Here is a 136,170-nt window from a genome sequence, read left to right on the forward strand (position 1 = left end):
GTTAGAATGATGGAGTCGGAATCAGTGTGGAAAGGTACTAAATTTATAAGAGTCGGAGTCGGAAGTTGGTCATTTTGTCTCTTACTCTGCAGCCCTGGTATTAACATTTGCGCTTTGAATTCAAAGCGCAAATTCATTTCATTTCAGTTCAATCATATTTAGCTCTTGACATGCATCAATGTTAAGTCTACGAAATATAGTGTATTTCGATTTTTTAGCCTACTTTCCCAGTAAAAGTCAGAAAAAGAAGAAAAAAGCATGAAAGAAGGCTTAATGCATCTTAAAAATATCGTGAAAAACAAAAAAAAGTCAAAAATAAATAAAATAATTAAATAAATATTGAAAAATTAAAAATTGGAAAGTAGGGTATTGAGATGGGGAAAAAGGTCTGTCTGTCGGTCTGTCTGTCTGTCTGTCGGTCTGTCTGTCTGTCCCCCCCCCCTAATAACTTTTGAATGAATAGTCCGATTCGAACAAACTTTTTTTTTGTTCGAAAGATCTCGGCGAGGACACTCATTCCCATACTTCACTTTTTGATTTGAACTATTTTTTGTTCAATTTTGAACAGTTCAAAAAAGCTTAACATTAGCGCCGACGGGGAAATTCAAAGCAATTCCGAACTGTGAGGCGAATTTGCTTCAAACAAGCTTTGTAGGAAAAAGTTTTTGAAAAACTTGTATATAAAATATCTTTTTGATTTGAACAATTTTCCGTTTAATTTTGAACAGTTCAAATCCCTTAACAATAGTGCCTACGGGGAAACTGAAAGTCAATGAAGATTCCGTACTTGAAGGCGGATTTACTTCAAAGAAATTTTGTTGGAAATAACTCTTGACGTCAAACTCCAGACTTCGACTCCGAGAATTTAGGGGCACTTGACTCCGACTCCGACTCCTGTGCTCGACAATTAATCGGAATCCGACTCCCCGACTTTGACTCTGACTTCGTAGTTTTGGCAAAAATTTACACACGGTGGACAAATGACTGACTCCGATTCTTAAATATTCGACTCCGACTCCTTTATCTCAAAATGAGATTGACTCCGACTCCGCAGCTATGGTTTTAACTGTGAAACAATTATTGTTGATATGACTTGTTTTTATTTTTACGCTAAAGTTTCAATTTAGGTACTCAGTTTTTGGCGAATAAACTCGAAGTCATTTATGTTTCTACATAAAGATATGCGCAGACGATTTTTTTTTTTTTTTTTTGACAAAGAAAATTATTTCTTTAAGTTGACATTTTATTGTTTTTTTTTTGGTAAGTGCATTAATTCATTTAAAAAAATGTTTTTTGGCAACAGGGGAAAAGAAACGATTTTTTTTTGATATGATGTATTTATTTTAATGAGCTGATTAATTTTAATTATTATTTTCTCGTTTTGAAAGCTGTTGAAGATTTTTTTAATGGAAAAAAGTGTATTAGCTGCTTTGTTTAAAAGTTGCTTTTTTTTTTTTTTTTTTTTACGCATAAAATTTTTTTAAGATAAGTGGGGATTATTTTATTCCTAGAAATCAGCTTAAAGTATTTTTAAAATATGTTTGAAAAAATTTGCGATTTTAGCTATTTTTGAGACTATTGATCAGGTACTAGAAAGTAGTATGGGTATACGGGAAAGTAGGCTCATCTAGTTCTAGACAGAACTTCTTGTTTTATAATTTTTTCTTATTTCTTGAAACCAAAAATTGAAAAGATATTCAGAATCTGCCTTTTTTTTTTTTTTTTCAATCTTTTGGTACCAAAAATAAGATTTAGTGTTTAGGGTTTCTTAGATAAAACTGTAAAAAAATCTCTAGTAGGCGTTAATGTTCAAAATTTTTGAATTGTTCAAAAAGTAGCCTTAAAATAGCTTAATCAAAAAAATCTTCATCAATAGCTTTTTAGCAACAAAGTTTGAAACGAATCTGCTTTTTTCTGGATCTCTACTTGCTTAAAATGTCCCCGTAGACGCTAATGTGAAATTTTTTTTTTAACTGTTCAGAATTTAACTAAAAATTGATCATATTAAAAAGAGAAATGTGGGAATGAGGTGTCTTCGCCGCGATTCTTCGAACAAACAAAGTTTGAAAATCGGACTATTTGCTCAAAAGTTGTTATGGAGGCTAGATAAACAGACAGATGGACACATCTTCCTTTTAATTTTTCGGTATGCATTTGATTATTTTATATTTATGTTTGACTATTTTTGTTTAATACTACAATTGTATAATGAAAATATAAATTCATATTTATTTCCATTTTAATGAGGGCTATCAGCATTAAGAATAGCAATGATGTCATTCTTTTGTCTAAAAAAAAAGGCACTCAAGAAAATCTCAAGGGGGAAAAAAAGTCTAATTCTTTTCCATTGGATAAAACTAGACCAATATCAAAACTATTTGGCCTACTTCTGTTTTTATAGCTCCATAAAGTGCTTAAGCTATAATACATCAATCAAAATGAAACAATAGTTATTTGCTTATAAAAGCTTTTAAATTTTTTTCTGATAACATTATCCATCGAATAGAGTCGAAGCCATAATTTTTAACCCCAGATTCACCGCTATTTTCTTTGCTTTACATTTACGTAGCATGTAACATAACAAGATTACATTATCCATTAGGGTTATATCACTTGAACGCTGAGGAAGTATTTGAGAAACGGATTATTTCAGCAAAGAGATAATCTTTCGCATTAAAATGAACTCTTCCGGCTGCTGGAGTGGAAATTTAGTATTTAAAATATGGCAATGACCCACATTTGCCCTTTGTTTGAATCAAACTACTTAGAGAATTGTTTCATGTTGCTTCATCTCAGATTCTGACCTTAATATAGCGTGTCTTAATTGTAGTGATGTGCGGTTGACAAGTGTATTTTGCAGGAAAATGTTTCACTACTGAGAAAATATCCCACGCTGTCTTTCGTGGAAATACAAAATTTGGAACAACACCCCAACTTGACATTGATGCATTGTTTTAGCGAGAAAATCCTTTATTTTTTACTATTTTTTGTTGACATTTTTTTGACTCATAATGTCATTTAAACTTGAGTATTACCTAATGTTTAGGAAATAATTTTTGCATTGATCCCTTCTAGGAAAATTTTACATCAGACGAAAACCGGTCCCAGAAAATGCATTAGTTTAGTATAATATTTTCTTTTGTGCGTTAGAGAGATAGCACTTTAAGTGTTTTTTCTTATTTCTTAGACTCAATTAAAAACCTTGTTTTTCTTTTTTTCCTTTTTTGAGCAATGATGAATTGCTTAATTACCTCATCTGACCGATTTTGATGTTCCTATGATTTTCCAGATTACAATGACTACGAGAATAAGTCTAGCTCTTTGTTTTTAATATTGATTTAGAGAGACTAATTTTCGTCGCCATGGTTTCAAATCGTCTGCATTCATTGATTTTACATTATTATTATTATTATTATTATTATTAATATTACTGAGCAATTATAATTGCTTATTGTTTTAATTTGACCGTCCTTGATGTCCGGTTCCTTTTTCAGAGTCGACCAGGTGCCTCTGCAGCCTTTTTATGTATAACTGCAAATAGAAGAAAAAATTAGGAACTTTATCTTAAGAACTTAGTTGAACCGGACGGTAATCAGGACGGTGAAGGTGTTCTTGTGTGAGGGTGCATATCAGCATCAGGAGTTGGTAGTTTGAAACTTGTTCATGAAATAATAAATCATGCTCTTCCTTTAAAAATTTCAAAAACCAGTTTTAAACTCTTAACCAAAAATTTGGTTATCGGAAATAACTTTTTTTTTATCGATAACGATAAGAAGCACATGGTTTTCAACGTTTGCATCTGGTGCCTCAAAAATTGTTCTAAAGTTTAGAAAATACCCTTCAATCTCCACATTTGAACTTAATGAAACATATTTAGATATATTTAGAGGCTAGATTACGAAAATACGGCTTTGAACAAAAATAGAGCTAGAAACAGTAAGACTCGAAGTGTGATTGAACTCTTATTCAGAAATTACGCAAAAAAAAGGATAGAAAAAAGAATGAAATCTATTCCCAGACGTTTAAAAGGTGCTGTTGATACTGCATGATATTCTACTAAACAATAACGTAATAAGAAGTTAGATTATGGAATAATATATATACATTTTTTGAAGTGTACGAAGACTTGTGAAATAAAATTTCCGGCACTTTTTGGTTTTGATTTAAAAAAAAAAAAAGTTTTAATATTAAAAAAAAATATATGTAGTTTTGTTGAAAATCGATCATAGATCTTATAATTAAATACCTATTCCGAAACATTAATTCTAACCTATGGATAGGGTCCTATTTCATTGGAAGTCGTAGGTGTACGAACACTTTTGAGAGCCACTGTATATTATGTGAAAAAAAAATTGGGGTGTCAGGACCACTTATCGTGGAATTGCCCAAGAATCGTTTCCGGAAACAATAGCTCCCAATGAGTAGGGTCCTGTCGCAACTCGTGATTGCAAAAAAACATAATTTGAACTCAAAATGTCTGAATTCAAGTTATTCATTTTTATTTATTACTATTATTATTATTATTGTTGTTTGTAAAATTACGTTTTTCAGGAAAAACACCTATTAAAGTAAATTAAATAGCAAAATTTCATCTAAATGCAAAATATTCAGATTGCTAATTACCATCATTTAAATTGATAGGAAATAAAAAAATCACAACGATATACGCTGTAAGTATAATCTCATCAAAAACAGCCCTGTTGTAAAAATTTCCCCGCCAAGAAAACCTTTAACTTTTCCGCACAAAAAAGAAAACCTGCATCCTAAACCCAAAAACCCTCAGCCATAAAAAGTTATGATATCTAGTTTGCCCGCCAAGTATCTGCCAAACTATCATCCTCCCTCTTCTCCTTTTTCATCACAGCTACTTCCGTTAGAAACTCCTCCCACCTTCAACTCCTCAGAAATATGGATAGATCTTTTAAATTGTTTATCTTGTTTGGCGGGAAACTTTTCAAAGTGAAGTGGTTGCTTGGTGAACAAAATGATCACCAAGCATTTGGTGATGCAAATGATTTGAGATGAAAATGTTTTAGTCTCAATTTCAAATCCCATATAATTTATTTATTTCCTTGAGCAATGCTAAAAAAGCAAATCCAATTGCTTTTAATGAAATAAATGAATATGCTTTCATTATTTCCTGTTTTTAAATCAAATATCTGTAAAAAGTACAGCATTTAACAACTACTCCGCTAAATTTTGGATTTTATAACTTACTTAAAATTAACTTTAGGTCAAAACAAAATATTTTATTAGGTCGAAACCTTCCCGACTGTGAGCGGAAAGGCACATGGCAAACTCGTCTTTGTTTTCCCATATTTGTTTTCTGTCTTGCTATTTCCCGCAAAATAATTGAAGTATTTAATGTCAAGTGTCACGCCAAACGCTATCACTGACGTTGGGAATCGTATCCTATGAGTGCGTCTCTATTTTTGCGATACTGCGAATAGGTTCATAATAACAGGACATGTTTTCATGTTTTTATTTATGTTTGAAACAGGTAGCGTGAAGTTTCGAACCATTGAACAGATATCTTGTAGCCTTGAAACGCGATTCACATAACGGTTAGTTACCTTTCACGGAATATTTTTTCTTCTTTTCATTTTTGCGTCTTTCATTGAAGAAACTTATCGTGCTTCGGCCAAATCCTGAGAACTAAAAACTGAGACAAAGTTATGGTAACATAGTCGTGTCACGTGTTCGAAATTCTTGACGCCACTTCAATTTCAGGAGTTCCACTACAATTTACAAATTCCGCCAAATAAATAAATTAAGACATCAACAACTAATAAATAAATAAATAAATAAAATCAATTCCTACTCCGATCAACGAAGAAAATTTTTATTTTAGTTATTTTTTATTAAATAATTGCAATTAATTTAAAAACGTCTACTGATGACACAATCATTATATTAAGTGGCAAAAAATAAATTAAATTTAATTAATGAATTATATTTTAAATAACTGTATTAACATCAGGTGTCACCCACTACAAGTTAAAAAATGTATTTGGACTTGAGTAGATGAATAAAAAGTATTTTATAAACAATTGAAAACTTAACCAAGATATATAAATATATACTAGCAGTACCCGCACGGCGCTACCAGTGCTAAGAATTTGAAGGAAGTCCCTTGAATAAGTACAACCCCAATCCTTTGATGTAAAAAAAAAAAAAAAAAATCATTTTTCTGCGACTAAAATGCGCGCACACCTTAAAAAAAAAAAAAGAAAAAAAAACCTATAAAAGTTTTTTGGCAATTTAAAATAATTCGCCCAAACATAAAATTACATTAACAGTTGCTTTAAAACGTAAAATAAACCACCAACTCTATCGATAGGTTTCGACTATCAAATTTCGTCGATAGATTTGGACAACTTATTGTAAATTCTATCTAATTTTAAATCATAAATTAAAAATTTGTTATCTCCATTTTCTGAATTTAATCTTCTGTTGCCCTTATTTTATTTTTTATATCTGTTCAGTAAAATTTTTGTATTTATTTGTTTAGTTTCCCCGAAGATGACAGAATCAAATCATACAATGGACATCTAAAAATGAACCAAATTCAATGCAATTATTGAAGATTATTTGAGGAGTAATTTATTTCCTTTCCGGTATGTTGGAAATTTTTCACTGTCAATGCCATTGATGCTCTAATTTCAGTAAAATTTGAATAATAATGAGTATGAACGGTGTTTTACAGCTTTCTTTTTTCAAAAGAGAAAGAATAACGTGCTTAATATGGGTCATTCTCCAGAAAACGTAACTTTTGAACGGAAATATTTTTCATTTTCGAAACCTATTGTTTTCTTTTTTTTACGTTCTTAAAGTTTTACCTACTAGAAGTAACCGTAAACAACAGACCAGCTAAGTTCCAATTATTTTACGCATAAATAAAAAAAAATAATAAATGCCTTGTTCATAGAAATTAAAAAAAATAGAAAAAAAATTTCATATTTAAAAATCGAGGCCAATTTAATATCAAAGTAATAATTTGATTAATTGTGCAAATAATCAGTTATTTTAATGATTAATGGGAATATAATATTAAGCTCTCTTAATTAAAGTGCGGCTTAATTAGTAGTTTCAAATGTATGTTAAAAAACAGTATTTAGTAAATTTGAAGATATACTGGCAATTTATAATTTTGGAAGAATGCCTATTATTGATGTATTTCTCCTCCATCATTTGTTTTCACCTCAAAAATAATAACATTGATAAGGTCTGTCACGAAGGTGAGATTCCCTGAGGTGAGGAATTTTCCATTAATATAGGCTTAATAGATACATTTTTCAGGGATTTTTTTTTCTTCGTTGCTACAATCTGCACAGTTTAAGCATATGAAAACATGTTCACTTCTTTTTCTTACATTTATTTACAGCCCTGAAATTAAAGTTCACGGAAGTGAGAAGTCAGAATAACCACTAAGTTTTTGAAGCAAAATCTATCTTTTTGTTTTTCTACAAATATCTCACAACTTCAACTATGGCTGAAAATAAACAAGGAGGCTCCCTTGTATCATGAAAAATAAAATTTGATCTCATTACTGACACATGTTAATGAGGAATGGCATTTTCTGTTTAGGTAACGGAGGTTAGAATTTATTGTGTGACATGACTTCTTGTCCTATTAAAACGAACTAAAACACAATATTAAAAAAATAAATGTACTTAAAAAATTAGTACTTGAGATACTTGTGAAAGGAATAATCAATAAATAAGTATATACTTTTAATTAAACAAGTTATTAAGCAACATAAACGGTCACACAAGGTGTGTGAACTGCCACGGAGGTGAGAATTCATATGTTGTGAACCAAAAATATACTAAAATAAAGATTATTATTAAAAAATTGTTTGCAGGTTTAAATACATATATTTTTGATGAAATTAAAAATCTTTGTTAAATGAATTGTTCCTTAAAATTTTTACTGTGAAAGGCGTGTGACAAAAAGTTACACTTTTTGAAGAATGACCCATATACGAATGTGAAAAACATGAATTACACTATTGTGGATATTAAAATTTCATAGGAACAAAAATTATGAAAAAGAACTAAATTAACTTAACGATGAAAATATCTAGAATTTTTTATTTATATGGCCAAATTTATGACAATATCACCGATCATCATAAAATTTTTTCCGCCAGTTTTTCCTTCTCATTATTCCATAGAAACGATTGGTGCATTTCCTTAAATGGAGTTCTGTTTTATAAGCATTTATTTTTACATGCTGTTTTCTGTTGGAGAAAATTACATTTATTTATTGTTAATCAACTCATTCAGCAGTTTTTGTTCTTGACATATTGAAAGTAATATTTTATTTTAAAAAATTATGTTTTCTACAAATGATTAGAAAAAAAATGTGGGATGATCGGTGAAAACGCCGATTACCTATTGTTTAGTAGTTCAGGGGTGTCCACCTAGGGGCGCAGACAGCGACTGCGCCATTGAAATTTTTAGGGTGATTGTTTACAATGATCGTTTTACTTTTTTTGATGGGGGGGGGGGGGGAGGGCGCCAGTGCTCTTAGGGAGGTGGGCACTCTTGAGTGATTAGTACATCCTTAGTTTACAATAAATGAGCCATCTTATAATGCTTTTCATCCCACAAAAAGACTAGCATTATCATCCAGAAAGCCTTTTTTGGTCAATTTATCACTTAGGAATGTGGTCTGAAATATTTTAGAGCTTTCTACGCATTATTACATTTTCAAAACAAAAACGCTTGATAATAAAAACATTCACACCACATTTACACATAAGCATTTTTTTTCCCCCTTGACCCTTGAACCAGTTTCATTATGCAGCACATGTAATGTCAATCATACAGTGTTGCATGTCCTTTGTAACTGTTAAAATTTCAATAATATTAGTTTCAATTTTTTAAGCATATTCATCCATCTTTGAAGAAGAAATTGCTAGGGCACATGCCCCATCTAAAATTGTTATCCTTCCTTCAAGAGAAAAGTCAATAACAATAAGGTTAATTGTCCTTATATCCTTGTTTTCGTCTCGTCTTTCTTCTGTTACACAGTAGACCCTCATTTCAAGCGGATTTGATTATACGTGATTTAAGATTTGACGTCTTTATTTTGTTTTTCGTGGACGAGTTTTGATTTTACGCGAATGCGGCTTTGCAAACAGATAAACATTTTCCGTTTTCCAAATCCAAGCACTTGAGATTTTGGATGATAACAAGCAATGCACTGCATTTTGGAGTGTTACTAAGCGAGCTTGGGCCAGAAACAAAGTTACAGTCGCACAACTCAGAGTTGCAGCTCGCTGGAAGACGAGGTTTGGAAGTGAAAGAAGAGAACGAAACCAACGAGAATACCGACATCTATAACACACAACCAAAAGTTTTCACATTTGAAATGTTGAGCTACTCCTTGAAAATGGTAAATGGTCCTTCTGATTTAATAGTGAAGGAAGATTCCATCATAGAAGTGACGCAAGTAATCATGGATACATTAACGCATTACAAAAAACTACGGATAAAAATAATTAGTTGTTGCCAAAAGACTATCATGACCAGCTACTTTTATCTTTCATCATTTTAAAAATCTCGTTTGGCCCAGAATAGCCGATTAAGGCTCTTGTGCTATCAAAATAAATATAACTAACCAACCAAGTATAAACGCTAATATTCCACCGTATTAAAGAACTTTTTTTTTTCGTTGTCCCTCTCCTCTCCCAGTCGGACGTCATGGTTTATTTACTTGGCATTGAAACAAACGTTTTCGTTCATGAATTTATGATGGAAATCTTTCACATTTGTAGCGCCATGCATCAGTCTCCATTTCCTTGAACACAGCAGGTTGACGTACGTAATTTGCTGTATGTTTGCTCGACCGTGAAATGATGATCACATTTTAAGTAGACATTCAGCGCTGCGAACTCGGAACAATCGAATACGAATTTCCTACTCAACATATAAAACCAAATCGTGACAGATTCGGCCGCAAAAGAATGGTGGCTTTTTTAAGAACACGTTTATTTTTAGACCAGTGGTATATTTTAATAGTAAGATCCGATTATTTAACATATGAAATAAATTCCATAAACATGGGCGTAGGCAGAGGAAAGCAGGGAGGAGCAACTGTCCGTCCCTAGAAGAGAACATCTCACTTCCACGCTCTTTCCAAATGTCAAAAAAGGTAATTTAAAACTGCAATTTGAGGACTTCAATTTTGAAAAGCTTTCGGGGGAGAGCCACATAACCGCTTTTCAAACCAAACCCTCATCAAACCAAAAATAGCCTAAAATATTTTTTGGGGGGGAGAGGAGGATTATTATTTAAAGAAATTTCTGATGTTCACACTAGGGGTGGGGGCAATTTAAAGGAATTCCTTGTTTTAATTATGCTTGCCCCTCCCTAATGGGAATCCTGGCTGTGCCCATGTTAATAACCCGTTTTTCTTTGTTTTTTTTTTTAAATAAATTGAATTCTTTCCCCTTTTCGAAAAGCATATCATTTGTTCGAATGGAAAATGTTTCTGTTGAAGGAATTTTGATGCAATTTGATGCCTCCCATTTATTGTTTTAATGAACATATTGTTCAAATCAGTCCAATCAATGCAGTGCTTGCACTACTACTCGGCTGGTCAAAATTCTGTGAATTATTTGCTACTTGACTCTTCAACTAGGGATTGCAATATCGGAGCAAAAACTCAATACCGTTATTCGGTATTTTTAAAACGTGACACCGGAATAACGGTATTTGAAATTTCTCAAAAAGTGCTTGAATATTCTTTCGTTGCCACATTTCATAATTTTGTACAAAAATTGTATTATTTATGAAAACGTATTGTGAACAAATCTTTACCAATAATAAAGCTGAAAGTCTGGATCTCTGTCTGTCAGGATCTTAGTGACGCGCATAGCGCTTAGATCGTTCGGCCGATTTTCATGAAATTTGGCACAAAATTAGTTTGTAGCATAGCGATTTTTTGAAAATTCGATTTTGTTCTTTTTCTACTCCAATTTTAAGAACATTTTCCCGACCAAAATTATCACAAGATGGACGAGTAAATTACCAAGTTATCATAACGTGGAACCGTAACATGGGCAAGCCAATTAAAGAGAAATTCACCATACATTATTTGTACAAGCGAACCAAAAGGTGTTTTAATTTTTCTACTACGGGCAAAGCCGTGGGGGTACCACTAGTATAAAATGAAGGAACAAATGTCATAATAAAAATACAATAAGAGTAAAACACACCATGCTTCTTTTGAACTGTCTCTAAGCCTGGAACTCATTTAGTGCTCAACCTTACAACAGTTGAAAATACTCTTTCTGAATTCACGTAGGTCGGTGGTACTGTTAACGACGCGCAATACACCGCGTGTAATTGCCTAGAAGTCTTTCATCTTCAAACAATCCGGTCTCTTGCGTGTTATTTTTGGAAAAATCCCTTTGTGTATGTGTGTTTCTTTTGCATTATTATACATTTTTTAGATTTATAGCTAGTTGTATATTGTTTTTCCAGGAGATGATACTTTTCAAATATTAGCATAATTTTCTCTTGAGCAGGAGAGGTTAGCGTTAGATCTTTAGTATTATATCTTTGGTTTGAAATTCACTATAAACTGAACGAACTGAAATTTTCGAAATTACAGCCTTTGAAATTAAAATCCTTCAATAATTCTAACCTAGGGTTTATTGATTTTTAATTATTATTATTATTATTTTAGTAAAGTATGCGATAGATCAAATTTATCAGTTAATCTATTTAAGCAAGATAGCACAATTGTTCCAGGTACGTCAACACGTTATTCTTACTGAAACATAAGAATCCCTTTTCCCGCATATGTAGTGGTAAATAGTATAATTTGTAACACCAACTTTCGCAACAGTTGAAATATTCATCTTTTAAACAACATTAGAATTCCCTATAAGCTTGCACAATAAATCTAGCATACAATGTATGACAAAAATGCAACAGTGAAAAATGAAAAATTTGCAATTACTGCCTTTACCTCCCCTCAGCAGTATAGTGTATGATAACTCAGGGTCCCTACCCCCCCCCCCCCAAGAATAATGGCTCATCCCCAAATACCACGAAAACTCCCCAAGAACGAGAGCCTACCCTTCAGAAGTGAAAAAAAAAATAATTTGAATTTTGACATCTTGAATTTAAATTATGTTTTTCGCAATCACGAGTGTGTGTATGTAGGCGTGTGTGTTTGTGTGTGGGGGGTATGTGTGTTTGAGTGTAGGGGTATGTGTATGTGTGTGTGTGTAGGCATGTGTGTTTGTGTCTGTTTGCTGGCATGTGTGTGGGTAGTTGTGCGTATGAATGCGTGTGTGGAGGGGTATGTGTATGTGTGTGTATGCATATGTGTTTGTGTCTGTGTGCAGGCATGAATGTGTGGGCAGTTGTGTGTATGTGTGTGTATGTGTTTGTGCGTGTGTGTGCATGTGTGTGTGTGTAGTTGTGTATGTATATGCGTGTGTGTAGTTGTGTATGTATGTGCGTGTGTGTAGTTGTGTATGTATGTGCGTAGGACATGGACGCAACCTGGAGACGGCTTTCTCTATAGGAGCCGGTCGACGGTGATGGTGTAGAGGGTGGCGGTGGGAAAATAAAATGATAGCACGTCAAAAACAGTCAAATGAAAGCAATAAGCAATCGTGATTGCTAAAAAAAAAAAAAAAAAACCGCAAGGAAAATTGCCTTTTATTTGTCTAAAGACTTCAATCCGTGTTGGATATTTATTTACTTTATGTCATCTATATATCTATAAATGAATATTTGTCTGTATGTCATCCATGAACTCAAAAACTACCCGGCAGACCAATTTAAGTCACAATCCATTGGATAAATACGAATGAAATTATCGGCTGCAGAAATTAATTCGCGTGAAAGATCTCATTGATAAGAAGTAGTCCAGGATCTGACAGCACTTCTGTAGGAAAGTTCGAGTAGGGAGAGTTTCTTTTCAAAAATGTTTAGTACGTGTCCTAGAAAGTATTTTGGACTCGGGTGGACATCCGCCACCTGGTCACTTCTCCTGCTATGACGTCATCAAAGATGGCGACCGCTCGCTCTCATAAATGCTTAGTACTTCGATAGGAAGATTGAGTACAGAGAATTTTTCTTCAGAAATGTTTAGTAGGTGTCCTAAAAAGTATTTAGAGCTTATGTGGACATCTGCCCTTTCGTACATTTTTTAGCTATGACGTCATCAAAGATGGCGGGCGCGCGCTTTCATCCCCATATAAGCCCAAATTTATGCTAATACTTAACCAACAAAAATGAAAATTTGGCCAGTAAGTTACAATTAGTGATTTTAAGGCAAATAACAATGTATTTTTACTACTGCTATAGCTTAATAACTATTTTTTTATTTTCTTTGCTGCACGTAATAAAATTATATTTAAAAGGGGTTGTTACAAGTTGGTTGCAAACCCGTACTATTACACTTACAGAAAGAGCAACCGGTTACTTCATTTGCTCTACAAGTACATTAAGACTTGGCACATTTCAAGCAATTAAATGCTCCAATATAATCAGCAGGAAATCTCTGTAATTTCTTTTCAGGCATCAAATCATTATCTACCTCTGCAAAACCAATTTCACAAGGATCTAAGTCAACAGCAACATCATCAATACAAGTAGTCGTTGTAGGTATGTGTAAAAATATGATCTTAATCAGTGACCCTTAGCACTTCTACTAGTCGGCAGCAAGTTATCAGTGTCAATATTTTTCGCATGATGATACAGCAATAACCTAAGTTCATCGAAAGATTTACAGAATTGACCCTTTTCGCATTACTTGCACTAAGTATTCTTCTGCAGATTTAAGGCTTTGCTCTATATAAATCCAGTCAGAAGATACGCCAAAACTCTCCAAATACTCTACAGATGCACAATGAAGAGCAGATTTTTTGGTACCAAATTTACTTGTATAATCTGATCCAGATAGTGCGTGGATCGCAGGAAGCAACGAACATAAGTTTTCACCTATTTTTCGGTGAATATCATTAACAGATAAGAATCGTGTATTATCACCGACTCTAGTACGCACCCCAAAGTTCCTGAACACCAAATCGTTGAAGAGTAAGATAGTGAAACAAAGCTAACACCATTATATCAGTGTCAGCGCTAACAATAATGATTTAAGTGAACCCACACAGGGATGCATGTTTTGAATGAACCAACATTCTGAAGTCAGCTTCCTCTACTGTCAGACAGTAGTGTAGTTGGTATTATGTGGTGCTTGAGTCAAAAAAGGTGGCACTGTATCAGCAATGAACTTTTGCAACATCAGTTTGTGTCTTGAAGATCCCCAAAAGCTGCTGAGTTGGACAGGCAATGGAATATCTTCTGAGATTTTGACCACATCTATAACGATGCTGCTACCTTGCCTTTGCACACTTTCAGACTTTTTAGGAAAAAATTTGCGATATCTGTCAAAAATGTAATCTACTCTTCCACAGTTTTCGTCATGCATGGTGATGCTCCCGATGCATGACGAAAAACCTGAAACAGCTCCACCAAAGGTTTTATTTTCATTTGTCAAACCTTTCGTACAGAGTTCATGGCGTTGACTATAAAACAGGTTTTATCATCAGACTTGAACCAGGTATCATCACTGGTGCTACCATAAAATGTTTCCAGCTCTTTTAACAATGCACTTTTTTGTGGTTTTACCATTAGCCCTTGATCATTGAACAATGAACAGTTTTCAGATAGCTCATAACAAAAGAGCTCTTGCATGCCGTACGAACGAGCCTGAGCTATTTGTATCATTCGGTAAGGTGACATGTTCGATATCTTTTTAGTAACTTTCCTTGTAGCACCTATACTTTGCGCTTTGGTGCAATGAAATGGTGGCAACATGGCTTTATGGATCGTGCTTAATATTCTAACTGTTTTGTCCTCGCATCGTGTTTTCCGCAATGTACATATACATCTCTTCGCCTGTCTTAAATAATTTTAATATTTTTTCTTTTGTATCCTGGGAAACCAGTGCTTTTGTTAGCATCTATGTTCTGAGTTTTCTTCTTCGAAAATTCATGGTGAATGTTCAAACCTTCGACAAAAGCCACAGAGTGTTACCTCTCGAAATAAATTTGATAACATCAAACGTTCATGATGCGTTATTTCCCATTCTTCTACAAAATCTTTCTGTTTAGTTCGCCCTAAGATGCCAGATGAGCTTTTTTTGGGATCTATTAATGACTTTTTCTAATGCCATATCCACAGCAACAACTGCAAATTTATGATCATATCGTTTCACAACATTTTTCCCCTTCATGAACATTTCATGCACCTTTGGAGCTGTCTTGGTTAGTCTCCTCATGTCTTCTAAATACAGAGAAGACCATCGCTGATAATTAACAGAGTCAAATACGGCAAACACTGGTTGAAGTTTCTGCACTGTATCTAAATGGAATTCCCAAATACCTTGTCTATCTGAACGAATCACATTTCTGAGAAGTTGGACGAGTTTCAAAAAATTGTCCCAGGACAAAAATTGCTCTTACATTTTCCTTCCTCGGCTGACAAACCTCTCAAAGTCCGAGAAGAGTTTTTCCACATTGCCATCTACATCTATATGATCCGATTTTTTTCCCATGCCAGAGAAATATTCTGCTGAATGTTTTGTAAGTTTTCAAACTCTGCAGCGTAGGACTCAATGTAAAGTTCTTCTAAAAAAGATTTCACCTGCAATCTGAACATAGTTTCTCCCAACATGAACATTAGTCCTGTATCTGGTAAGAAAGTTTGAGTGGGGAGATTTTTTTTTTTTTTTTCAAAAATGCTTAGCATATGTCCTTGAAAGTATTTTGGACTCGGGTGGACATCCGCCACCTGGTCACTTCTCCTGCTATGATGTCATCAAAGATGGCGGCATCTCGATCACATAAATGCTCATATTTATTTTAATACTTGACTTCATCATCTCAAAAACCACCCTCAGTCGCACTCATAACACATCATATAATTCATTGACTGCAAGCTTACTACTTCGAAGAATAACAACGCGCTCTAATGTTATGTCTGCGCCGCCTATAGTGGCGCACCTAAGTGGAGCGACTAATAAACATTCGGATTGATTAGTCACACCAAATGAAAATGGCAAATAAATATTTTTTTACGTAAATAGTTTTTGAGTATAATTTTATACGGTTATTCAACGATTGACAGTTAGAAAAATAATTTCAAAGATTGAATTTTCAAAAAGGGAAATAATTAAAAAACAATAAAATAAATTGTTTTGAAACTACTTTTTCGGGAAAGTTTTAACACTGTAACTTAAAAGTAAACTAGTTAATATAAATGTAAGCAAGAACTTGGGTTATTGAGAATGGCAACGATGGAGATTGGAATTACGATTTTTGTAAGACGTTGGATGTTTTTCGGAATTATCGAGTTTGAAAAAGAGATTTACGTTTGATGATTAAGTGATGTAACGTTTTTGATGTTTACGTTGTTATTGAATAAAAGCTCTTAAGTTTTACACTGATTGTAAGCAAGAACTTGGGTTATTGAGAATGGCAACGAGAGAGATTGGAATTACGATTTTTGTAAGACGTTGGATGTTTTTCCCTTTCAATTTCTTGTTGGCGCTGTTCATTTTCATGTTGGCGCTTTTCCCGTTCAATTTCTTGTTGGCGCAGTTCATTTTCATGTTGGCGCTTTTCCCTTTCAATTTCATGTTGGCGCTGTTCATTTTCATGTTGGCGCTTTTCACGTTCTTCTTCACTGAGTCGTTCGACATCTAAGCTCGAAATGATGCCCTTAATTATTTCTTCTTCATAATTGTCATTACTTAAGATAACTTTGATCAAACGTATAACTGTTAGGTTTTTAACATCATCTTCTCCTAACTCAGTGGCAATATATTGCAAATCTCTCTTCCTGACTCTTGATAAATAGGACATTGCTTCAAAAAAAAAAAAAATTATTATCCCACTTCTGAAGTGTAAAACTTAAAAGCTTTTATTCAATAACAACGTAAACATCAAAAACGTTACATCACTTAATCATCAAACGTAAATCTCTTTCTCAAACTCGATAATTCCGAAAAACATCCAACGTCTTACAAAAATCGTAATTCCAATCTCTCTCGTTGCCATTCTCAATAACCCAAGTTCTTGCTTACACTTGCTTCTTGGTCTCAGATTCACACTAGTTACGGATTGTTCTGCAGTAGCTTATTTGAACAGTCAAAGAAATATAAAACCACAAATTGCCAGGTGGGCTGAGCAATTGAGCGAATTTGACTACGAAGTAGAAGCAAAGACTATTACCAGCAGCGCAGTGTCAGAATTACCAAAGGTGGATTGGCAAGCTCAGTTAAGAAAATTCGATTCAATTAACGACGACATAGGGTTGTACCTTGTCCATTTCGAAAGAGTGATGACGCGAGTTAAAATGGAATCGACATTGTGGATGGCGTGTCTTACTGGAGTATTGCCAAGTGATATTGTTGAATTAATTCTGAAAGAACTAGAAAAAAATGCCGAAGATTATGCTTACGTGAAAGATTTGCTTTTAAAGCGATATAAATTAAGTCCCGAAAAGTTCAGACAACTATTTTACTCACATAAGATTAAGGATGGAAAGAGCTGGCGTGAATATTATTATGAGTTAGAAACATATTTTACCGGATGGACTACAGGACTGATGAGACTACACAGCATATGAACGACGAAGTATATACATTCCGTAAGCAATGAGCCAAGAAGTTGCCTATTCACTTGCAAGACTATATACTCTAGGTCGTGGACGACTAGATTGTAGGATGGCCGATTGTAAGCAAGAACTTGGGTTATTGAGAATGGCAACGAGAGAGATTGGAATTACGATTTTTGTAAGACGTTGGATGTTTTTCGGAATTATCGAGTTTGAGAAAGAGATTTACGTTTGATGATTAAGTGATGTAACGTTACGCTACCTTGCGGTGATTTACAAAACTGCCAAAAAAACTAAAACATTGTGTTCCACGTCTTCATTTTGGGGAAAACAGTTTGTTATGTGTATTTTTTTTTATTTGCGTAATTCATCATTTGAAACCGTCATTCGCAACAGCGTAACATCAAAAATATTTGATATAAACAGTGAGTACACATTTTATTTATCTTGTTCTGAGTGAATTTGAGTAAATATCAGTTTTTCAATTCGATGAAAAAAAGCGGACTAAACAACATTGACTGGATACTAGGGCCATGCTGAAAAATTAATGCTTTTCCTTAACCTAATTCCACATAAATGATTTAAATAATCTTGTTACTATAGCATCCAACTGAAATGGACAGCATGCAAATAAATTTTCTTGAAAATATTTATCGCTGAACAGATTGAAAAATCAAAAAAGAACGTTAAGAATTTGAACAATAAAAAATAAAAGCTTGGAATTTTTATCGCTAAAATATCGCGCCAACTTTATTTTATTGCTCTGCAAAAGCTGTCATTATCGGTAGAAGAGTTTCGCCAAAAATCTGCTTATAGGATTATGGTTTTAGTATTGTGTGAAAGAATAATGTATCTTGACAAGATTTCGCATATCAGTTAAATCATTTCCATAACGAATGAGTGTATCTTGACGAGATTTCGCATATCAGTTAAATCATTTCCATGACGAATGAATTAAATGCATGATGATTTCTTTTTATATCCAATTATATAATCATAGAAATTCGCAACTCCAACAAACTATAGGGGGCACTGAAGTCACTGTCCCCTAATGGAGGACTTAAAAACCAAAACAAACGCACATGGTAACAAAGAAAATGCTAAAAGTGTTGTGATTTTTGTTCGTACGTATGATTTTTTCGCTTTATTTTTTTTTAAATTAATTTTCAAAGTCTTGTGGACATTCTGGACCACGTAGAAAGAAATGAGAATTCAAGAAGCATTACTAAACGTCAAAGATTAATGCAAACTACGTAGTTCGTAGTTCTAAGCAGCTATTTCCACGATGTTGAATTCGATGTTTATCAATTCTTGATAAAACTAAATAATAATTGTGTCCTGACAAGAATAACAATTAATGCTAGAAAATTCAATATGACATTACAAATTGTTATCGAAAGAAGATGATACTTTTTTGCCTTGCTTGGCTAGCGCTTATTGTTTTCCATTTGTAGCCGAGTTATTTCTCTCGAATTCCCGAATCGGTTGATTTAAAAATTTTCTGTTTCGATTTTTCTAATTTCTGAGTTACGATTTAATTGTGTCATGTTATGCAAATCATCAACAAAATTTTCACGGATATATGGTGGTAGTTTTCTTTTCAGTTGATTGACCATTATTTCTTTTCACTTATCGAATTCTGTAATCTTACTACCATTTTATTCCACTCATGATAAAAATTAAAAATGGTTTAACTAAAAACGCGAAATCTCGCCAAGGCTACTTTGCTCGCACTATATTAAGACTATAACCCTAAACAAATTTGGCGAAACCTTTCAGCTGAGAATAAAAGGAATAAAGTAAATTCTTTCTCGGTTATTCATTTTGTTCTACGATAATATATTCAAGAAAATATTTTGCATACTGTCCATTCCAACTAAATGCTGCTGTAAAATATGGTAAGTTTAATTAATTTAAGATTAAAAAAAACCCCATATTCTTACAAATTCATACAAAACAGTAAAATTTTTTACCTTGTATAACGTTATCCAAGTTTGTTAATCCAGAATTTTCGCTTTCACCAATTATTAAGGAAATAATGAAAACTAACATTATTTTGAGAAGCTCGAGAATACTACTAAGGGACGAATTAATTTCTATAGCTGAAAGCAAACTAAGACACACCGATTGCGTTAATAAATACTCAGAACAAACTGCCTGTGTTTATGTCAACAGACACACTGGAACGCAACGTGGCAATGTTTTAGTTTCATTTGCAGTTTTGTAAATCACCGCAAGGTAGCGTATTCGAGCGCTGGAGTTCCGAATAAATTATCTAGCGTTAAATGTTACTCTTGACAGTCTGTCACGTATGTGCACTATGTGACAAAAATGTCAACAAATGCCGGAAATGTCACAAAAATGTCAACAAATGCCGGAAATGTCACGAAATTGGACATAATATTTACTAATGTATAGAAGAAACAGTACAAAATGAAAATGTTGTTCGAAGCGAATCAAAAATTTATGAATACCGAATTCAACATCGTGAAAATGGCTGCTTCAGAACAACTTACTGTGTGTTCTGCATTAATTTTTTACTTTCGTAATACTTTTTGATTTCTAATCTCTTTCTACATGGGTCAGAATAACCAAAAGACTTTGAAAAATCCTTTCAAATGAATAAAGAACAAAAAATCATACATGCGAACAAAAATTTCTGTCATTTCCTAAGTTTAGAAGCAATTTATACGTTACGGCGTGCGTTTGTTTTAGTTTTTTCATCCGCCATTAGAAAGTGACTGCAGCGTCCCCTTATAGTTTGTTGGAGTTGCGAATAGTCACGGCTTCACTTGATACGTGTTTCTATAAGACGCGATAAGACGCGTATCGAGTGAAGCCTTCGTATAGTAAGCTAATCGGGACTTTTAGACACGAGATTTAGACACGTGTCACACAGGGGCGGCAAATAGGGAGGTCAAGAGGGGGCGGTCGCACCCCCAAATTTTTTGAGCAGAATGATAGAAAATGGGTGAATTCAATTTATGTAAGTCGGAAATCAATGTTCATTGTTCATTAAAGGAAATCTCGCTGGTTCTCAGCAACTATTTGATGAAACTCGACACATTCTCAGACTAGAAAAAGGGGTTTTCGTTATTTGGATGATGACTTAGAAATTCATAAAGTATTTTCGGCTTTTTCAGAACATAGAAAACTGATAGAGAACCAAGGTTAATTTTAACTAGAGTCCCTATATGAAAACGTAGTTTTCAGAGTTGCGACAACGCGGTATCATTTTCCTATTGGTCGAAGACCGCCTGAGGCAGTGTTTCTTCTTCTCCCGTAGGATTAACATGGAGCGTATGACAGTGCTGTGGAAAAACCCAGAATCTGGAAAATTAAAGGTGAGTCCAAGATTTTAATGCTCATATTACTGTTCTATAATGTTCAAATTATACGTATGTAGCTTTACTTGAGTGAGTCCATTCCTATTTCTTTACCTAATGCGTAATTATATCAAGAACATGTGTTCCGGTGTGCTAAAATTCCCTTCTGACACTTTATTTGGGTCTTTTATAATTAGTTTTCCTGTTAAATCGATTATTCCAATCACAACGTTATTGAAAAACAACACTTTAAGACAAGACAAAAGTTTAAATTGTGTAAATTAAATTTTTTTAACGATAGATCTCTGTATTCGGTTTGGCGCGATCAATTTCGTGCTTGGCGACGAGTGGAAGTAAACAAAACACACACTTGTGATGTACGTGAGGATGTCTTAACATGTGATTTGTATTATAAATGCTGTATGTTGCAGAATTTTTTTTATTTTTTTAATAAATGTGACTTGATATTAAAACCCATTTTAACTTATGTTTTAATGTTAGGGCTTTTATTTTTGCCGATCATTTACAAAAATTGATTAATGTATCGTTTTTAATATTCCTTCAAGCTATAAAACTCCAAGTTAAATCTTCTCTTTATGCAACGTAAGTATTTACAGTGTCAAATTTTTGTTTTTTGAAAGGAGATGCAGAGGAAATAAAATGCTTATAAATTATAGAACTTTCAATGCTTGCTGGCAGTATCTTGTAAAAACATTTAGATTTAAGGAAAAACGATTTGTTATCATTTTCTGCCAAATATTTATTAGTTAAAAATTGTTAAAAAAAATGTCAATTCAATTATGAAATTAATGTCACCACATGAATTTGCAAAAGCGTTTGAGGTGGATATGAAGTAGAACACTTGCTTGACACACAGCAGTTTTTATCGATTTTTTAGGTTGAGCGAGCCAATTTAAAATGTACTATTTTATTAAAATTTTAATGAATTGTAGGCAGTTTTGGTTATTTTGGTAATTTACTCTTTTTTATTCAACAAGCATGTCACTCTCTGTGTGTTCCATCATAAACAGAAAACTGAGATGTTCTAAGTTCGTTTCAAGTAGTGTGTTGGTACTTTTTATTATGCTCTAATTAAGGTTACTAATTTTTAGGTTGCCTTGTTATTTCCTTTACATGCTACTCTTTCTTTATCACCTGAAGAATAAAGTGCATGCTATCACCCCGCTTCAGGTTAGTAAAAATTTCTATTTTTATTGAGAAAATGATTTTTAAATAATTATGGCCATGATTGATACATAATTAAGTTTTAACAAGGGTTGAATTACCTTTGAGATCAGAACCGTTATCATGGGCTTTTGAGATTGTAAAAGTCCTCCCAGCCACAGCTCTTGTTTGTCAGAAATTAGGTACATTTAAAGTTTTGCATGTTGAAATACCAATACTTTTATGATAAAATGCTGAATCAAAGATTTTTTAAGTGAAACTTTTTATGCAAGGGCTTTGAAGTTATGATCCAATCTTTTTGTGTGACGAAAAGTGGTGGGGATAAGCAATGTCGGTTAGAAGGAAAGCAGTGGCTTGCTTGCCTTCAGGTATGGGAGAAAAGTGAGACATTACACTCTTCTCGCTTCCTTTCTCATTTTGTATAGTTGCATGTACTGCGTTCAGGCAGCACGGAGATCAATATGTACATTTGTCGTAAACAGATCATTTCTCTTCTTAAGAAAGAAGAAGATGATCATTATCAGTGGACACATGTATATAATTTTATGTAAAAATATGAATAAGAAACACAATCTGTTCAAAAGTGTTTGATGAATAGTTAAAATGTTTCACGTCTATCGTGTGTCATTATGACACTACCTGTTTCTTGGAATCAAACTTTAGAAGAATTCTACTCTTCTAGATCAGCAGAAAAATAAAGTACATGAAGCTCTCACCCCACATCAAGTTCGTAAAAACTTCGATATTTGGTGGGAAAATGATTTTTAAATAATCCTATCTCAATTAATGTGGAGTTAAATTTTAATTAGTGTAAAATTGCATTTTAAAATAAAGACTCATCGTGGAGTTTTGAGATTATCTGTAAAGATCAGGGTTCGAAAATATCCGATATTTTGATATACAGTCGAGTCCCGACTTACGCGAAGGATCTGTTCCAAGACACCTCGCGTAAGTCGAAATTTCGCGTTGTGGAAAAAGGTATGTGTAAAAACTTTTATAAACATAACCAATCATTTTAGACACGTGTAAACACAACCTTAAACAGTTAAAAACCTTTTCTTAACCATACCTTACTGTTTCTTACATAAAGAACTAAATTTTTATTTGTATTTAAAAAAAGCCGTTTTATTCAACATGAAATACTGCTATGATGCACAAAAACAATGATCAATGGGAAATAAAGACATAAAATAAACCAGTACTGTACGTATGGTATGTAGTAAGGGGAACAAATGCCCTATAGTTGTACCGTACAGTTGATTCTGTAATGATATTTGTAACTTAAAAAAAGTGAAAATGATGATTTATGCTGCAATTATTCTAATATATTTTTAAATACAGTTGCTTCCTTGGTTCTTTTATAAAGTTTCCATCTATGGCATTACCCCTCTTCCTGGTTTCTTTAATTTACAATAAAAAACAGCTTCCAGTTTCATAATTTTTGCATTTTGCTTGGATACTATTACTCGGTGAACTTTTATGGATTTCCTTTTCTTGACCTTTAATTGTACGTATGGAAGATTCACTCATACCGTCATACCTAATTGTTGTGCTACCCTTCGAAGCATTTTTTGGTTCAGCTTCAGCTTTTCAAGAAGCTTTACATTTTCTTTAATTGAAAGAAACGTTCTCTTTTCTTTCTATTTTCACCAACTTTAGATAAAGCAGCGCTCCTATGTGTCGTCATATTTCGTTAAAATTCGCACTTAGAATGAAAAAAAAAAAAATGGAAAATGAGAAGTAGTTATTTATAAAAGCGATAAAAGACTAGTACAGTGTGGGTACTTCTGCTCTCAGTGATTCTAAAGGGATGAAGGTCCGTTCACAAAAAGAACTTACTCACCACGGCTCCTTTCCGAAAATTTTCATGTTGCGGGCGAGGAATTCGCGCTAGCTCGAAAATTCTTCACTGTTGAAAAAATCGTGTTATAGCCATTTCGCGTAAGTCAGATCGCTTTGTAGCGGGAGTCGACTGTATATTGGATATTTTGATATTCATCTGATGTTTTCAACCAATGCAAAGTAAAGTGTTTAGTAACTGCTTCCTTAAATCAGAGTTATTTATTTTCTTATATTCTTACTAATATTATATATGCGAAAGTTTGTCTGTATGGATGTATGGATGTATGGATGGATGCATGGATGTTTGTTACTCTTTCACGCAAAAACTACTGAACGGATTTTGATGTAACTTTACAATAATATAGCTTATGCATCAGAATAACACATAGGGTAGTTTTCGTCCCGTTATGGGGGGCAAAACCCCCTTAGGGGGGCAATAAAACACAATTTTTGTATAAATTCTCTAATATTGGTATGAAAAAATACTTGCACATATTTACATTATATGTCCATCGAAAGCTCTGATTTTTCTGCTGAAGATGGCACCTGCTCGAAATTTCTAAGTAGAATAAAAAACGAGTTATGAGCTTTTTAGATCCATGTTCGAAGGCTTTCCTCAACTCAATACAGTATTTAGTGTATCATATTGTTGATTTTCTTTGCTTTTCGTGATTGTTCAAGGCTTTTCTCAAGTCAAATCTTGAAGTAAGATTTTTGCACAAGATTGGCAAATAATACATGATTTGGCTGATGATTTTCCATTTAAACGGAACTTTAATGTAATTAATGGTTTTAATTATTATTTATGCTGATTGAACACTTACTCATTATCCAAACAATCAGCAGATCGCCAAAATTTTTGCAGAAAGATTTCCGTAGCTGATGCATTTGGCAGTTTTTTCAACATTGCTGTTTTTGAAGCCGAAGACTACGTCATAATGTTTCTCAGCTTTCACCATGTAAACAAAATATCGCCAATCAAAGAATTTTCAAAAGACTTTTTACTGTGTTAAATAATCCAGCAACTAAATTAGGCAAATCCATAAACAGCACAAAAACTTCCATTAATTTTCCTTTTTGCACAATTTCAAACAATGACAAAATTTTATTACTTATTTTGGTAACATTTCGGATGAAACTGTTTAGCGCCATTTTATGGTGACCAAAAATATCTCAGCATCTGGCGACGATATCTCTGTAACGAAAATTAATATCATATCGTTTTACAAAGTAAGGAAAGAATGGGGGAGCATCATCGAAGGTACCCCGAAACGACTTTCGCAAATTCGGTAAAATCGCACCAAGAGCCACAATGATTGAAATTTCCCGAAATAACTAAAGCAAGTATAAGGGGATTACGAGCGCAGCTACTTTTTTTTAATCACTTCGTACTTCATTAGCCATACAGAGAAGGTTTTAGACTCCATGTTAAAAAAAAAAGTATCAACAGATTAATCCTTTTAAACATGAGAAGATTAATTTCATGTTTTTTAAATTTGTATATGCTTAAATATAGTGCTTTCGGTTCTAAATCAATACTACTTTGTTTTTTATACTTACTGCTATTTTAGTTTTATGGGTAAGGAAGAAACTCGATTTTTAATCACGTCAAAAAGATGCGTTTTAAATTCTTTCACTTAAAACAGCAAACAAAAGCAAGTAACGATTTTTTCTAATAATTATTACTGACCCAGGCAACGCCGGGTATTTTTGCTAGTATTATTATAATGCATCAACTTTAAAAGTAATTTTTCTTTCATCTTACTAATATTATATATGCGAAAGTTTGTCTGTATGGATGTATGGATGGATGTATGGATGTTTGTTACTCTTTCACGCAAAAACTACTGAACGGATTTTGATGAAACTTTACAATAATATAGCTTATGCATCAGAATAACACATAGGGTAGTTTTCGTCCTGTTATGGGGGGCAAAACCCCCTTAGGGGGGCAATAAAACACAATTTTTGTATAAATTCTCTAATATTGGGATGAAAAAATACTTGCACATATTTACATTATATGTCCATCGAAAGCTCTGATTTTTCTGCTGAAGATGGCACCTGTTCAAAATTTCTAAGTAGAATAAAAAACGAGTTATGAGCTTTTTAGATCCATGTTCGAAGGCTTTCCTCAACTCAATACAGTATTTAGTGTATCATCTCAACTCCCTGTGGATAGCGACAATTGTTGTATTGTTGACTTTCTTTGCTTTTCGTGATTGTTCAAGGCTTTTCTCAAGTCAAATCTTGAAGTAAGATTTTTGCACAAGATTGGCAAATAATACATGATTTGGCTGATGATTTTCCATTTAAACGGAACTTTAATGTAATTAATGGTTTTTATTATTATTTATGCTGACTGAACACTTACTCATTATTCAAACAACCAGCAGATCGCCAAAATTTTTGCAGAAAGATTTCCGTAGCTGATGCATTTGGCAGTTTTTTCAACGTTGCTGCTTTTGAAGCCGAAGACTACGTCATAATGTTTCTCAGCTTTCACCATGTAAACAAAACATCGCCAATGAAAGAATTTTCAAAAGACTTTTTTTACTGTGTTAAATAATCCAGCAACTAAATTAGGCAAATCCATAAACAGCACAAAAACTTCCATTAATTTTCCTTTTTGCACAATTTCAAACAATCACCAAATTTTATTACTTATTTTGGTAACATTTCGGATGAAACTGTTTAGCGCCATTTTATGGTGACCAAAAATATCTCAGCATCTGGCGACGATATCTCTGTAACGAAAATTAATATCATATCGTTTTACAAACTAAGGAAAGAATGGGGGAGCATCATCGAAGGTACCCCGAAACGACTTTCGCAAATTCGGTAAAATCGCACCAAGAGCCACAATGATTGAAATTTCCCGAAATAACTAAAGCAAGTATAAGGGGATTACGAGCGCAGCTACTTTTTTTTAATCACTTTGTACTTCATTAGCCATACAGAGAAGGTTTTAGACTCCATGTTAAAAAAAAAGTATCAACAGATTAATCTTTTTAAACATGAGAAGATTAATTTCATGTTTTTTAAATTTGTATATGCTTAAATATAGTGCTTTCGGTTCTAAATCAATACTACTTTGTTCTTTATACTTATTGCTATTTTAGTTTTATGGGTAAGGAAGAAACTCGATTTTTAATCATGTCAAAAAGATGTGTTTTAAATTCTTTCACTTAAAACAGAAAACAAAAGCAAGTAACGATTTTTTCTAATAATTATTACTGACCCAGGCAACGCCGGGTATTTTTGCTAGTTATTTATATTCATTTATTACCTGTTCATTATTTTGCCTCACCCACTCAAAAAGTAATTCAATTGCATCCGAGTTCATTTCAACCACTCATAAAAATAAATATATAAATAAATAAATATTCAATTTATCAGAGCTTATCTTAATTTGTTGAAGTCTTTAGAAAATCAATACTTTTGTCAGGAAATAGAACATTGAAATAAAGGGGAATTCAAATGCTCTAAAACAGTGAAATGGCTTTTAAAACTGATTCATGTGGCCAGCTGAAATATCAGGTATAGATAAATGAATTTACTAAAAAATGTGGCTTTATTTTAAAGAATTTAAATTCAAGCATCAGTATATTGCATTCTCTATATTTTTACTTCACTTAAATTTATATATTAAAAACAAACAAAAACAGTTTATAATTAATTTCTTTAGTATGCACTCACATTTTTTCAATCACAATCACAAGCAAGCGCTTTGATGAGGTAGTAGCATTCACGTAAAAGTTTAAGACAGGAGTTAAATTTTTTTTCCCCGCAATCTTGACTAAAACCATTAAAAAAATTAATTCATAGTTTTCTGAAAAGTACTCAGGACTGCTAAAATAACACTTTCTGGAATAAAATTTGTTCAATATAACTGTACCATGTGATTTCATTATAGAATTTGTAGGACCATAGGAGCTATTTGTTGATCAAAAAATAAAATAAAAATAATATTATTCAAATTATTGGAACCCGTACAACATGTCCCTTTGTCCAACGTGCCCCACCTCCCTCTACAATTTTGTTGTGAATTCTCCTAAGTGAGGTGCAGAAAAAACAAGCAAGTTTTCTCACGTTTCCTAAAAAATTTAGAATCACGAACGTTCATTACTTATTTTAGTCATCATAAACTGATTTCTCTTCTTAAAGGCAAAGATGATGCACAGTAACAAATATGTACATAATTTTATACACATAATTAAATGAAAAACAATCTATGCTAGTCAAAAGAGACTGATGAATTATGTAAAATATTCCCCTGTAATATGTGTTTTACTTTTTCAAGTGTTTTTAAAACACACCCTGTTATTTGAAATTAAATTTTACAACACACTTAATGCAAAGTAGTTGAAATACAGCTCTATTTCAATTAAAGTGTGTTTATTTATTTTACAGTTATAATTTTATGAACTAGTTTAAAAAAACATTCCTGCCAATTTGTGTTCAGCCGTATTGATGATTTAGCACATTTGAAGAGTTTTACTTCTGCTTTTAAATTTATTTGCCCTTAATGTTTTTTAAGTTTCTTCCAGATATTCTGCAACTTGAAGAAAGCTCAACTACTAGCTGAACTATAACCCTGATGCAGATGTTCTAGAAAACTCATGATAGTATTGTACTGTTCGCTTAAAGAATTGTATAATAGAATGATCTCCAATATGTAGTTTACAAGGATGTCCAGAAATCATTTTCCAAGTTTTCTTAGCATGACAGCTTTATCAAAACTAATGAAGTTGTTTAAAAAAAATAATGAACTTCCATACATAATATGCCATTCATGTTTGTTATGCTTCTTATTATGCTGATGACTACAGGAAATTTGTTGCTAAAATGGTCTTTGGACTTTCAGCAATGACATGCAAACCAACAAAAATTCTGTGTTTAAATGCTGAATATTGTAATTAAATGAAATTTTGATCTTCTTCATACAAACAGTGCTGTATTTCTGATTTGTCACGCTTATTATCATATTTATTATCATTCATTTGTATAATAATATTGAAATGTAAAGAGGTAAAACAAACAATGATTTTGCATCAGAAATTGAGAAATAGCTGGAATTCTGTTTTGAGTCTCTAAATTTAGAGTTTTGAATTTGTTTTGTAAAACAAATGCGTTAAGGTTTATGCTTGTTTGTCATGTAAAAATATTGTTTTCAATTTAGATTTTTAATAAATTTTTCGGTATTCAATGCAAGGCTAAAAAATTCAGGTATACATAAAATTATGAAAGATATATTTAGGTTTATTTATTTCAGCATTAAATGAACAGTTCATTGATGCTTATTCTCTTTGTGTAGTTATCCAGAAATCCCCCCCCCCCTCTCAAGAAGAGATTTTTCTCCCCACTTAAACTACAAGACAGGATTTGAATAACTGCAAATAACTCCAATTTTGGAAAGGATAGGTAGCAACTGTTATCTTAGTCCACTTCCGACTGTCAATGCACCTTCTCTGTTTCTGACTAAATTCTGGAAGCATTTTTCAGCATGTTGGAATATAGGTCATATTCATCCATCCATGATACAGGGTAATGAATGGAATTGCAATCTATATGAAAAAATCTGAACAAAAATTCAATTTATTTCAATCAAGGGTTTTTTTTTTTTTCACAAACATTCACTTCACAAATAGTATAAAAGAAAATAAATTACAAGCATCAGTATATTTTGCCCTGTCTAATCGAAACTCCCTAATTGAGTAGATGGGAGTAAAGCCTATAACAAAAATTTTCTTTATTTTTCTATGCTTATAAACGACTGAAATTTTTGATTAAACTTGTGTTTTGTCCATAGTTATTAGTTTTAGGAAATGATACTTTGGAGTAAAGAATTTTTAAAAATTTGATAATAATAACCACATTTTGAACATGTGAATATTTTAAAGTTACGTTGCATTTCAGAAAACACAAAGATTAATCTTTGCTTATTTTGTTACTTAAGCAGTTATTGACAATAATAGTTTGCCCCAAAATCTATAAAAACTACAAATTCTGTTTTGGTACCCTGAATTTGATTTTAATTGCCTCATTGAGAAAAATGTCTCTGTTTTCTCTCTCTCTTTTTTTTTTTTTTTTTTTTTTTTTTTTTTGTGTGTGTGTGTAAAAATCTTAGAAATTCTATGTTTGTATTAAAGTTTACAGATGTAACCACATCAAAAAATAAATTGAACATTAGAGACTTTTGTTGTAATCTTTATGTGGTAATGACCTGAACTGTTAGTATGGAATGAATGAGTTTTCTTCATGCTAAGTTGTATTTAAAATCTCTGTCAAAATTAAATGTAAACATTGCTTTTCCACAAACATTGAAAATAAGTACAAGTCCTCGACTGGTGCTGGGAATGATTTTTTTCTTTGTTTCATTAAGAAACTGTCTACTTTCTTTTCTTTATAATATTGTTTTGATTTGAAAATATTGTTCAAAGTGTAAGTAATAGATGCATGATGTGATGCAGAGAAATGAGTAAATAACAATAGATACATTTGTTTCTTATTCATATGAGTTGAAAATAAGTCACGTTTCAAATTACACCCCCTCAACTCCTCAATATATTTCTGAATATTTCTATCTACATCAAATTAAAGTAATAATTTTCAACTTTATTCAAATTAATATTTTAACCAAGAGTGCCTACTGAACCACTAAAATATTTAGAGGTTCTTGGTATTCTTTCTTTCTTTTTTTTTGGGGGGGGGGGGGGGGAGCTGTTACCTCGTTTTGACCATCTACCTATTTCTAGTATTGAGCTTTCAAATTTTCCTTTGCATATTTTTCTTTCAAATTTTTAATTTAATTTTTAACTTAATCACATTTAAATCAGAAAATTGTACAGCGTAAACTTAAACATGCAATTTTAATTAGCATTTTTTTAAATAGCAAACCATTTTAATTAGTGATATTGCATTTTAAATGGTTACAGGAAATATTTTTAGATTTAAAACTCTTTACAACGTTTGCCTTTCCGAAACAAAAACAAGCAATTTCTAATGTGCATTATCTGTCGTTCATTTATTTATTTTCATTTTCTTACCTTTTTTTATCTCTTTATTTATTTTGAATCAATTAAATTCTAACACATGGAGGTGAGAATTCACATGCTGCGAACCAAAAAAAAAAAAGAAATAAAAATTATTACAAAAAAAAAAAAAAACTGTCGGCAGATTTAAATGGATATATTTTTGCTGAAATTAAAAAATAATAAATTATTCCTTTGTTTTAACTGTAAAAGGCATGTGACAGCAAAGTTGCACTTTTTGAGGATTAGACCATTAGTGACTGAAGTTTTTAATTAAACTAATGTTTTCTTTTTCGAATGAAAATGCTGAAAATTTTGTGTTTTAAATAAAGTTTATAGATACAATAACACCAAAAAGTAAATTGAACAACAGAGATCTATGTTGTTTACAACAACAACAAGATTACAACAATAAGATCATGCTATTGATCTGAAAACTTGCATGAAATAAATGAATTTTCCTCATGCTAAATTGTTTTCAATTTTTAGTTTTTGCTTTGTCATAAAATTCAAAATAAGTACAAGTCCTTTTTTGGTGCTCTGAATTGTTTTAATTTTGTTTCATTAAAAAAATGTCTACTATCTAACTACTTTTCATTCTAGTATTGTTTTGGTATAAAAATATTGTTGAAAATTTTAAATAATAGATAGTGTACTTTCAAGAAATAAATATAAAATAATGGAGACATCTGTTTCTATGCATATAAGAATGTTGAAAAAATATGTCAAAATACACTCCCCCCCCCCTCCTTAACTTCCCAATTTATTTCTTTAAGCTAATGCTAAACTTAGTTCCATTTAAATCAGAAAAGTGTATATTTTTCCTTTTATAGAAAAAAAATAAGTAATGCTTTTGATATCAATACAAGAAATATTTCTATGTTCAAAAATCTTTATAAAGCTTAATTTAATGTAGCAAAAACAAGCAATTTTTTATGTTCATTATTTGTTGCTTATTTATTTATTTTAATTTTCTTAATCAGTCTTTATTCTTTCATTCATTTTGAATCAATTAAAATTATAATATAATTTTCGTTGTCTCGGAATCTTTTGATTAATTTAAAATTGATCGTATTAAGAGAATAAGGTTTAAGAAAAAAAATCTGCTCTTAATTTTGCTAACATAGGGCCATTTTGTCTTTTTTTAATGTTTGAATCAAAACCGAGCGTTTCATTTATTGACTGCATGCATTTTCGAATCCGCGTGCTTTTACATCCTTCAAAACCCGTTTCAGCCACTCTTCCCGCTCCGCTTGTGACTATTTTTTGTAACGAAACTCGAAAGCGAACAAGGAGCCAATCTTGCAGCTCGGCGCCAACCCTATCTTCCCCCTGTAACCGGTTGCGTTTTCCGAGCGTAGCTGTTGTCGCAACTCTGAAAACTACGTTTTCATATAGGGACTCTAATTTTAACTAAAGAAGACATTGCCTCATATAGGCTAAATATTTCACACTTGTGTGCCCAGTGTAACGATATTACGTCCGATATGAGAGTCTCGTGAAAAGTGGTGTGGCTGCATGGTTTTCACAAGAAAATTCCTTGATATTTTACATTCACTTTTACGCTAATTTTTTAAGTGAATATTAATTTAATGAGTGTTCATCTCTTTCTTCTGCTAGAAACACGTTTCAGCTGCTCAATACATTATAATGCTTTCATAGAAACTTCTTAAAAATGCATGTGATTATTGAATAAAAAAAGACATATCAACCAACTCTATAATTATGCAATCGCGAAGTGACACAAGATAATCTTTAAGAGTTAAATAATAAAAACATTTCCCTATAACTTCAAAGTAGTGATTTGACGACTGGAAGAATAATTGCAAAACGATTCTTTCAATGGTGAAAAAGCTCATGCCTTTTAGCATGTATGACTTCGTTTGAATTTTTATCCAATTTGTTTGCATCGGGAAAAGATTTTTGAAAAATGCTCTATCAAAATCTATATCTTCAATCCGCTACTCGACTATTCAAATCACAGTTCAATTTAAAATTGAAACTGAAAATAGATTTTTTATAGATGTATATTTCAATCAATCAAGAAAAAAAAACAAATTCTTCCTCCGAGCCAATTTTAAAACGGCGCAAAGAAAAAAAAAATTCACATGATGACGTGAAGTCAAACATTGATTTTTGAATATTTTGTATGAAGTAATAGATTCAGTTTCGAATGAAATTAACACAAGATTTGACGATAATCATTTTTCTGTATGGTTGGCTGGGATTATGGTTTTTTGGATTGAATTTTGAAAACGAAATATATAATGTTTCAACTGTGAGTAAAATTTTTAGCATGAGGCAAGAAAAATTACAAGCAATATACCGACAGAATGGTTTTCACATCCAGAGACTGCAGTTTCGTCTTTGTTATGGACTCATAAGTCTGGAATAGTGAATAACAGAGCTGGAAGCCAATGCTATCTCATTGAAGCTGAAAGCGCCCAGATTATTCAATGATGAAAAGTTTAAGCCCCTCACAGTTTTTGAAGTAGCCTGGGTGATTTTGAAGAGCAAGATGAAAAAAGTGTTTTCATACATAACTTTGTGTTACTTCAATTATTTTTTAACTATTACAATCAGCTCAGCTAGTAGAGAAAGATTTTTTTTTATGTCTCAGGAGGTTAGAGAAATATTTTCGAAGCACAAAGGGGGAAAAAATACCTTTTCTAATTAGCTGAATTGGCAAAACAGCACGACATTGGGCACTGATAGATTAGTAACACGATTCCCTGCTCTTCCGAATTCCAAAAATCATGCATTATAACTTTTCCAAAAGGTATAAAAACTTTAGTAGCGAGATGTTTTGTATGATAACTTTTTAGTCAATGAATCAAAATTTTAATTGTTTCTAAACACTAATTTTATTCATGCTAAACCGATTTTATGACAACTTCTTGTTAGCTAATGTGTGTTTGGTTTCGCTTTGGGGTTATACATATTTAAGAAACTCGACCCCCCAAATAAAATGGTGAAATGCCGCCCCTGGTGTCACATGACTTTTGAAACAAAAAAAAAAAAAATTAATTTGAATTTTGACATCTTGAATTCAAATTATGTTTTTTGCAATCAGAAGTGTGTGTACGTAGAAATGTGTGTTTGTGTGTGGGGGTATGTGTGTTGTGTGTAGGGGTATGTGTGTGTAGGCATGTGTGTTTGTGTGTGGGGGTATGTGTGTTGTGTGTAGGGGTATGTGTGTTGTGTGTAGGGGTATGTGTGTGTAGGCATGTGTGTTTGTGTCTGTGTGCAGGTATGAATGTGTGGATAGTTGTGTGCATGTGTGTGTATGTATGCGTAGGCGTCTGTATGTATGCATGAATGTGTGAGTAATTGTGTGTATGTTTGTGTGTATGTGTAGGTGTCTGTATGTATGTATGTGTGTATGTGTTTGTGTGTGTATGTGTGCGCGTGTGTGTAGTTGTGTATGTATGCGCGTGTGTGTAGTTGTGTATGTATGCGCGTGTGTGTACTACATGGATGCAACCTGGAGGCGGCTTTCGCTGTAGGAGCAGCATCGTGAGGACCCGGTTCACGGGTGATGGTGCAGAGGGGTGGCGGTGGGAAAATAAAATGATAGGACATCAAAACAGTCAAATGAGAACAATAAGCAATCGTCATTGCTCAAAAAGCGAACGATATGTGCCATTTCGAGTCGAGAGTGAAGAATTTGAATAGATTGTGCGTATTTTTGACATTCAATATTTACAATATTGTGCGTATTTTTGACATTCCGAACGCATTTGCTGTGCAGTTTTTTTTTTTTTTTTTTTGGTAGCATCGTATACCATCGGCGACTTGGCGACATCTTATAAATCATTGTCATGAAAATCAGTATAATGATGCATTTTTTTGTTGGCGTAGCAACGCGCGTTGGGTACAGCTAGTTTCTTAATAAAATATTATCTTACAATTCTTTGAAATGAAATTTTACAAAAAAAGTTTATTTATTTAATTAAATCTCAGTCAATTAACTCCCCCCCCCCTCCCCCATTAAACGGTGTTTTTATTTTCAATACGGGGTCACATCCCATAGTATATGATGTGAATGCTCAAAAATTTGATCTGCATTGCATTACCTTCGTGATGAAAAATCAGGGTTGAGTAGACAGATGGGCGTAAACGATAAAATAAAACTGCCAAATCTATTTCGTTCTTTCGAGTTATGTGCTCCGTTACAAAATGTGGTAACGCCTATGTCCCGACGAAGGGTAATAAAACTCATAATCTGAAGAAGATATCGCACTTTCAGTGCACCATTTAGTTTTCCTGCAGATCCATTAGAACGTTTTAACCATGTTTTTAAAATTAAGTTTTTTTTTTCTTTCACATAAAAAAAAAAAAATCAACATAAAAATTAAAATAAAACAATGGTTGAAAAACGTTTTAGATTATTCTTGCGTTTTTACTTCCTTTTACAAAAAAGGAAGTATTGTATTCGCAAAAAAATATTCACTCAAAAATCGGCCTTAATTTCCATTTTGCTTACCCCCGAAATGAATGTTGGTTTTTTTTTTCGACTCGATCACACGTGGAGATATGCCTAGGAACGTATAGACCCCCGAAATATCCATTTTGACGATCCTCGAGTTAATTACAACGAGTTTTCTCGTGACGTCTGTATCTACGTGTATGTGTGTATGTATCTCGCATAACTCAAAAATGGTATGTCCTAAAAAGTTTAAATTTGGTACGTAGACTCCTAGTGGGGTCTAGTTGTGCACCTTCCGTTTTGGTTGCATTCGGATGTTCCTAAGGGGGTCTTTTGCCCCTTTTTGGGGGGAAATCATTGTTAATTTCGATGTAAACTCAAGTGGTGTTATAATTTGGCGGACACTTGGCGATATATCGCCAGTCTTTTGGTCGCCAAGTTTTGTCGCCAACTTGGCAACAAATTTAGGGATTTTTTTATAATTTTTAATCTGGTTTCGTTTTGGCCACTGTTGATGATATTTAGAGAGTAAACTATTGAATCACATTAAAATTGCCAATAATGGGGAAATGACATTTAATTAGAGTAAAAGGAAGTCATGTGATGCACACATCAGCTCGTTTAAATTGTGTTTTGCGGAACCCCAGAACTCCATGTGTAGATTACTCAAGGGTTCCGCGAAACTTGCATTTTTTCCTTTTCTTCAATTTAGTCACGTTTAAAAAAAATAAATAAATAAATTAAAAAAATCGATTTTAACGAGTAAAGTTTTTATTCAGTACTAGTGGTACCCGCACGTCTTTGCTCGTAGTTGAAAATTAAAAGCTCATTTGGTTCGCCTTTATATTTACAAATAATGGATGACGAATATCTCGCCAGTTTGCTATGTTCATTTGCTCGCCAATGTTACGGTTCCACGTTATGATAATTTCGTAATTTATTCTTCCACGTTGTAATAATTTCTCGGCAAAGTTTTCTTAAAATTGGAATAGAAAAAGAACAAAATCGAATTTTCGAAAAATCGCTTCGAGGTGCACACCCCATGCTACAAACAAACTTTGCGCCAATTTTCTTGAAAATCGGGCTGAACGGTCTAGGCGCTGTGTTCGTCACATATATCCAGACAGACTTTCAGCTTTATTATTAGTAAATATTAAGAATGAACAGCAAAGAAAATATCAAAACGAATTGAGGATTAAAACAAATTTATTATCAACTAACCATCTTTTATTATGTCAGTACAAGAATATGAAACTTTTATGGAGGGTTTATAAGGGTTGCCCACCCTTCCTAAGAGCATTGGCGTACCCTCCCCCCTAAATATCGCAAAGACCCTCCCCCCCCCCCCGCAAGCAAGAGCCCACCTCCAAAAAAGTGAAAAATGCCGCTCAATACACCCCCTCACCCCTAAAAATTTCAATGGCGCAGTCTGCGCCATGACCTCTTTCCACGTAAGGTGGGCACCCCTGTTTATTTAGTTTGTGGACACCCCTGTGCTTATTTAGTTTATCCTTGTAATAGAAATTTAAATAAATGCCGGTGTGCTTATCTGGTTTCGACTAAAATAAAAGCACGAAAAAACAAGCAGATGTGTGTGCATCACATGACTTCCTTTTACTCCAATTTAATGATAATAGCAGTGCCTTGGAGTAAGCAAAGAAACACTTTAAGTATTTTTGCCCCAAGAGTGTTGTGAACTGAAGCACAAAAAAAAAAAACGTTTTATACAGATTAATTTTCCCAATATTGGACGTTTTCTTGTGATTCAGTGGCTAACTCTCTAAATATCACCAATAGTGGCCAAAATGAAACCAAATTAAAAAAAAAAAAAATCACCGCCAAATTTTTTTTGTCGCCAATTTGGTGAAAAAACTTGGCGACCAAAGCTTGGCGATATATCGCCAAGTGTTTGCCAAGTTATAACGCCACTTGAGTCTGCATTGATATAACCAACGCCACAAAAAGGTGTAAAAGACCCCCTTAGAAACATCCGAATGCAACCAAAAGGGGAGGTGCACAACTAAACCCCCACTAGGAGTCTACATACCAAATTTCAACTTTCTAGGATATACCGTTCTTGACCGTACATACGTAGATACGCACATACAGACGTTACGAGAAAACACATTGTAATAAATTCGGGGATCGTCAAAATGGATATTTCGGGTGTCTATACGTTCTTAGACATATATTCACGTGTGGTCGGGTTGAAAAAAAAAATTAACATTTTTTCAGGGGCGAGCAAAATAAAAATTAAGATCTTTTTTTTGGGTCATAATTTTTTCGTGAATACAATACTTCCTTTACTAAGTAAAAGGAAGTAAAAAACGCCTAATTCCAACATATCGCAATGTTAGTATGGAATTCAAAACGCGTTTCTTTCAAATATCCCGAAAATTCATTTCTGCAGATTCTGGCGTTCACCTACCCACAGCAGTATACATGTGCGCTGTTCGTTCGAAAGCTATGTTTTATGTCCGAAAGACAGGAATTGCTCCTGCAATCTGCGAGAATCATTAATACTGGAATCATATCTGTCAGTTTCGCAGATCTTTCAATGCTTTTCTTTTTATTTAATTTGTTTAGTTTTATCAAAGTGTCCCTGAAAAAATTATACCTACGAGAAGCAAATTCTTTAAATTAAATACTTATTGTTCCAGAACACAATTCGTAAAAACATTAAATGTAAATATTTTTCTGCAGTTCAAGGAGGGGGCGATTTTTTTTTTTTTACTCTTTGGGACTTCAATTTCTAAAAAGTTTCGGAGCAGTGTACTAAACAACGAAGCTTACCCCTATGAAATCAAAGGTGTGACCTACAGTTGCGTTTCTTTCGAAAAAATATTCACTTAGAGCCCTCGAACCTATCTCGAAATCATCTAAGATCGTCTAAAATTGAGGTTTTGGAACTTTAATTTCGAAAAAAATCCTTTAGAAAGTTTCAGTTCATATCTCTAGACTAGAGTATGAACTACACTTGAATTTCGGAAAAGAGCTCCCTTTCTCCTTACGCCATCGAAGATTATGTGAAATTGCGTTTTTGGAACTTTAATATCGTAAATATAACTGAAGGAAGTTCCTGTAACTCGGCTCAAGGAGGGGGCGATCGCCCACACCGCCCCCCCCTCCTTGTATCCGTATCCGTCTTTGTGACCCGTCCAAAATCAGAAGCTGGATCCGCCTTTGAGACAGTTTAAATGTTGAATTTGTTTCCCTTTTTTTTCCCTTCTTTTCTTTTCATTTTTTTAATTATTTTGAAAACAAATGCATGTATTTTGTTTAATTAATTTTATTTATTTAATTTTATTTATTTATTTTTGAGAAAATTGTTAAATGTTTTTTGACTGTTTTCACTTCGTCAAGAATTGTAAATTGACTATGTAACTTTGCGTATACATGTACATGTAATGTGTATGTATGTATGTATACGTATAAATTGATAAATGTAAATAAATGTCCTGCATTTTATAGCTTTTTCGGACGAAAAAAGCTACCACTCGTCCTCCTTTTACTTATAACACTGAAGCACAAGAGAATTAATTTAACTCACATCTGCCTTTCTAAACATCCTTAAATGTTTTGAAACATGTTCAATAACTGAAAAAAATAAATTAATCGCAGTTTGAAGAAAACGAATTTGGTTCTGACACATTAAAGTTTTTGCAATCAAAGATTTGCCAGGTTTTGGGAAAAAAGAAAAAATTATTTTTTGAATATTTTTTACACCTTTCTTTTCGAATTTTGGTGCCCAACTAGAGGGAGGTGGGGTGGGAGCTGTCGTGTCGCAGGCTCGCAGGCAGCGTCATTGAAACTTTTAGGAGGAGTTGTTTTTATAAGTAATTTTCTCTATTCTTTTAGGACGGGGGGGGGGGGGGGGGGTCTAGCTCTCATGGAGGTTTTCGTAGTATTTAGAAGGGGGTATACCATGGGGATGAGCACTTCTTCATAATACACTCCTCTTACATAATTGTCGCTAAAATAACCCGCAATTCAAACATTAGAACATTACTCATTCTTTTTAATTTATACTGTCTGCAAATCAACCGCGTTACAAAAACTCAAGATACCATGCAGCAACATTCTTTTACTTTATTTAGGGATTCGTTGAAAGGTTTGTTGACACATTTTTGTACGATGATTAATGTTTCAGAAGATAAGTTCCGCTCGTGAGTTCTTTCGACACATGATGTCATATCATATGCTTGAAGTTTTATCCTTTGCATGTTACGCTAGATTTTTATTACCGTTACGGGGAAGAAATCCGGAGTTGTATTCGATGACGCAAAAATATGCTAAAAATGTGAAAACGCACTAAAACTGTCACGGACAAAAACTGTCAGAATTTCCCAAAAATGCTATGTTATGTGTTGAAAAAGATGAAAAAAAAAAATTGGCATGTTTAATCTATTATATTTAAGTCAAAATACAGAAAATAATTCGTTATAAATGAAAGTTACTGTTGTCAGGGATTGACCATTGATGATGTCACACTTTTCAACATATTCGACCCCCAACCCGCCCCTTTTTTCATAAAGTCACACTTTACCTTACCCCCCCCCCTCCTCCCCTCCTTGTCACATGTCATGCTATATTGCATAAACATATTGTTATAAAAATGTTTTTATTTCTACCAAAATGAGTGATGTCACACTTCTTGTCACCTCCCTTCCGTGTTACAAACTCACACTGTCACGAACAGGGGCGGATGTAGGTGGGCGGTCATGGGGGGTCAATATTATCCATCCATATCATTATTCTATGTGACCATAATTTAATAATTACTACATACAAGATGGACAGATGTACAATATCATGCAAATATACTATTATGCGTTGCAGTTAATTATTTTATGAATAAAGTGTGAGTGTTTTCCGTAACCTTTCTGAATTTTTTTAAAAGTTGTTTAGGTAAATAGTTGAAATAATGCTTCTTTTCATTGCTTCTGATATTAACTTTAAAAGTTTGTTTCATACTGGGGGGGGGGGGGCTTATTCCTCGCCGATTTGCTACTTTTTACTGACACCGAAACATTGTCAGAAATTTTCGTACCCAAAACCCCATATTTTTCTACATGACCCCCCCCCCCCATAAAATACTAGTTTGTATCCCACTGATCACGACCCCTCCCTCTCCCCTTGAAATCGTTACATCACTTACGAACCACACCTTACCTTAATTTTTGACACACGGAAAGATACTGCCATTTTATAATATAGCCAGAACAGAGCCAGAACTAATAAAGAAAGACGAGAAGACAAAGACATTTTGTGTATTAAATGGTGATCAAGACCGTTTTGACGCACAAAATTAGCAGATTACTGCATACATGTGTTTCGAGGTTTCAGGGAACCTCTTCTGGGATGTCTTTTCATCCAAAAGCTCGCAATGTGCATCCTTGCATCACCTTGGACATGTGCGCAGTCGGATTTTTTTCCTTCTTTTCTTTTTTTTCTTTTCCTCCTTTGAGTCTGTGTGTTCTGGGAGTCAGTCCGCCCCTACATATGTAATGGTCGGTACGAGATACTCTCGAGTGTACTGCAGTGCGTTTCATTTTATGTGTTGTGTGTCTCAAATATAAATTTGATTCAAGTGACAAAAATTACGATCATAAACAACTTGGTGAAAATGAAGTCAAAATTGATCTCAAACAAATATGCTTTCTCAAGAAAGTAAAAGAAAATTATTTAAAAAACGTTTAGCACAAAAAAGGAAAAATTTGTTTTATATTACACTGTTAAAATAAAGGTTCAACGTTCCCGCAAAAGATTCCGATTTTTCCATGGACCTTGAACAGGATGCGCCTACTGCCAGGGCCTGATTACTGAATAGGCCAACTAGGCCCTGGCCTAGGGCCCCATATATTTAGGGGCCCCCAAATGGCTGAAATTTCTTTAGTCTATGGCTAAAATTGTTTAAGCCAACGGCTGAAGTTATAAAGTTTGAATACAGGGGGCCCCAAAAAATATCGGGCCCTGCCTACTGCTTCAGTTAAAATGGCTCATATTAGCGAAACAAATTTGTACCTTAATTTTTGGTTTAACTTATTGTGGAAGTGACAAACGGGTTTCGTTGTGTACAGAAATTTAGTTTGACATATAATATTTTCCCAAACACAGTGAAGGGGAGTCTAAGAAGTTTTGTAACTAGTTTTTTTTATGTAAACACTTTGATTACTCTAGACATTAAATTCTTAGAGCACGTGGATTTCATTCAACATGTTGCTCTTTTTGTTTTTACACCATCTTCACAAAATGACATGAAAACTTTCTTAGTGATTTTCGGCGTTATATTTTTTAATATCCATCTTCCACACATTTTGATGACCGAAACCCTCCAGAATACTTCCAAAAGCTTCCATGAGTGATTTATTTAAATTTAATGTTATCTTTTTACAACGATTTACTTACATTTTAAGAAATATGTTTACTTACTTCTAATAGTCGAGGAGCAAACGGTCAAATTTTAGCTCCCGTGCGATTTTTTGTGATACAATTATAGCAGTTAGTTTTAATGAAAGGTATTTGCATGAGGAAAACGAATTCAGATGTTGCCAACCCCCAAAATGGTGCAGGGGGGCTGGGGGGCAGCTATAACTGCCGTGGGGGGCAAGTGATTTCCCGTTCAATTTTTGTGATACAATTGTGTGACTTAGCTTTTCTGAAAGGTATTGGTAGGAGAAAACCAAATTTCGATAATGCCAACCCCGAAAATGGTTCAGGGGGGCAGGGGGGCGGCTATAACTACATTTGGGGGGGGCAAGCTGTTTCCCGTTCAATTTTTGTGATACAATTATGGGAGTTAGTTTTTCTGAAAGGTATTGACACGAGGAAACCGAATTTGGATGATGCTACCCCCCGTAAATGCTGCAGGGGGGCGGAGGGGGGAAGGGATTATAACTGCATTTGGGGGGCAAGCTGTTTCCCGTTCAAATTTTATGATATAATTATGCGAGTTAGTTCTCCTGAAACGTATTGGCACGAGGAAACCGAATTTAGATGCTGCTAACTCCGAAATTGGTGCTGGGGGGGCAGGGGGGGGGGGCGGTTATAACTGCGTTGGGGGCATGTAATTTTTCGTTTAATTTTTGTGATACAATTATGGGAGTTAGTTTTTCTGAAAGGTATTGTCACGAGGAAAACAAATTTGGATGTTGTCAACCCCGAAAATGGGGCAGGGGGGCGGGGGGGCGGTTATAAATGTGCAGGGGGGCAAGAGGTATTCTGTTCAATTTTTGTGATGCAATCATGGGAGTTGGTTCTGCTGAAAGGTATTGGCACGAGGAAAACGAATTTGGATGTTACTATCCCCTAAAATGCTGATGGGGGGCAGGGGGGGTATGACTGCAAACATAACACACTTATATATTCAAAATTTCTCGGTTTACAACAAGTTTTCAAAGTTTAATATGCTTAAATCCACTAATAACAACATTAAATGCAAAAAACTCCGAATTTAATTGCTGACACGTGTTTCGAAGCTATTAAGAGCTCCTTTTTCATTGTAAAAGATGTGAGTTTATGAATGAAAATTCATCCGACTAAAGACGATCTTTCCATCGATAATGGGTTCCTGGTAACAAAGTTTATCATTTCAGTAAAAAATATTAGGAGGAAGGGGGGGGTCCCCCCCCCCGTTGATTAAAAAAAATGCAAAATTGTATTTGTGTACTTTATTATTCTTTGTATATATTTCCTCTTCCGAAATAAATTTGTACCCTTTACCCAGGCCTATCATTTGGGGGGGGCAGTGTTAAGCCCCCCCCCCCCAAATGACGGCTTTGACGGCCCCAGCTCTGAAAGAATAATGTTTTTTCGTTTGAGTTTTTCTCCTTTTTTTTAAAGTAAATTTTAACTAAGTGGTGGGAGCGCTTGGATGAAATTTCCAACACCATGGTGGTCGTACATTAAAGAAACAAACATATGTCGAAGGAGGTCTTTTTTCTCCTTTCTCCTTTGTACTCATAGAAGCGGAGGACAAAGGCATTGTTACGAGAGCTTAACATGAGTTCCTTGCCGCCGCCTTTAATTTTGCTTATCTCTTCCTTCCCTTTGTATTGCGGCCTAGTGTATCTTCAATTCTTGGTTGGCGGTCAGTTTTTCCAAAAGCAACAATGTCAAAATCTGATCCAGTTCTCACGGAATCGGCATGTCCAGTTTTACAACCTATATGTCTCTAGTTATTCTACAAAGCAACTTGATGGGTCTCATTTTCCTAATCAGATCGTGATAGTATTGGTTTTTTACAATATCTCTTTTCTCTATGAAGCACACCGTACCTTTTTATTCTTCTGAAAGAAAATTCTCACGAACAAGTTTCAGAGAGGGAAGAGCAGAGCTCTTTAAATGGTTTAAAACAGAAATTTATTGCTGTCACCAGTATTATCTATTTTATTGGACACTTTAATTGGCCACTTTTTCTCTGGAGTCACATGAAATGGAAATTCGTCAACAAGGGAACGTTGTACCATTTATTTTTAAGAAAGAGAGGAGAAGGGATTCTTATTTTAGTCTAGCTCATTTAAAATAAAAATATTGTATGCAGAAGTTTGACGCACGTCGTTTATTAGTTTAGTAAGCAATTAGGTCACTTTCAGATGGATCTCACTGAACCAAATACAAAGCTAAAAATAGGAATTAATTATACATTATGTATTATATGTCAAGAGAAATCCACCGAAGGACTAATCATTAACCCTACCACACATGAAAAGGTTTTAAAGAGTGTGCTAGAAAATGCTAAATATGAAAACGTCAAGTATGTTTCATCTAATATCCGTTTGCGTGGAATGACTGCAAAAATACTGGCTGACAACAAGGCATCATGGCATCGAAGTTGTTACCAAGATGTCACTCATAAGGGACATTTTGAACGCATAAAAAAGCGATATGAAAGTCAAGCTCAGCATACATCACCTGTTACAAATAGTAGCACATCGAGACTGACACGTTCACATTGCATTCCATTCAATAAAGAGAAATGCTTTTTCTGTGACAAAGGTCAGACACGTGCAAAGTCCCTCAGAAAACTGTCGGTTGATCATGCTCAAAAAAAGTCTGAGTGATGCTATTGCTAAAAGTGGAAATGAAGCCGCTCCAGATAAAAACTTAATACAGCAATAAACCCTGAAGATGGTCACGCTATCGACATTCGATACCATTTACAATGTTTTGCGAAGAATGTGACAAATGTACTACGATGTCCTAATGCCAGTGCACCCAACACTTCTAGAGCCCCTGAGAGTGCGTCAGAGATTGAATTTACTTATATGGTTCAAGAATGTTTAAAAACAGGTACATTGAGTATGGCTGATGTACAAACCACGTATGAAAACATTCGTGCTATGAATAACGTCCCTTATCCATCCATTACAAGGAAAGAAACAAAAGAATTGCTACAGAAATCTGTTGCAGATATTGAATTTCACCGTCCGCAGAAAAGAAATCAAACAGAAATTGTTAGTATGAAGCATGCACGAGACAATAAACATGATATCCCAGAATGATGATGAAGATTTAAACATGACCATGAGGAGTTTGTATGATGCTGCTAATTATCTCCGTAAATCTATTATGAAGTCACGGTTATGAAAGTCACGGTTTCAATAAATGTTTTGTTTTGTTCAAAAATACTCTTTATATTCTGAAACCGAAAGAAACACCTGTACAAAAAATTTGGGGGGGGGACCCCCCCCCCTTCCTCCTAATATTTTTTACTGAAATGATAAACTTTGTTACCAGGAACCCATTATCAATGGAAAGATCGTCTTTAGTCGGATGAATTTTCATTCATAAACTCACATCTTTTACAATGAAAAAGGAGCTCTTAATAGCTTCGAAACACGTGTCAGCAATTTAATTCGGAGTTTTTTGCATTTAATGTTGTTATTAGTGGATTTAAGCATATTAAACTTTGAAAACTTGTTGTAAACCGAGAAATTTTGAATATATAAGTGTGTTATGTTTGCAGTCATACCCCCCCTGCCCCCCATCAGCATTTTAGGGGATAGCAACATCCAAATTCGATTTCCTCGTGCCAATACCTTTCAGCAGAACCAACTCCCATGATTGCATCACAAAAATTGAACATACCTCTTGCCCCCCTGCACATTTATAACCGCCCCCCGCCCCCCTGCCCCATTTTCGGGGTTGACAACATCCAAATTTGTTTTCCTCATGCAAATACCTTTCAGAAAAACTAACTCCCATAATTGTATCACAAGAATTAAACGAAAAATTACATGCCCCCAACGCAGTTATAACCGCCCCCCCCTGCCCCCCAGCACCAATTTCGGAGTTAGCAGCATCTAAATTCGGTTTCCTCGTGCCAATACGTTTCAGGAGAACTAACTCGCATAATTATATCATAAAATTTGAACGGGAAACAGCTTGCCCCCCAAATGCAGTTATAATCCCTTCCCCCCTCCGCCCCCTGCAGCATTTACGGGGGGTAGCATCATCCAAACTCGGTTTTCTCGTGTCAATACCTTTCAGAAAAACTAACTCCCATAATTGTATCACAAAAATTGAACGGGAAACAGCTTGCCCCCCCAAATGTAGTTATAGCCGCCCCCCCTGCCCCCCTGAACCATTTTCGGGGTTGGCATTATCGAAATTTGGTTTTCTCGTACCAATACCTTTCAGAAAAGCTAAGTCACACAATTGTATCACAAAAATTGAACGGGAAATCACTTGCCCCCCACGGCAGTTATAGCTGCCCCCCAGCCCCCCTGCACCATTTTGGGGGGTGGGCAACATCTGAATTCGTTTTCCTCATGCAAATACCTTTCAGAAAAACTAACTGCTATAATTGTATCACAAAAATCGCACGGGAAACCATTTGCTCCCGGACTATAAATATAAATACAACATTACAAATGGCAAATTCATTATCGTGGTTTAGGTTGTTTTAAATTAAATTCACGGAGTTTGGTTTAAAGTAACACTTCAATTAATCAAATTTGAAAAATAAATAAATGAGTATCATAAAATAAAGATATAAAAAGTGTTCGCAATGTTTAAACTAAGTGCAAGCTATTACCCCTCCCCCCCCCCCAAAAAAAAATGTATTCATTGACACATCATTGGAAAAAGATTTTCAGGAATAATATTTGTTTCGTTAACATTAAAAAAAAAAAAAAAAAAAACCCACGAAAACAGATGATTATGTTAAGAAACAAATAACATGGTAAAACACAGTAAAAGCAAAAGGTACGTGAACTTTCAGAACGATATGACGGGGGTCTGCTACGTCCCCCTAAGAGCAAAGGCGCACCCCCTAAATATCGCGAACCTCTCCTAAAAATGTCAATGGCGCAGTCTGATAACCACCAACCTCTCCTCTCTAGGTGAACACCCCTGTATATGGGTAAAAAAAATTGTGTTCGAAGGTTTTTTTTTCTCGAGTTCAACATTTTATTGATATCATTGTATTTTAAAAGCACCTAACTTGAAGAAGAACTAAATTTTGGCTAAATTTTACAAAGTGTGTCCAACTTTCTAATCTGCATCAGTTATCCAACTTTTTGCTTATTTTGTTAAATAGTTCCATTTATTTTAGAGAGGAAAAAACTCAGTCCACCTGTTAATAGTCGTGAAGCCATTGTAAGGCTACATTCGGAAACAGGGACCGGTCGCACCCCCAGGTAGCACAAATCATCGGATTTACGTTGGAGAAAGGATGAAAATGCATCGCAATGGTTGGAAATATGTTTCGGTTAGATATTGGTTTTTTTCATACGCTCATCATCCGATCATTTGAAGCATCGGAGGATGGTTTAAAACCAACCTATATCCGACTAAACGCATTCCCAACTTATTTCTAACCTTCAAACCTGTTTCACATTTACGCCCATTTATTGCAAGCTCGTTGCTGATTTGCACGTTCAGCGTAGCGTGCGTAATGCGTTCCATAAGCCCCCCCCCCCCCCTCTGCAGTTTTGTTAAGACCCCAGGACTTGAAAGGGGGTGAGGGAGGAGTGCGCCGGGGCATAGCCATTTTCTTCTTCATTCCAGGGTCTCATATTGCTCATATACACATTCACACGTGTCGTACTTGCTAACGGCGAATGTTGAATCCTCGCAAGTACTCAAGTCTTTCAAAGTAAATCAATTCATTTTTCCAACTATTTTTCTTTCTTTCAATAAATTTAAAACTAAGATAAAACATTTTTCTTGTGTGTGTGGTGTGTGTGTGATTATTAAATGCATTCTACATTTATTTGTTTTCCAAGCACGACAAATCATTGTGGGTGTGCAGGCCCAGATTTTTTTCGTTTTTAAACTACTTGAATTTTTTCTACAAATTCGTTTTGGCAGGGGTTTTTAGGGGAAGGTTGTTTCTAGGGGTATTTTTCTCTTTTTCGGGGGGGGGGGGGGGGGGGGAGGGGGTTCTCCGATGAATCAAAATTCTTAAATTTTTCTCTCTTAAATTTTTGCGCATTCAAACTTTTTTTTTTTTTTTTGATAGATGCTGTAACTAGTTTTCTAGAGAATTTTGTGAATGCTTTGAATTCGTTTCAGAATTCCGTGTTGTTCTTTGTTTAGCTTCGGTAATTTTAAACGCATAATATTTAAAAATAGTTTCCTCATGATACAAATTACACGTGCAATTTACCATAGAAATAAAATTGTGTCTTTGAATGAGCTTTTCTCGTTGATGGATAAAATACATTAAAATTCCTTCCCTAATAATAGAAAAAAATAAAAATAAAATTAATGAACATGAACTTTTGAATGAAATGGGAGAGTATGATAGTTCGGCAAAACAATAAAATAAGTACTTTTCATAATATTCAAGTTTCACCCACGTCATTTTAATTGCTATGAAGATTTACTAACTAAATGTTTACGCGTTTAGTTTAAAAAAAAAAAAAAAATGTTTTTTTTTTTTTTTTTAAATTTTTATTCTTATTTCAAGTCAAAGCAAAATTGAACCTTCAAACAAGCTAGGTTATTTTTCATGGCAGAATTTTAAAGTCAAAAATTTTATTCTGTCTTAAGAATAACCTTGCTGGTAATTAATATTTCCTGAAAAAGAAAAAAAAAACTAATGTATGCTAATGAAGATAATTTTGGAGTAATTATTCAGAAAAATAAAAGGTAAGAATTATCAATATCTTAATTTTTGTTCATATTTTATTGAAACGTTTGTAAATGATAGGGAAATGATAAATTGTATTAAATTCAGCCATTTATCATTTTATGTTAATATGACTGAAAATTATTCTTTACACTCGTTCTTCTAAGAGCGCCTCGTAATACTTATTTTATTAATGAAATGCTACAGTTAAAGTAGAAAACATTGGAAGATAGTTGGTTTAGCGTTGAAATTCATAGTGGAATAACGTTAGAAAATGTAGGTTAAGCGCTGTTTTTTTTTACATCGAAATTACGTTTGGAAAGTGTTAGTTTACTGTTGTGTTTTACATTGGAACAACATTAGAAAATGTTGGTTAAGTGTTGCTTTTTACATCGAAATTACGTTTTTAAATGGTTAGTTTACTGTTGTATTTTACATTGGAATAACATTGGTTGAACATTGTATTTTACATCGAAATTACGTTTGTAAATGGTTAGTTTACAGTTGTATTTTACATTGGAATAACGTTGGAAACTAACCAATAACCAACCGTTGGGATTAACCGTTTTCCGACGTACCGTTTTAAGGTACGTTCCGACGTAAGATGCCGACGCTGGTCCAATGTAATAGGATAACGTTGGACCAATGTACGTGTGCTAGCTGCCACTGCCACCGCAAGCGGTCGAAACGGTTGATTCTCATAAAACATATTGAGACTCGATCGGTTCCGAATGTAGCCTAACAGTTTCACTGGTTGATTGACTGGTCATTCCCAGAGTTGCCCCATTACTATACCGGTTGTTAGGACCCCGCGATCATAAGTCTTTGCATTCATTTGTCTACTCAAGTAACACTACAGAAAACGGTATGTTTAAATAGAACGACCGGTTAACCTGGATCCCCTTTGACTAACCAGGAGAGTGTAATAGATTACTGGTTAGTCGGTTATATATGAAGGCATTCTATGGACACTCACTGCTCTAATCACTAACGTCATCAATGGCCATGGCATCAACTATCCGGATTTATCCGACAAGCCCTCGACAGGACAACCGGTCCCAAAACTCCTGATGCCATCAACCATTATGTTTAGTTTATCACGTGACAAGTAATGAGCACGTGCTTCAACTGCAATCATCCAGTCAACAGCTTAAAACGGTAACCGATTGATCATAGAACGCTGCGGTTAGTACCGGTTAGTCATGGAATCAACTGTCGGTTAACCGGTTGTACCATTTGAGTGCTTTACATTCAAGTGGCATTCCATCCTGATTATGCTCTTAAGGCTTTTTTTTTCTTTTCTTTTTTGCAGAGAATAAACAGTCATAAATTCAATATAGAGTAATTTTATAAAAAAAAAATTATCATGAAGGAGTTTTGTTACGTCACCTTTCGTTCAAAAAAATGGCACCACAAACTAAATTGCTGATTGCCATAGCAACCGTCGCCATAACCGTTTAATCGTTTTAACTGGTTTTAACTTTTTGTCTTTTTGTGAGTCTTCTTTTTGGAATTGTTTGTTGACATTTAAGATCGTTTTGTTAGATAATTCATTAGGTCTTAACACATTCTCTAAAATGAAAATTGAAGAGGTAAAAAGTACAACTAAGGCACAACGTATTGCTGCTCACAGTCATGTAAAAGGATTGGGCTTAGATGAAAATGGATATGCCCTTGATATTGCTGCCGGTCTTGTCGGCCAGAAAAAAGCTCGTGAGGTAAAACAACTCTTGTATGTTTTTTAATGGAATTTATTCAGGCTGTTGACTACGAAAGATTCTGCAAAATTGCTTGATAATATAGTATTCTATTCTGACAAAAGTTTGTGTAGAGTGATACTATAATGAAACAAAAGAATTGCAATACTTTGCTAATTAACTGCTGCATTGGTATTAAGTAAGAACACTAAGAAGTTAAGAACTAGCAGATATTTCTGTGAAGAACCTTTTGAGGTTTATGACACATTCAGGCTCGCATCTATAAATTTTTGGCCCCCTTGAAACAAAATCTGTAGGGCCCCTCCCCAGAGACCAACAGTGTATATTTGCAACGTTGATAAGTCTTGGTGCTAGTTGTTTTCAATTTTTAAAAAAATTCCTTGGGCCATTAGGTTCCTTAAGGCCGTTGGCCACCTTGCCTGGCGGGATCTGCTCTGCAGGTCCACAGGTCCGGGCCTGGACACATTGCTTGAACAAAAAAGGTTTTACTCTATTTACTCAAAGAACTAACATAAAAATAAGCTTAATGTTGAGAATAATTCAAGGCAAAATTTTACCTAGCTGGAGTCGATCATTGATGATTTTCGGGAATAAAAATAAGCTCAGCAAGGGTAGAAACTTCAGAAAGTAAATCAGTGGTCCAATTTACTAGTAACTATAAAATTTTTCTGGTCTGCATGTACTTTTAGTGAGTCCAGCATTGCATCCTGACTTAAAATAATAAAGAATAAAAGACAAATGATATAAATATGTAAAACAAAACTAGCATGACAAATGGAATCAATTTAAATGTTAGTTATAATTTAAATGTTAGTTATTTTAATGTTAGTAAAAGCTGTGGCAAAGATCCTAAGTCGGGTATTTCAACTGTGGTGAATGTTTTGACACCTTTCAGTGTGAAACTGAAATTCCTCCCCCCCTCCCCCCCAATATTTTACTTTAAATGCTATTACATAAGAGTTAAGATCTTGGCTTCTAAAATAAAGGTTTCCGTTCCCTCTACATTTTATTCAAGGGCGCCTCTACATTTTATTCAAGAGGGGGTAAGAGGAGGGGGCTTGAGCCCCCTTTGGAAATTAGAACTTCTTTGCTTTTAGTACTTTTTTCTTTGCAAAAATATAAAAATATTTATTCTCCAGCCATTAATGAATAAATAATTTAAAATGTCAAATTATTATGACTCTAATCTGTCTTGAAATGTGCCTCCATGGGGAAAATATCCTGCTAAACCATGCTTAAAATATTTGCCCCCCCCCCTTACAATTTTGCAATTTTATTGTTTTCTGCATTGAACAATTCTTGTGCAATTTCTATTTTAAAAATTTGTTGCAAGAGTACTTATATTTTAGTTATTCATAAAGGTTCAGAAAAATATTTTTTGTGTTGTCTCCATGTTAAAATCAGGTTTGAGTACATTACAAAATCATGAAAATAGCATTAGGTTTTATTTGCATGATATAGCAGTAATCTTTTGTTTACAAAGTTGTTTTCAATTTTCAGGCTGCTGGAATAATTGTAGACATCGTTAAATCCAAAAGAATGGCTGGTCGTGGATTGCTTGTTGCTGGTTCACCTGGTACAGGAAAGGTATCTTTTTTATTTTTTTTTGCAATGAAATTTTATATTTTTAGTATAAAATCAAACCATCACTAAGTAAGTGTTGTTGCTTCTTATTTGGAATCCAACTGCAAAGTCTAACAAGTTGCATTTGAACTTGGGAAAAGTATTTAAATCGAAACATTTGCTTTAAAATATTTAAATTTTTCTCAAATGATTCCAGCTATTCCTATCTACAAAAAGTATCCCTTGCTTGATTGTTTCAGAAAGGCCCATCGGCAGGATTGCTATTGGTGTATGAAAAGTCCTCGACACATTTTAAAACTCGTAGAAATGCAACAAAATGGCATATACATATGCAGTTTCTGCTTTAATTCTTCACAGGTTCAAGAATTTTTTATGACATTGAAAAAAAGAAAGAAAAAAGTAAGTATAAGTAGCTTACTGTGAAGGCTGTATCGTCACAGTAAGAAAAAAACAAACCTAATGTGAGGTGTTCAAATATTTTATTAAACAGAAAGCGGTACTTTACATTAACATAGTTTGATATGTGAACCGTTTGTTGACATGAATTGAACTTAAGTTACCATTTAGAAGCGTTTCAAGCTACAAACTACGTTAATGAAAGGTACTGCTTTCTGCTTAATAAAACGTTTAAACACATCACATTACATTTATTTTTCTTACTGTGACTATACAGTCATCACAGTAAGCTATGTATAATTACACTTTTTCTTTTTTTTTCTTGAACCTATTGCACAAACCACTTATTCATACTACAGTTTGTTGCTTCTTTTTTTTTTATGAATTTTTAAAATGTGTGGAGGTATTTTCGGACACACATAACTCCTCCTCATTATTTTATTGAAAATATTTTTAATTTATCATTTTATCAACATAGAATGATTGTGATTAATAATAATCTTAATAAATATACAAAAAAATGTTAATGGGGCATTCCACGGCATTTTTGACATTATGTAGAGTACATAACGTGACCTTTTTTTACCATAACTTTTTAATTTACCGTTTGATTTGCAAATTATTCTAATTTGAGCTGGTGTGTTGGTAGGAAAAGATTAAAATAAAATAATATGCTAATCAAGCAGTAAATTAAAAAGTTATGGCAAAAAAGGTCACGTTACGGACTCTACATAAATGTCAAAAATACCGTGGAATGCCTCTAATATCACATTGTTCCAGCTAATTTTTGAAAACATTAATTTTAAAAATATTAAAATTTAGCAAAATAAATAGGCTGATGAATATAAATGCTTTGTGGTATTGCATATTAATAGAAAATTAATCGGTTATTTTCTGTAGTTGAACTTTAGTTGTACTGTAGTTGGAAAAATATTTGGGAGAAAGATCTTTTCTTAGAGTACATGTCATGTTGACTGATTTTTCTTAGGTCAAAAAAGGTCAGTTCAGTAACGTTAGCTAGCTTGATCTTTAAAAAACTAGACATTTAGTTTTTAAAAAAGCTTGTTTTGAAGCCAATTTCTATTAAGTTCTTTTTTCTGCGATAAACCAAATACTTCGGTGAACATCATTCCCAAAATATGCAGCACTGAGTATAATTGTTTTTAAAGAAACTAAAAAAAAAATTAAATGTTTCCAGGGCTCCCAAATGGTCCGCTTTTCCCGCCATAGTCCGTTTTTTAGGGTTAAGTTCGCTTTAGACCACTTTTTAACATTTTGGTCCGATTAGTCCGCTTTTATAATGTTTTTACTTCAAAATCAGATTTTAAAAGTTTTCTATTACGTTAAAAGGTATGGTACACCCAAACACGCAGTCGTGGCGCCTTAACCTGACTTTCCCGTATTATGTCGCTTCAGATTGACATCATTACTCCTCCTTCAACCGCTGCAGCAAGGTAAATCCACAAAAAAGAGAGGTTTGGGGGAGGAGTTATGACGTCGAATCGCGGAGCAGGGTGCTACAGATATTTCTCGGAATTTCAGCCTCACGTTTGCAATAACAAATGAACTTTCCGATCTCAAATATTCCTTTATTTCAAAGTTTTCATTGGATCCCTAGCTCTTGAGACTGTTGTGGAAACATCCCACAACTCGGAATGTTTTAGCCTTAGAGTTGTCGCGCGTTAACTGTAATAGTAATGCTGCTATGAACCACTCCTTTTGCAAATGAATTCGGTATAGTAATCTCGTGGTGCATGGCGCTGTTTTTTTTACTGGCGCATATATTCGTAAATTTTATGCCCTTGAAAAACCTTGAAAAGTTCTGGAAAAAAAAAGAGGAAAAGCACTTCCATTTTCCAAGTGCTTGAAAAAAAGCATGAAAAGTTTCTTTATTCCTTGAATTCTTTCAAAAATCATTACAAGCAATCTAAAGCATACTTTAGATTGCTTGTAATTCTTTTAAAAATATTTCATCAGTGCAATTTTCTGAACATATGTTCGATATGAAGTATCGCGAGAAATTGCTTTCATGTTTGAGGTTTCAATCCTTTTGCATCTTGTAAATATTTTGATGTTTTTTACAATTGGGAGCTTATTTAGCTTATTTTTCGTTTAATTTCAATAATTAATGAAGGAATTAGTTTGGAAACCATAACAACATTGAACTTACACGGACTTCGCAGAAAACTACTTCTCACGTTTGAAATTTCAATCCTTCTGCATCTTGTAAATATTTTGATGTTTTTGACAGTGGGAAGTTATTTTGACATATACTACTCTAGATTAGCTTATTTTTTGTTCAATTTCAATAATTAAAGAAGTAATTATTTTGGAAACCATGGCGACATTGAACTTACTCGAACTTCCGAAAATGAGTTTTAGTGTTTGAAATTTCAATCTTTTTGCATCATGAAAATATTAAAATATTTTGCCCAATCGAATGTTATTTTCCCAAATGCTACCTTAGATTAGCATGTTTTATGTTTAATTTAGTTGAAAATAAATTTTATGGGAAACATGCCAAAATTGAACTTGGTTCGTGAAAATTTGCTTATCTGAGCTTTCAATTGTTTTCCATCTAATAAATATTTTTATATCTTTGGCAATTTGAAATTACTTTGACATGCTACATTAGATTAACTCGTTTTAATTTTTATTTAAATAACTAAAAAAAATTTTTTTTTGTTTTTAATTCAAATTTCTAGTTTTGCAAACTTAATTTTAATTATTATTAGCTTATTTTTGGTTATTACTGTTTTTTTTATAGGGAGGGGGGATATTAAATGTAAACAATTGAGTGCATAACATTTTAACTTTGTGTTTGTATTTGAAACAAAGTTGAATTATAAAATTTTATAGAGTTGAATTTATGTGCATCATTTCATTGTCATGCTGCCTGCCAAAGAGGGGAATTAGTCCCCCCCCCATAAAAGTTCAAAGCACTCGTGGCCTTGCAATCATGGTTTTTTTTTTTTCTTTTTTTAAATCTCAGCTTTGATTCTTGAAATATACTTTGAAAATGAAAATTGCAAAACTAAGCCTTATGTGATCTGCTTCTTTTTGTGATTAAGCATTTCAGACATTTTTAGGAAAACTTTCAATACAGTAGATCTTTTATCGAAGTGTCTCTTGTAGAAAAAGCAGTTTGTTTTCCTATATTTTTTATATTACTTTCTGTTATTTATACGTTAGCATTAAATGAAACCTGCATGTAATATTTATAGTGCGAATTTAGGGTAGTACCTTAAAAAATATTTTTTTACTCTTGAAAAGTGCTTTTTTTTTTTTCTCCCTAAAGGGTATGAACTTTGTGATAAGAGATTAAATTTAAAATTCAAATGTAAAATAATTTTATTATAAACTCAGTTGTAGCTTTGTTGAAAATCAAAACAATTATTTTTTAAGTTTCACTGTGAGTCATGGGGACGTGCAAATTTCTCAGCAAATAGTTAAATGAAACTGATGAAGATGGGAACAAAATTAGAGACTGGGGGAAAGCAACAAGAGAACAACGTTTTTTTTTTTGGTGTATGATAGATTAATATCGGTTGAGAAGGGATATAACGCTATTAAGAAGCATTACAAGACAGAAAAACATGAAAATAATTTTAAACTAAATAAAGATGAAGCGCAGCTTCATCTATCCTTCAGTGAGACTACCAGCATCCCTGGTTCAAGTCAAAATGTATCATTATGCCTATTTAGTTCTAAAGAGGATGCCTTAAGTGCTGAACCCCCCCCCCCCCCCATCCAAATATTTGTGTAAATAATATTCTATGGATAAAAAGATCAGTTTCACAGGTGATAAAGGAATTGTATCATTATTATAGCTAATTAACCAATTACGTTCACGAATTTAGCAACTGGCAACTAATTTGCCTTTTGTGCTTCCCTGAGTTTAACTATGAGTGGTCCTCCCAAGGTCCTCTTTTTGATCCTAACTGGTCCTCTTTAGTCCCCTTTTTGATTGAAAATGGTCCTTTTCTGAAGCTAAAATGTGTTGGGAGCCCTGTGTTTCTGATGTTTGTTGAAAATTAATTTCTCTGTTTTATAATGTCCTTGTTGTTACACTAAATTTCATGTTTTTTTTTTTTTTTTGAAGACTGCTATTGCACTAGCTATTGCTCATGAATTAGGCTCAAAAGTTCCCTTCTGTCCAATGGTTGGAAGTGAAGTATATTCATCAGAAATAAAGAAAACTGAAGTTCTGATGGAAAATTTTCGGCGTGCTATTGGTAAGTTTTTCTATTTAAAAAAAAACCCTCGTTTGCTAATTTCTCACTTTAAAAAAATTTAAATTATTAACAAAATATGATTAGTAAGTAAAGGTGATAGAATTAAATTATAAAATACTTTGATAATTTAATCATTAAAAAAATTATGTGGTTTCACTTGTTCTTTTGTATACAAGGAAGTATATGAATATAAAGGTAACTAAGTAATTTGTACTGGCTAGTTGCAGTTGTTTGAATCGTTATTTAAAAAAGGTAAAAATTTAAAAATAGCCTATTTTTTTAAAGAGGGATTTAATCAATGCGGGACAATTTTACCAAACTTCTCTCAGTCATCTACACAAGTGTATGCATTACAAATAATGTTTTATTTACTTCAAGCCTCTGGTACAGCAGTGCTTAGTTTTACAACCTTCATAATTGCAGGGCTCATAGTCCTCCTACATCTCCTATATTTCCTATATTTTCACAATTTGTCAGATATTCTCCTATTTTTCCTATATTTTCTGACTAACTCCTATATTTTTTTCATTGGATGTTAAATGCTGCCCAAAAATCCAAACACCTTTCATCCATTTTTTTTTCTTTCTACTTCTGGTTTATTATTTTTGTGAAATGTACAAAATATAGATGCTTTTACTTGCAACTTTTAACTTGTTTTCAATTAATGAGTTTACTTTGTAATTTTAATAGTATAACATGTTAACTTTAAGTGTACTGCTATAAAAATTTTGAAAGCTTTTAATTTTGTCACATATAATCTTACATGTAGTATATAGTGTTCACTCTAGAAAAAAAAAAGGGCAGGGTGCTGGTCTTTGAAAGGGGCACTATTTATTATAAAAAGGGCACTATATATTTCAACGTAGTCTTCCTCCATCTAAGACCAATGATGGACCTCTCAAAAAGTACTGAGCCCCCCCCCCCCAAAAAAAGAAGAAAAATAACATTTTAAGGCTGCTCTTCAGTGAGGGAAAACATTGAAGTTAGGGTGTAAATGACTTTCTTCCTTGAACGATGGGAGTGAACCTGAATCAAGTGATTGACACTTCAACGGCCAATGGAGTGGACGGCAATCGATGTAAGGCAGGAACACGTGACCTGTCACAGCTGTCATTGTTCTGAAGGGAAAGGAACCCCTAAATGACCCCCGTCGTGAAGAGCAATCAAGGAAATTAGCTGGCGGCCAAAACCCCACTTGAACAGTACCGACGCGAAGGTTGAACAGAACAGAAAATAAAGTCAGTACCAAAGGGTCTGAGGTAATTTTTTAAACAAAGTTTTTTTTTTGGATATGCGTTCCCAGATTTTATATTCATGAAAAATTGATGAATGAAATGAAAATTTATCATAAATTGAACAGGAAAAACGATTGTCTTCTTATTTTTTTTAAACGATGTTCTCAATTACCACATTCGAATCTTATTTCGTTCATAAAGTTAATTCGTTTCTTGTCTGAAGTTTAATTAAAGAATGCAATTTTTTGCGTTAGGATATGATTATATATATATATATATATATATATATATATATATATATATATATATATATAAACATAAGAGGTGTAAGCTTAGTGTAAAACTGTGGTATAGTCCCGGAAAAAAAGTGTGAGGGGTGAGGAGGGATAATTACATATCGGTTATCGGATATTTACAGTCAAGAGGTGGAACAATGCTGATTTTATTTTTAATTATTGGGAGGACGGTAGAAATGGCGTAATCAGAAAACAATTTCTGATTAGGATATGGTTACATTTCAAAGAGGGGGGGGGGGAATCTCGCTATTTTTAGTATATATATATATATATAATATATATCAGTGGCGCCGACTCCATAGGGCTTGAGGGGGCCCGAGCCCCCTCAATAGTTTGTTTTGGGGGGCAGAGCCCCCTCAATAATTTAAGAACATTATTTGTCATATTATGGTTTCTAAAATCACAAAATTATGTTAATATTTTTTAATTTCCTTGTTTGAAGATAGTTACATTGCAAAATACAATCAGTAATGAATTTAAAAAAATAACTATTGCGGTAGTAAACAGGTTAATTGAAAACGAGCGGTGTGAATAATGATAGTGTTACGGTACTGAGAGCACTCATAGAATTTGTCCCAGTGCCCGAACCTTCGGGTGAAATCTGTCGCCGGCGGCGCTCTCATCTAAGTGTTGCTGATCTGGAAAAAATCTATCAGGGTTTGATTTGTATATTAAATGGAAGGCATGATAGTTTTCTTCAGTTATTAGAGTCAATAAAGTAATCTGTATTAACTTTTTAACTCTATTAAAGCATTAATTTTGAGACATTATTTTTATTTATTGAACTCTGAGCCTTATTTAAAACAAGCTTAAATTAGTTATTTCACTTATAGTACTCAGTGCGACAGCAATTTTTTATGATTTATTCTTTTAATGATAGTTTATATTTATTTAAATATCATTTCAATCTTCTCAGAGCTATGTATTCACTGCTTTGTAATAGACTAAAAGCATAATTATTACTGTAAATTAAATTAGCTTTTTACGAAAATACCATGCGTTTTTTTTTTTTTTAAAGCCAAAAAATGTGTTGGCTTGTCGAGTTTCTCAGAGTGTCGATTTACCGAGAGTCGAGTTTTTGGGGTTCTAATGTTCATCATATGATTAAAATGTTTAAAAAATTTTAAAACTCACTACTATTTTTTATCTCAAATTTAGAAAATTTCCCCTGGCAAGGCCCCCATTATGGCACTCTCCCCCCAATAGTTGTTATAAATCGGTGCCACTGGGAATTCCTTTCCATGCAAGTCAAGAGCACTACCTTGTATAGTGCCGTAGCCTAGCTATGGCACTTCACGGCTCCCCCAAAAATGGAACTGTAAAATTGTTCCTCATTTAAGGCAAGTGACATGATCTAATTGAAGCAGAAAATTTAGGTACCAATTTTTAGATTGTTTTACTTTGAAAATGCCACGTCACATATTGTTTCTTTGTATAAATTATACGTACCAGAAAATATATAAGTTAGCATTTTCAAGACACAAAAATCTGAATTTTTTTCGGGGGGGGGGGGGGGGGGGCTCCGTGCTTTAACATACTCCCTAGACCCTGGTGACATCCGGCCCCCCCAATAATTTTTCCAAGTCGGCGCCCCTGATATATATATAAACACTATCATACATTATATTTATAATCTGGACAAGTCAACCAAAATGAACTTCACTATAAATGAACTTCACTACTCAGTTCAATAGGCACCACAGGCTGCTCTATGATACTGGTAGACAACACATTTGATAGCAATATCAGGATTGAACAAGAACGAAAAAAATCTTTTAAAAGAAGGAAAAATGAAAAAATCCCAAAATACCCTGGGGCCTCATCAGGGGGTACTCCTCAAGGGTAGGGAAAAACCATGAGATGTTTTGTGAGTGTTGCTGGCAAAATTTGCCTAAAAAAAGCAGCACTAGTCCCCGACATCTCACAAAACAAGCAAGTGGGTTACTGAAAGTCCAGGATATCAGCATGACATGAAATACAAACATTGAACTTTTTAAAACAAAAAATACAAGTTTTATCTAAAGAAAATAGAGCAATTTTTAAGCTACAAGATTTATATAAAGAAAATAGAACAATATTTAAACCACAAGAGAAATAAAATTCATACCTGAACTCAAAATAAAAAGAAAAAACGAAAAAATTTTGGGATTTTTTCATTTTTTCCTTCTTTTAAAAGATTTTTTCGTTCTATTTCAATCCTTATATTGCTATCAAATATATATATATATATATATATATATATATATATATATATATATATATATATATGGTCGAAAAAGCAATACTTCTGCAATTCGATGGAGGATATGCAACGCTGAACTGACATTTTTGTTAATTAATCAATTAATATTTTAGATATTTATTTATATTTTTCCTGTGATTCATCATGCGCAGGGCTGCATTTGTTTACTATCAGTAAACAAATCATCCCGCAAAAACATAGATAATCAGCATGGTGACTAGAGCAGCATACACAAGACTAAATGATTAATATACTTCTTAAAATTGAAATAATTCTTTTTCAAAAAAAAAAAAAATAATAATAATATTTTACGCATCAGACGAAAAGTGCAACAGGCTATAATAATAAGTAGTTGGTAAGTCTTTTATTGTAGTGTTTTTTCGAAGCACGCAGTTATATGATGTTTGAGAACATTTGAAAATACATTTCGTGGGTGGAATTACACGAGCAACAGGGAATTACTTGCAATAATGTACTTAAATTAAAAATACAAGCTGCAGTTTACTTGCAGTACACTTGGAACAATGTACTTCGACTTATTCAAATGCAAAATGTTAGGAGGAATAGAATAACTTTTTAAAACTTTTTTTGATTTTTTTTTCTTTTCAGGTCTTATTTTTTTCTAATGGTTTTCAATTTTTGGTTACATTAGTTATGCATTGCTTTCTGCGATTAGAAATAGTAATAATAATAATAACAATAATCAGAAATGCTTTCCTTTCTGCGGATACTATGGTAAGAAAAGCAACGACTAAAAGCACAATTTTCAGAAAATTCATTCATGCTCGCATTTCGAAATTAAATGAAACCTCTTTATTACCACACAATGTTGACAGCTTCGTGCAAACGAAGTTCTAAACTTGATAGCTGCACTCAATCAAGCTTTCATTGACGCAAATTATTGCAATCAATCAAACAATCGTAACAATTACGTGGAATATTCCCTACTTACGTCAATTGTTTGCTCGTAAGAATGTGAACAATGTCTTACATACGTAATTTATATTCAGAAAAAAATATCAGAATTGAAAATATAATCCGACATTTGCAAATCACACATTAGTATACTATCCTTTAAATTTAAAAAATATTACAATTTAATTTTTCTCTTTTTGTATAAAAGTATTCATGAAACAGAATTTATAAATTGTTGAGTGTACTGACATTTATTGCTCTAATTTTTCTTTTTTTGATCTCTTCTCGACTTCCCGGGGGAATTTTAAACTGTTAGCAAAATTAGGGTAACTCAAATAACTCTAGAACGTGGAAGAGAAATCTGTCAGGCCCAATAAAAACTTTTTGAATGTTGTAAAAGACAGAAACACATGTATCTATCTCTATTGATAAAGATGTTCTTAGTAACCCCGAAACAAGTGTTATTTAATTTGCACGTTTGTACATTAAAATAGTGTAATTTCTATGTCAATAAATGTTAACATTTAAAATCAACAAAAGTTGAGAGATGTGCGCAAAGTTACGTGAGACTAATACCAATCATTCGCCCTCGAATACCTTATTATTGCTTTACCAAGACCAAATATATTCTTTTTTTGAGCGACCACAGTTGGTTATTGTTAGTTATGCAGTGAAAAAGACGTTACTTGTAACGGGGGGGGGGGGGGGCAGAAACACGTGGTCTGGAGTGTTCCTGCACATTTGTTTTATCTGCTTTAAAAATTATTTATGTTTGGTGGACTAGAACTATAATTGATTGGTATACAGTGAAACCCCTCCTAACGGACACCCCTTAAAGGTGGACAATTTTTAATTCCCCAGTTCCAATGCAAATAACATTATTAAACCCCTGTCCTGCGAACACCTCTATATTGCAGACAAAAAATTTGTCCTGTTAGTGTCCGCATTAGAGGGATTTTACTGTAATTTGTTTTAATTCCAACTTGATTAATCATACTTTTTATTTATTTATTTTTAATTTTAAAAATTATTTTTTTGTAAAATTTTTGACTCAAACAAAATTGTATATATAATGCGTAATTAAATTTCAGCAGGAATTTAGTTTTAAAAACTATTATATGGACAAGGAGGTCTATACTACTATTCCAATAAGTTCAAAATTCATCACATGTGTGTCGGTGGTTCTTCTTAAAACATAATTGGTACTTGGTAACTCGGCCGAGTAGTGCAAGGCCGAGTACTCGGTAACTCGGTACTCGGCCGAGTAGTGAAAGGCCGAGTACTCGGTACTCGGCTACTCGGCCAAAGTGCTACTCGGTACGTCTCTACTTATTATTGCTTTACCAAGACCAAATATATTCTTTTTTTGAGCGACCACAGTTGGTTATTGTTAGAGACGTACTGAGTAGCACTTTGGCCGAATAGCTGAGTACCGAGTACTCGGCCTTTCACTACTCGGCCGAGTACCGAGTTACCGAGTACTCGGCATTTCACTACTCGGCCGAGTTAACAAGTACCAATTATGTTTTATGAAGAGTTTTTAAAACTAAATTCCTGCTGAAATTTAATTTCGCATTATTTAAAAAAATTTTGTTTACGTCAAAAATTTTACAAAAAAATTATTTTTAAAATTAAAAATAAATAAATAAAAGGTATGATTGATCAAGTTGGAATTAAGACAAACTATACCAATCTATTTTAGTTCTAGTCCGCCAAACATAAATAATTTTTAAAAGCAAATGTGCAAGAACACTGCACACATGTGTTTCTGCGTTAGAAGAAACGTCTTTATCGGTGCATAAAATGTGAGCTAACAAATGTTAAGATATTCGACAAAAAAATCTGACTTTTGACAGATGCCTTTAAATCAACAAGCTCACATTTTGTGCATTGAAAAAGGAATTTCCTGTAACGCCAAAACACGTGTCTGCAATGTTCCTGCACTATGCTTTTAATGTTGTTTTATTTCCCTTTTTTTTAAGCAAAGGAATTTTTATATTTCTTATAACTAATTTTTGTTTGTAGCAAAAATCTATTTTTTATGCAAAAATTTCATATTTTCTATACTCACCTTTTTTGCACAATTTTTAATAAATAAGTTTTATTAACTTTGGGGACATTAAAATAAATATTTATTCCATTGAAGCATTAAAAACTTCATTATTCTCAAAATTTAAAATTGACTTGTAAAATGATTGCAGAATATTTAATATGCTTGCACTTTTTTATAAATTTTAAAACTGTCTTGGACAATATTCAATTTTTTGCAACTACTCGGTATTGGCCGAGTATCTGATCAAAATTTGGCCGAGTACCGAGTACTCGGCAAATTGGCCGAGTATGCCGAGTACCGAGTAGTTACCGAGTACTCGGTACATCTCTAGTTATTGTTTTCACTTGTTCGTAGTTGATGTTTTTTCGACTTTATTTTTCTATGCTTTTAATGCAGACTCGTCTGTTCCACGTGTCTTCGCGAGCATGTCCCTCCTCCTAGGCGGTGAAGTTCATGTCCCCTGCCATCGACTTTACTTATTCCCGACCCTCTCGATTATACACAATACTTTTCAGACAAAAACAGCATTCAGTCAACAACGTCCAGCATCCAGCCCCTGGAATTCATTTGAATGTAGACGTCTTGTATTCAAATCATGACTTTTACAAATATAATTTGGATAGGAACCATTTGTAGAAATAAGAAACCCAACGAGTAGGGTTCTACCACAATTCGTGATTGTGAAAAACATAATTCAAATTCAAGACGTCAAAATTCAAATGAAAGCTATGGGCTGGATGCTAAATGTTTCTTTCTTTTCTGTTCGGTATTAATTTCTTTTTTTTTTTTTTTGAATTTTTTTCCCCCATTTGTGAATAATATTAAGTAATGATAATGTTTCAATGAAGTTTTAACACCATTTTAAATCGGGTGTTCCAAAATATCTTCAATTTTTAAATGTGTAAATTGTAAATAAAATATGCACTTTAAAAAGCATGAGCTTTGTGCAAGAAGTAGATAAAAGTCAAAAACAACGTCTTAAAAGCACAAATAAAAGATGTAAATTATAAGTGTAGAAAATGCATTGCTTGATTGAAAACTTGTGGCTATGTATTTGTTTTTTTTTATCCAGGATATTAAAAAACTTTGACCTTTGACACTTTGAATTAAAATTCAACTAGAAATTTGGTTTTTCGTACTAATATTCAAGCCGTATATATTGTATTTATGGTTCAGTTCCCTTGTTGTTTACCTTTTTATAGCGAAATCGAGGCTATAAACGAAATTGTTATTCGGTTCCTTAGACTTCACTATAAACAAGCGCGACTGCACAGTGCATACACACAAATATATATTGATAAAGACCGGCTGAAATTGAAAAACCTTAGGTTTCAGGGAAATGTTTTAGACGTTAGACAAATTATTTTTCTGAGCTTATAAAAATTACAGTGTAACACGACTACCGAAAGATTCTTAGAACATTGTGCATTCATCCAGTTAAAAACAAAATGGTCAGTGTTCTCCCCCTTCCCCCATCAGTTCTCTAATTATCTGTAAATTTAAACCAGTGGTTCCCAATCTTTTGCACGTTGCGACCCTTTTTTGGCCAAGTAAAGGACCTGTGATCCCGTAGCCTACATTTCAGTAAAGTATCGCTAGGTGTGGACCTAACCTGGCAACACTGAGATCCTACATTACAAAACTGCTATGTTAGATTCGATCCACCCCCAACTATACTGTGGTAGGAATAATGTTTCGACCGAATAAGGAACGCTACATGACCCCATTTGGGGTCACGACCCTGGGAACCCACCCCTGCTTTAGAACAATTTTTTTTATACTCATTCATGCTTTAAAGAAATGCAGGTATGTATAATTTTTCTCCTTAGAAAGTTTTCAAAAGAAAAATTCAGTGAAATCCTGTTACAACGTATATCAGTATAACGAAATACCCGTTTCAACCAAATAAGTTTTCAGTCCCGATTTTGAAGTTCATTGTTACTGGATTTCACTGTATTATGAATTACATGATCAATGTGTACATACCTTGTAAAGAATTTTTTACGAGTTTGGCTCGAGAAATTATTTTCAAAAATGTTTGTCGAGCTGTGGAAAGCATTTTATGCGTTTACATTTGTAGTAACATAGTATAATATAGACAAATATAGATTCCAAATATCTAGTAAGTATCTGGAATACGGTTTTGGACCCCGGTTTTTTTTTTAGAAATGGTCGCATTATTTCGAACAAAGTCTCAAAAGAGTGCTGCAAATATTTTGCCAGATTTTTTATGGAGCAAAATGTCAAACAGTACCTACCACCTTTTTCAACGAAATTAATTTTTTCTCGAATTTTAAACAATCAAAGAATGGATATTTCAAAAAAGCAAAAAGTACACGACACAGATAGAGGCTTGAAAAATACTCGGAAAAAAATTTACATGAAAACTTCAAAGGAATTTGTAAAACCTTCATCCAACTTTCCCCGCAGATTAACATTGGATCCGTAGGCTTTCAGACTCTCAGTGAAAAGCATCCTTAAATTTGCTTATAAAGTAGCATTAATATACATATTTATCTTTCTTTGGATGCACCAGCTCCATTGTTTATGCCTTCTTGATGCAGTGAAAAGTAATAGGGGCAGTGCATCCCCAGAAATAAAAATATTCATTAATGCTATATTATAAGCATACTTAAGATCATTTTAATCTTAATTATATCCGTGAATTAATTTGAATAACACGGAAAGGTTCTTCACTGAAGGTCCGCGATGCAACTTTACGCAAAATGCGATACTTCCTTTTTTTAAAAAAAAATTTACAACGTGAAATTTTTTTTTTTCGGATATAGGGTTTATAGGTTTGAGTCCTATACTCTGGTTTCATGCCAAAAAATAAGGGAAAAATTGTAAAACAAACCCCTAGAAAAAAGGATGGGTTTTGATGATTTTAAAAATATAATAAGTGGTAATACCCCCCATGAGTTAACCAATTTCCTCCATATGTTCTTGCGTACAAACTTAGCACCTCTCTAGAACCTCAGAAAAGTATTAATGTATATTATAACGATCCCTTCCCCTCCAAATAAAAATAATGGTTATGAAACTGTCAAAAACTGAAAAAAATTGCGGGCGACATTTCCAAAAAAGCGGGACGTGTGAATGGAAAAAGGTGGTCATATTTGGATTCAGGAGGTCATTTAGCACAAGAATTCACAAGAATTATCTCAGAAGCACTCTTTAAAAATTATATTCTTTCTAAACACAAATCGTGAAGATGTTTCCAAGCATGTGGATTCACTTTCAGAAGCACTCATTCATTCCTTCATTGAAAAATGCCTCCGGAAAAGAGGGGAGTACTAAATGGAAACGGTCGTTTGCGCTAATGATTGTAAATTTTATACACCTCACCCGGTTTTTCCCCTCAAGAAAAGAGGGACCGGTGGAAGGCGTGGCTTAGTAGAGAAATTGAGCTTTTTCGAAAATATTTCAGATGGTTGGAACTTTGATATTTTTTTAGAAATGGTCGCATCATTTCAAATTTAGTCTCAAAAGAGAGCTGGAAATATTTTGCGTGTTGGGGCGTTCTTAAAATTTCGATAGCACGATTTGCAGCTTTTTTACAGAGCAAAAGAGTACCTCGTTTTTGAAGAAATTCATTTTTTCTCGAATTTTAAAAAATCAAAGAATGGACGTATCAAAAAAGTAAAAACTAAAATACACAGACATAGGCTTGAAAAATACTCAGAAAAAAAATTGACCCGAAAACTTCAAAGGAATTTTGTAAAATAACATTCAACTTTCCCCGTAGGTTAGCATTGGATCCGAAGCTTTCAGATTCTCAGTGAAGAGCACCCTTAAAACACCTTGCGAAAATTTCATTAATTCCTCTGTACCATGAGCAGCCCCCCCCCCGCCTCAAGTGCGTGCACAGCGGGGGGGGGGGGGGGACACCTGTTGGCCCAGGCCTGATCCTCAAGGGTGTTCAATATTTTTTAAACTAGGGGTGAAATATAGAGGCAAACAACATGGAGGGGGACACGGAAAAGTCATTTGTGACCGGCCCTAAAATTTCTGTGCACCCCCCCCCCCCCCGATCGCCAGCATTGACTTCAGTATTGAATATCATTTCTCCCTAAAAATGCACTTATCTGGGATGCACTCTCATGGTTGGATTGCCCCCCCCCCCTCCAAATGCCAACTAAGCACAATTTCCAAACTCCGTAGGAACATTTAGCTAATGCTGAATCTTTGCTTTGGGTGTGTTTCAACACTTTTCAGGCCATAATTGAGAATACTTTTCCTATAAGAATAAAAAATTTTACGCATTTCAAAATCCTTTGAATTTCATTGCAAGATGAACAGTATTTAATTACGGATCCCACCTTCTTATCTAAAAACTGCCTAGTAATGTGCATTATGGCATTAAGTATTTTAGTAGACATCAAAATCATGATGAATGTAAATTCAACTTTTTAAAAAATATTATACTTCAAACAGAATAATTATTAAAATACTATGTGCAGTGCTTCAAAAATGCAGTCATAGCAAGGTGCAAAACAAAAAAGGCTTTATTTGAATGCCTAGTGTTGGACTTGACACAACTTCATGACACAAAAGTGTTTGCAGATGTATGCGCTACCCAAGCAGCTGGGGCCAATCCAAGATTTTAATTTCACTGACAATTTTTATGAAAATTTAATACATCAGCATTTCATTTTTCTGATTTTTTTAAAAGCAATATTATAGTTTTTTATGTATAAAAAAAGAAACAATGCAAGATCATTTTAGTTGGGAAAAAGCACAAGTATGTCAAAAGTGTGTTTTCAATTAATGTCAATAAGTTTTTGTAAATAATCTGTTAGTATACAAATCGTATTCAAAGACATTACAAATACTCAGCAAAAAGGAATGAATGAATGAATATTTCGCAGAAAATTTCCCTGGCAAATTTCACACAAAACAATGTTTTTATTTCAAACTTTTTTACTTTCTTCTATATCTAATATATAGAAGAAAGTATTGGATTCGTGCAAATTTTCGAATTTCGAATTTTGACGGATTCGAACGTTTTGAGGTGTGCTGAGTCCATTTCGACCATTTTTGGAAAATGTCTGTGTGTGTGTGTGTGTGTGTGTGTGTGTATGTATGTGTGTGTGTGTGTGTATGTATGTGTGTCACGTCTGTGTGTGACCAGTTTTTTGTGGCCGCTCTACAACAAAAACTACCGCATGAAATCGAACGAAATTTAGTACACATATGTGCCCCTATGTGAACTTGTGCCCATTAGTTTTTGGCGCGAATTCCTCCAAGGGGGGTGGAGCAATGGGACGTTTTTCGAGTTACCCGTGCTTGCTATTCCTCAGGAAGTTACTGGCGGAATCAAACAAAATTTGGTCCATATGTTGGTATTAACAGGAACAGGTGCTGATTCAATTTTGGTGTCAATAACTCAAACGGGGGTTGAGCTATAGAACGTTTTTTGTCGTCAATTGTGACTGCTGTATCTCAAGAAATAATGAACGGAATGAAAGAAAAATTTATCGGCAAGTAGCCCTTAGTGGGTATAAGAACTGATTTTATTTTTGTGTCAACAGCTAAAAAGGGGGTAGCGCAATCGCCCGTTCTTTTTTTCCATTGTGAGTGCCCTATCTCAAGAAGTAATGCTACGTTCTGGTTGAAATTTGGAATATATGTGAATCCATATATAAACAGGCTTTGGTTCTATTTTGACGCCGATCGCTCCAAGAGGTGTTGTTTTTTTTTTTTTTTTGCGAATAAAAATATTTTTATTAATGCAACAATAAGAAAGATAAATCGTAATAGATTGTCGTCTGCGTATTTCTCGTGATTTTAATTGTATGGAAATGATAGGAAATATTATCTCAATGATTTAAAATTTTTAACTGTTGCCATCTTATGTTTGTTAACAAATAAAATATTTGTAATTCATTCAAGCAAGGCTTTTAAAATAACTTTCAATTTTCGCTCTTTGCTTTGCTTTTGCAATAATTCAGACATTGGGTCAAGTTTTTGCATGTGTAATTTTGTTTTTGTTGGGAATATTGCTTCCTCGTCAAGCATGGGGAGAGATCAGAAAAAAAAAAAGAAAAAGAAAAATATAGAAGAAAGTTTCGTGATGGCCACAACATACTAGTTCTTTTTTTGGGGGGGGGGACTAAAAATTCAAGATAACAAAAAAAATACCCTTGTATTTTGGTTCAGTAGACTTTGTACTGTGTACTACTTAGAAAACAATAAGAAAGTTCACCAATCAGAAACAGATGCGAAAAGATTGCTTCACAATCACTAGCAATGCAACAAAATTAGCTAAGCCTAATTTGCACGTGCAAACGAAAAACGGACACAAAGGGTTGAAACGCTACGAAAATGGCTTATTCATACGATGTTTGTTGCTCAATTGAACATCCTATTTCAAAAATTAATTTTCATTTTGGTGAAGGTGTCGTTTTTGTTACATTATTTTCGTTAAACTTCCGATTTTGCAAGTGCAACTTCGTGGAAGTGATGGTTATAAATGGGGTAAAATCGACCAGTATTGGACCTTGAAATTGTTAACTAGAACAGTAAATGAGTTCTGAAACAATAATTTCGCAAACTTAGTTATTTCATTTTTTTTTCAAATTTTTTTATTAATATATTTTTTTAGAATTTTTCGCGGGTCAGTTCAACAGGCTTCGCGGGTCACGTTTGGCCCGCTGGCTATAGACTGTGTATTTCTTATACTCTAAGGAATTCAAGCACTGTGTTAGTTTTCAAAACTTTATCAATCACTTCAAAATAAACGCTTTTTCCAAGCCCTTCACAAGGATTATCAAGAACATACGAACCCTGCTTCTGTTCTGTTTTGCAGGAAAGAAAGAAAAAGAACAGCTTGAAATATTTCAGTAAATTTCACATTTTTTCGGCCGGCATCATCGCCAAGAACCGTGTATTTTCTGTTCTGCCGGACAAGTAGTACCCTTACTACTTTTTCTGGAACTGGTGCCCCCTGGTCTTACAGATGAAAATAATATAGGAAGACTATCTACCACCCTCTCTCTCATTGTTGATTCTCAGAAACTGAAGGATGGGGGGAAGTTAAACAACAATCCCCCCCCCCCCCCCCCCCCCCCATCATCGCGGACAACCAAACACCTTCCCTCGCCCTTTCAAACCCATCCTCAGTAGAAGGGAGAAATACATCTTTTGTTTCCAACTGATAAATCTGTTAGAATTCCGAGAATCTCATCCCCTCTTTGCCTAGGTGTTTGCATCTCCTTTTATTCATGGGGACGCAGAGGAGTAGCTAGACCCGACTTTCGCGGGGGGTTTCTTCATTTCTATATATATATATATATATATATATATATATATATATATGTAAATTTTTTTAGTATTAAAAAAAATATGAGATGAATCTTACATACTTTGGAATGTGGTGCCCCAATTCCGATACTTGTGTCAAACAAAACAAAGGCAAAGAATTTTTTATTTTTTTTAATGTTGTGGAAAATTCAACATTTTTTTTTCTTTCCCCTCCATTTCATTTAAAGTGAAATTTTCTAGCAATGTCTTGTCAAAACTAGTCTATCCAAATCAGGGGAAAATCAAATATCTGATGAGCGTGTTCCATTCATTTCAGTGTGACTGCTTAATTTAGAGGCTAACACACATCTACAAAAGCTGGCATCCCTGAAAGCTAATAGATACTTCCATTTCCGCCTGTAAACTGGATGTTTGTCTTTCAATCTCATCGATGGTCAGACTATAAAGACTTTTTTTACTAACTTGGTTTGCACTAAAAGTATGAAACAAAATAAAAAAAGACTTCTTGAATTATAACCCGCAAAAAATGAAATTGCTTTTCATATCGTTATATTTATATGTTGCTTTTTATGTATTTATATTTATGCTAATTCTAAAGCAGTTAATAAAATTTGAATAAAAAAAGTTGGGGAAGAAATATTGGCGGTAGAAAGTTATTCGCTCAACATCATACCATCAGTTCTCCTTTCAAGTCTTTATTTTTAATTTTATTAGCTGCTTTAGAATTTACATAAATATCTTTTGAGAGAGCAACAGCAATTTCGGGTATTCTAAACAGAAGTCTTTTTTATTTTTTACTTTTTAATCCGAACCAAGCTTTTAAACATTTTATTCATGTAATGTTATGCAGTTTTTCTTTTGAATTAAAATAAAATTACCTTCAGAAGGGTCCGATGGGACTAATGCTGCTTTGCAGACTGTACTTCGTTTTCTTCACATGACGTTAACTTTCTCTTTTTAGAGCAATCCTTTTCGTCATTTAAATTTTTCTCTTTGGATTGAAAAAAGCTTGTTATCGGTTTTTCTCGCTTCATTATGCAACAACTTTCACTTAGAATGTACTTTTTTAAACAGACTGTACGTTTCCAAAAGAAAACGCAGTAAATACTGGCTGAAAAATCAATGTGATTGCAATGTATACTCTGGTTAGCAAAGGTCGTTTTGACTATGACCTATGACACACACGAGACCAGACCAACAAAAACCTCTATCGTCTCGAATTCCGGTTATGCTATCATTTTTGGATTCGAAGCCCAATGATCTTTAAAGCAGCAAACAAAAACATTTTCTTCAACTCAGAAACAGAGGAATTGTCTTCAAGAGCTGAGGAGGCAGTGGAAAAAAGTTAGAAATGCGTTCCACGAATAGGCTTTCCAGGAAGATTAACCAAAGGACAGTCGTTTCGCGCACTTTCTTGGGAGAAGAGTAAAGGGGTGAAATTCACAGGTTTGACATATGTAAGATGAACATTTCATGTTTATGGTTAAAGGTTCTTCAAGTTAAAAGCCATTTCGCTGTTATCTGGATTAGTAGTGTTCTTTGGTTGCTCTCTTTCTTAAAATTGCGATTCCTTAGAAAACCGAAATGATAGGAGTGAAAAGAAAGTATAAGTTTTTTTTCAAGTGATGAAAAAAGGAAAATCGTAGAATACTGGCCAAGTTAGATTTGCTGCAATTGCTAACCTCAAGAGGATAAATAATGAATCCAAAAAAAAAAAAAAAATCAGGGACCAAAAAGCAATAAAAGACTTTTTCTTGAAAAAGATATACTTAAAGTTTCTTTTACTGTCAAAATGATTCCTTAAACTCGCAATAAAGCACTCAATAATGTAATAATAGAATGAATGCCTAACAAAACTAATAAAGAGGAATTTTAATCAAGAGCCCATATTGTCTTTAGTATCGATTTCAAATTTTCACCATTATTTTTCATATTTCAAATTTCTATAAAAAGTTTCTTAAGCCCCCGCATTTCAAAACTCATTATCTCGATTTTTTTCCTAAATGTGAAATTCAAAATATACAGATTCGAGTGTATGCAATATTCCCACTGCGGGGCTCATTCAATTAAATATATTTAACAATTTGCGGAATCTATGACAAAGAAAGGCTGCATATACATGGATTTAACGAATCAATCTCATTTCTAAAGTGAAGTGTCAAATTTCACTCAATTATCAAAAAATTTGCAGCAGAGGGAGACGTGTTTATGCTTGAGGGTCACACATGGAACAGATTTTCAATGGCATTGTGGGGGGGGGGGGGGAGCGAAGTGAATTTTTGACCTTTGTTACTCAGAAAAAAGTCGTTTTGATTATTTTTTCATTTTCTTCCTTTCTCTTCCCTCTTCTTTTTCTCTTTTTTTTTTTTGAGACTAACGTTTCGGGGGGGGGGGAGGTTTTGTCCCCCCCCTTATCTATGCCCCTGTGGGGACGCTTTCAGGGTGAAATTCTGGGGACAGTGGCAAAACATGAACGTTTTTGCAGACGATCGCTGGACAAATAAAATTGCCCCGATATCGTGGCGGGTACTAACAATGCTTCAGACATCTTTAAAAACGCAGGGCGCATATTCTTATTTTTGAAAAGGGCGGGGCGCATTTTGCGATCTAAAAGAAGGGCAGGGCGCTGCGCCCTTCAAAAACGGCCTAGCGGGAACACTAGTAGTATAAATGACCGGTTGTAGCTCGAAGGATTGTTTTTGAAAATGCATTTTCAGATTTTGGTAACAATTTAACGTTGAGCACTTCAAATGTTCCAAAAATCTGTCTTCATCTCAGTTTTTTTTTTTTGTGCCTCATTTTTTTATTTACTCGGTTACGGGTACAAATTGGAGAGGATAATGGATGGTTCTAAGCTCCAGTTGGGCGCTTCTTACACCCCCTTTCCTTTGACAGATTACGGCAAATTCACCCTTTATACAATATGTGTGTACATATATATATACATACATTAACTGTAAGTTATGGAGTGAGCACCTGGTAATTAAATCAGCCACTTATGAATTAATTCCTCAAAAACGAAACGAAATCCAGTTTTAACATTAAAAAATTGCAGAATATTTGAATCAAGCATGTCCATTAATTATGTCGCTTGATGTCCCTTAAATGAATCAAGTGGATGAGAGTGACATCATTTTTCTTTCTCTCTCTCCAAAAAACCTGATGCATTAGAGCAGTCTTTTTTTTTTCCTTTGCCTTTGTTTAGTAAAATTAGTTTTTTCCCCTCTAAATTGTGAAACGAAGGGAAGGCAAAGTGTTGCACCCTTTTTGTAATGATTTTCTCATGATATGTCCAACAGAACCAGTGAGACGAGAGAGACATGGAGTTGACTTTTCATCGGTAATGTTAGCATTAAAGCAATAAGGTACCAATACCGAGGACTATGGGTAGATTTATGACATTGAAAAAAGAATGTCCAAATTAATTATTATCTAGTTTAAGCAATCGATGAGAGATGCATTTTTCAAAGCACGTAAGTTAAAATCTGAATTCCGTAATTGCTTTTTCATACTGTTTTGTGATAATTTTTTAAAAATAATCAAAAAATGGATATTTTGAGTATGCAGTATACTTCTAATAATATTTCGTTTGACCACAATTTAATAAAATTCTCTGAAATCGTATGTGGATTAATTGTTAAAAAAAAGAAAAACACGCACACAGAATTTTGCTTAATTGAATCAAAATTTTCTTAAACAAACATGATTCATATAAGCAACTGTGAGTACAAAAATTCACTTGCTCGCATATCTGTGACTCTTCACATTGCTATGATTTCATGCACTATAGAATTGTATTGATATTGGCGCTCTTTTTTTTTCTTTTTTTTTTTTGCACAGTGCAAATTAATATTAGATGCAATCCTTTTACAAAATTCCTATATGTTTTTATACCAAACTCCTTTATTTTCCCTTTAAAACTCCTATATATTTTGCTATCAAACTCCTATATATTTTACTGTCAGCCTCCTATATTTTTCCTTTTAAACTCCTATATATTTTTTTGCACCTGCTATGGACCCTGTAACTGAAAGTTGGGAAGAATTTTCTGCTTCAAAATTTATTTGGAAGATTCACACAGCAAAATGTTTTATGTACTTTAAGCCTCTGGTACTGAAGTGCTTATTTTAACGTAACTTTTCATGCTTTAGAGTTGTGTAAAATATTTTGCTTAAAAATTTCTTTCCTGGAAGACTCACATCATTTGTTTTATTTTATACTAGTGGCACCCGTAAGGCTTTGCCTGTAGTAGAAAATTTAAAGGTCTTTTAGTCGCCTGTATATTTACAAGAAATGGATGATGAATTTCTCGGCAATAAGCTATGTTAATTTGCTTGTCCATACTATGGTAATTCACTTGGTACAAAGGAATGAAATCCACCAATGGCGGGAAAAATAAAATCGTAGAAAAAGAACAAAATCGAATTTTCAAAAAATCGCTTTGAGGGAACATCTCTATGTTAAGAACTAATTTTGTGCCAAATTTCATGAAAATCAGCCAAACAGTCTAGGTGCTATGTGCGTAACCGGAATCAAGACATCCAGAGACAGAATTTCAGATTTATTATCAGTAAAGATAATAGTAAAATTGTCTTCTTTGTTTCTTTGAATATTTAGCTAAGGAAATTGTTTGGTTGGTTGAGTAAATTTATTTATAATACTGTCAGCTCCACTTAATCGAATATTGTTCGGTTCCAAGAAATATTGTTCGATTAAGCAGGGAAATTTTCTTTACCATTCTAAATTGACAACATATCTTTTAAAACGTAATCAGTACCTATATAAAGGAAATAACTATAAAAAAGTTTTTGAAATTAGCTAAGTAAACAACAAAATAGTTTAATAATTTATATAAATAAAAAGTATGTACAAAAATTATAACATAGTTGCTTACAATTTGAGTTGTGAATTTTTGTTTTAGGAAAACTTTTCAGTACAATATTTTTGAAAAATTCTGTAATAGTGAATTGCTTGCTCAAGGTATTTTGGGAACACTTTCTGCAGGGGCGCCGACTTTGAAAAATTATTGAGGGGGCCGAATGTCACCGGTGTCTAGAAAGTATGTTAAAGCACGTAGCCCCTCCCCCCCGAAAAAAATTCAGATTTTTGTGCCTTGAAAGTGCCAACTTACATATTTTCTGGTGTGTATAATTTATACAAACAAACAATATGTGACATGGCGTTTTCAAAGTAAAATAATCTAAAAATTGGTACACAAATTTTCTGCTTCAGTTAGATCATGTCACTTGCCTTAAGTGAGGGACAATTTTACAGTTCCATTTTGTGGGGAGCCGTGCCATGCCATAGCTAGGCTACAGCACTATACAAGGTAATACACTTGACTTGCATGGAAAGGAACTCCCAGTGGCACCGATTTATAACAATTATAGAGGGGATTGTGACATAACGGGGGCCTTGCCAGGGGAAAATTTTTAAATTTGAGATACAAAAAATAGTGAGTTTTAAAGTTTTTTAAGCATCTTAAAGTCATATGATGAACATTAGAACCCCAAAAACTCGACTCTCGGTAAATCGACACTCTGAGAAACTCGACAGGTCGACAAATTTCTTCGCTTTGAAAAAAAAAAAAACATGCATAGTATTTTTGTAAAAAGCTAATTTAATTTACAGTAATAATTATGTTTTTAGTCTATTACAGCAGTGAATATATAGCTCTGAAAAGATTGAAATTTTATTTAAATAAATCTAAACTATCATTAAAAGAATAAAGCATAAAAGATTGCTTTCGCACCTTGATTAATATATGTGAAATAACTAATTAGGCTTGCTTTGAGTAAGGCTCAGAGTTCATTAAATAAAAATAATGTCTCAAAATTAATGCTTTAATAGAGTTAAAAAAGTTAATACAGAGATTACTTTATTAACTCTAATAGTTGAAGAAAACTATCACGCCTTCCATTTAATATAAAAATCAAACCCTGATATATTTTTTCCAGATCAGCAACACTTATTTTGATGAGATAGCCGCCGGCGACAGATCTCACCCGAAGGTTCGCGCACTGGGACTAATTCTATGAGTGCTCTCAGCACCGTAACACTATCATTATTCACACCACTCATTTTCAATTAACCTGTTTACTACCGCAATAGTTATTTGTTTTAATTCATTACTGAATGTATTTTACAATGTAATTATCTTCAAACAAGGAAAGTAAAAAATACCAACATAATTTTGTGATTTTAGAAACCATAATATGATAAATAAAGTTCTTAAATTATTGAGGGGGCTCTGCCCCCCAAAACAAACTATTGAGGGGGCTTGGGCCCCCTCAAGCCTTATGGAGTCGGCGCCACTGCTTTTCTGACTCCTTTTCTTCCCTCCTCGTATGCCATGTTTTACATTTCATATTTATCAATTCATCATAGTCTGAAATGTGTATATTTCTTTGTGTTATTTAATTATCGATTGCACTATTTATTGTTTTTTTTTTTTTTTGTAATGGCAACAACAAAAGAAATGAGATAGACAAGAGGAAATATTTTCACGGAATATGATTTTTCTTGCCCATTAATGCCAAAAAATATTTTTACGTAAACAATTGCTCTTACGTAACTTATTTCTAATTTATTCAAATTTTTTCTCAACAAAAATATTTGCTACACCTGATAAATATTATTCGATTGTCCAGGGAAATAATTCGATTAAGTGGGGATCTTCAGCATTGTGTCTATGGGGAAATATTCCGTTCTGGGAGGTTTTATTGGTATAAGAGGATATTTGTTTATCCATTGCCCGTTTAAGTGGGGCTGACAGTATTTAAAACATTCATAATTTTTAATTTCATTATATTTCCTCTATCATTTGCTTAGTTGTATAGCGTTATCAATAATGATTCAAAATAAGCTATGTTTAATTTTACTCATGAATTCTTTCGCAAAATTCTATGCCATTTGAAGATGTATATTTAATAATGAACAAATAAAAAAACAATTTTTTCTACAGCTCAGAGATCCATTACTTCTGATGAATTTGTAAAATTTCCTACATTAATCCATAATTGCAGTAAATTTAAGTATTTGTATTTAATATTTCATTTATTGGAGTTTAAATATTGTGTGCCAGACTAGTAAACACCTGTCTAAATATTAATTTCATTTTTTTGAGGCTTTTATCATTCAACTGATTAAACATTGCGTTTCAATTTCTAAAGAAATTTATATTCTTGAGATAAAGGTTCTTAAATAGTTATGAAATTTGTTTTGAGATATTGTAATTATTATGACTACTTTTGTTCAGTTTTTAGATTTTTGTATTTTAACTAACTAGACTTTAATCTTAATATATAAAAATCAATGTCCTGAGATAACATATATATCTATATATATATATACATATATGTATCAACGCACAGCCGAAACCGCTGAAGCTTCAGACTTGAAATTTGGCAGGCATGTCCGCATGATTACAAAAATAACCACTAAGAAAGGATTTTTCGAAATCTCAATTGGTTCGGGAGAAATTAATTAAAACCCCTTAATTTCTGCGAAATTGAAAACCTGTCATTGAAATTCAAATCCCTTATTTTCGAAGGCTTTCCTCCATTCAAATCATTATTCAGTACTTCATCTCAACTTTTGGTCGATAGCGAACTATAAATTTGATATTGTTTTTGTTTCTCACGTGATTCTTCGAGGCTTTTCTCAAGTCAAATCATAATGTTTCTGTCTTTTGCTTTTATTTTTTCAAAACTAGAAACAAAGTTTTTAAGAACATCATCACAGGCGGACTATCCTTTTGAATTTAGAAGAGTGCAGTTTCCTGTTCAAGTTTGCTTTGCAATAACCATTAATAAGTCACAAGGACAGACATTAAAAGTAGCAGGGATCGATTTAAGAGAAGACTTTTTTTCACACGACCAATGTTATGTAGCTTGCTCCAAAGCCAGTTCATCAGGCAGTTTAATAATTTTAGCACCAGAAAAAAAAACTAAAAATGTTGTACACAAAGAAGTTCTAGCTTAAACATAGGTATAACAATAAAATGTGGATGACCTCTGTTTGCAAAGATAATCAATACTTTAAAAGGATCGTTAATAACAGTTAAAGATCGGTTAAGGACAAGGGCATATATATATATAAGGAGTCCAGGGTCCCCGGGATCCTCCCCAAATTAGGAAAAGTTATAGGTAATAAGTAATTATTATAGGGAATTTTCGCAACTAGGTGCACCAAGCACTGTTAACCCCTGCTAATTCCATTACCCGCGCAATGCCGGGTACGGGAATGCTAGTCAACTATAAAATGAAGAAAAACGATTCTAAAATCTTGTAATGAAAAAAAATTGCTGTTTAATTTTAGGGTTAAGAATAAAGGAAGTAAAAGAAATTTATGAAGGAGAAGTGACTGAAATATCTCCAGTTGAAAGTGAAAATCCTTTGGGTGGTAGGTATATTTTTCTGAAAAATATTTGAAATTGTAGTTTGTTTTTCAGGTTAATTTCCAAAATATTTTTGTTAAAGGTGTGGAACTTTAAATGTAATTTAATGATAATTTGCATAATAAAATGATTAATCTTAGGGTTCCCTAGGTGCCAAAGGGGAAAAGGGGGTGAATTAGAGTGTCAATGATATTGATACCTGTATTTAATCGAATTAAGGGTGCTATGACAAAATTCTTATTCTTCAAAGGATGCGGCAAATCTAAAAAGTTGGGAACCACTGGATTAATCTTTATAGAAAGCTTTCTCAGGGTATTTATTTGCATTTTTCTTTAATGGCTGAATGGTAAAAGAATTTGACTTCTGAGAAATTTGATGTTACAGGAAGATCAATACGAGATTTGAGAAAAGCTGCAATAAATATGGTTTTTTAAAACTTTTTACTGTTCTAGAATTTGAACAGTTGCAATATGATTGTACGAAGTCAAGTCACACTAAGATCACCAATTCCTGCTTCTGAAATCAGCGCTGAAGGTTTTTAAAAAAAAATTTGTTTGAGAAATATTCATGCACTGCCCTGAAATGATACAATTCAAAATGGCATGATAGTACAGAATCCATATGGCAGTGATGGAGCTTATTTCTATCAGAGATGTATTTCATGCAATGCAAGGTTTAAGCTGAGTTCAAAAGTTCTTCAGCATAAAAGCTAAAATTAAGAGAAAAGTTTTGCAAAATGGCTAAAATATTATTCATTCTCATCTCTTTCTAAATGCTCAGTGTGTTTCATCACCAGTTAAAAATAAATTAAAATTTCTTCTATGATATCTTTAAAGAAATAAGTGCAGCAGCTATTTTGTTTAAATGTAAAATAAAAGATCTTGGATTCTTACCATTAAAAAAACACATTCTCGGTTGTTGGAACGTTGCAGTCGTCTTCTACAAATAATGCAGTTTTTGGGTGGATATAATGCCGGATAATACTAAGTATTGTTGAACTTAATCGTAATTTAAGCATCTTTGCCAAGATTTAAAAAATATTAAGTTGAATATCCTCTCTTGGATCATATGTTGTTTCCTTTTTTTGAAATTAATTTATTTTTTGTTTGAGCAAAAAAGTGAAAATGCTTTACTTTCTCAATTGAGATAGTGTTTTCACATTTTGCGAAAAATTTGACTGTAGCGGAAATCTTGTTGCAATGTCTGTTGAAATTGGCAAAACTTTTTCCCCCCACAGTTTCTTCTAGTGTTGAAATACATTTAGTGAATAATCGTCAGATAAAGAGAGTGGATTGAAATTATGTAATGATAATTCTTAAATTATAATGCAGTTTTTGTGAAGCATTTTAATGTTTGTTCACTTTTAATATGTAATGTTGCAGTTCGTAAGATGAAAGTTGCTAAAGGTTTTTAAATTAGTGTATGAAATTCTTACATAGTTTTTTTTTATTTTTTATTTTTTAGGGTATGGTAAAACTGTTACACATGTCGTCATAGGACTAAAAACTACAAAAGGATCAAAAAAGTTGAAACTTGATCCTTCAATTTATGAAAGCATTCAAAAGGAGAAAGTATGTACTGGTGACGTAATTTACATTGAAGCTAACAGTGGAGCTGTCAAGGTATAGCAATATGTTTAAATATAACCTTTGAAATATTTAAAGCTAAGTAGCTCTTTCTTTTAAGTAACCTTATGTACTTAAGGATCAGGAATAAGTTCGTAGAATTTGCTGCAAACTGAGTTGTATTTGTTAAATCCCCAATTCACAAAATTATAATTATTAAAGATGGTTATCAAACCGCTGATTTTAATATCATTAAAAGAAAAATCTTGATTTATAAAATCAGTATTTTATCACATTATCTTGTGCTAAATTGTGTACTTATCCAATGCAGTGGCATGACCCCTAATGTTTTTCTTTTCAGGAACTTATGTTTTTTGCTTTCTTTTACAGTTACATCCTTTTAGATATTTCTACCTAAATTTCCATTTTACCAACCCTGAATGAATATTGAGTGGTTTTTCGGCAAGTCCGTATGTGCATCTGCTAGAGGTGCAGATTAGCAGTCGCCACTCGCCAAATGGCGACCAGAAATTTCAGTGCCGATCGCCACTGGGTGACCAAAAAAATAAAAAAAAGTCTCCCAATTTTTTGTTACTGCTTGCATTATGCTTCAGTAGCAGTTTTTAATGCTCCTCTAGGGCGTGACATCACTTGTTGACGTGCAACAAAAGTTGAAATGTTGCCTCTCTCCTTGCCGATTTGCTGATGCCTTGCGTTTGATGCGCAAAACCAGCAGCACGTGGATAGACACTGCATTCAGGGGGGGGGTGAAAAATCACTACGGTGCGGCAAAAACTCCCTAAACCCAATCAAAGTCATCTCCCTAAACCCAAAGGGAGCCATGTTGGATTTGAAATCTTATTTTGCACAAAAAATTACTTCTCTTGATAGAAATTTCAATCCTTTTGCTTCTTGAAAATATTTTAATATTCTTGATAATCAGAAGTTTCCTTAGATTAGCTTATCTTACGTTTAATTTTAATGAATGGATTTGTTTTTGGACCAATGCTTCCTTTGTAATCGTACATTGCGAGGAACTGCATCTTGTGGTTGAGATTTCAATCTTTTTGCATCTTATACATATTTTGATATATTTGACAAGAGAAAGTTGATTTGACATATGCTACTTTTGATTAGTTTGTTTTAATTTTGATTAATGAATTTGCTTTTAAAGCTAAACTTTGAAATCATACTTTTCGGAGATTTGTATCTCATGCTTGATATTTCAATCCTGTTGCATCTTGTAAATATTTCAATATTTTTGGCAATCAAAAGTTATTTTATGACAGGCTACCTTAGTTAAGCTTATTTTATGTTTAATTTTAATGAATAGATATATTTTTGTGTGTGTGCGGACCCATGCTTCCTTTATAATTGTGCTTTGTGGGAAATTGCATCACGTGCTTGAGATTTCAATGGAATTGCATCTCGTACATATTTTAATATAGTGGACAATCGGAAGTTGTTTCGGCATAAGCTACTTTAAATTAGCGTATTTTAAGTTTGATTTTAATTAAAAAAAACATTTATTTTCAGGAGACATGCCGACATTGTTCACGAGAATCGCAAAAAATTACTTCCAGTGTTTGAAATTTCAATCCTTTTGTACCTTTCAAATATTTCAAAGTTTTTGACAATTGATAACTATATTTTAATAACTAAAATAAATAAATTCTGTTTATATATTTGGTTATTTTTGCAAGCTTTATTTTAATTATTTTTAGCTTATAGTAATACCATGCATCAGAAGTGAAAATTTATGCAAAAGGCTAACTTCAAAGTTTAACATCTTATCCCACTGTATTTTTTAAAAATTTTTTGGACATTGTTGCAAAAACATGTCAAAATTTTGAAACGAGGGATATCCTATAGCATGTTTGCAGACATGTTTAATGACCAAAAAATAGCAAACAAGGTTTTCAGTGAGGCTATAAAGTTATCATGGCAAGTATCCATTAAAGCAAGTCGCTCTAGGCATCAAATTTTGCAGAAGTATATTAAACTGTTCAAAATGTACTAATTCTTAATTTTTTCTGTTTTGATCACTGGAGTTTGTAAACTGAAATTTTAATTAGCATTGATATTATCGACATCCCATTTCAATCTGAATCACACTCTGATTTCTTCAATGAGAAAAAGAAAATAATGACTGGTACTGATTTTTATTGGGAAGGGTAAAAATTTTTTTAACTTACACACATATAAATATATTTTCACCCCAGAGCAACACTAAGACATCTAATCCCAGGAATAACAGTAAGATATTCTACCGTTACTCTGAGGCGAGGATATATACAGAGATATGTGTGTGTGTTTGGCTACCAAAGTTTTTGGTGTTGGTAGCCGCTGGCTACCAAAGAAAAATATCAGTCTACACCTCTAGCATCTGCACCTAAGAATGTATGGACAGCTGAAATGTCAATTTTGATGATCTCAGAGTTAATAAATAATAAAAAAAAAATTAAGAAACATTTTTAAAAACTTGTATTTATGTTCTATATGCCTGTTTAAATTTTAAAATTTGTTTGTGAACCTCCATTTAAATGATCCATGAGCTACCACTGTAATGAACAATAGTGACAATGTACTAAAATTAACTTAGGTACTTCGGTTCCTACTTTAAGATAGGTGCTTTCCTGTCCTTTGGAACACTTATGGGTCATTCTCAAGAATGTGTACCTTAAGAACAAAAATATTTTTCAATTTCAAAACCTTTTGTTTTCTTTTCTTTTTCATTCTTACATGAAAGTGTAACCTATTAGAAGTAACCATAAACAAATGGCACAGATAAGTTCCAATTATTTTACTCATAAATTAAAAAAATTAAAAAAATATTTTGTTCAAAGAAAAAAAAAACTTTTGATTTTTGAAGATAGAGGAGAATATATTTCTAGATTTTATCAAAGAAGTAATTTTGTAACTGTGCAAACAATGAGCTATTTTAATGATTAGAATAAATCAAATGTTAAGCTCTCTTAATTAAAGTATGGCTCACATTTTAGTTATCCTTTTAGTTCAAATTTGTGTAAAAAAATATTATAGTATTTGTTTTTATATTAGTAAATTAGAGAAAACACGGGTAATTTATAATTTTGGTAAACTGTCTAAAATTGATGTATTTCTCCAGGGTGGCGACAGATCAGGGAAGTCAGGGAGATCAGGGAAAAGTCAGGGAACTTTATTAATCAGGGAAAAGTCAGGGAAATATCAGGGAATTTGGAAAAAATAACAAAAAATCAGAGAAAATTGATTTTATGAAGAAAAAAAAAATTTTTTTTTTGCTTTACAGAATTAAGTATCCTAATTCCCTACGCATTTTCCGCCAATTATTTGTTAAAAAAAAAAAAAAAGTAAAATTAATGAAGTGCAATTATACACTGCCGCATATTTGTGCATTTTTTTCCCTCAACGTCAATGTATTGAATCTTACTTATTTACCACAGGATGAACTTCTGAAGATTGCTTCTGTGTCTGTTAGGTTGTTTATTTTACCTAGCTTGAAATTTCCTTTCACCCTTTCAATGCGACGTAAAATAAACAACCATACAGGCAAAGAGGAAGCCTTCATTAATGCCTTAGCTCCTTTGCCTTTATTCCATTGTTTAGAAGTGATTAGCGTACTGTAATCACGATTTCAAGAAGAAATCTTTGGTTTTTGAATTAATACTGATAAAAGCTTAAAAGTTATTACTTCACGTTTTTAATTTAATTGCTAAAATTGAACTTTCAATAAAAAAAACTTTGTTTTTTGCCATTGTACTATTTGCTGTCGCCGCAGATTATAGAGGTTTTCTTTTCTTCAGACTTAACTGATTCTTTTATTTTATAACCAAGTTGTTTTCTTCTTTTATATATTTTGAAACTAACTGCTTTTTTTTTTTTTCTTGCATTTCAAAGTTGTTTGTTACAAAAGCAATCCAAGATTTTTTTCGTTATATACTGAAATCATTTGAAATAGAGTTAACTTGTGTACTTAAGTAAATATCTTAATTTTTTCATTGTTAAAATGCTGTATTCATTCATTAAAACCTATGTTCTTGATTAGAGAAAAGCTCCCTATGAATGGATGTCAAAAGGTTTCATCTGTTTTGCATAAATATGTCAATGAGTTATATAAGAATAACTACATTACTTCTATTCTTTCACCAGTACTTGTTATTCTTGCAACAATTATTATAACTGTTTGAAAATTTAGTTCAAAATAATTTCAATTACTTTTAATTCTACCATAAATACACACATGTTTTTAAGGGTGTTTTTAATAGTTTCTTAAAATTCTTATGCAAAGTGGTTTCTGGAAGTAAAGTATTTTTTTTTTAAATTTTCTATAATCTTTCCATGTAGAAAAATGTAATATACTGTGTTGTAGTTTTTTTTTCCAAAAAAATTGTCTTGATGTTTTTTTTAAAACCATTTTGTTAAAAAAGTAGCATCTTTTTAAAATATATCTCTAGTTCAACAAATTTTCACAACTTAAAACGTTTAAAATACTGCATTTTATACAAACATACAATAGATTTCAATTAGAGCAAAGAAGGGAAACCATTATCATTGGTAACGTAAATCAGGGAAATTTGGTGAACTTAATCAGGGAAATCAGGGAAAAGTCAGGGTACTTTTTTTCACAGTTCCTGTCACCACCCTGTTCTCCATTTATACACAAAAACTATCTCATAACTTCTTTATAGCTGAAAATAAACAAGGGGGCTCCCTTGTAACATGGGAAATAAAATTTGATGTCATTACTGCCATGAATTAATGAGAATGGCATTTTGTGTTTGGGTAACAGAGGTGAGAATTTATTGTGATGCAATTCTTTTTCCTACTAAAATGAACTAAAACACAATATTAAAAAAATTAAATATACTTAAACAACTAGTATTTTAGACACTTGTGAGAGAAATAATAAATAAATAAACATATACTTTTAATTAAGCTATAGAGCAACATAAAGTCACACCAGCCATGCCACGGAGGAGAAAATTCACATACTGTGAACCGAAAATATAGTAAAATAAAACTTATTAAAAAATTGTCTTCAAGTTTAAATAGATGTATTTTTGATGAAATTAAAGAACATAATTCACTGATTTGTGTCCTAAAGTTTTCACTGTAAAAGGCGTGTGACAGAAAAGTTATACTTTTTGAACAATGACCCAGGTGCTTGCAACTCTGCAGCACTTCCTTCGATAGTATTTTTTTGTAGCATCTATTAACGTGCTTGAGCTGTCAAATAGTTCACATTGTATGTAATAAAGTTTGTGTGTAATATTTTCTGCTGCTTTCTCACCTTCCTCGAAAAATCATGACCTCCATTTTAAAAATGTGAATTAAGCCCTTGATAATGTTCAAACTTGTTTTATATTTACATTGTATTGATTTTGCAAGTGTTTTTATATTGTAATGATATGTAAAACTAGTGCATTTAATTTTAATGATATTACTATATGCATCTTTTTTAAATGATATATATTCCCATATTAGAGACAAGGAAGGTGTGATGCATATGCAACAGAATTTGATCTGGAGGTAAAAATGTTAACTATTTCAGTAATCTCATTTCATTTTGTAATAAATGTAATATACTTTAAACAGATTAAAAGGTTATTATTTATGTTCACAAGTGTTTAGATGGGATATCGTTTGGTATTAATTTTTTTTTATTCAGTGGTTTCTGAAGTGTATGTGTGTGTGTGTTTTTGTATTTACAATAAAATTCCTTTATTGACACATTGTTCAAATCAAAAATAATAATCAAAATAAACCTCTTAACTACCATATTTGTGCTAAACTGCCAAAATATGATAAGGGATTTCTCTCTTTCTTCTTGACCTAAATAAGTGTGAAATTGATATTTATAAAAAGTGTGGCATGTTGTATTGGTACATTTTGAATTTTATGCTAATCAAAACTTTGAGTTTAAATATGTATTGGCAGATGAATTATCTTTCCTAGAAATGCCTAAGAAAGCCATTAAGTGTGATAAAAAGCAATGAATGCCTCTAGGCCTGGGATTTCTAAACTATGTGCTGTGGTATTTCCTGGGAGCCATTAAATCTTCTTAAGGGCATGGGTGTTTGTGTTTCTGTATTAGACCAGGATTTTTTTGTTTGTTAATACAAGGGATGAGATTCCTCCCCCCCTTTCCAAAATTCCGGCTTTTTCTGTTGGCTTTGAAAACTTTTCCCCTTTTTGCCTTTTTCAGGCCTCATTATGTTCCTACTTTTTTTAAAATTCTGAAAATATTCCCAGTTTACTAAATTTTCGTTCCCCGCTTTCTTATTCTTTCTGTTTTCCCCCCTCAAATCTTCATCCTCCATGAAATCAGCAAAAAACATATGCTTGCGAAACATGCCAATGACGTCAAAAATGTGCATCACCAAAAATTGCATGTTTTGCTTAAGATTTCAATCTTTTTGCATCCTGCAAATATTTTAGTTAATTTTAATTTTTTTTTTTGCCATATACTTTCTTCTTATTTTATTCATTATTTCAATATTATTTTTATTTCTCAAATTTATTTTCAAAAGGATGCAGAAGTCTATCAAAAAAAAAAAAAAAAAAATGTGATCCGACTCCCAGTCTCTGATTTTAATGAAACTTGGCAGGGTTCCTTTTTTTTTATGTATTTAAGAAAGCAAACAAAATATTTATGGTGAATCAGAAATGGCTTAGGCATTACATCCTGTTAAAATTTTTCTGGAATACATGATTCAACTGCAAGTTGTTCTTATGATCCTGAAATAGTATTATGAAGTTTTTAAAACCAAATTTTAAGTTACAATGCGAGGAAAAACTTTACCCAATTACTTATGTATATAGTTATTCATTTATTTTCAATTCTTGCTATGGAAAGTATGTTCTACCACATAAGGAAAACTGCCACATAAGGATTTTTAACTTTACAAAGAAATTTCATTTTAAAAGTGATGTTCCCATTTTCAACACAATGAATTCAAATGTTTTTAATTATTAAAGATATTTTTTTCTAAAAAGTAGGAAAAATTTATTGTTGAATTTTTGACTATCATGGCTTCCAGGGCTATTTTGATGCAATTTTAGATAGTATCCCCTTTTCCACATTATTTTACAAAATATTTTTGGAATTCCCCCTTTTTGCTCTCTGACCGCTCTCGTCCCTGAATACTGAAATGCCGGTATTGTCCGTTACACTTTTATCTCTCTACCTCTGTTTTTTTTCCTTACTACAAATTTTTGTCAAGTATTTCAGTAATTGTTAATAATATTCATTGTGTAAACCTGTTAAAATGCAATTCTAAAAGTAATTTTTTAATAAATTATTTTATTTGCTATTTTTATGCTTTTGATGTCTGTATTTTGAGAAATGCCATCCCTTTGCATTCAATATCAGAATGAGAATAGAGTTTTACTCATTTTTGATGTTTATTTTGCTTTGTTAGAAGGGAAATAACTTTTTTTTTCGTTTTTAAAAATTAGAACCTCAAATTTTTCAAGTATAATTCTGTTTTTTTTTATGGGTATCAAAAACGTTGAATCCTGAATCCCCAATTTAATTTTGCTTTTCCTTCAGTTATGGCGACAAATATAAAAAATGCTTAGACTTTATATATTATAAATAATTTTACTGAAATGAATTCTTTTATATGTTATCTTGATACTTTTGATGCCTTCATTTTGAAGATTACAACCTCTTTGCATCTGTTATGGGAATGGGATTTTTTGTATTTTTAAATGAAGAATTCTGTCATGTGTTTATCAAAAGCAATTAATGTACATGGTACGATCCAAAAGTAATGAGCCTCACTTTATACTGCCACAAGCACACCCTGCAGCTTGCTCCACTTTACATCGACTGTGGTGGGGGTTGTTGGCTTTACAGCGCAATGCTGGTTAGTTGCCTCCCCGCTTTCAGAGTGGTACCATCAGCTTTAATAGTAACCTCTATACAGTGGTGCATGACACAGCAATATGGAAAGTTCGTCAGAGCAACACAAATAAATCAATTTGGTTTCCTTCCCAAATGTTTGCAATGCTTCGACAGGCATTTGGGACCGAGTGTCTGTCCTATTCACAAGTAGAAAAGTCACACGAGGTCTTTCGTAAGGCCGTGAAGTAGTGACTGACAAAACCCAATCTGGTTGCTCGTCCTCGGCTCCTAATGACCCAGAAGTACTTTTTTTGACCCCCGATACACAAAGGAAGGGGTTTATAAGTTTGACATGTCTGTTGTACCTATGTATCTGTCTGTGGCACTCCAGCGCCTAAATGGATGGACCGATTTTTTTCGTGATTTTTGCAGTGAAAACATATTTAAAAATTTAGTACCAAAACAAAGTAATTTTTTTTTTGCGTCTGATAGAATGAGTTTAGAATTTCCATGTAATATAGAATTCAAACTATAACGTTTTTTAGAAGCAGATTTTAAATATGGCTAAACCTTTATTTACGCAATTGGTAACAAAACTCATGGTTGGCCAACAAGGAAATTCAATGCAATGATTGAAAATTTTTATCTGCTGCCAGTTTCTATTTGTCAACAAATAAAATACTTGTAATTGATTTTTAATAATACAAGGCTTTGTCAAGGATCTAAAAATTTCCCTCTTGATTCTACATTTGCGATCCAGTCGGTTTTTTTTTAATTTTTAATTTTATTGTGATTATTCTGTCAGTAATAGACTAATGAATAATTTTAATACAAAATTCTTTAAATCCGAAGTAATTCTAATCGTTTCAGTCATTTTTATAATGTTCCATAATTACAAACTATGGAACAATATCATTTCGCATTTCCAACGAACTATAGGAGGCACTGCAGTCACTGTCTAATGGCGGACGAAAAAACTAAAACAAATGCAAGTGGTAATGAAGAAAATGCTAAAAGTGTTGTGATTTTTGTTCGTATGCATGATTTTTTTGTTTTATCCTTTTTAAATCAATATTTTAAGTCCTGAGGATATTTTGGCCCACGTAGAAAGCAATGAGAATTCAAGAAGCATTACTAAACGTCAAACATTAATGCAAACTAGGTAGTTCTTAGTTCTAAGCAGCCATTTCCACGATGTTGAATTCGATATTTATCAATTCTTGATAAAACTAAATAGTTGTGGCCTGACAAGAATAACAATTAATGCTAGATAATTTAATTATATGACATTACGAATTATTATCAACAGAAGATGATCTTTCTTTGCCTTGCTTGGCTAGAGCTTATTGTTTTGCATTTGTAGCTGAGTTATTTCTCTCAAACTCCCGAATCGGTTAATTTAAAATTTTTCTGTTTCGATGTTTCTAATTTCTGAGTTATAATTTAATTATGTCATGTTGTGCAAATCATCAACAAAATTCTCACGGAAATATGGAAGTAGTTTTCTTTTCAGTTGAATGACCATTATTTCTTTTAACTTATCGAATTCTGTAATCTTACTACCATTTTATTCCACTCATGATAAAAATTAAAAATGGTTTAACTAAAAACGCAAAATCTCGCCAAGGTTACTTTGCTCGCACAATACTAAAACTATAACCCTAAACAAATTTGGCGAAACCTTTCAGCTGAGAATAAAAGGAATCAAGTAAATTCTTTCTCGGTTAAACATTTTTCATTTTGTTCTACGATAATATGTTCAAGAAAATATTTTGCATACTGTCCATTCCAACTGAATGCTGCTGTAAAATATGGTTAGTTAAATTAATTTAAGCTTTAAAAAAAACCCATATTCTTACAAATTCTTTACAAAAGAATAAAAATTTTTACCTTGTACAACGTTATCCAAGTTTGTTAATCCAGAGTTTTCGCTTTAACCATTTCTCAATCAACTCACATTTTAAAGGGAGAAAAAGAAAACTAACATTATTCTGAGAAGCTCAAGAATACTACTAAGGGACTAAACAATTTCTGTAGCTGAAAGCTACAGAAATCGAACTACGACACATCGATTGTGTTAATAAATACTCAGAACAAACTACCTGTGTTGACGTCAACAGACACACATGGAACGCAACGTGGCAAAGTTTTAGTTTTTCCGTCAGTTTTGTAAATCACCGCAAGGTAGCGTATTCGAGCGCTGGAGTTGCGAATTTAAATCACTTTGCATAGTTAGCCTTAATAGCATTTGTTTTTCAAATAAGGTAATTTCTGACTCATAAATCAATGCTTTATACAATACAGTTATATTAATTTGACCATTATTTAAATAATTGGAATGTGATGAATTAAGAGTTCCATAAATTTAAAGAGCTTACAAAGGAAAAATAGCTATTATAAACACTATAGATATAAATTCTTAATTAAACTTGATTTTTTTTAATCCTTAATTTTGTGAAAAATGTCATTTCTTGTAATTGTTTTTTAAATCTCAAATTAATATATATTTTTAAAAAGGAGATTTTTTAAATTGAAACTTCTTTTACTTTCAAAGGCGGAAGAGTATGTTCCTTTACCTAAAGGAGATGTTCATAAGAAGAAAGAAGTTGTTCAAGATGTTACTCTTCATGATTTAGATGTTGCAAATGCAAAACCACAGGGTGGACAGGACATATTGTCTATTATGAATATGCTTATAAAGCCCAAAAAAACTGAAATAACTGGTATGCATTATTGGAAAAAATATTTCAGAGATGCCTCTCTATTATGCATTGTGTATGTGTGTGTGCATGTAATATGTACTAAATATATGTGTGTGTGTGCAATCGCAATTTAATTTAATAGACTTTATTCAATTGCTCCACTTAGTATTCAAATTTCAGAATAAAATTGTACTTGTGATGTTTTGCATCATGTATTTTCCTTTTATTTCATTAGTTTAAAAGAATTGATGTATTCATTTGTTCTGTTTTTTAGATAAGCTTCGCAAAGAAATAAATAAAGTTGTAAATAAATATATCGATCAAGGAGTAGCAGAGCTAGTTCCTGGAGTATTATTCATTGATGAAGTTCATATGTTGGATATAGAATGTTTTACGTATTTACATAGAGCACTTGAATCTACCATTTCACCAATAGTTGTCTTTGCAACAAACCGTGGGATATGTCCTATTAAGTATGAAACTTTTCCTTTTAATTTAAAATTTTTGATTACATTTTTATTTATTTTAAAGTTCTATATTTTATCATTTAAATAGAGGTGCAGAAGATGTGTTATCTGCTCATGGCATCCCACGTGATCTTCTCGATCGTCTTATGATAATTCGCACTGAGCCCTATTCTTGTGCTGAAATGTTTCAGGTGCGTATTCTTCCCATTTTATTTATTTTTTTAAAATGAGATACAGTAAACCCTCATTAACCTGGACCCTATCAAACCGGACTACTCTTAATCCGAATAGCCATTTAGACGTACATACTGTATAAATTTATGGCGAATTAGCACAATAATGTATTTTTCTAGGTCTAGTAAGTACAAGGTATTTAAATACTATACTTAATTTTCTCTTATGCAGCTGTACATTTCATTTACTTGAATTCAAAATACATTTTTTTACTGTTTTGAATAGTTTGTTTGCATACCTTGTCTCAATTTATATGTTATTTTGTTTAAACGGTACTTTTATGAAATTGGACAACCTAAAATCCCCTAATAGTCTGGATTAAGGAAGTTCTACTGTATTATATTATTGAAAATCATTATTAGGCATAGCTTATTGAATTCAGAGTATTTTCAATTTCTATTGTATGTATGTGTGTACCTTTCTTTTGTATGAATTTTTCATTTTATTTCGAGTGACATAATAGAAAATCAATCATTACTGGTGCTATTTTAATTACACACAAATTAAAATAATAATTTAATAAATTTAATAAAACACATGAAATATATATACAATTGCTTTTCTTTATAATTGAAGAGACCAAAAAGGAATTTTGTTGTAGCCATGCTTTTGTTATGAAAAAATAAATAATACAGTAAAATGCAAAGAGGAATTGAAGATATCGCATTATAGCCATAAATTTCCTATCTACTGAAGTATTATTTGATATCATGAGCGATATGTTTTTACCTTTGGCAAAAATATATCCACTATCCGGGCTCCACTTTCTGCCTTTAAAAAATAATTAAATTTCTAATGTAAGACAAGTAAAAATTATTTGTAAAGCTGTTCAAATTTGTTTGAATATTTATTTTTTTTCTCTCATGTCTGTGTTGTGCATTTCAAGTAGTAAAAAACCACCAACAAGATTCATTTAGGTATAAGGACAAAAATACCAAAGGTACTACTTAGATAACAAGATAAGGTACTAAACTATATGGTGCATTAAAAAAGGCAATAAATATAAAATACATAGTATCAAAAAAGTTTTTTTAATTTGCTGACCAAATTGTGTTTAAGGTTCTTTTCCACCTTAACGTTTTGAGCCTGTTAATCTCAGTTGCATCCATGATTTCTGTTTGTTTTGTGTTTAATGGTTACAGAGCACCTTTGAGGTTGCAGCCCCTAATTTGCACATAGAGTTGAAGCAAACCAGGAACATTTTTATCAGTGGTAAATCTCTCAAAGTAGTAAATCTCTCAAAGTGGTCTCAAAGTGGTATAACAATCACCACATATGGCTACTGCAAGCTTAACTGGACCTCTGGGCAAAATACTGACATATTACCACCTCACCCAAAGAACTAATTGAACTGACGATTTTGTCCCTGCTCTTCTATGCTCGTGACCAGACCTCCTTCTCAAAGCACTGATAGCAATGCTAGTATTAAAACTCAGCACTTTTTGGTTCCAAGCCAAATGCATTGCTGATTTAGATATATTTTTATAAATCCTTCATTTCCGTTCATGGTTTATTTGGATAACAATTAGTGATGTGGATCGGGTAAATACCCAGCGGGTAGGTAAATATTTTTTGGGTATTTACCCGGGTATTTACCCAAGGCCTGGGTAAATACCCAAAAACTGGGTATTTAATAAAAAATGCAAAAAAGCGAATGAGAATTTTTTTTTTTTAAATCTAAATATGAAATGATTGGTAAAACTGATATATACATATGTATTACACAGTTTATAATATTTTTTATTGGAAGACTTGATGAAATCATGAAAGAAACATATCGTGAACCAAAGAACCTTTCTTTTCAATGTCATAATTGGAGAAGTATAAGCAGTTCATTATGAACTTCAGGATTTCAAAATCACAATCTAGGTTAGTCATATCCAAAATGAAAAAAAAAAAAGGAAGCATGAGGGATGTTTGGAAGAATAAACTGAGAAGTTAAGAAACTATGGTGTTATTTATTTTATTGATATTTAAATGATATCATGGAAAATATAGAAACAGTTTTCACATTAATAAACAAAAAAAAAAGCAAAATTTTCTTTTCTGTTGCCTTGCTCATTTGCATTTGCTCCCCTGTAGGGTGGGAAGGTAAATATTTTTTTGGGTATTTATCCGAAGGCAAGGTAAATCCCCTAGTAATTACGCATTTTGCAAAATTTTTTTTAGGTAGTATTAAAAAGTGACTATTATATCTTTTTTAAACATAAAACCTAAAATAAAAGATTAAAAATTTTAAATGAATTTTAAATGTTTATGTATATTATGTGTGTGTGTGTATATATATGTGTGTGTGATACAGAATACACCTGAACAATTGAACTAAGTTTGGAGGAAATTCCTGCATAAGATATAGGTAAATAAATTGTAATAATAAATTGAGCGACATTTCGTTACATTTTGATGTCATGCAGGGACATATTACTGGGTTATAAAAAACTAGGACCTTAAAAAATAGATGTTTGCTTTTTTTTTGTAACCAGTTAAGCTTTTTCCTTTTTGTAGAATGGCTTTTTATATCTGAAATTTGGCTATCAACATTGATTAGGCATATCCAACACATTTAATGTGAATATCATATTAGATTGCTAAGCTGTTTCACACAATAATTCTTTAAATATGTGATCAAAATACAATTTTTGGGCAAAAATTTATTGTTTTGTATATGGTTGGTTGTATATATACATAATGGAATACATACAGAAAAGTATTTTAGATGAATATAAATTTTTGAAATAAATACCCGGGTATTTACCCATTCTGGGTATTTACCCGGGTATATACCCTGGGTATTTACCCCTAAAAATAAATACCCGGGTATTTTACATCACTAATAACAATTAACATAAATTTTTCATTAATAAATTAGCATTAAAATGTTTGGTCTATACAATTTTTACAATGTGTTTTAGATCTTGAAAATTCGAGCAAATATCGAAGGCGTATCAATTGATGAAGAATCTCTTCTAACTTTAGCAGAAATAGGACAAAAAACAACTCTTCGGTATGTTTAAATACTTTTATTTTTTTCTAGTAAATATGCATTATGCCTGCGCAATTTCTATGATCCTTGAAATTCCTTCCATTTTAAGTTTTCGAAGATCTCAGTCTTTCACAGATCTTTTTAAACATTGAATAAAAATTTTGTATATATTTTTTTGGCCTATCACAAATTGCTTATTATCCTCACTTGACCTAAGTTGATGTTGCTATGATTTTTCTATCTATTTATTTGTGGAGCGAAATTTTCGTCCTCATAGTGACAAATCAGCTGTGGTTTAATTTTGTATATATCTCACGGGCCCTCAAAAGTCCCTATTTTCAAGTATTGTTTGTAGGGGCCCCTCTAAAAGCCATATTTTGTAGTCAAAAACCCTAAAAATTAATAAAAGCCCCAATTTTTTTAAGATTTGTGTAATTCTGTGTCAAATCAACGAAAAACAATTTCTCAGCTTAACTTCTCAGATTATCATGAAACTTTCCGACACCTTACCCTTCGACGCCTTAAATTTATCTATATTTTTCAAAAATATATTGTTCATAAGTGATGTGTAATTAGTTATTGAAGTTCGTTAAACAGCACTTTTTTAAAACACTTGCGAGCAGTGTTTTAAAGTGTTAAATTCAAGTTCTGTGGGAGCAACAGAGTTGTATAATAAATTTATTAAGGTCATTTTAAAGATACTTTCATGCACTTTAATTTTATATGCAGTTAACTCCCAATTTGCACAGAATAGGGTGGGACAGTAATTATGGATAACAAAATTCTGGGATAATCCGCAAAATAAGTAGAAGATAATATTAGTCTATGCAATAGCTTTAGATAGATCAATAATAATTGCATCCTAACTAAAATAACATTGTATAAAAAATGCATGTAAAGCTGAAAAAGGATAATTCATTATAGCAATGGATTTCACACATATGCGAGCAAATGGTGCTAACAGATTATTTCAAATATTTCCAGCTAGGTTACACCAAAAATGCATAGGAGAAAGTTTTTTTTAACAAGATTAATGTGGTCACTCAATTACAGGCATAAGTTGTATAGATCTAAAAATTAATAAAAATAGTGTAGATAAAAAAATCAGGTTTCAAGTAGTCTAGTTTCATGGACCATGAAAGGTGTGATGCCATTGGAAGGGAAAGAAAAAAATGGGATGTCTAGGCACAGGTTTTGCACTAAGTTAAAATGTGTGCATTTATCTACATTTAGTTAATCATTGCCAAGAAAAAACATATTTTTCAATGTGTGAAAGCTGGTGGGTAATCCGTCCGGCGGATAATCAGGAGTTTAGTATACAGTTTAATAAATTTCAAGAAACACTTTTTTGCAAAATTTAAAATAATGTCCTTTAAAATTTTTGAAAAAACTAGTGTCTTAAATGTATTTTGATGAATATAACAAACATGTTTCAGTGTCAGAGTGGGACAATGAATGACTCAGCAGTTACAGTAAAAAATGTGGGAAAATTTTATGTAGTTTTTGCAAAATTTCACTTTTAAATGTTATAGCTCATGTTTTATGAAAGCAACAGAGTTGAAAATTGCTCATTTTAAAGAGAATTACATTTACTTTAGTTTGTAACTTGAATAATTTTAGAAAAAAAATGATGATATCCCCATAAATTTAAAAACATGAAAATTCAAAAATTTTTGTGATGGTGTTCTTTAAATTTTTTTAAAATACAGTTTTGTTTTTAACTCTGAAATTCTCTGTATTCATTAAAGTACAATGAAAGTCATGTGTTTTTGCCCAAAGTTTTTAAAAGACACTATCTTTAAAATTTTTGAACTTAACATTTTATGAAAAAAAAAAAAAAAAACTCAAGTTACATAAATGTATTAAATTAATGCGAATGTAACTGTCTTTAAAATAATCTATCTTACAACTCTATAGCTCCTATAGAACTTTAGTTACAACATTTTGGTGCTCTGCTGTCAAGTAGAAAAAAGGGGCTTTTTAACGCATTTCAAAATTACTTATCAATTATGAATGATAGATTTAAAAAAAATACATATAAATAAATTTAAGACATCAAAGAGTTTGCGACATTGGCATGAAGGGGCCCCAAATATTTTTAAAATGTGCCGTAAAAGGGCCATATAAAGGCCCTATTTTTTAATCTGCTGGAAGAGTGGGAACCCTGTATATTTTTTTTCAGTGCTTAACTCAAGTAAACTTTACAATAAAAAAAGTTTTTCGTGTAGATGAGCTTAAACAGCAAATCTTTATCTAAATATTAAATTTGCAGATTACTAATTACCATCATTTGAGATTGATAAGAAATAAAAATACATTATGTTATACGGTGTAAATAATATTTATAAGTGTATTTTTTGCATATCAGCTATAAAATCTTTATTACTGCATCCTATTCACAATTTCTTTTTTTATGGATATGCCTGGTATTTCATATTCTAGAAAATTAATGGTCATATCATGACGGGTGAAAATTTCTTGGTTGTTTCCATTCCATTCCATTTGTAAAGACAAAAAACCAGAGCTGTGGAGTCAGAGTCCATCTGATTTTGGGGTGATAAATGTATGAATAATAAATACCTAATTAAAAATACCAGAAAGCACAAGAAGGAATGTATTTACTTTTCTCATACTTAAAAGCAAAAACAGCGAAACAAAATCATCATTCTAGAACAATTCATGTTCACATACAGTTCAATTTTGCAGGGGAAAAAAGGAAGAAAATAAATTTTGTTTTTTTCATTTATTAAATCTGAAATTATTGTTCCCTTTGCTTGGAATTATTTTATGTACTACATACATAGGGTTATAGTCAATTAAAAAAAACTCATTAGCCATGGGAGGGGTCTGGACCCTCCCCTTGTGTGCGCCATTGGTACAAACCATGTAGCTGTTCCTTTTCCATAAAGTGTCTTTACTTCGGTAGAAATATGGAAACATCTAGTAAAATACTTAGTTTCTGCTAGAATGAGTCTTGTAAACGTCATTTTGCTATCTTTGCTGTATGATGTAATTAGCTCATTATGTCTTAATTCTTTATAAACAAAATTATGTATTGTAATTCAATTGAAAAACAGTACACATAAGACTTTAGAATACCTGCACTTAAAAATAAAACTTTATTTGCTTTGAAACTATAAAGGATCCTTAAAATAATTCTTATTTCTTGGATAAAGGCCTTTAAAGAAGCTAAAGGCCTTATTCTATGCTCATGCTTTGAGCTACAACTTGCATTTCTTTTGAATTTTGTTTTTTGGAACAATGAAGGCAGTTCTGCATAAGAAAATATTTTTTAGAACAATTGAGGCAGTGAGAAGCAAAGGGATGCAAGTAGACATTTTCAAATTTCGAGTAAAACGGGTATAAAGATAACGTCCTAGGTAGGCTCTCATTGATTTTTTTCTCTAAATCATGCTGTATAGCAGCAACTACCAGGGCTACTAGTACTATATCTAGCCCCAAGACAAAGGAAGGGTTCACCTACCATTTGTACCGGTTATCTCCTAATTTTTAATTTTGCCACTTACATCCCACTGCCTCAATTGTGAAATGTTGTTTAAATATTTAGCATATGTACAGATTTGTTGAAATTTGATTTTTCATTATTGTTCAGTATTTTCAAAGTATTTCCTTTAAAATGTTTAAATATATATATATATATATATACAGTGAAACCTGTGTATAACGATACTGTCTATAACGATAACCTGTCTATAACATTTTTTTTTCTTTTTGGCCCCAGCAAAATGTCAGCGTGAATAATCAAACTGTCTATAATGATAGCCTGTCTATTACGATATTTTTTTAGGTCCCAACAGTACCGTTGTAGAGAAGTTTTACTGTAGTTTATTTGGAAAAAATTCTTTGACTGCTTGATTATCATTTTCAACTAATGCTTAAATGTCTTTTTATTTGTCCTCACTTATTGAAGTCCTAGATCTCCCCCCTCCCCTTAAAAATAAATGAAATAAAAAGTAAGAATCATAAGTGTTAAAAATGCTGTTGCTTTTACCCAATATGTTGTGCATTTTTCAAAAAAATAATTACTTATACGTACATGTGAATTTAATATTGTTGTAGATATGCTGTATTGTTGCTGAGTCCCGCTAACTTATCCGCTAAAGTGAATGGACGTACAAGTATTACAAAGCAAGATGTGGAAGAAGTAAGAAAATTATTTCATGATGCGAAAACTTCAGCTGCACTTTTGAAAGAACATAATGATAAATATCTGAAATAAAGCTTTTGTCTCTTTCTACACTTTTTCCCATCAAACTGTTATTTTTTCATAAGTTTTATATGCATTAGCCATATGTTCATTCAATGCTGAAAAAATGTTTGTATTTTATATTAAAGTGTATTATTCATCACTTTATTGATGTCTCGATTTTTTAAAATAATGGTATAAAACAAATTTAGTGCACTATAACAAAAACCTAGGATCATTTTTTTCACTTATGTTGTTACAACTTGTTAAGCTACTGATAGATCATCACGTATTGACTTGCTTCAGTTAATGTTATTGATTTTTTCAAAAACAAGAGCCACATAATTTCTTTCTAGATGAAAAGCCAAACATCGTTTATTATTAACCAGGAGTCTGTCCACGATTTTTCATGGGGTCCAATTTTTGTGAAAAATCAATTTTGTAAAAAATCGAAAAATTTTGCAAAAAAAAAAAAAAAAAATTATAAAACCAAAATTTTAGAATTTTGAGATGGTGCAAACTGCATCATTGAAACAAAAATTTAAGTGTTTTCTTTCTTTTCTGCATTGTTGTTCTGGTTTAAAACACGGTTTAAACCAAATGTTTTTTTTTTAACCATGTAGTTTTTTTTCAAAATCTTCGTTTTCCCTCAAATGTTTTCATAAACTTTACATATTATTGCAAAGAGCAAAATCTAATTGATGCAAAGTAACTAGCAAAGCTTTATAGATAAATTAAAAATTTAAATAAATTTAGAAACTTATATTTTTTAAGGTAATGCAAGTTTGCTAAATAGTTTTTTTTTCTTTTTTAAAATCAATTATCACTATTTTTCAGTCTTTTATGTTTCAAAACAGTCAAAAGAGCATATTTCAACTAAAATTTCATTTACTACTTAATTCGCTTGCTTACTTAAAGTTTATTACAATAGATTATGTATCTTTGAAGCGATGCATAGTGTATATAAATTTTAACGCTAGAATATTTAAATGACAAGAGAAAAAATAACTTTAGTCCAAGAACAATTAGAGCAGGCATTAAAATTGTGCTTATTATACCTTAAGACTTTTTGCATCCCCGATAGACAATGGAGTCAGAGCAAGAAAAGAAAATGTATAAAATTATGAAAACAGAAAATATTATATGTAACTCCGTGCTCTCATTAAGAAAAATTAATGCCAAATTTTCACCTTTCAACAAACTTTTTTTAATCTCAATATAATAAAAGAAGTCTCATGTATACATGGTGGAAGAATGAACAAACATTAATTTTTGTGAGTCTTCATTAGTAAAATATCTTAAGAGTATTTTTAAACTTATGCTTTTAATTTATTTTTCTTGAATAAAAAAATTATTCCTGAATTCATTAAACCAGGAGAATGTCTAAAATCAAAAACAATGATTTTTAAAACCTACTTGTCTTGTTTCTATAGTTGTTTTCACTGATACATTAGGTAAATAAATTACATGATTTGAAACTTTTTTTTTAATTTTAAACCTTTAAACAAAATATGAGTTGATCTTTTGATTTTTAAAGTTCTGTGATGTACATCAAACTTTTGATTCATTTGTAAATACTACAAAATACTTTCCATGTTTAAGAATGTGTGATTTTAATTTCTTTTATTATCTTATTTAGCTATGAGGAAACTAAAAATTTACAAGAATTGATTCTTGGTTATTTGTAATTTATAATGTCTGAACAATCATAGTAAATTCTTTCTTGGATTATTTATACTAAGTCCCATTTTCGCCTTGTATTTTTTATAATAGCTAAAGATTTTCAAACAATATTCTCCTGTAGAAATCTCTTCGCATGAGGAAATGAAATTACAAGATTTTATTCTTAATTATTTAATTAATTACAAAGAAATTAGGTAGAAATATTAACATTAAACAATCCTTAACAATTAATAAAATCTTTATGATTTTCCAAAAATTGTTTTTCTTTCAAAAAGTAATAAAAACCAAAAAAAAAACTGGTTTAAATTTTAAAAAAATCGCTTTTTTTTTACCAACCCTGCTTTTCTGTTAAGAATATCATTTTTCGAGTATTCGGGGGCGGGGGGGGGGGCATCGCTCTCTGGGGTTATGGGCACCCCTCAAGTATCAATATTTATTTACCATTCTACATTATGTCAAATCATATTAGAAATATATGTATAGTATTTAAAATAATTGTAACAAAGAAATTCAGGCAGGGGTACAGCATTTAACTTCTTGAACCAAGACACTGTTAAAGAGCACAGAATTTTGTTTAAAACTTATAAACTCTGTGATTTTTTTCAAAAAAAAAATGTTTACCTCTTATATAACAAAGTGTACTAAATATTGAAAAATCAGATTACCATAGCGGATGCAAAAAGATCGCAGTCCTCAAAGTGAAGGCATCAAAAGTATAAAAATGGCTTGTAAAATAAATATTTTTGATAAAATTATTTTAGAATGGCATTTTAAAGTCCTATGATAAACATATCATTAATATCTGGACACAGTTGAAGCAAAAAATAAATAAAATAAAAAATAAACCATCAATTCAGCATTTTAATTTTTGACTCGCTAGCGGGCTCGCCAACCCCCGAAGATTGCTTTGCAATGCTATTTGATTTGCAAAGATTTAAATCGTCAATTAAAAAGAAACAGATTAAAAACACATTATGAGCTCCCTTTCAAACAAAAAGCATCTCTTTCCCGAGTTTCCAAATAACTTGTACCAACTTGCTGAGTCGTAAGGGTTTAGGGGCTCTTGAGCATTGCAAAACTGCAGTTTTGTACCTTTGAAAAGTCGCTTTCATATTCGTGGTCTCTAGTAATATATTGCTCTTTAGTTGAGGGCTAAGATTTTCCGTTAAAATTGAAACCCTTAAAGTTTGTGTATAAGAAAGAAGAAACATGCAAATCAAAAAGACGTAACTATGGCAACACCAAATAAAATATCAATAATTTTAATGGAGATGACATTTTTCGAATTTGATCTTTAAAGGCTTGTAACTTTTTTCCTTTGGAGATAGAATCTTAGTTTTTTGACCATAGGTCAAGTTAAATCTGGAGTACCAAAAACTGCTCTTTTCAGTGGTGTCAAAAAGAAAACTGTGGGACAGCTCCTTCGCTTTGTACTGATGGATTTAATGAAGAAAGTAGTGCAAAAAATTTAACTAAGCCTAAAAAAGTTAGAGTTAAAAACGCGAATAACTCCCGCCGTTATTTAAGTTAGAGCATTGAAACATATTGTGTTGAACGTGGAAAATTCTACCCTTTCCTACAATATATATTATTAATATATGCAAGTAATTTTTCACCCCTTTAATAAGCAATTTACGCAAAATTCGAGCTTAAAAAAATTAATAAAAAAACTAATTCGAATTTTAAAAAATAAAACCCCAGATGCACACCCCCTGGCTCGAAGTAATTTTGTGCAAAATTTCAAGGCTGTAGGTGCTATGGGATCTTCTGGACACATGTCCGCCACAGACTTCCTTCCAGAATTTCTTTGAAACCTTACTTTTATTTACTATATAGAGATAAAAGGAAATGGAATTTCACTTTAAAAACTTGAAACAAGCATTGTTACAAAAATAGACTTTTCATTTAATTGCATCATAATAAAGCGAAGTTAGCTTGAAAAAAGAATAAAGTATGATTCTCATATTGGATGTAAAAAGATTGAGTTTTTCAAAATGTAGGCATCTAAAGAAAAAAAAACCGGTAATTAAAAGACTTTGTTTAAAATTAATTATCCTTTATAGCATCAAACAATAAAAATCATATAACTTTCTCTCAAAATAACAGTTGAACATTGCACCACCATAGGCTAAGTGGCAATAAGTTTGAAGTTGGTAACCCTATCGAAGCGATCACATTTTCTCCCCACCTCTATATCCTTTGCAGTTTTAAGTTCTTCACTGTATATTATTGTTTATTAAATCATGAGCGGGGGGGGGGGGGGGGGAGGGGAGTGCAGGTAAACACTTTTTCAGAGAAGTTAACAACACCGCTGCATAAAACAAAGCAAAATTATAAACCAAACCGACTTTCAGCTATTAATTTCATTCAAAGGAACTAACAACAAGCATTATATTTATTTGGCCATAGTAGTTATTTATCACTTGCAGGAGCATCACAAGAGTGCCAATTTTTTTTTTTTTTCAAAATTAAGATTTTGTATAAGCTAATCCCTCTAATTTAACTTCAAACGAGCTGATGTGTGCATCACATGACCTCCTTTTACTCCAATTTAATGTCATTTCCCCATTACTGGCAATTTTAATGTGATTCAATAGTTGACTCTAAATATCACCAACAGTGACCAAATTGAAACAGATTTAAAAAAAATAAAAAAAAAATCGCCAAGTTGGCTACAAAACTTGGCGACCAAAAGACTGGCGATATATCGCCAAGTGTTTGCCAAATTATAACACCACTTAAGTTTACATTGAAATTAACAATGATTTCCCCCCCCCCCCTCCAAAAGGGACAAAATATCCCTTTAGAAACATCTAAATGCAAAAGGGGAGGCGCAGAACTAGACCCCACTAGGATTCTACGTAACAAGTTTCAACTTTCTAGGACTTACCGTTCTTGAGTTATGCGAAGTACATACAGACGTCACGAGAAATTCCTTGTAATTAACTCGGGAATCGTCATTACGGATATTTCGCGTATCTATACATTCTTAGGCACTTATCCATGTGTGGTCGAGTCGAAAAAAAAATTCAACATTCATTCTGGGGTGAGCAAAATAGAAATAAGGTTGATTTTTGAGTGAACATTTTTTCACGAATACAATACTTCCTTTTTTGAAAAAGGAAGTAGAAAGGTTCCCTGTATCGTTTTTATTTACGGAAATATGCTAATATGCTGCGTTATTTTAATTTGAGATTTGCTCTTTCAATAAACAATTTGTGAAAGATCCATTTTTGTTTATCAGAATTTTGTAAAGGGTCCGTTTTGGTTGATCGGCATTTTGTGAACGGTCCGTTTTGGTTGATCGGGTTTTTGTGAAGGGTCCATTAACGGACCCAAATTTCCTCTGGCCAGACCCCTGTTAACAGCAAAAATGGAATGTGTTGTTTCTTTTTTTTTAAAAAACGGCAAGCTGGTGTCTATCAGTATAATATTTATTTAACCATAAATTTTTATTGTACAAATAAATACAATATGCACACTATATACAAATGACATGGCAAGTATTTTGTTTAATAGAAGGTTTTCCATTCTTGTTCATCAAACATTAAAGCCCATTTTTTTCAAGCATGCCTTATGTGCATCCACCAATTCTGAACAGTTTTCTTCACCTTTTTCCATTATACTAAAGGGAGAAAAAAAGAAAAATATCTCACTTTCCGTACAAGCAACAATTCATCAAAGAAAAAAAAACAGTTATAGCTTCGATTTAACAATTTTCACAATTTAATGATGCATTTCACTGGTCTGGATTTGACTGCACTGAATGTCGATGCTCCTCGATTCAACGACATTTTTCATTTAACGATAACTTTTTTCAGTCCTCTGACAATCGTTAAATCAGGGTTATACCGTAGATTTTCATTAAATAGGTGGGTCATTCCATGTCAAATCAACGAGCCTCACAACTTGACCATCACGGATTCCAACAAATTTCAGGGGATTGATTATATATAGTGATATGATACAGAAAAATATTTTTTTCAGATTTTTAAGTTGCCCGGTTTTTTGTGTAGGGCTATTTAAAAAAGGGGGGAAAATGCAAAAAACGAGGTTTTAGTTATTACAAGAAGTTGATTTTCTCAACTTCTATTGGAGCTAAAGAGTTCATTTTGGTTTTAATTTAAAGCTTTTGAAATGGGCTTTTATAGGATATGTCACATTATAAGGTTTGGAGTCATTAATATTTAAAAAAGTATATCTTTTAAAAATCTGAAAATAAATTATTTTTTACACACTAATGCACTGTATATGTGGAAAAAATTTCATAATGGGATTGCAATGGAATCATGGAAAAACAAAATTTTGAACATATATCTACTTACTACTTAAATGCAATTTGTAGCGTTTCTGAAAATATTTACAAAAGGACACACAAGTTATTTTTACAACTTTTGGTTAGAATTATCCATTTCTTCCTTCGACAAGTTATAAACTCTTCCTGTGAGATTTATCCTGGGATCTACTTTTAATATTACATCATCTACAGGTACATTCATAATAGCCTCTGCGTTCGGATAGTAAAAAGAATATGAAGGTCCATGTGGATGCAAGAATTTTATCTTAAGTGTTTCATTTTCTTCATCAGTCTAAAACACAACCTAACCACCAGTGTCCATCATACCTGCAGATTAAAAACCCGACCATTTCTGCGACGAATTCAATACAATCCCGAGCAGCTCTTAAATATTCTATTCTTGACTTTTTTGAAAATGAAAATATTTTGACTTCCATGTGATTCATGTTCAGTGGAATAAAAGAATGGAGTTTCTGAGTACCTGGTATTCTTCTTGCGGTCATTAACCTGTTTTTCAAAGTCTCCTCTTCTTGTTTATGTTCTTCAGTTGTACTATATTGAAAATGTATTGTCTTAATGTGATCTTTTGCCCATTCATAAAGCTGTCGAGGAGTCATAATTTGTTCATTATGTATCATTTGAAGATAGTCTCTTGCTGCTAGTCTTTTCACAGTGCCTCCTACACCATCGCATGCACTTTTGCCGTGTGATGTTGCAAAAAAGTGCCATTGTGCTGTGATACCAAAGTCTGACCCATGGTAACAGAGATTCAGAAAATTGAATCGATTTTTGTACTGAGAAGCAGCACCATCACTATAGTAATAAGTTAAGTTTGGTTTTGTGTTATAATGAGATTGCATGAAAGAAATTAGATGTTTTTGAAAAAGATTGACTGCTGTTGTGTCATGCACAAGGCAATCAGAAATTATTACTAGAGATGTATTCATTACTGCTTTTGTGGAAGCGTCCTGAAAATAAATGGTGAAGGGGTGACCGTCGTCATTAATGGTGACTGGGCGACGTTAAATATGCTCGTGGTCACAATGTCCTCCAAGTGAAACGATACCTCTGGGGGTGGCAGGCTAGGAAGTTATTTGGCTCCTGGCCTGGTTCTAAATTGTCTCTCGAACTGTCCATAGATGGCACCACCATCTATTGTGTTGTATTTGTGCTGTCCTGGATAAACAAAATCCTGGAAAATTTGTGGATTAATAGAGGTATAAGCTTCCTCCGTGGAATAGCAGAAACCTCAATATGTGTGTGTGAAAGAAAGAAAAAGGGGTGAATTGTAGCTTGAGCATTGTTCCAATGGAAACCTTGGGCAGCATCCTGGAGGATAAAAGAATAATTCTCTGCAAAGATGCAGATTACAAGGTATTCACCTTCTTTTAACGATTGAGATAGCTCAATTGTTGACTTGCAGAAAATGAGTGAAGAAGTTTCGGGAGATTTTCAAAAAATATATTGATCAATTCTTCAGTAGTTTCCACTAATGTCTCGAGAGATGTTCTTTTTTCAACTTTTGTATCCACTGTTTATATGTGATGTTTTCAACGCAGTTGAATTCGAAAGCTTCTTCGATTCTTTCTTTGACTCTTTCAAACCCAGGACAATTTATACAATTTCCAAAGTAACAAGCTTCAGTAGGAATTTCGCAAACTACATATTTCATAACATCTTCATACATGGCCCTGTAGGGCCATGTATGGGAAAACTCTAATGGGAAATGACTGGGAAACTCTAGTATACTTCAAAAACCAACAACATATTTATTTGATCACAAGTTGTTCTTGTTTAGTGCATGGTTTTAAAAAGAGCAAAGGAATATTTAAAAAGAAAAGGAACTGGAGGTGAAAAATTTAGAATGAAAAATCATGTAATTTATTTTATTTTTAGTAGATATACATATTATGACACTAAAAAATATTTTTCATTTAAAAAAATGTTATGCCATTTCAAAAATAAATATGCCAGAAAATTTTTTTTTCTTTAAAATTCATATAATAAAACTAATTTTTTTAATATTGATATTAATTTTAATTTATGTTCAGTACATATGTATAGTATATAATACCCCTTAATAATGTGTCAATTTTAATATATTATTAAATAAATATTTGATGCAGTATGGTTGATTTTTTTAAAAATATGTATATAAATTAAAACTTAAATGCCGATTTTGTACTGAAATGGTAAGTTACATTTTATTTTATATTTTAGCATCCCATGGCAATCCCATATTTATATGCTCGTATATTGTAAAAAATAAATGTAGGAATAACATTTTTTTTTCAAAGAAAAATTAAAATACACTTTCTGAAATATCGAAGGTTAAAGGTCAAAGTGTTTGACCTTGAAATTAAAAAATCAAGAAACATAAGCATGTCACATGTCAAATAAAAGGTCCATTCAAGCACTTTCTAAAAACACCAAAAGTAATGTTCTGCGACAATACAGGAACAAATAATGACTCATTATATGATTAGCAAAATGCAAAATTTTACAATTTTTGCTTATCTTTGGATCGAATTATCTCAGAAACTAAAATAGATAGAGACTTATTATTGTATATTTATTCCTTTTTATGTAAACCTAACAATTGAACCAAATATCAAAAAAATTTGAGAAGGTCAGGTTGAAAATGCCATTTTTTTCGTTGATTTGACATGGAACGACCCAGGTATAACCAGAAGAAAAGTATTTACCTTAGTTTTAAACAAATAAAACTAAAGCAATCTTTAAGAAATGCATTTCACTAAATTTCTTTTTTAACTCTACATAGCTTTATTTCCAAAAAATGTGTTTATTAAAATTTATAATTAAATAGGTTATTTTAAAAAGGTAACATCTCCTACATCATTGAAAATAATAATAATAAAATTTCAAAATACAATGTTTTATTTGAAAATGTTTTTTCATAAGAAGTTTTTTTCTTCAAACAAACTAAATATTAAATCCAGCACTTGTGCACATAAATATAGTCTTGGTTATTATACTTACTGCATTCGTGGTTTGGTTGTCTGTCAATTTTGAAAAAAAAAAAAATCTCTTACAGAGCTTTCCATTCAAAACATTTAATTTTGATAGTTGTGGATTTTTGATTTCGCATTCATAACTTAAAAACAGGCAAGGCAATGTTTTATTGCTGCCATGAAGGTGAAATACTCAAAGCACCCAATAAAATTTATTTCCTAAATTTATTAACAGATAATTATATTACAGCTGACTAAAATTATATTGTTATGAGTTCGATGCAACTTCAAACTTCCTTTGAATTATGACACAGTTCTTGAGAAAAGCACAGGAGATTTATTTACAGCTATGTATAAGAAATGTAGTTACAACTGCTAAATCAATCATCAGCAATTAAGCAAATATCAATTAACACTGTAAACCCAACGATGGCACACGTATTGACATTAAAATACGCAAAACACAGCGCAAATACTTCACAATAAACAGAGAAATGGCTCAGACGAAATTCAGACTGTTGAAAAGCAAAACTCTCTCCCTTATTCACAAGACGTCCAGCATTATATACCAAGCGAAGAAACATCCAGAGAATCCTACAACGTTCTACCAATTTCTCATATTTTCGTTTTATTCCATTCACAAATGTTATCCGGGGACAATATACATCATACGAATGTTGGAGGGTTGTATATTCATTACAAGAAACAATTTACAGGTTAAGTTACTACGATAATTTTAGATGAAAATTAATGGAACAAATGCCAAAATTAGCCAGATTACAACAAATTAATCATAAAAACAATTACTATTTACGAAATTTGTAACATTACCCCCTTCCTGAGGACTGCATGTCCCGGCAGTAGAACTGTAGTAGTCCCCAGAAAAGGTTGCCAAACTTACATCACAAGTTTACAAATACACACATTAAATAATAACCAATCAGACATAGATAACACAATAATAAAGAGAAACATTACTAAACATTAAAAGCAAAAATGATCTACATAAGTTTTATATTATCAATCATGGTTGTTTTACGTAATTACTCATGAACTATGGCCGTAGTATGGGGCTAGACGAGCATAATGTACAACTCTAGGTTTTGCATTAAGTGATTTTTGGATACTCACTACGACGTCATTCAGTCAGTTAAGGACTTTGTGCGGTCCATCCCAATGTGACTGCAATTTGGGTTAAAGACCTTTCTGTTGGATAGAATTCCATAACCAAACCTTGTCACCTTCATGGAATTCATGTCCAGAGGACCTTGTGTCGTATCGGGTCTTCATCTTCTCCACCGCGATGTTGATTCGCTCAAATGCGAAGTTATGAACATCTCCCAACTGGGCCTGGAGATCTTGGATGTACTCCTTAGACACTGAGGGCCCATCTGGAGGATGATCGAAGATGAGATCACAGGTAGCCAAAGCTCTCCTCTGAAGAACATCTGAGATGGGGCAGTCTCATGGACAGCACTGCGCAGGCCCGTGTCCAGGATTTCATAAAGGGAGGGGTTGAAACTTTTTACCTTTGTAACTTACATTGTCATAGGAAAACTAACGACGCATGTTGAATAGTTCATTTTAGTTCGATAACTAGGCTTTTTTTTTAATACTTTTTTTTTTTTAAATGAAATCTTATTTGTACAGTTGAGCATTTTGTAAAAGCACATATTTCTTTTATGCCACCTAATGCTAGTTTCTTTCTTTTTTCTTTTGTTTTTCCATCAAATAACATTGAACATGAATTTAATGAAAATAAAAATTTTATTTAAAGAAATTGCTGTTTCGCATAGAAACACTTTTTAATGTGTGAAACGACTAATTCATCCAACACTAAAGGCGTACCATAAAAAAAAACCTGATAGTAAACAAAGTAACCATTTTCCTTGCCCCTAAGTTTTTTTTTTTTTTTTCGGAGGGGGAGCGCTACATCATTGCCTAATATTCTTTTAAATAATTTTCCCCTGCATGCTTACAGCATTGCCGGACTCTTCAGCCATTCCTCCGTCCTTAATTTTTTCAAGTACTTAGAAGCGAAGTGGCTTGGGAATCCTGCAATTGAGGAAAATGCTAATTGTTAAACATGAGGAAATATTAAAGAGGGTGAATACTGTATCAGAGTTTAACTCTAAAATTAATTAAAACTTAAAATACAATTTAGAAAATCGTTTAATGATTCATTGATTTTTTTCTTTCAATGGGAGGGGTTTAACCCCTAAAACCCTCCCCTTGGACACAGCTCTGGCCACTGCGGTAGGCCAGCAGGAACAAAGGTAGCTTCTTGTCCCAATCCTGTTCATTCCTGGAGACCATAAATGAGAGATTATTCAGGATTGTGCGTTAAATCTCTCCACCATGCCGTCCGATTGCGGGTGTAGTGGTGTTGTCCTAGTTTTCTCAATTTTGAGAATTTGACATAGGCCCTTAAACACAACAGAGATGAAATTCCTTCCTTGATCCGAATGAATTTGCAAAGGTGTTCCATATCTCGAGATCCAATGCTGGACTAGAGTCTGCTACGGTGGTAGCTTCTTGATTTATAATGTGGTATGCTTCGGGTCATTTGGTGGAATAGTCAATGGAAACAAGTGTATTTGTTCCCATCAGCAGTTCTTGGAAGAGGACCCAGGATGTCAATCCCGATTCATTCGAAAGGAGCTCCAATGTTGTACAGATGTAGCTTCCCTCGGCTTCTTTTCTTTAGTCCTTTACGGGCAGTACAGGCATCACAAGAATGGCACCACTTCTTCACATTATCCTTCGCCTTGCTCCAGACGAAGCATACTCGAACTTTATTGAGGGTTTTCAAGACACCAAAATGCCCTACAGTTGCACTACTATGTAGTTCCTTCAGAACATCTGAAATCCTTGATCAGGGAAGTAGTAACTGCCACCTGGATGTTTTACCATCATCAGATTCCCATTTTCGGTGTAGTACGCCTTTCCGTAAATGGAGTGAGTTCCATAAAGCCCAGTATCTTTTAGGACTGAAGACGAAAATGTTCTGCCAGCTAGGTCGTTGACTGTCACTTTCCATGCACACCAAACTTGGTTTTATGTCTGAGTCTTCAGTTGATCTTTTCGAACTTGATAGTCACTCCATGGATCAGGTTCTGATGATGTTGAAGTCACTGTCACCTGATAGGCAATAGGGCTAGTCGTTCCATACTGTTTCTTGATTCAAAAATAATAGTGGCAGTTCTCAGGACAAGGTCTCCTTGATAAAGCATCTGCATTACCGTGAGACAACCCTTTTCAATGCTTGATCTCCATGTCATATTCCTGGAGCCGTTGTATCCACCTGGCTATCTGGCCTTCCGAATTTTTGAAGATTAAAAGCCAAGTCAACGAGGCATGCTCTTTCCGAAGCAGAAACTTTTGGCTGTAGAGGTAATGATGGAAGTGTTCTACAGCTACGGCCAGCTACTCCTTTCTGGTGATGCAGCAATTTCGCTCTGACATTGACAAGCATTTGCTCCAGTAAGCGATGACATGTTCATTGCCGTTTATTTCTTGGGATAAAACAGCTCCGATGCCCTCGTTGCTCGCATCAGTGTCAAGGATGAAGGATTTTTCGAACTGAGGGTATGAGAGAATAGGCGTTGGTATTAAAGCTGCCTTCAATTGTAGAAATGCATCTTCACATTCTTTAGACTATTCAAACTTTTACTTGCTCTCCGTTAGCTTATGCAAAGGTCGTGTAATATTGGAAAAACCCTTCACAAACTTCCTGTAGTATGTGCAGAGCCGCAGGAAACTTCGCAGCTGATGGATGTTTTTGGGACGACTCCAACTCTTGACCACAGATACCTTTTCTGGATCAGTTTGTACACCCTCAGAAGAAATGATGTTCTAGGGCGGAACAAATTACATTTGGACGGGCTTAATTTCAGGTTGGCTTCCTTGAGTTTTAGCAGCACCTCTCTAAGATTAGCCAAATGTTCTTTGAAACTGCGTCCTATGATGATGATGATATCGTCTAATTAGACCAGACAGGATTCGTAGGAGAGCCCTTTTAATACCGTCTCTATAAGACGCTCGAACGTGGCTGGTTCGAGTGTCTTTTGGAGACAGTTGCAGAGGCCGAAGGGCGTCACTTTGAACTGCCATAAGCCTTGTCTAGGTGTAAACGCCGTCTTTTCTCAGTCATTGGGGTGTATCTCTACCTGCCAGTATCCGCTCTTCAAGTCCAGACTCAAAAGCCTCTTGTGTCCAGGCAGGGTGTCCAAAGTGTCATTGATGTGTGGAAGAGGGTAACTGTCTTTCTTGGTGATGTCGTTCAGGCGCCGATAATCGATACAAAATTTGGTAGAGCCCTCTTTCTTTCGGACCAAGACGATGGGAGAGGCCCAAGACTGGACGAGGTTTCGATGACATCATTCTCCTGCATCTCTTTCAGGAGGGTCTCGACCTTTTCCTTCTTGGCGAACGGTTGTCATATTGGATGCTGTTTAATAGGGAGATGTTCTCCAGTGTCGATCCTATGCTGCGTTTAATTTGACGTTCTCCAATGTGGATGAAAACAGATGCTTGTAGTTGTCCACCATTTGTTCCATAGCAGTTCTTTGATCTTTCGATAATGGCGCATTTCCTATTAACTTCGATGTCAAGAACTCAGAAGACACAGTCTTGGGGGAATTGATTCTCCTAATATGCAGTTTACTGGAGTACAAGTTGCCAACACTTCACCTTTCTGAATATTTCTTGGTCTTTCACTCACATTGGCGACTCTCACAGGAATTACATCCTTAGGAAGGTCCACAAGTGTAGGTGCTACCAGCATTCCTTTTGGATTATTGCTTAGGTTAGGGTATTCGATGAGGCCAAATCTAAAGCTATTGTTTTCTCTGATGGAGCCAGGTATTAGTAATTCTGATTTTGAGGGAATTGATAAATCTGTTTGAGCTATTATTTGATGAGCAAATTTTACATCATTTTCTGTGTGGAAATTGGCTAGGGTCAGGTGGGGTAAAATGTGTAGTGGGGTAAAATAGGTGGTCAAAATATATGGTTTTAAAAACAAATTATTTTAAATTAAATTTGCATTTTTTTGAGTGGGACATTATACTTGGCTGTTCTGAATTCTGTTTCACAAAATATATTTTTCCAATAGATTATTTTTTAGTGAGAGGTAACACTTTAAATTGAAGTAGATAAATTCAAGCCGCATGTTGTCTGCTTAAACTTCTATCTCCAGCTCCTGATTTTTGAGAAATTTTTATTACTGTGTCATAATGTCTTTAGTTGGACATTTTTGTTGCTGCTTCAACTTACAGGGAAGAAAAAAAAGATAGTTTCTATTTTTAATCTCATATTTTGAAAATGGGTATATGGTTAGGCTTATTATTCCAGCAAGTTGTTTTAAAAGATACAACAGAATATTTTCCTTTAAATGAATATTATTTTATTTTTGGTTAATTTAAAATAATTGAAACATAAAAGTATGCAATGCCATGACTTTATAAAATAAACTTCACTCCATCATAACAAATAAGAAGCCAGCGGTATACTTATTCTAGAGTTTTTGTGAACTTGCGCATAAAATAACAATTTCCTCAGAATATATTGGGCTCAGCCTGTTGCTGGTTGTCACAGTTGTATTTGATTGCAATCAGATGCTACCAATTTCTCTAATGTACCTTTAAATTCTCAGAACACATCCTCATTTCAATCCAAAAATTATACGTCACAAAGCACGATTTCGTCACCTTATAAAGATTTGAAAAGTGCAATATTGTCTGCAATTTCAACAAGAGCTTCAGATTTGACAACTACCAGCATGAGTTATTTAAAACGAAAATGTATGCTGGCAAATACAGGAAGTATTGACAAAGATGTTTCAGAAAGGCTAAGAGTTGAAAGTGAAAAAAAATAATGAATTAAAAACAAGAAAATAAAAAATAGTAGAAAAAGAAAGTTTCCATTCAGAGGAAGTATCTGGAATAGAAACTGCTAAAAATATGCTTATGAAGCAAAGTTTAACCACAGGTGCCTGGGTATAAATATTATACTTATAGGAAACGAGCAAGAAAGAATTTATTGGCAAATATATGGCTGTTGAGGGAAATATTATGACATGAAATATTTTTAAAAAATCCGAGATGGGGGATTTTTCTGATGTAGACGACATGGATTTCATTGAAAAACATCAAATAATAAAAATAATTAATGATCCACAATTTAACAATAAAGGCCATTACTTTTTTTTTAAAGAATGACAAGTATGGATATCATGCATTGAAAGAAACCTCATTAATATTTTGTCAAATTTACTGTTTGCACTATTTTTTTAAAATTAAATTGTAAAATTCTGTTAACTGACTCTTAGGTCTATATTATCTCTCTGCATTGAACAAATAGTATGCTTTTTTTATCACTTTTTAGACTTCAATACCCATTTTACACCACAGGCTACCCATTTTCACCTGCGTGGGGTAAAATGGGTATAGAAAACATATAGTCATAAACACTCCTCTCAAAAATAAATTTGTATCAAATTATGTGTGAAAATCATTTAATTCTACTCTTAACATATGTAATGTATACATAAAACAAAAAAAAAAAATTAGAAACAAAATATTTTGACAAAAATATAAGAGTCAAAATCCAAAAGTAGGCTATTTTATACCCATTTTACCCCACCTGACCCTATGTCTTCTCTCATCAAGTGCAACTCATTAGTCTTGAAGTCGAGAGTGAAGTCATATTTCTTTAAAAAATCCGATCCGAGAATGAAGGGGTCTGTGATGTCAGCAACGAATGTCGTATGATGGTAAGTGGTATTTCCAAACACAATTTCTAAGTTCACTTTACCTTCAATCTTGATCTTGTCACCTGTCAAAGTTTGTAGGGTAACTCAGGGCAGCGTTCATAGAATGTCGAGTCCAAATTGACGAGCCATATCGGTTCTTATGATAGTAATATTGGCTCCAGTGTCAATAATCAACTTGCAGGGAAACCTGTTTACATAAATGGGTAAACAAATAGTCCATTACGGCCGCCACTCATCGATGAAATCTGGAAAACATTAAGATGGGGCTCATTCGAATTTGGCGACATCCACCCCGGGAGATTGCCATGGCTTAGTTTTCCTGAACCTGAGAGGGAGAGGTGATATTCCCTCTGGTTTCTTGTTGAACTTCAGTTTCTTCACAAGTGCCCTTGCTGCCACATTTCCAGCACTTAAGTGGTTGTCCATTTTGGTCCTAGGGGGCCGCAATCCTTTTGAGGGTTCCCGAAATTTCTTTGATTTGCTTCTCAAGTTCAGCAAACTGTGTTGACACTGGATTCATCAGCTTTCACGCCGCGGATTGAATTTGCGATCCTTGCAGTTTGCTTGCTGGGCAGCCTCCAACTTTATTGCACACACAATAGCGGATTTCTGGTCTTCGATATCAGTCATATCTAGAGCCTTCAGGATTTCTGGATCTCAAACCCTGTCATGAAGTAATTGAGTGCCAGGTTGTCTTAAACATCTGCAGGACAGTCGCAAAAAGCAAGATGAAACAGTCTCTCGACGTACACCGCTAGCTCTTGCGGGGTTCCCCCCGGTTTTCTGGAGACGGGACTTCAACTGGAGTTGGCCGAAATGTTTCTGGGACTTCTCACTGAAGCGAAGCTCCAATGCAGACGCAGATGTGAGGGCAGCGAAATCCAGGTGCTGGATGTCCGGAATGGTCTGAAGAATGTCCGCTGCATCACCTCTCAGGGATGCTGTAAGATGGCAGGCCTTGGTAACCGAGTCCAGGGGCAGATACAGAAAAATCTTTTGGAGGGGGCACGAGAAATTTAATGCCCCCCCCCCCCCCCCCCCGCTTCCAATGTTTCATAACAAAGTTTTAATGACTTTATTTTTAAATGTGCGTGTTCTTTAATTTCTTTTTAGGATTCCTTCAGGTCAATGGATCTACTTCTAAGTACCTGAATATTATGCACTCATATACTGTACCTACTGAATGTGTACCTACGGAAAACATCTTTAATGTTTCAAGCCGTTTAAATACTAAACCCAATATAATGTCACCGAGATGCTAGACAATGAGCAACTTTACTTAGGAACATTGTCATAATGATTATAATACAAGGGCAAGGTTATCAAATAAACCCATATCTCATTTGAGTTTTTTAAAATTAATTCATAAAGAAAACTATAACTTCATAACATATAAGTTTTACTGAAGAATTCAGAAACTATTTCTGTGTGAATTTCAAAACAGTTGCTGATTTACATGAAATACACCACCAACTCGGTCATTTCCAGCCGAGGACTGCAGTTTCGTGCTTATTAGCACTCATTAGCCCAGCATAGGAAAGTGACTGAGCTGGAGATGGAAAACCTCTTAAGGAAGCCAAGAGTACCAAACAAACTGGTAGCTAATATAGAACAAGCACAGACCAGACGAGTGACCAAAACAATGGTTCGGTTCAACTCCAAGATTGAAGGCAAGGCATGGTATATTCAGTAAATTACCACCCAATTAGCCAGGGCTAAAGCAGAAATACATGAAATACACCGCCAGCTCAGTCATTTCCAGCCGAGGACTGCAGTTTCGTGGTTATTAGTTTCGTGTTTGGCACTCTTGGCTTCCTTAAGAGGTTTTCCATCTCCAGCTAAGTCACTTTCCTATGCTGGGCTGATGAGCGCTAATTTGTTATTTCATAATAGATGTCAAAGTCAAAACCAGAATATAATACCTTTGTTCTATCTTTACTGACACTTCCTGCAACCTAATTTTAAATAATGTAATCTTAATTCATGTGCATAATGTTATAATATTTGAAGTTATTGAGTTTAAAAACTGGTGGGTACATATTTATATAAAAAGATTGTTTGGTCAGAAAAGTTTTGGGAAAGAGATTCTAAAAAATCATTAAGAATTGTTTGCTGTTAGCAATTACAATCAGTTTACGATGTTGATACTCCAGTTGTAAAAACCAATCCTTATATAGTGAGATCTCGTTACAATGAATGCCAATACTCCAGTTGTAAAAACCAATCCTTATATAGTGAGATCTCGTTACAATGAATGCAGGGGTCTGTCCAGGATTTTTTACAGGGTCCGTTTTTTGTGAAAAATCAAATAATTTTGTGAAAAATGAATTAATTTTGTGAAAAATCAAATAATTTCGCAAAAAAAAAAAAAAATGTTAAAACGAAATTTTAGAATTTAGAGATGGCACAAACTACATCAATTAAACTTAAAGTTGAGTGTTTTCCTCTTCTATGTGGTGAAAATCATTCTGGAGTGGTGTGATATTTGACGGGGGGGGGGGGGGGGGGGCTCATCGCTCTCTCAAGTATCAATATTTATTTACCATTCTACATTATGTTAAATTATACTAGAAATATTTCTGTACAGTATTTAAAATAATTGTAACAAAAACATAAATAAATAAAATAAAATTCGGAATAGGGTTCAGCATTTAACTTTTTGACCCAAGATACTCTTAAAAAGCACAGGACTTCGTTTAAAACTTAAAAATTCCGTGATTTTACCAAAAATAAAAAGATATTTTAGTTGTTTACCTCTTAACAAAGCGAAATAATTATCAAAAATTCGAAAAATCGGATTCCCATAGCGGATGCAAAGAGATCGCAATTCTCAAAGTGAAGGCATCAAAAGTATAAAAACGACTTCTAAAAGAAATATTTTTGATAAAATTATTTTAAAATTGCATTTTAGAGTCCTATGTTAAACATTTCATCAATATACAGTGGCTCCCAAAAGTGTTCGTACACCTACGACTTTCAATGAAATAGGCCCTTATCCATTGGTTAAAATTAATATTTCGGAATAGGTATTTTATTATAAGATCTATGATCTATTTTTAACAAAACTACACAAAAATTTTTAATAAAACATTAAAACTTAATTTTTTAAAAATCAAAAACCAAAAAGTTACGGAAATTTTATCTCACAAAAGTCTTCGTACACTTTGAAAAAATGTCAAAAATTAGTAAATAATCTAACTTTTTACTAAGTTATTATTTAGTGAGATATCATGCAGTAACAACAACAGCTTTTAAACGTCTGGAAATAGATTTCATTGTTTCTTTCCTTCTTTTTTTGTGCAATTTCTGAGTAAGTGTTCAGCCGCACTACGAGTCTTACTGTTTCTAGTTCGCTTTTCGTTTCAATGGTGTATTTTCGTAATCTAGCCACCAGATATCTCCAAATATGTTCCATTAAGTTTAAATCTAGCGATTGAGGAGATATTTCCAAGTTTAAGGACAAATTTTGAGGCACCAAACGCGAACGTGTGCTTCTTATCGTTATCTTGATAAAAAACAAAGTTGTTTCCGATTACCAAATTTTGGGGTAATAGTTTTAAATTGCTCTTTAAAATATTTAAATGAACAGCATAATTCATTATTTCATCAAAAAATTCCAAATTTCCAAGTCCTGATGCTGAAATGCACCCTCACACAAGAACATCTTCACCGTTCTGATTAACCGATCCAACTAAGTTCTTATGATTAAATTCCTCTTTTCTTCTTTCATTTACAATTATACAACAATTTAACCCAAAATGTTGAATTTATTTTCGTCTATAAATAAGACGTTGTTCCAAAACGTATTGAGCTTATTTAACATTGATTTTACGACGGAAAGTGTAAGCTTACTGTTTTTCGCACGAACAAGAAAATTTCTGCGGGAAGAGGTCCCATTTAATCTAGCTAATCCGAGAACTTTTCGAACAATTTTAGGTAAAAATTAAACGTAAAATGTTTCATTCAATTCTGTAGAAACTTTTTCAGTTCTGAAATGTGTATTTTTCATATTTTTTTAAACTGTAAACCTCCGATCACGCTTTGTTAACTTTGCCAGTTGACCTTTTCTTACCTTGTTTTCGATCCGATTCTTGTCTTTAAAGCATTTTATCAAGCCCTTCACTATAGAATGGTATAAATTAACCAATTTAGAGACATTTCAAATCAATTTACGGCTACTGTGAGGGGAAAAAAACCAAATTTCGAATCGTGTTTGTTGTTTTTTTACGCATACCTGCCATTTTAAAATAATAAGCAAAATATTAGGGAATAAAAACACTAAAAATTAAAGTCAAATGACTTTACAGTATCATTACAATGCAAAAATAATAAAAAAACCACATATGATAATTTTAATTATGAATTTATTCGAAACTATTTCAGTGTACGATGACTTTTATGGCGTATTTTTTCTCTGTCTCTTCGTTTTTTGACAAATTTCAAAAATAAAATCTGGCAATATTCCAAAAAAAAAAAAAAAAACTACTGGGTTTTATTCACAATGGTATAGGAATGGTGTGAAACAAAAATTGGACTTCATATTCGAATTCAGTTTTGCGTTATTTTGGTTTTACTACAAAATTTCAAGGTGTACGAACACTTTTGGGAGCCACTGTATGTGGACACAGTTGACGCAAAAAAATAAATAAAATAAAATAAACCATCTATTCAGCATTTTAATTTTTGATTAATAACAGAAAATGGAATTTCGCTTTAAAAACTTGAAATGAGAGTTCTAACAGAAATAAAGAGACTTTTCATTTATTTGCATCCTAATAAAGCGAAGTTAGCTTGAAAAAAGAACAAAATATGATTCTCATATCGTATGTTAAAAGATTGCATTTTTCAAAATGTAGACATCTAAAGAAAAAAAAACGGTAATTAAAAGAGTTTATTTAAAGTTAATCATCCTTGTTTGCATCGAAAAATCAAAACCCATATAATTTTCTCCCAAAATAACAGTTAAACATCGCACCGCACTGCACCATAAAAACGCAAATATTGACAAGCTGGTAAAATGATGAGAATATTTTCTAATCAATTCATTATAAAGGTTCAACTCCAGATGCTAAGTGGTGATAATTTTGAAGTTGGTAACCCTATGTGAAGCGATCATTTTTTTCCCCCACCCTTACTATCCCTTTGCATTTCTAAGTTCATTGCGCAGATATATATTATTATTGTTTATAAAATCATGAGCAGGGAGAAAAGTGCTTACCAATGCCTTTTCAGAAAAGTTTACAACAACACCGCTGCTAATTAGCTGTGATAAAACAAACAACCATTATATTTATTTGGCAGTAGCAATTATTTATCCCTTGCAAGAGCATCCCTAGAGTGTCGATTTTTTTTTTTTTTTTTCAAAATTAGCCGATTTTGTATAAGCTGATTCCTCTAATTTTACTTTAAAAAAAGGTTCTAAAAATTATTGGTTTATACACAGAAATATGCGTTTTATACACAGAAATATGCGTTATTTTGCTTTCAGATTTGCTCTTTCAATAAACAATTTGTGAAAGATCCGATCCTGTTGATCAGAATTTTGTGAAGGGTCCGTTTTGTTTGATCGGGATTTTGTGAAAGGTCCGTTTTGGTTGATCGGATTTTTGTGAAGGGTCCGTTAACGGACCCAAATATCCTCTGGCCAGACCCCTGGAATGCCAATACAATGAAATAGCCATTTCAACAATTTAAATTAAATTTAAATCCATTAGGTTACTTGAGTTCCATTCCAACAAAATTCCCGTTACTCGAAGAAAATTTGTGGTATTGGAAGTTTTTGTTTCAGGATTTCACTGTATTGACAACAATATTAAAAAGCTGATTAAATACACTTTAAATTTTCATAAAGCAACAAGCAGTAAAAGTTATGGCCAACAAGGTGGAAAGAAGTTTATAGCATACTAGAGGACCTGAGAGACATTGTTCTGTTCAAACTTTGTAAACTGAAAAGTTTTCTTGCGTACTTGAAAGATATTCATAGATAGCATGGTTTGTTCCTTCAGTCGTACTCAAAGTATAAAAATCGTCCTTAGATATTAAGTGTAGAAGACTAACTACCCATCTAGAGCAAATACGGAATCCCGCTGCAATGTCCCCCATATGAAAAAATAAAACAATCGAAGAGATTGTTTTAAAAAAAAAATGATAAAGGTAAAAACAGTTCCAGGAATAAACGAAAATAACTCATCCTACCTCCCCCCTCCCCCCCGAAATAAAAGTAACATATTCTTCAACTAAAATGACTAAACACTTGCCAAATAAACTAAAAATACAATAAATTACATTAACAGTTGCTTTAAAACGTAAACAAATAATCCCGCAACTTTAATGTTTATGGCCCAAGTCCGCAAGCCACCATGTTACTGTAATCTAACCGATCAGTGAGCGAAGCGAACTCCAACGGATAAGCGGTCAGATCTTTTAAACGAAAACTTTTAAATCCCGCTCAGCCTTTGTCTCAGTCTTTGTTGTCAAGTTGTTTGTTAAGGATTTTGTGAAGGTTGCACTTACGTAATTGAGACGTTTTTATTATTCGCTTCTGCAACAAGAGCATAAAGATTACATAGCACTCTAAGGTTTTCAAGAAAGTTTTAAATGATGATAATTATTTTGAAAGCAAAAAGTAAGGTATATTACAGGGCCGAAAATTAGCAAGTTAAAACAATTATTTACCATGCATCTCTAGCTTTTCTAGTTTCCGGACAAGCACAACAGGGCTTTAATTTCTTTTGTTCCTTTTCCTCAGGCATTATGAATAAGATAAAACTACCGCAGGCGAAATTATCTTGGTCTCTTTAATTTTAAATATTATTTTATACAAAACCATGTACAAAACTCACGTTTCTAAACGACCGGCGGCCTTGGCAATGTTATGGTTCACAACAATGCCAAAACGAGAAATGTAAAAGGCTTTAGAGTAAGAGCAAAAATTTTGTCTGAAATGTTCTTTTTCAGAAACTGTTTTCACACTCAAACTTTTATGTGGTACATTACGTCCCAGCTTGGTATTTTTTTAAAGCTTTTAAATTTAACGAGATAGTTGTGCCGCAAAATATTTTTTTCTTCGAGAAGATTCACGATTGTCACTGTCACTTGTCACTCTTCAAATCAAAACAATGACGTGCGAGTATTGTAGACGAGAGGAACATACGGAATGTATGATATAATTTTCTTGTTGTAGAATTTAAATAATATGTACTTTGTTGAAAGAACGAAGGTATATAGATGACGCTTACTATATCCGATGTATTAGTTGCAATAGTTTTGTTTTCTTGTGTTCCAGTGCAATATTTTTTAGCCCAAAAATGGGGCTCTAACGAATCAAGTCGATCATACACAATCAAACGGTATGATTTTGCTCATTTCTTTTTACATGTTTTATTCTATGCAGTAATACAGTAAACATGTGTCACATGATTTGACATTTTTAAAATTGGAAATAAAAAATCCTAAACTGTTCGATAATTAATGATAATTCATTAGTGCTTTCCAAATACAGCCATCCTCATTTAAAACTTACAAATGCACTATTTTTTAATTGATACTTCAGCAAAAGGAAAAAAAAATACATTGTGATGTGAGAAGAATTTTAATACAAATGCATGTGATTTAAATCAAATTTAAGAATGTAAGTGGCATAGTAATATGCTATAAACAGATAATAGAAGGGAAAACAAACATTTTTTTTTTTTGTACGAGATAGCGAATCAAATAAAATCAAAATGAAAAAAAAAAGCACACACACACACACACACACACACACAAATTGAACTATCCTCTGAATAGAGCCGCATTGTAACCCTGGATAAACAAATTTTGTGGAAATATAATAATGGATAAAACTATAACAGATATTTAAAATGATGTTTAAGCTGAAGAGCACATATGCTGTAACTTATGCAATGAGATTAAGTTAAGTTACCCCAAAAATGCATACAAATACAAATGTGACAACCAGCAACAGGCTCTGGGACCAGCTAAGCTGGTCCTAGTCAGTTTATAAGTCCCCAATGAAGATTAATAGCCCTCTCATTTGGAGTATGCTGTTCAGTTTTGGTCTCCTTATCTTAAGAAAGATATTAATGTATTGGAAAGGGTTCAAAGGCGGGCTACAAGGCTAATAAATGGACTTTCTCATTTAGACTACGATTCCAGGCTTAGAATGCTAAAAATGTACAGTCTTGAGCAAAGAAGAAACCGAGGGGACATGATTCAGTTGTTTAATTTTATTAAAATGAAAGATGTTACGAGCCTAAAGTTTAGCACTGAAAACTAGACAAGAGGTCATTGTTTTAAGCTATTTAAATCTCAGGCTAACATGGATATTAGGAAAAATTATTATTTTAGCAGGGTAGTGGAATCTTGGAACAGCTTACCGGAAGAGGTGGTAATCATGGGCGGATTTATGGGGGGCAGAGGGGGGCAATGCCCCCCCAGTTTTGGGAGGACTTTATGTAGTAACAACACATCTTCCAAAAATTAAAAAAAATATATATTTTTTCTTTTTTGAATATTTTCGAAGGGTATGGGTGGATTTATAAGGAGGGGGGCATAAGGGCAATGCCCCCCAGTTTTGGGAGGACTTTATATACATTGCTTGACAATTGCTAAGGAACAATTACATTTTTTGGAATAGTTAAAAATAGATAATGATTAAAGAATTAGAAGGAAATATATAGTTAGTAGGGAGGATGTGCCTTTATTATAAGTACAAAATAATACAGATATTACTGCATCAATGAAGTAAAAACTTAAAAATAAAAAAATAATCCTTCTTAAATGATTTTCATACAACCACAAAAAAAAAAAAAATGATCTAGGTCAGAATGATGGAGACATGAGTTCCTTAATATGATGTATGATTACCAGGGACACTGATTCACAATTTTCATCTGTTTTCCATACTCCCTTCTAATTATTGAGGGGTGTTTGGCTGATGTTTTCCCACTCCTCTCTCAATGCGGATTTGAGCTCTTGTACTGTTCTGGGAGGTACGGTTCTTTGTGCAACACGTCTGCCAAGAGCCTTCCAGGCAAGTTCAATTGGATTTAAGTCAAGAAAGTAAGTAGGCCACTGCATACAGAGAATGTTTTCACTTTGCAGTGTGTCTGACACTTCAGTGCTCCAGTGTGGCCGTGTATTGCCGTCCGTAAAGAGAAAGTCTGGACCTACAGCACCCCTAAAAAGACGAACATAGTCCCAGCATAACATCTCTGCAATACATTTGCGACGTATCGCTTTCTTATTCAAAAATGTGACGCGGTTTTCTGCCATTGTGCATGATGCCTGCCCTCACCATGACAGCTGGGACATACCGATCACGTTCGGAAACAAATTTTTGTTCATAACATGTTCCACGTTCTCTCCACAGTAGTTGAAGACCAAAATCATTTGTCACACTGAAACGAGATTCGTCAGAGAACATCACTGCAGACCAATTTTGATGATTCCACCAACATGTTCCTTACACCAGCGTAATCTCTCTCGACAATGGCGTCGTTGAACTTGGATGCAACGTACGGGATTCCTTGCATACAAACCGACATTATTTACTCGCCGTGAGATGGTTCTTGCAGAAACATGCGTACTGGTAGCGGTTGCTAGATTTGCAGCTATCTGTCCAAGAGTGAAATTTCTGTTCCTTTTTGGCACAAGGACTACATAGCGATCCTCTGAAGGTGTGGTGCTCCTACCATGACCCCGGCATGCTTTTGCAAAACATTTCCACCTTCAGCAGCCTTCTTTAATCCGGAGATGACACTTTTTGATACATCCATTTCAGCAGCCACAGTGGTGACACTTTGGCCTGCTTCCATCCGTTCAACCGCTTCTCCACGATCGTAAATGCTCAAATAATGTCTTACTGACACTTTACTCTTAAGTATTTCAAGAACCAAACAGAATTTCAGAGAAAAACCTTTTTTAACATCCAGCACTATTTTTGTTAAAAACCAAACAGCGTGAATTTTCGTATGAATCTTGAACGTGTGTATGTACTGTCTTTTATACAGATAACGAGTCTTTGTCTACCATGCCATCTGAACTTGAATTTATTTCCATTGGCCAGGTGGTTGAGGCACAAATTTTCATAAATCACTTGTTCCTTATCAATTGTCAAGCAGTGTAGCACCACATATCTTCCAAAATCTTAAAACAAAAAAAATCATGACTTTTTCTTTTTTGAATAGTTTAATGAAAATGAAGAGAAAAGCGAATGTCCTTTTCTGATGGGAGAAAAGAAAAGGAAAAAAAAAAAAACGAACATTAAGTACAAATAAAACAGCTGTCACTGGGGTGCTAAAAACGTGTCTAAATTTACTATTTTGGACTGAAAACCATTTGGGCAAGTATATGAATGAAAATATAGGCTAAACGAGCTTTACATTAAGCTGCAACACTTATAATAATTGACCATTATTTTGACAAATTAGAACCTAAAGCAAAGGGGGGAAAACTTCCTCCACCCCCATTCTCGCTAACAGAACGATCTAATCGTTATGATGTGTCCACATTTCAAGTATATTTGTGCATAATATTTATGTTCTTAGTAGATTAATTGGCCCTATAAGAAATTCTAAAAAGCATAGTTTTTTTTCCCCTTCTCTCTTTTTTAAGAGAGAGAGAGAGAATAAATATTATCGCAAACTGAATAAATTTCAGTTATCTGAGTGTTCTGATCTTTTTACTTGGAGGGAGAGTACAATTTTACTTACTTTATAAATACTGTTTAAAAAGTAAGGTTAGTCATAATCATCTAAGTCTAAGTGAGTCAGTCCTTGCCATTATTGAAATCTAAATAATTGAGTCATCAAAAGTTTCGGAAAATTTTGCTGAAATTTTATAAGTCTATAAAAACCCAACAAAGATTGGTAAAATCGTAAAATTCGTTAACCGTAAAAACTGACGAATTTTCGTAAAAATTACAAAAAATCAAGCAAAAATTTGTAGGTAAGAGTGAATTACAAACAGGGCCAAATTTGCCTATAAGATAAACAAGCCATTGATTAGGGCCCCTGCTTTGAAGTGGGTCCCAAACCCCCCCCCCCCAAAAAAAAAAATCATGATTTGTTCCTTAAAAAATAGAAATTGCTTGAAAAAAACTAATTTCATTTTTAAGTGCTTGAAAACCTTGAATATTTCAAAACGTGTTACTGGGGCACTCCAAGGTATTTTGGACATTTATGTAGAGTCCGTAACGTGACCTTTTTTGCCATAACTTTTTAGTTTACTGTTTGATTAGCATATTATTTTATTTTGATCTTTTCCTACCAACACACCAGCTCAAATTAAAATAATTTGCAAATCAAACGGTAAATTAAAAAGTTATGGCAAAAAAAGATCACGTTACGGACTCTACATAATTTTCAAAATACCGTGGAATGCCCCTACTACAAGACTTAAATTTTAAAATGTCTAACAAATGGTAGAGGGGGAGGAATGCCAAAATATGTCAAATTCAGCTCTTTGCCACATCCTGTATTAAAAATGTAAAAATCATGGTTCTCACGTTTGTAACATTATTTGAAATAAATTTTTGTTACTCATATGTTTCATATCTTACTAGTTATTCAATCCCGAATGCAGTAATTTGGAAATTCTTTTGTATTGATTGCTTTTATCTTACTTCTTCTGCATATTGTCTATCTGTTCAGCACGGAAAAAATACACAATACACTACTTCTATTTCTTTTCGTTTTCTGCCCCACTTGCAACTGAAGAAAAGTTGCTGTCATGAGAAATCTATGGTTACATTTCTCTTTTAAATTTAAAATAGCTATTTCTCAAAGTTGACTGTAAAAATTTACAATCAAGTACTAAAATATCAGAGACTGAAAAGTACAAATGAAGTACGTTAAATAATTTTATTTATTTTATTTATTCTAGAGTCCTTGAAAAAAATTAGATAAGACTGAAAATCCTAAGCAAAATGGGCTCCAATTACTTCTACTGCATATTGTTAATCTTTTTAGCCAGGAAAAAAAATGATACACTACCTCTATTCCTTTTCATTTTCTGCACTCTATTTATAATTAAAAAAAGGTTGTTGTAATGAGAAATCTATATTTTATTTTTTCTTTCAAATTCAAAATGGCTGTTTCTTACAAAGTTTGAACTAAACTGTACAAGTGTATAATCTAGTTATCAATTTCTATGTCTATCCAATTAACCTCTATAAGGTTTCAAAATGCAGAATTTTATATCCATTTTACAAAATTTTCTGCAGAGGAGAAACCCCCGGCCCACTAAAATTGGAGATATTCTATTTCCCACTTAAAAGGGAGCCCTGCATCACTCTCTTGATACCAGCTCCCTCTCTTAAGGTCAATTCAAAAAGGACAGCATGAAAACACACATTTATGAAAACGACGCACAAAAAAGTAAAGCATGGACTTATGCATCACAGGAAAAAGACAAAAACATGGGAGTGGGGGGGGGGCATAAAAATGTTGCTAAAAAAATCCTGCCCCCCCCAGGAACTCTGTCCTAAATCCGCCTATGGTGGTAATGAGCAAGGGAGTAGATAGTTTTAAGAGGCCATTGATCTTCACTGAGGATTGTAAATTGACTAGGACCAGCCTAGCTGGGCCCAGAGCCTGTTGCTGGTCGTCACTTTTGTATTTGTATTTAAAGCTATCCACCCCCTTGCTCATTACCAGGGCCGGCTCTAGTGGTTCTACCGCCCTAGGCGATATTGACAAGTACCCCTCTCCTCCCCATTGAATAATAGTAATTTTTAAAAAATGATATTTTAATAAAATAAAAATAGCAATAGTAAAATGGGGTGGGGGGAGGTGGGGGGTTCACAATTAGGAATTAGAGAGTTTCTAGTTAAATTCCAAACTAGATTTTGCATATCCAAGCACTGGTGCACACTTTAAATTATATATTTATTAATATTAAAGTAGTGCATCTTTTGGCACTGAAACATATTAATATTTTCAAATGATTTTTAAATTGCGCAATTTGCTGCCTCTAAAAGTAAATTGAATTTCTAGTTCAATTTCGAACTATCTTTTGCATATTCAAGCACTGGTACACACTCTAAATTGTTATTATTATTTTAGCATGGAAGCACTGAATCTTATAGCGTTGAAACAGATATACATACCCTTAAAAACATTTCAATTTCGAAATTTGCTGCCCCTAAAATCTGCCGCCCTTGGCAGTCGCCAAGAGCCGGGCCTGCTCATTACCGCCTCTTCAGGTAAGCTGTTCCAAGTGCCCACAACCGTACTAAAGAAGTAATTTTCCCTTATTTCCGGGTTAGCGTGAGATCTGAATAGCTTAAAACAATGACCTCGAGTCCTGCTTTCCATGCAAAAATTTAACCCATTAACATCTTTTATTTTGATGAATTTAAACAACTGAATCATGTTCCCTCTGACTCTTCTTTGCTCCAGGATATACATATTAAGCCTATTAAGTCTGTTATCATAGTTTAAATCTGAAAGTCCCCTTACTAGTCTAGTAACCTTTCTTTGAACACTTTCCAATACAGAAATATCTTTCCTGGGATAAAGAGACCAAAACTGAACCTGTATAGGAGAGGGGAAAGAAATAATTAAACTAGTATGTTGTGGCCATCACGAAACTTTCTTCTATATTTTTCTTTTTTTTTTCTGATCCCTCAACATGCTTGATGAGGAAGCAATATTCCCAACAAAAACAAAATTACACATGCAAAAACTTGACGACCATTCCAATGTCTGAATTATTGCAAAAGCAAAGCAAAAAGCGAAAAATGAAAGTTTTTTTAAAAGCCTTGCTTAAATTAATTACAAATATTTTATTTATTAACAAACATAAGATGGCAACAGTTAAAAATTTTAAATCATTGAGATAATATTGCCGATCATTTCCATACAATTAAAATCACGAGAAATACGCAGACGACAATCTATTACGATTTATCTTTCTTATTGTTGCATTAATAAAGCTATTTTTATTCCCCCCCCCCCCCAAAAAAAAAAATCAACACTTCTTGGAGCGATTGGCGTCCAAATTGAACCGAAACCTGTTTACATATGGATTCACATATATTCCAAATTTCAACCAGAACGCAGCATTACTTCTTGAGATAGGGCACTCACAATGGAAAAAAAGAACGGGTCATTGCGCTACCCCCTTTTTAGCTGTTGACACCAAAATAAAATCAGCTCCTATACCCACTAAGGGCTACGTGCCGATAAATTTTTCTTTCATTCCGTTCATTATTTCTTGAGATACAGCAGTCACAATTGACGACAGAAAACGTTCTATAGCTCAACCCCCATTTGAGTTATTGACACCAAAATTGAATCAGCAGCTGTTCCTGTTAATGGCAACATATGGACCAAATTTTGTTTGATTCCGCCAGTTACTTCCTGAGGAATAGCAAGCACGCGTAACTCAAAAAACGTCCCATTGCTCCACTCCCCTTGGAGGGATTCGCGCCAAAAACCAATGGGCACAAGTTCACATAGCGGCACATATGTGTACCAAATTTCGTTCGATTTCATGTGGTAGTTTTTGCTGTAGAGCGGCCACAAAAAACTGGTCACACACAGACGTGACACACACACACACATACATACACACACACACACACACACAGACAGAGATTTTCCAAAAATAGTCGAAATGGACTCAACACACCTCCTTGTTCGAATCCGTCAAAATTCGAAATTCGCAAATTTGCACGAATCCAATACTTTTTTCTATATATTAGATATAGAAGAAAGTAAAAAGGAAATGGTCCGGTCACTGATACACACGCTAAAAGAATGTAGACCTAAAAATCAGTTACAACTAGTCGAGAGTTTTGTGGAACTTGGAATTTTTGATGTCATTGGAAGAGATAGCAAACAAAGGAATATATTTTGTTCTTGTTAAGTGAAAATCGGTGAATTTTTCTACATTTAGTTAATATAGTTGCAAAAAAATAAAATAAAAGAGTGGGAGATTGTGGATAAACTACAAAGTTGATAATCGAGATGTTTCTAAGATGTATGCTTTTTGAACTTCACACATTGCTTTTTAAACTTGTACTTTTAATCATTTTTAGGAATGATGTATGAAAATGCAGCAATGTTAATTCTTAAGCTTCCGCTATTCTATTATATATGAATATGCAATGTCACATTTTTACAAGATCAACCATTTAGTGCAAGATCAGCCTTAACAGGGTTCGTACGCCCTTGAAAAACCTTGAAAAGTGCTTGAAAAAAAAAGTTCATTTTCAAGTGCTTGAAAACCTTGAAAAAGTTTTAAAACCTTGAAAAAGTTTCTTGGTGCTTAAATTCTTTCAAAAATCATCGGATTGTGCTTAAAACCTTTAATAAAGTAGTTTACTAATGCTATTTTCTGAACATGCGTTCGATTTGCAACATCGCGAAAAATCGCTTCCCTGTTTGGGAATTCAATCCTTTTCCATCTTGTAAATATTTTGAAGTTTTTTACAATCGGAAGCTATTTTGACGTATAGTACCTCAAATTAGTTTATTTTTTGTTTAATTTCCATGTCTAAAAAAGGAATTATTTTGTAAACCATAACAACATTGAACTTTCCGGAATTTCGCGAAAAATTTCTCTTTTTTGAAATTTCAATCTTTTTACATCCTGCAAATATTTAAATATTTTGGCTAATCGATTGTTATTTTCGCATATACTACCTCAGATTAGCATATTTTAAGTTTAATTTTAGTAAAATATTAATAAATTTATTTTATGGAAAACATGCCAACGTTGAACTTACTCAGACTTCGCGGAAAATTGCTTCTCGTGTTTGAAATTTGAATTTTTTTGCATCTTCCAAATATCTAAATATTTTGGCTAATCAGATGTTATTTTCATACATGCTACCTTAGATTATGTTTAATTTTATGATGTATTTTGTGTTTAATTTTAGTAAAAAATTAATGAATTTATTTTATGGGAAACATGCCAGCATTGAACTTAATTCGTGACAATTTGCTTCTCTTGTTTGAGGTTTCAACCCTTTTGCAACTTGTAAATATTTTAATATTTTCTAGCAATTAGAAATTATTTTGACACATGCTACATAAGATTAGCTTGTTTATATTATTTTTAATAACTAAAAAGTTAATTATTTTTGTTTTGTTTAATTACATATATACTTGCTTAATTTTGCAATTTTGATTTTATCATTAGCTAATTCTTGGTTATAACAGATTTTTTGAAAAAAAAAATTTAATTTAAGCGTGATTGAGCACTTAACATTTTGACTTAAATTTTGTATTTTAATAATAAAGTTGAGTTATACAATTTTGTAAAGTTGAATTTATAAGTACATCCATTTTTTTATGTCTGCTAAAATAATTAAGGTATATAACACAGGTGATTGTGTTTTGGTTATTCACTGGAAATCCAGTAGAGTTTGTTATGCTTTCACCTCCCTACATCCAATTTTCCCCCTTTACCTCAAATATTCAAAATTACTACTTTTGTTGGATTGTGGGGTATTTGGAACAGCTTACCAGAAGAGGCTGTAATCAGCAAAGGGGTAGATAGCTTAAGGAAGGTCATTGATATTCATAGGGGTCAAATAAATTGACTAGGACCAACCTAGTTAGGCCCTTTGCTTGTTGCTGGTTATCAACAGGCACTTATCTGTGTAATATTTTAACTTCATAAATTATTTTAACATAAGAAATGAATTTTATATGTATCAAAAGTAATTGCTGTACACATGTATATTTAAGTAATAGGGGTCTTAGTTTTAAAAATTATCCCCCCCCCCCCTTGATTAGCTCGGTGAAACTTACAGGTGATTTTGTATGAAATCGATTGATTGATTTATACTTTGCTATCCATAAATAATTATCAAAAGTCTAATACTATTAAACTTAGTGCAACCGGAAATTACCTTCTGGGTTGTGTTTTTGATCCTAACCGCCCTTATATGTGTATGAACCACTATCAATCAAAACCTCCTCTAGCAATTCCATTGAATTTAGGCATTGTGGTGTTTTCTGATAAAAATTAAAATTACTCAGAAAAGGTTCTTTTTTTTATTTATATTTTTTTATAAATATTAACTTTCATATTCTATAAAATATGCTTCTTTGAATGTGAATATTTCAAAATTAAACCTCGTAGGACCTGCTCCTCTTTATGACCAAGTTTTTCAGACATTTGCAGAAAAATTTTCAACACAGTGGATCTTTTTTTTAATCAGAGTCTGTTGTTGTAGAAAAGGCAGTTTTGTTTTTCTTTACTTTTGTATATTATTACCTATTATTTATATGTTTGCATTGAATGAAATCTTCATACAATATTTTTAGTATAAATTTATGATATTGCCTTGAAAAAAAATTTTTTTGCCTTGAAAAGTACTTGAAAAGTGCTTGAATTTTTTTCTCCCTTAAGGGTATGAACCCTGCTTAAGATTGCCTGATTATTTTCATAAAATAAAGAACAAAAGTCTTGGATCAAAAGGTTGCCAGTAATAAAAAAAGTAGATGCTAAAATTTAAAAGAGTCTGGCCGCTGGTCTAACTAAAAATTTGAATTTTCAGGTTGAATCAGGAGCAAGACTTTGAGTATACAGTAAAGTGAGGATAAACCCTTGGGACAAAATAAACTTATACAAATACAAATACAAAAGTGACGACCAGCAACAGGCTCTGGGCCCAGCTAGACTGGTTCTAGTCAATTTACAATCCCCAGTGAAGATCAATGGCCCTCTTAAAACTGTCTACTCCTTTGCTCATTACCACCTCTTCCGGTAAGCTGTTCCAAGGTTCCACTACCCTGCTAAAATAATAATTTTTCCTAATATCCATGTTAGCCTGAGATTTAAATAGCTTAAAACAATGACCCCTTGTCCTGTTTTCAGTGCTAAACTTTAGCCCCGTAACATCTTTCGTTTTAATAAATTTAAACAGCTGAATCATGTCCCCTCGGTCTCTTCTTTGCTCGAGACTGTACATTTTTAGCCTTCTAAGCCTGGAATCATAATCTAAGTGGGAAAGTCCACTTATTAGCCTTGTAGCCCGCCTTTGAACCCTTTCCAATACATTAATGTCTTTCTTAAGATAAGGAGACCAAAACTTCAATTCCTCTAGTAAAACTTAAAATTTTCAAGAATTCCAGGAGATAGGTTAAAAAATTATTTAAATCAATGTTTTAAAATATGTCAAAAAAAAAAAAAAAACATTTGACTGAGTTATGATTGAAATCACTGATTTAAATTTATGACACACTGAATCAAAGTTTCTGTTTTTTTCTGTTCAGCACAGCACAAGACATTACTATTTCTTCCGTACATGGTTTTTTTTTCTTTTTTGCATTTCATTGCTCCTTATGATTTCTTTCTTTTCTTTTTTTTTTTGAAGGCTTCACTCAAACTACAATAACAATTAAATTTTTGTTCTGGTTTTTCTACAATTAAATTCCTTTTATTCCTTCTCCAAATGTGGTGATGTCTTGTTAAATAGTAAAAGAATATTTTACTTTGCTATGAAAAAAAATGTTATTGTTTTTTTCTCTAAAAACAAAGGCAATTTCAACTATTATGTTACAGCCAATAAATTCACTGTGTATAACTTCGTTGTAAGGACGTGCCTGTTATAAAATTTCAAGTAATCATTTTTACACTAAAGTAATATTTAATGCAGATTTGTTATTTTCAGGCTTGTCAATCATGCTACACAGTTCCAAGAAAAATACTTATCCCTAAGTGCCTGGAAAAGATTGGTCTTTCGGCTTCTGGAGAAATACAGTTTATTTCCTTCTATATGGGAAGACTATGAATTTGATGACCATGGAGAATCTCCCGCTGCTGAAGTGATGCAATTTAAACAAAAAGAAGGGTATTTTGCCTGTAAGTAAACTGTATGAACATTACAGTTCTGAATAATTGAATTCAATTGCAGGGGATAAAAAGAAATTGTAAAAGAAAAATGTAAGATGTCAGGTACAAAGATACATTATCTCTTTATAGTAAATAAAAATAAGGTTTCAAAGAAATTCTGGGAGGAAGTCTGTGGCGGACGTGCGTCCAAGAGACTCCATAGCACCTACGGCCTTAAAATTTTGTACAAAGTTATCTCAAGTCCAGGTGGATTGCACCTGGGATTTTGTTTTTCTAAATTCGAATTAGTTTTTAGGTAATTAATTTTTTAAGCTCATATTTTGCATAAATTGTCTATTAAAGGGGTAAAAAATTACTTGCACATATTAATGTTATATATCGTTGGAAAGGGTAGAAGATTCCGCATTCTGTGCAACTTGTTTCAATACCCCAACTTTAATAGGGCGGGAGTTATTTGCATTTTTATCTCGAACTTTTTCAGGCTTAGCTAAAATTTAGGCACTACTTTCTTCATTAACTCTATCAGTAAAAGCGAAAGAATTGTCCTACAGTTTTCTTTTTGACACCACAGAAAAGAGTGGCATTTTTTACTCCAGATCTAACTCAACCTATGGTCGAAAAAATAAACTTCTATCTCCATAGGAAAAAAGTTACAAGCTGTTAAAAATGAAGTATGAATAAGCTCATTGCCATAGTTACGTCTTTTCGATTCGCATGTTTCTTCTTTCTTATTCGCAAACTTTAAGGGTTTCGATTTTAATGGAAAATCTTAGGCTCAACTCAATTCAAACCCCGAGCTAAAGAGCAAAATATATCACTAAAAACCACAAATATGAAAGCAACTTTTCAAACGTACAAGACTGCAGTTTTGCAATGCTCAGGAGCCCCTTAGCCCTTATGGCTCTACAAGTTGGTACAAGTTATTTTGAAACCCTGGGAAGGGGTGCTTTTTGTTCCAAAGGAGCTCATAATGCATTTTTAATCTTTTTTTCTAATTGGTGATTTAAATCTATGCAAATCAAATGAGATTGTGAAGCAATCTTCAGGGGTTGGTGAGCGTTAACATGCAGGGGGCGGAGCCCCCTAGTATATAATATAAAAACACGGGTGGATGTGGCCGGCGGGCAGCCCTGCATTTGCCTCCGCGGGCCCCCTCTGTTTGGGCCACATGGAATTTTACAATTGAATAGAAAAATGTTATTCAAATATTTTCTTTTCTGTTTTTTATGTCTTTGCCTCTTTAAAAAAAAATTTCTCTATAATCCAGGAAATTTTTCAATGGCTTAAGAAAAGCGCTGCAGGAAAAATAATGAATACAAAATTTGAAGAATACTTTGTAAACTTGTACTGTGAGTAATAAGGTTGTTTTTTCTGTGCTTCGGCAAATTCATCGGCCGAAAAGACAACTTATTTAGTTGCATAGCTGTCTATTGGGGATAATGAACACGTCAAGGCAGGGTCAACGACAAAAGCGTTTTACAACCTCCTCCCCCTTCCAGTTTCTCAGAAATGTAACCGTAACAGTTTTTATAAAAATTGAAAAATTTTAAAAGAAAATGCAATTTTTGAGTATTGTTTAGAAACATCCATGAGATTCTTTGTCATTCTAGAAAATTGCCCATCAAGGTATGACGGATGAAAATTGCTTCTACATTTAGACAAAGTAATTGCTGTTTGGTGATATTTTGATAGTTAAATTTAAACCATAACGCCAGTGAATTAACCCTAAACTCCAGTAGATAGCATTTATTGTTGACCACTTTTACGTTTCTTCATTCTCCTGAAACAACAGTCTTACCAGTAAAACAGTTAAGTTACCGGATCCAGTTCAGCTTTGTCAAAATAAAGTATTTTCCTGCATGTCAAACAGTTCCAATAAAAAATACTATCAATTAATTTACTGAATTTTTAGTGTTTCAACTACGAAATAAAGCTGTCATGCATGCTACGTTGCAAGTTTTATTGTTGGTGATGTCAGAGTGTTACTCGATCAGTTGTTTTGGCTATTATACATATTAGGATTTTACCAAACTAAAGGCTGCTTAAATTTCGAACTTTTTTTTTTCGAAAAAAAATATCAATGCATAGTAGAAATCCATGATAAGCTTCAATCTAATAAAAGATGATTAGATAAATAAGCATGATAGGTTCATAATGGCTGTGCATGGAAAACATAAATGAAAGTGTAACTGCACTTTTCTTTTACTGAGATGAGCTAATGGCATACACGGAATATGGATAGGAGGAAGAGGGATGTTGGTGTAGGCAGGGGTGATTGTGGTCCGGTATTTTACCGAATTTCCAGACGTATTATATTCTTTTTTCGTTATGCTTTTATCTCCCTACCTCCGCAATTTATTTTAAATTATATAATACTCATCAAATATACCTGCAAGAGCCTTAAGATGGACAAATAAATGTCAAGATAATTTGTATAACACCAGCTCAAAAGTAACTTTGTAATCCATTAAAAATTTAATTAAATGTGCACACAATATTTTGACTCAGAACTATTTAAAACTATGGCAAAGGTGCACTTAAGTAATAGGGGCCAAAGATCCCCCCCCCCCTGTTCTCGCTTTGAAACTTTCAGGTATTTTTTGATGAACTCACAATCACCCCTGGGTGTAGGGTTTTACTCCTTCCATGAAGATATGCAGAGGAATCTTGTGATTCTTACACTAAAAACCCATCCAATATTGTCTGCCTTTGACCACTAATATTTTCACTGAAC

The 136,170-nt window shown here is 33.0% G+C and overlaps 1 protein-coding gene and 1 long non-coding RNA gene across 2 annotated transcripts; one reads left to right on the plus strand and one right to left on the minus strand.

The window, feature by feature from the left end:
* Positions 1–49,971: 49,971 nt before the first annotated feature.
* LOC129233418 (ruvB-like 1) lies at positions 49,972–99,055 on the plus strand. Its single transcript, XM_054867448.1, has 11 exons — positions 49,972–50,266; positions 51,767–51,853; positions 56,349–56,481; positions 78,808–78,891; positions 80,351–80,508; positions 85,936–85,980; positions 90,855–91,023; positions 91,277–91,475; positions 91,558–91,660; positions 94,616–94,707; positions 98,767–99,055. The coding sequence occupies exons 1-11, from the start codon at positions 50,126–50,128 to the stop codon at positions 98,924–98,926; spliced, it is 1,371 nt and encodes a 456-aa protein (XP_054723423.1). The 5' UTR covers positions 49,972–50,125; the 3' UTR covers positions 98,927–99,055.
* A 4,939-nt stretch (positions 99,056–103,994) lies between these two features.
* On the minus strand, positions 103,995–121,436 carry LOC129233421 (uncharacterized). Its single transcript, XR_008581457.1, has 2 exons — positions 121,296–121,436; positions 103,995–104,201 (listed from the first exon to the last, which is right to left on the minus strand). It is a non-coding gene; the product is annotated as an uncharacterized LOC129233421 (long non-coding RNA).
* Positions 121,437–136,170: the final 14,734 nt, after the last annotated feature.

Source organism: Uloborus diversus, unplaced genomic scaffold, assembly GCF_026930045.1.
Source record: "Uloborus diversus isolate 005 unplaced genomic scaffold, Udiv.v.3.1 scaffold_40, whole genome shotgun sequence".
NCBI lineage: Eukaryota > Metazoa > Arthropoda > Arachnida > Araneae > Uloboridae > Uloborus > Uloborus diversus.

Excerpts from the sequence above, each read along its gene's own strand:
- LOC129233418 (XM_054867448.1), top strand. The coding sequence starts at position 50,126 with ATGAAAATTGAAGAGGTAAAAAGTACAACTAAGGCACAACGTATTGCT. Across the intron at positions 56,482-78,807 it reads AAATTTTCGGCGTGCTATTG|GGTTAAGAATAAAGGAAGTA; the intron begins GTAAGTTTTTCT and ends GTTTAATTTTAG. Across the intron at positions 91,024-91,276 it reads CAAAAAAACTGAAATAACTG|ATAAGCTTCGCAAAGAAATA; the intron begins GTATGCATTATT and ends TCTGTTTTTTAG.